This window comes from Triturus cristatus, chromosome 2_2 (assembly GCF_964204655.1).
Source record: "Triturus cristatus chromosome 2_2, aTriCri1.1, whole genome shotgun sequence".
NCBI classification, from domain to species: domain Eukaryota; kingdom Metazoa; phylum Chordata; class Amphibia; order Caudata; family Salamandridae; genus Triturus; species Triturus cristatus.
Window position 1 is genome coordinate 730,362,344 of NC_140582.1, and position 144,179 is coordinate 730,506,522.

A 144,179-nucleotide genomic window follows, 5' to 3' on the forward strand; every position below is an offset into this window, starting at 1 on the left:
CTCTCTGCCCAGGGGTCCAGCAACATGTCTACTGTGTGGCAGCCTAGGCAGCCCCTCAGACCAGACGTAGATTGTAGGTTAGATTCAGGGGGCATCTCTAAGATGCCCTCTGTCGTGCATTGTACATTAAATCCTGCACTGGCATCAGTGCGGGTTTAATGTGCTGAAAAGTTTGATACCAAACTTCTCAGTCTTCAGTGAAGCCATCATGGTGCTGTGGAGTTTGTGTTGATGATCTCTCCGCACCATATACTCTTAAATGGCAGCACTGCCCTTACAGTGCCCAGGAATGGACCCAGGTACTGTAGGGGCACAGGGCTCATGCTCCTGAACCAACACCACTGGCATAGGGCACCCAGATAGAGGGGTGGCTGATGTATGCCAGGGCAGTGTATGTTGTGGGCATGGCGCACAGGGAGGTGTGCCATGTCGACTCTCTGTTTTGTTCTATACCCAGACACTCAGCCTGCAAGGGCAGTGTGTTGGTGTCAGGGTACAGGGGCTATAAGGGTGGCAAAATAAGTGCTGCAGCCCTTAGGGGCCTTCCCAGGTCACAAGGCCCTGGGTACCTAGTGTACCATTTACCAGGGGCTGACATGTGGCCAGGGTTTGCCAATTTGAGTTTTAGGTTTCAGCACAGTTTTTAGGGAAGGAAAAAAGGCCCTGAGCATCTTATTGGTAGGAGCCCAGGGCACACTTAGTCAAAGTACATTCAGCAATTCAGCAAAACGTGGGGGCATACCATGCAAGAAAGATGGCACTTTCTCACACAACCCCCCCAAGCGAAAGGTGAGGAGACTAACATTGCCCTATGGAGTCTTTATTGTCTAAGTGGAAGAACCTGGAAAGTCCATCTGCGTTGGCATGGGCAGTCCCTGGTCTGTGTTCCACTGCAAAGTCCATTCCCTGTAGGGAGATGGACCACCTTAGTAGTTTGGGATTTTCCCCTTTCATCTGCATTAGCCATCTGAGAGGTCTGTGGTCAGTTTGAACCAGGAAGTGAGTACCAAACAAGTATGGCCTCAACCTCTTCAGGGACCAAACCACAGCAAAGGCCTCCCTCTCAATGGCACTCCAACGCTGCTCTTTGGAGAGTAGCCTCCTGCTTATAAAAGTAACAGGTTGGTCTTGGCCTTCATCATTGGTCTGGGATAGGACCGCTCCTATCCCTAGCTCAGAGGCATCAGTCTGCACTATGAACTGCTTGGCATAATCTGGAGCTTTTAGAATTGGTGCCGAGCACATTGCTTCTTTCAGGGTGTCAAAAGCCTTTTGGCAACTAACTGTCCAGTTAACCTTCTTGGGTATCTTCTTGGAGGTGAGTTATGTGAGGGGAGTCACAATGGACCCATATCCCTTCACAAACCTCCTGTAGTACCCAGTTAAGCCAAGGAATGCCCTGACTTGGGTCTGGGTTGTTGGAGCTACCCAGTCCAGGATGGCCTGGATCTTGGGTTGTAAGGGTTGTACCTGGCCTCCACCTACAAAGTGGCCCAAGTATACCACAGTGCCCTGCCCTATCTGGCATTTGGATGCCTTGATAGTGAGGCCTGCATTTTGCAGAGCCTCTAAAGTCTTCCCAAAGTGGATCCAGTGATCCTGCCAGGTGGAGCTAAAGACAGCAATATCATCAAGATAAGCTGCACTAAAGGACTTCAACCCAATGGTTCACCAACCTCTGGAAGGTGGCAGGGGCATTCTTTAACCCAAAAGGCATCACAGTGAACTGATAATGCCCATCAGGTGTGGAGAATGCTGTTTTCTCTTTTGCTCCTGGGGTCATGCCAATCTGCCAGTACCCTGCAGTTAAGTCAAAGGTACTGAGGAATGTGGCTGCTCCCGATGTATCTATCAGTTCATCAGCTCTTGGAATAGAGTGAGCATCTGTCTTGGTGACAGAGTTGAGACCTCTATATTCCACACAGAACCTCATCTCTCTCTTTCCACCCTGTTGATGAGGTTTGGGGACCAGAACCACTGGGCTAGCCCAGGGGCTCTCAGAGGGATCAATAACCCCTAACTCCAGCATCTTGCTGACTTCAGCTTTGATGCTTTCCTTGACTTGGTCTGACTGACTTGTTTTTGACAGGTGCACTGTCACCAGTGTCCACATCATGGGTACACCAGTCAGTCTGCTGTTGGGCAGAGAGGGTGTCTGAAAAGGCTACACCATCTACTGAATCATCTTGTGGGCTGTAGGAGAGGAGATCAGGGAGAGGCTCACTCTCTGCTCCCTGTTCCTCATCAGTCACCATCAGCCAGGTGATGTCAGCCCTGTCATTGTAGAATTTATGGTGGGTCACATGGATAACCCTTTTGGGTGTCCTGCTAGTGCCCAGGTCAACTAAGTAGGCAACCTCACTCTTTTTTTCTAGGATAGGGTAAGGGCCACTTGATCTATCTTGGAGTGACCTTGGTGCCACTGGCTCCAAAACCCACACCTGTTGCCCAGGTTGAAATTCAACCAGTGCAGCTTTTTGGTCATAACAGTGCTTCTGAAGCTCCTGGCTGGCCTCAAGAGTTTTGGATGCCTTTTCCATGTACTCAGCCATTCTGGACCTTAGGCCAAGCACATAGTCTACTATGTCTTGTTTGGGCTCTTGGAGAGGCCTCTCCCAGCCCTCCTTTACAAGACAAAGTGGTCCCCATACAGGATGACCAAACAGAAGTTCAAAGGGTGAGAAACCTACTCCCTTCTGTGGCACTTCTCTGTAAGTGAAAAGCAGGCATGGCAACAGGACCTCCCATCTCCTTTTGAGTTTTTCAGGGAGTCCCATGATCATGCCTTTCAATGTCTTGTTGAATCTCTCAACAAGGTCATTGGTTTGTGGATGGTAGGGTGTAGTAAACTTGTACTGCACTCCACACTCCTTCCACTTGTGGGTCAGGTAAGCAGACGTGAAGTTGGAACATCTTTTCTGAAACGAATTCCTTAGGAAACCCTACCCTGGTGAAGACACCCAGGCGGGCCTTGGCTACTACAGGAGCTGCAGTAGTCCTGAGTAGAATTGCTTCAGGGTTCCTAGTTACATGATCCACTACTACTAGAATGAATTTGTTCCCTGAGGCTGTGGAGGGTTCAAGTGGACCCAAATGTCCACACCTACCCTTTCAAAGGGCACCCCCACCACTGGTAGTGGGATTAGGGGGGCCTTTGGGTGGCCACCTGTCTTGCCACTGGCTTGACAGGTAACACAGGAGCTGACAAACTCCTTCACATTTTTGTGCATCTGGGGCCAGTAAAAGTGACTAACTAGCCTTTCCCAAGTTTTGGTTTGCCCTAGATGTCCAGCTAGGGGGATGCTATGAGCCAAAGTTAGGAGGAACTCCCTGTACTTCTGTGGCACTACCACCCTATGGTGGTTCCAGGAGTGGGGTCTCTTGCATCAGCATACAGTAATCCCTCTTCCCAATAATCTCTGTGGGTACCACTGACATCTCCCTTTACTTCTGAAACAGCTTGCTGCCTCAGGCTTACAAGAGTGGGACAATCTTGCTGACCCTGCAACAGCTCTTTCCTAGAGGGTCCCCCTGGGCCCAAGAGTTCAACCTGGTAAGGGTCAAGCTCCATGGGCTCAGTTCCCTCAGGGGTATTCAAGTCCTCTCCCTGTGGAGAGGGGTCCTGAGTGGTCTGCTGTACAGAAGCTGGTTCCCCAGTCTTCTTACCTTTTCTCTTGGTTGGTTGGGCCATTATTTCAGGCTCCAGACCTACTTTTTCACCCTTCCTCTTGCTCTGTGCTCTCGTTTGCACACACACCAAATCAGGGATGGCCAGCATGGCTGCATGGGCCTTTAGCTCAACCTCAGCCGAGGCTTAGGTTTCCAGATCATTTCCTAGCAGACATGCAGCTGGTAGCTTTGGAGAGACCACTACCTGTTTCAGGCCAGTAAACCCCCCCCCCCCCCACCCAGCCTAATGTCACCATGGCCATGGGATGACTAGTGGTGACACTGTCAGCATTGGTGACTGGGTAAGTTTTCCCAATTAAATATTGCTCAGGGGAAACCAGTGTGTCTCTCACCATAGTGACACTGGCACCTGTATTCCTCAGAGCTTCTACCCTAGTTCCATTCACACAGGGGTAGTGCAAATATTTCTTTAAGTTGGGTGGCCACACAGCTACAGTGGCAAACTCCACTTCCCCCAGTGAAACTAGACTTGCCTCAGTGTGTCCCCATATTTGTTCAGGGCACACTTCTAATTCCATCTGTAGACTTGCTGCCCCAGGAGTAGCTGTACTGGGAGCCTTAGGGGCCTTGTTGTGGGGGCAAGATTTATCTACAGTTAGGTGTCCTGACCTCTTACAGTTATTACACCATGCCTTTAGGGATCAAAGATCTTCCCCCTATAGGGTTGAGGCACACAGGATGTAGTTTGGGACCCACCCCCCTGAACAGTTTTTTGGGGCCCTTTGGAAGACTCAGACTTCTTATCTTGGGGATTCTTACTACCTTTCCCCTGGGAGGTTTTGTGACCAGCTTCTTCTGGTCACCCCCAGTGGCTGTCCTTGTCACCCTAGTCTTGACCCAGTGGTCTGCCTTCTTTCCCAATTCTTGGGGAGAAATTAGACCTAGGTCTACCAAATGCTGATGCAACTTTTCATTTGTGCAATTACTTAATATCTGTTCCTTCATGAACAAATTGTACAATCCAGTAAAATCATGCACGCCATGTCCAGCTAACCAACCATCCTGTGTCTTTACTGAGAAGTCTACGAAGTCAATCTAGGACTGGTTCTGGGTTTTGTGAGCCCCCCTGATTCTAATTCTATACTCCTCAGTAGTGAATCCAAATCCCTCAATCAGAGTCTTCCTCATGAGGTCATAGGACCCTGCATCTGGCCCAGAGAGGGTCAGAAGCCTGTCTCTGCAGTTACCAGAGAACAGTTCCCACAGGAGTGCCCCCAGAGAGGTTTCTTTACTCTTCTTATTTCACAAGCCCTCTCAAAGGCTGTGAACCATTTGGTGATGTCATCACAATCCTCAAATTTAGGGACAATCCCTTTGGGGATTTTAGGATCAGAAGTTTCCACCATATCCTTATTTTTATTATTGCTGCCACCATTGATGGGTGCTAAACCCATCTCTCTCCTTTCTTTCTCTAGAGCCAGGAGCCTGGACTCTAGATCCAATTTTTTGGCCAGCTTTGCTAAACTGCTGTCCTCTTCACAGGTGGGTCCCCCAGTGAACTCTCTGGTACCTGGTTCACCTGTGTGATCTCTAGGTTCCCAGATGCTGATTCTTGGATTCAAGGGTATTGTAGCCCTTTCCTCCCTAGGGATTACTGGAGGGGGGTCATTATCCTCTTCCTCCCTGTCCTCATCTGACTGGTAATCACCATGTTCAGATGGGTGATCCTTAGCATACTCAGCCAAGAGCTCCTGGAGCCCTAGTTTGGTTGGATGCAGGCCCATTGGTAAATTTTTAAGTTTGCATAGGGACCTCAATTCCTTGAAAGACAAGTGTAAGTAAGGTGTGAGGTCGAGCTCCTCCACCAGGTCCTGAATGGTATTATTTTCACTAATAGCTGGGTTTCTTTGAGACATTCTAACCTGACAGTTCTAACTCTCTACTCTTGACTATAGTGACTTTTATTTTTCTAAAATTCTAATGGGACTTAAGCAAGGCCCTGACAAGACTTTTAGTATTTTGGAAAAGACCAATCAGAATTCTAAAGGCAATTTTAAGAGTTCTGTCGTGTGATCAGATGTTAATGTTAATGTTAATGTTAATGACACTTTTTAAGCGCGACAAATACCCGGAGGTGTCCTGGCGCTGTCTAGAAATCCCAAGGGTCAAACCTGAAAACCGAGCGGCAAAAACAAGGGGTCAATCCAAACTAAACAGCCAAGTCTTGAGTTCTTTTCTAAAAGACATCAGGTCTGGCATGGTTCTAAGATAGAATGGTAAATCATTCCAAGCTTTTACGGCTCCATAAACAAAACTTCTACCTCCCCATCGGGCCTTCCTGATACGAGGGACTTGAGCCTGTTTTGTTCCTTTGGAGCGAAGACTTCTTCCCGGAACGTACCATAGTATACGCTGCTTTAAAAAATCTGGACCAAGTCCGTGCAAGGCCTTTTATGCCATGGACAGCGCCTTGAAACAAATAGTGCTTTTTATGGGGAGCCAGTGTAGGGTTCTTCTTTCCAGTGACACAGGAGAGAATCTGGGAGAACCCGTAAGTAAACGGACTGCCGCATTCTGCAAAACCTGTAGTCTTTTCAGTATGCTTTGCTGTGCATTCATATACAGCCCGTTACAGTAGTCGAGTCTCATTGTTACCAGGGCTCTGACCACCATATGCCTGCTATCTTGAGGAAGCAGTGGTAACACTTTCCTCATCATTCTGATGGAATACCAAGTTTGAGATGTCAAAACATTTATTTGGTGCTTCATAGTAAGATTATCATCCAGTATCATACCCAGGTTTTTAACCTTTCTAGATGGAATTGGAAGGGAGCCCATGGAGTTAGGCCAGCAAGCAGGGGTCCAAAAATTGGCGCTATTACCAAACAGAATAACTTCCGTTTTGTCCGAATTGAGTTTCAGACAATTTTCGGACATCCAACTGCTCACAGCTATCATACACTCATGCAGACGCAATTCCACGTCCACCTCTCCCCCTGGTGTCAGTGACACAACAATTTGAGTATCATCTGCGTAAGAGGTGATACCAAAGCCATAGGAGCCTATGACAGATGGTAACCAAGTAGTCCAACAAATGCAAGTTTGTATCCCACCGCTGATCCACCAATGTAGGAAAGTGGCTCTGCATATACTGTTCCCAAAAAGGTACACTGTGTACAGAGTCCACAGTCCCCAGAGGTTTGGCAGAGGCTAAAGTTAGATATAACCTTACTCTCTAAAGTGGTAGCTTGGTCGAGCAGTAAGGCAGTATCAGAGGACAGTGTAAAGCATTTGTTGTACACACTCACTCAGCAAATTGTCTCACACACTCAAGAACTGAACTCTAGGCCAATGGTTTGTATATAAAAATATATTGTTGTTTTAAGGTTGTATATGGTTGTTATACCAACAATAGGTATCAAAATATACTTTCTCAGAATGAGAGGCTTCAGTTAAATACTTTGCAATAGGCAATCGACTTTTGAATGCAATAGTTACAGTTTGTTGCAAAAGGCAACACAATTTTAAACACAATAATACATTGAGCTCAATGGGAATTTCAAGTTAAATGCAATTGATTACTTTTAGGATTACTCCAGGACTAGATCCTAGATTCAGTCCTGGGACAGTTCCTCAAAACAGTTGAGTAAATACGATTTAGTTACTGTGGTGATTTTTAAGCAATATTTTGGTATTTTAAAAGTTGACACTTAGAAACTTTTTCTAATGAAAACACCAATGTTACCTTATGGAAGGAAATTCACTTAGCAGGTAAGTGGGGTTATTGTTACTTTTTCTAGCTCAGCGGTGGATCCTGGATCCAGCACTAGTGTACCAACTGTAAGCATTTGAGAGTACGCGTTTAGGTTATACAAGCGATTTTTAATGAATATTTGTAATTTGCAAAAGTGACACAGAAACGTTTTCAGCAAAAACTAGGAAATGTTATCCTATGGAAGGAAATTTAAGTTGCAGGTAAAGTATGTTCTCGTTAGCTTTGTAATCCAGTGCTGGGCTCCTAGGCTCAGTACTGGGACATCTATCTAAAACAGGTAAGTAATTAAGTTTTCACAGTTGGTACGATTTTTAAAGAATATTTGTAGTTTGCAAAAATCGACACAAGAAATTTCACAGAAAAACAGTCAATGGTTTCCTATGGGAGAAAATTGAGCTAGCGGTAAGTATGGGTGTAATTACTTTTCAGGGTCAGTGCTGGGCACCAAGATCCAGCACTGGGATCTCTCCATAATAGCAGGTGAGTATTTTCGATTTCTCTACTTGGTTGATTTTAGGTGAATATTTTAAAGTTTAGAATCTCCACACTTAGAAGAATTTTCAAGTGAAACCAGCCAATGTTACCCTATGGAAGAAAAGTGAGTTATCGGCTTTTGGGTAACTACTCGACTGGCAGAGTTAAGGTGCTGGGCATAGACTCAGGGGTCTCCCAGGGTCAGGTAAGTACAGTTGTTACACCCTCAGCGGCACAGGGGCAACCGGGTGCAGAGTGAGGTAGGCCCAATGTCGTCCTATGGGAGGCAGGGCACCCGTGGTTGGTGGCTGCTGGCTAGCAGGCCACGCGGCTGTGGGAGCTGGGCTCCTGTTCACTTGCTCAGGGCAAATGGGGAAATACGTTGGAGCAGAGGTTGAACTACCAGGGCCACTCGCGGTGGCTGGGTGCAGGGTGCTTTTGAGCCATCGGGCGCTCAATGGATTGCAATGGAGAAGCTCAAGAACGAACAAAGGCTGCAAGCTCGGGGACGAAGATTCTTCAGGTGTGACCACCACTTTGAGAGGTAAGTTGGGTAGTTGGAGGATAGGTAGGTACCCAGGAGTTGGGCACAGGGGGCCGCAGAGTGCCGGGTGCAGGGGTTCCTTTTGGTGTCAGGACATCTTACCCTCTGTTGATCGCGGTTGGGGGGGTCCCTGGTTCTGAGGCTGCAGGTGTCGTCAGGAGCGTCGAGGTGGGTCCTTGGGTGCCGGATTCGGGGTCACAGTCCCTGGGGGGACGTCCTCATGGTCTTTGTCCACTCCAGCACAGGCCAGGATTGGCAGGTGCAGAGTTTGCAGGGTTCGCGGTTCCTGGCTGATGCCAAGGGTCAGTTACTTGCTTTGAGTAGTGCCACTGCTCGGGGGGTCGCAGATGCTCAGAGTCACAAGGTAGCCAGGTCCTCCGGGGTTTGTGAGGTTGCTGGCCACTGGAGATGCCGAGATTTAGCAGGAGCAGGTTCGAGGGTCGACAGGTCGGTAGGGCTGGGGCCAAAGCAGTTGGTGTCTTCCTCTTGTTAGCAGCTGCACGGCAAGTCTTCTTTCTTCTTGATCTTCTTTGCTGTTTCGGAATCTGGATCTAAGGAAGGAAGGTTCAGGGTGCCCCTAAATACTACATTTAGGGGCGTTACAGGTCTATAAAGGGCAGGGATCACTGTGTCCCTGCCCTGGGGTTGTTACAGCCCCTATCCTGCCACTCTCTTGTGGGAGGGGGGCAGTGGCCTAGTCCTGATTGGGCAAGGCTCCCCATCTTCAAGATGTCGAGAGCCCGGAGATGTGCTTCCCCTCGCCTCCCCCACCTGAGGGGTGGGGTTGGCAGAGGCTGGCACACCCCCTGTCCTTCCTTGGGGTTTCCGGCCAGTCTTCCCACCAGAGTGGGGGTTTAGAACCAGTAGGGGCCAGTTGCTGAGTACAGCAAGTGGCCTGGAGAAGCTTACAAAGGCGGCATGCCTTTGAAGCTTCCCATTCCCATCCTGGGGGAGGAGACCTAGCACCTCGCCCAGGATGTGCATTGTTGCAGGCCCAGGAGAGCGGATGCCTCTCTACCCAGGGGTCCAGCAACATGCCTGCTGTGTGGCAGCCTAGGCAGCCCCTTAGACCAGACGTGGATTGTAGGTTAGGTTCAGAGGGCATCTCTAAGATGCCTTCTGTCGTGCATTGTACATTAAATCCTGCACTGGCATCAGTGCGGGTTTAATGTGCTGAGAAGTTTGATACCAAACTTCTCAGTCTTCAGTGAAGCCATCATGGTGCTGTGGAGTTCGTGTTGACGATCTCCCCGCACAATATACTCTTAAATGGCAGCACTGCACTTACAGTGCCCAGGAATGGACCTGGGTACTGTAGGGGCACAGGGCTCATGCTCCTGTACCCACACCACTGGCATAGGGCACCCAGCTGGAGGGGTGGCTGATGTATGCCAGGGCAGTGTATGTTGTGGACATGGCACACAGGGAGGTGTGCCATGTCGACTCTCTGTTTTGTTCTATACCCAGAGACTCAGCCTGCAAGGGCAGTGTGTTGGTATCAGGGTACAGGGCCTCTAAGGGTGGCACAATAAATGCTGCAGCCCTTATGGGCCTTCTCAGGTCACAAGGCCCTGGGTACCTAGTGTACCATTTACCAGGGGCTGACATGTGAACCGGGGTTTGCCAATTTGGGTTTTAGGTTTTAGGTTTCAGCACAGTTTTTAGGGAAGGAACATAGGCCCTGGGCACCTGATTGGTAGGAGCCCAGGGCATACTTAGTCAAAGTACATTCAGCAATTCAGCAAAATGTGGGGGCATACCATGCAAGAAAGATGGCACTTTCTCACAGGCGGTGCGGCCGGTGCCACCACACCAGGTGCCAAGCTCGGGGTGGGCGCCTGCTCGCGCATATTTCTGACCTTGAGCTTAGAGGCTGTGTGGGAATGTTTTTGCCACTTCTCACACCAGGAGAAAGATTATGGAAGCAGTTTGTTTTTTAAAAAGACGAGCGCTAGCTTTTCTTTTTCTTGGTGAGCAGCATGGCATGCAAATTCTGTGCAGAAGAAGGCCAGAGGTGTCACAGGCATGCCATGGGAGCAGGAGGCCCTTGTGGCTGCAACATTACCATGGGGATTTTTTTGCCTTGAGAAAAACTATCAGGAGAGCCGCAGCTTTTAAGAAAATAACTTTAAAACATGTCTATTCTCTGCAATATGTTCAAATCATTCTTTTTGCTCTCTAAAACACTGATCTGTTTCTCAATATTGCAATAACTCTTAAGGTAATCTATGGCAGCGGGGCAGTCCCTGTTTAGGGTTTAGTTATCTTTCATCTTCTACAATGTTTGCATTTTATAGATATGTGTTTTTGTAGTATTTTTTCATGTCCCAAATTACTCTTATCTAGGGGTGGGCGGAATTTGCGAAATTCACTTTCGCAAATTATCGCGAAAATGTTAAAAATCTCCGCAAACACGGGGAAATATCGCGAAGATGCAGAAGTTTTTTTCCCGCCCGTTCGCGGTATTTTCTGCGTGGTCGCGGCTCGCCAACTTACCCATGCGGTTGCTCGCGGGCGCGGCCATCTTGTTTTCACTTGTCTCGCGGTGCATGATCACGAGAAGAAAGACGTGATCGCGCGACGAATGATGTTACTGCGGGCGTGAACTGTCGCGAAACAGCGCAAATGGCTACCAACAATCCAACATCTCGTGGAGAACGCGACCGGATCGGGAAAACTTGCGGCGAACTCAGGGATTCAGATAAGGCGATCGCGCGCACACGAGAATGTATTATTTTACAGCTCGAGCAAGCAAAAAATTGCCGGTAAAATGCGGATTGCGGAAATTTTGACATTTTCGCGCTCTCCGCAAAAAATGTCAAATTATCGCAATTTCCGCGAGCGGAACGGAATTTTAGCCCAGGCCTCCTCTTATCACGCATAAGCTGAATTGAGTCACTTCTAGGTGTCTGCGTGATGTCAGGGTACGACTTGAAGGAGGAACAAGTTACTTCACAGTGTGTGTCAGTAGATCAGAGCAATGTTTACTAATGTGCTTATAGTAATAACTAATTTATGTAAAACTGGGTGATGGAGGTGCACAGTTGTGGGGATTAAGACTGAGCTAAAAGTAAAAGAAAATTCTGTATTTCTAGATGGGGGACACAGAGTGAGAGAGAGAGAGAGAGAGAGAGAGTGTGTGTGTGTGTGTGTACAAGCACATGCAAGGGTATGGTAGAGTAAAGGTCTGAATGAAAAGGGTGAGAAAGGAGATTTGAGAGAGGATTTCAGAAAGATGCGGCAAATGAGGGTCTAAGCGTATAGCAGAATGAGAAAATGCAGAGGAAAATGTTACGGAAGGAAGAACTGGAGTAAATGATGTACTTCAAAAGAAACTCCTTCTAAAGAACTTGGAAATGTCTTATATTATATTAAGTCTTATATTTTAAGAATGGATAGATTTTCAATTCTAATTATTCACATACTGCTATTTATTTATGTGAGACTGTTAATATGAACTGGCAAAGCTAATAGGCCTGGTTTGTTTAAGGCACAAGTTTGTTGCTCTGTGATCTAGCTGGATACATTTAGGAAAACTCAGTGAGGCACACAAAAATGTACAGGTGCCACTATATCAAAAGAACAGGATTCTACTTCAAATATTTAAAGTCACGAAATTAATTGAACAGGCCTCACCTTTTTGGAACATATTTCTTGTTATGTTTCTTTGGCCATGGTCCTTTTGGAGGCCCCACTACAATCCTGTTCCATCCCACTCAAACACTGAAAGGGGGAGGGAGAAGGGGCATGCTAGAGTCATAGACCTGTATCTTGAAAAGAAGCATTTACTTTTACATTTCTGACTGTGCTGTGTGCAGGGAAGGGCCCTGCTAATGGTAAGCACCAACAGTAAATACAGCCTGGCATTGAAATGTGATTCAATGTTGTCTTATATTGAAGTCTTTAACTTTACAAATAAAAAACTCTGATCTGGTTCTCAGCAAGGGCTGTAAGAACCCTTGATGTAATTCAAGGCAGCCACACAGTTCTGTTTTTCATTTCACTCATTTTAGAGGATGTTGCATGGTATGCGCCCCTAACCTGTAGGAGTATTTTGTTTTCTCTGGTGAGTTTCTGCAGTTTTGGTTTTCATGCAACAATCCCTGTATAGTGTGATTTAAAAGTGTGAGGATGGGACATGATTTAGAGCTCTGGAGTTAAGACTGAAACCAGTGTATGTCGTTGTTAGTGCCTGTCACTAGGTAGGAAAAGTATCAAATTGCATGTTCATCTTTTCCTTGGCCTCTCTGCAAGTAGAGGGAGAGGGAAGCGGTTACATAGGGGCCAGTGCCCCCCCTTTCCTGCGTGTTCCCTCCTCATCCCGCACTCCATCATCCAACCCATGTCCACTGCCCTACCTGTTAAGTACTTCAGTTGGAGCACTTGCCAACTGCACATGGCTGACAGCTCTGGAGACAGAATAATGGTCACATATAGGCCAACAAAATTATGTCTTCATGGAAAATTATGCGGGTACACAGCCGTGAAATTACAGACCGCACCAAAAAAAAAATGCATAGTTTGATGGGCGGGGAGAGGGGGCGCCAACAGAGATTGTTGCACAGGGCGCCACCATCTCTAAAGCCGGCCCTGATGTCGCCTGTATTTTCCAAACCTGTTCACAGATGTGGAAAAGTGATAGATAATAGACTATTTGGTGTTCCTGCTGGTTAGTCAAATAGGACGATGAGACTGGAATCTCGGTTGTCTGTTGTTTTTAAAGTCATGTTTGAGAGCATTTTGAGGATAGCCTGGTTGAGAAAGTTGCATCACTAAAGGGCGGAGTGGTAGTGATGGTTTGATTAGTGCTATCAATGCAGTGCCTGGCGCTTGGCCTTGTCTTTTTTGTCTGTCCTTCTTGTCTGTACTTTCACATTCAAAACACTTCTTCCAATTTCTTTTTATTAAGTGTTGGGTTACTGTTGTAATACATGTCACGCTCCTACAAATTGGGCGTTTTTTCATCCTTTGTTGAGCAGTATTATAACTTTTTCCATGCACGAGCACAAACACTTAGAAAATGTAAACCAGTTCTTATGTGTAGCGTTTGCATGAGAAGATTTGCCTTGAAGGTGAATACCTTCACTGGGCTTTGTTCCAGTTATTATAAGTCGAAACACAATTTAAAGACGTCACAATTGCGACATATGCCACCTTATTGAAAGTGAAATGTTTGTTAGTGACGTGGGTTATTGTGCGCTCTTTATATCTTTTCGATGTTCTTGAATAATCAGGGAACTGATAGTGTACTGCGCATTTCTGCAATGAGGTAGATGCAACTGTAAAGTAATTTTTTATCCTTCACGTTTTTCACATCCTTGTGGTATTAATCACTTTGTAGCTGTTATTTTTCAGGTCTATATATAGACATCCATTCATTAAACTCATTAGACTTTCAGCTTTGTTGGAAAACTATGCGCTAATACACGGATGTCTGTTCATCAAAGGGACATCTGATGTACACATGTTTCGAAGGGAAACAGCCTTTAGAGAACGATCAAAATAAAGAACTAGGATGGCAGCTGAGATTCATATGTATTAATATTCTCTGCTGGGATGGATTTTGTTGGTAGGTGGTTGGTATGCTGCTTAGAAAATGTTATAAACATATGCGCAGTTATTTCACACAGAATAACCGTAGACAGGAGACAGCCTTAAGCAGCATTATATTTGGTCACAACCTCATATATGTCTTTGATCAAAATGTATTGCGTTCATTGTGCTAATAAACACTCTAGTATATCAAAAGAAATGTTGCATCAATGTAATTTATTCTGTCTACAGAGGTGTACAACGACATGATGGGTCCCCCTTCAAATGTGGTGAGGGGCCCCTGCAACTACTATGTCTCGCAAAAATTCAAAGGCCTCAGGATGAATAGTGGGCCCCCTGAAGGGTGGAGACTGCCCATCGTCAATTCCTACAATTCAGAAAATGACATGCACGTCAACTTTGCAAAAAAAAAAGCTATAGCATTTGAGAAAATAGTCAAACTAATGGATTGGGAGCTGGAAACGCTATTATAGAACAAGACAGCTATGTATATTTTTGAGTAGCTATTGATTAAATGCTTTCCTGGGCAGCCCACATGAAAAGAAAGAAGCAAAAGTCGACCGAAATTTTAAAAGACTCGCAAAGATTTTCAAACCTTGGAGAAAGAGCATTACGCCAATCTAGCTTAGAATTAGCATGAAAGCTTACCCCTTTTTTACTATATGCATCAATCAGGGAAATGTAAGCACACAACTCACCCGTGAGGGTCTCAAGGCACATGGAGGGGAGGGGTACGCAGCTCCGTTCAGCCGAATAGCCAGGCCTTAAGAGTCTTCCTGAAGGTGTTCAGGGAGGGGGCACGCCCGATGTCTGCTGGTAGCTCGTTCCAGGTCTTGGCTGCAAAGTGAGAGAAAGATCTTACACCTGTTCTGGCTCTGTGGATGCATGGGGTTTCAGCCAGTGTGAGGGTGGCAGATCGGAGATTTCTTTTGGGTACTTGGAAGTTTATTCTGTCGTTGAGGTATTTGGGTCCGATGTTGTGTAGGCATTTGTAGGCGTGAGTGGAATGGACTGGAATCAATCTTTATGCACAATATGCGACAACTCTGAAACCCACAAACTTCTACTCCTCAAAGCAAAACAAGGCTAGACTTAAACATAAAAGCATTGGCAAGTCTTCATAATGCCTCAATAGTAAACTATATGTGTGACTGTGTCAACGCTAACACACCATACAAGGATTTATATTTTTGCGTATCAGAAACAAAACAGATTAAAAAAAATGTGCTTCCAAACTTGGATGGCATCAGTAAAGTAATTAAATATCACAATCTTTTAGATTTTGAACCCCTTTCATCCTTGCTTCGAACTGAACAGAACCAGGTTGTTAAAAAAAAACGAGGTTGAACTATCGTACAGAGGATCTAAAGACATAGTTTAACTGCAAACATAGTGACCCAGCATGGAATTCCTATTTCAACTGTAAACAAATGTACCTTGATTCCAACCTTGAAACTTTAAGCAAAAGAAAATTCCTGAGATGTACAAAACTCTACATTCCTCTAGCTCAGTTTGTGAAACCTCAGAATCCTCATCTCAGGAACAACGGTTCATGTGGTTTGTGTGGTTATAAACTTGCAACTATGGAACATATTATTTGCATTTGCCTTAGAGTTTTAAATCTGCTAAAACTCTACCTTTGATCATTTGTTTTCCTACAAACACTAGGACTACAAAAGAAGCAATCTATTTGTGTTTCATTAATAAAGTCCCTTCTGTTAAAGGTGATTTAATGAGTTTTTAGACTTGACTTATAGCCTTTTAAAGACCCAGTAACCCATGAAGTATTTTGTAGTGGTGGCTTGCCTGCTTTCTTTCTGACTAAATTGTCTTCTTTGTATAGTTTTATCATTCTTAATAATTTTACCTTATGTGTATTGCTTGTAATCCTTTTATGATTAGTTTAAAGAAAGTTTATTTGTTACAAACTTAGGATATAATGCAATATAAAAAGATTTACACATATGCATAGAATAACATTGTAAAAATAGGAGGGAAAGGGACAAAGAAGTAAAGAAGAAAGGAAGAAAATAAGGAGGAAGGGGAAGAACAACCATATTATTCACAGTATACAAAAAGCAACAATTATATATAAAAATTCCTACATACACGGAACTATTCTAGGAGCAAAAGATAACTCTTAATTAAAACAGTAGTAAGTGTAAATTCATGGGGGTTGGGGTACTTCTTCAATACAGGGGTTATGCGCTGATAGTTTTTTAGCTGAAGCATTTAAGAATTCAGTAACGGGCATCCAAAGTGTCTCTCTTTTAATAGCAAGCGAGATTGGATGTACATAAGCTCTATCTGATCTATGATTATAGAAAACGCCATCCCACCATGCTTGAAAAGATACTGTAGAGGCAGTTTTCCATGATTTAGTGATCTGTTGAAATCCAACAGCTATGAGCAAATCAATAATATGAAATAAGAGGACCAAACTTCGGAGACGCTACCTAGGAAAATATGTGAAAAAGAAAAAGGAATATGGGAATGATGAATGAGGTTAATCTGCCGCCAGACTTGGGTCCAGAAAGTATGGATTGCTGGACAGTAAAAAAGCATATGTTTGAGATCTGCTGATGGAGTGTTACATGACCAACAGGAAGAGGAGATGTTAGGGTCAATCTTATGTAGTTTAGCCGTAGTGATGAGGAGTCTATTATAAATAAAAAATAAAGTTTGAGTTGTGTTAGCTGCTCTAGAGGATCTCCTTACTTTAGCCCACATTTTATTCCACATTGGAATAGGTAAAGATTCACCCAAATCAGATTCCCAACTGTACTCTTCGTCAGATTTATTATGAGAAAGAGGAATATCCATTAATTTTTTGTATATTAGAGTAGCCGACGGAGAGTTAGTTAAAAAAGATGTGGTAATAGGAGTTAAGGGAGTAGGAGAATGAGAGTTGGAGAAAATTGTAAGAGGTCTGGGTAACTGCTGTTAAAGATATATATTTAGAATGAAATGAAGAGGGAAGGGAAACGTGAGATTGCAGTACTGAGAATGGTATACAAAGGCCATCTTGAAAAGGTTGGTGAGTCCATTTGAGACCATAGGATAACCATTCTTTACAGAAAATATATTTATTGTAAAGTTTAATATGTTTATTGTACCAAATTGATGAAATCAAAAAGTGCGCATACTCATCTAGAACAGATGAGAAAAGTAGTTGGGAAATTTTCCGACCATTTTTAAGGATAGGGAAAGAAAATGAAAAGGGTATATGGGAAAGGATGAAAAAAGGCTCTCTCGATGTCTACCCACAAAGGGGAAAGACGAGAATCAGTCTCACTCTCAGACAATAGGAAGGAGGAGTGTCTATGAAAAAATCAGGTGTGATGAGAGAAAAAATCTGGAAAATTAACACCACCCATGTGTTTAGGTTTTTTAAGCTTACTAAGAGACATCCTAGGAGGTTTTATATGCCATAACATTTTTGTAAGAATGCAATATATAGTTTTATAGAAAGACTTTGGGATATTAATAGGAATATTAGATAGGTAGAACAATATCAATGGAACCAGCATCATGTTTATAGAATCTAATATACCCCACCAGGATAAAAATAAGGGGGCCAACGTGAAGTAGAAGAGCGTAAAGTTGTTTGTAATTCTTTTAGGTTTAAAGCGACAGTATCCTTAATAGAGGAGGTAAACCAAATTCCAAGATATTTTATTTTAACTGGGTTCCACTGAAAAGAAGAAGATAAGAAGTCAGTGTGAAAACAGAGCTTATTCAGAGGTAGGATCTCACACTTGTCAGCATTGATTTTATAACCTGAAAAAAGGGTAAAGTCAGTTACTTCTGATAAGAAAGCTGGTAAAGAGGATTGTGGATTTAAAATGAATAATAAAATGCCATCTGCATATGCTGAGAGTTTTAACCGATTAACTCCATAAGAGAAACCAGTAATATTTGTGTTTGACCGAATTTTTATTAAAAAAGGCTCTAGAGAAAGGATAAATAAAAGCGGAGATAAGGGACATCCTTGCCGAACTTCTCAAAGAAGGGGAAAAGAGGGGGATACAAGACCATTAGCTAAAATAAAGGACCTGGGAGAGTAATAAAGTAAAGAGACATGATTAATGAATTTTGGGGTGAAACCAAACCAAGCAAGGGTTGAAAAAATGAAGGACCAACTGACCGCATCAAAGGCTTTCTCAGCATCTAATGAGATTGCTGCTAACGACTTTTTATACGATTTAGATTTACTTAGAACGTTGAAAAACAATCTAGTATTATCCGATAAATGACGCCCTTTAATGAAACCACATTGTTCCTTTCAATCAACTGAGGCAAAAAAGGGTCTAAACAAAGAGCAAGGATTTTTGCATAGATTTTGTAATCTAAATCAATTAAAGAAATGGGCCTGTAATTCTTACAGAGTGTGTGGTCTTTGTTTCCTTTTTGGGAGCAGGCAAACCATCGCTTCTTGTAAAGATACTTCCGATTTTTTTATAGAAATAAAATATGTGAATAATTGATGTAATTTGGGAAGAAGGAATGGGCAGAAGTACGAAAAAAATTAAATGGTAAACCCATTAGGGCCAGGAGCTTTTCCTTTCTTAATAGCTTGAATAGCAGTAAGAATATCAGTAGTTTGAATATCTTCCTCCAAAGAGGAAAAATCTACATTAAGGGATGAAGGTGGAGGAATAGAGGATAGATAACGAGTAGTATCAGCCTGCTGAGAAGGAGATTTAGGGGTATAAAGCTGTTGATAAAAAATTGAAAATTCTAAAAGATTATCTTCATTTTTATGGACTGTAATATTAGTTGAAGTTAAAAGAGATTCAATCTTGTTGCGTTCTTTTTTGATTTTGAGATAATTGGCAAGAAGATTGACAGCCTTGTTTTGTGTGCTATAATATTTAGCACTAGACTTAAGTAAGTACAAGTTGGCAGATTCAGTGGAGAGTTTGTTAAAGGTAAATTTGGCTTTGATAAGTTCAGTCAAGTCAGATGGGGCTTCTGTGGAGTAATAAGAGTGCTTTAATTGCTTAATACGTGAAATAAGCGAATTCATGGTTTGGGCGGATGCTCTCCTCTTTTGAGCTATGAATGAAATAATAAAATCTCTAGAAGCAGCTTTGAAGTTATCCCAGATAAGAGGAGGGGAGGTATGAGTAGATTCATTTTCTAAAAAGAAAGTATCTGCGACTTTCTGAAAAGCAGGCGAAAAGTTAGGGTCTAATAGAAGGGCATTTTTAAATCTCCATCTCCTTGTTCCTTCAAAGGGGGGGTAAATCTAAATCCAGGGTTATAGGAGCATGATCTGATAATAATATAGATCCTATGTCTGAGTGGGAAATATTTTGAGTAAGGGCTTTCGTAATGAATAATTAATCTATACGGGATTGTGAGGAGTGAACGAGCGAAAAGAATAAATATTCTTGGAGAGTGGGGTGACAAAACCTCCAAGAATCAACTAGGGATGTTATGTTATGTTATGTTAACAATGATTTGTATAGCGCACTGACACCGGTTGGTTTCCTGGCGCTGTAGAGACAGGGGACAGTCAGAGTTGGAAGCCAGCGGAGTTAGTAGTAGGCTTGTTGATAAAGCCAGGTCTTTAGGGATTTCCTGAATGATATGAGGTTGGGGCATGGCCGGATCTCAAGGGGAAGGGCATTCCACAGACGGGGTGCCAAAGTGCCAAATCTGCAGTCACCCGAGCGTTTACGTTTAAAGGATGGGGTTTGTAAAAGGCATTGTTGGGCTGAGCGAAGGCTACGGGACGGGGCATACTTTATAATGAGTTTAGTGATGAAGGTAGGGCTTTTACAGTGTAGCGCTTTAAAGATCATACAACTGACTTTGAAGGTGCAGCCTTGGGCGACCGGGAGCCAGTGAAGATTTTTCAAAAGAGGGGTGGCAGAATGCCATCTAGGCTGGTTCAAAATCAGTTTTGCTGCCTGATTCTGCACCATCTGAAGTCGTTTCAGAAGGAACTGGGGGAGGCCCAGATATATCGAGTTAGCGTAGTCTATATGGGAAATCACGGTTGCAGTCACCACCTGTATCAGGGCTTCGTGGGTCAAAAGGCGGCGAACCTTCCGGATTTTTCTCATTTGAAAGTGGCACTTGGATATCACCTGGCCTACTTGCGTTTTTAGAGAGAGGTCACTGTTTAGGGTGATACCAAGCGTCTTTGCCGAAGATGAAGGGATCGGAGTTTGACCCATTTCTGTTGGCCAATACTGTGGGCCCCAGTATTTAGCACTGTCCCCAGTCAGGACCAGCTCGGTTTTTCCTGGGTTCAATTTCAGATGATTTTGGTTCATCCAAGCTTGGATGAACCTCATTGTTGATTGAAAGAAGGAGATGGACGTATCTGAGTTGTCAATTGTGAATAGGAGCTGAAGGTCATCCGCGTAGTTCAGCACCGTTACCTGTTTATCTCTAAGAGCTTGGATTAAAGAGGAAATATAGAGGTTAAACAGGTGGGGTGACAAGGACGAACCCTGGGGTACACCGCATGTAATGGCCTGCTTAGTGCCCGCTAGGTTACCCAGGTGGACTGCCTGGGAACGATTTACTAGAAAGGACCTCAGCCAACCGGCTGCCGTGCCCCAGATGCCAGCCTGAGAGACACGGTCGATCAAGATGGTATGATCGACTGTGTCGAATGCGGCTGACAAATCCAGGAGCACTAGAGCCTGTGGAATGCGATTGTCTGCGCAGTCCCTAAGGGTGTCCATTACTGCCACTACCACCGCCTCAGTTGAATGGGCTGGGCGAAAGCCCGCCTAATATGGATCAAGGCAGTTAGATGTCTCTATGAAGTTGGACAAGCAGTTGGCGACATGAGCCTCCAACACCTTAGCAAGAAAGGGAAGAAGGGAAATTGGGCGATAATTTGCATTGCAGGTCGGATCTGCACCTGGTTTCTTCAGGAGAGGTATTACAATCGCTTCTTTAAATGCAAGGGGAACTAATCCAGTGGCCAAAGAGTTGTTTAGAAGGGTACAGGCGGGGGCCGGAATAGCTGCTAAGCAGTCTTTCAGGATATAAGGAGGGCATCTGTCAGATGGGGCACCAGATTTTACTCTTACCAGTAATTCCTGGAATAATTCTGGGGTAATGGGGGGGAAACTGCTAAGTGAATCGATAGTGTTGGGGCTTGGAACAAAAAGGAGAGGACTTGAGGTTTGAGGAATACTGGCTTTGATGGCCATAATTTTCTCTGTAAAAAAAAACGTTAAGTGAATTACAGAGAACCTGGGTCGGGGGCAAACTGGGCCGGACGTTGTCAAGGTTGGTTAATTCATTAAGAATAGAAAAGATGTCCTTGGACTTATTGTTTGAGTTGGATATACGGGAGGAAAAGTAAGCAGTTTTAGTTACTAAAATAGATTTCATGTAGTCCTTCCTGGCAGAGATGTATCGAGTTTTAGCGTCAGGGGCATAGTTGCGGCGCCAACGTCGCTCGAGTTGTCGAAGGGCCAATTTTTTTGCTTTTAAGTCAGGAGAGAACCATTTTTGGGCATCGGCGCGTCGGGCCAGTTTGATCGTCTTGTATGGAGCATGAGCATCGCTGGCTGATTGCAGCCAGAGAGAAAGATTGTTTTGTGCTATATTGATATCAGAGTTGTGGGAGGGAATGGAAGTAGCAAGAGTTTGTAGGAGTTCCGACCTGTTTAGGGAATTCCAGTTCCTAGCTCTTCCACCCGTAGCTGTGACGGTGGACTTTCTAGGGGAATGGATAAGGTTAAATTTGATAAGAAGATGATCCGACCATAGACACGGAAAGGTGGCCGGGGTCGTGACTAAAAGAGAGTTGGTCCAGACCTGGTCCAGAATGTGGCCTTTACAGTGGGTAGGTGATTGTACATGTTGTTCAAAGTTAAGATTTGTAAGGAGCTCAGTGAGTTCACGCGACTGAGGACCTTCCAGAGGATCGTTGAACCAGTAGTTAAAGTCTCCCACCAAAAGGATCCTTGCATGATCAATGGCTAAGTTGGCAATTTGTTCGCTAAGCGCTAAAGGGAAGGACGGCATGTTGTTAGGGGGTCTGTAAAGAAGGACACATGCCATAGTAGTATAGGAAGTATCAATTTTTAGAACCAGGTTTTCAGTGTCTGAGAGATTCAGGCAGGTCAAGGCGGTGACGTTCAGGTCGTGGCGGAAGATTGCTGCCACTCCCCCGCCAGGTTTGCCGGGTCCACGATCAGCGTGAATGATGCGGTAGTTAGGCGGCAACACTGCTATGATATCTGGAGCGGAGTCTTGGGTGAGCCAAGTCTCAGTAAGTAAGAGAATGTCGAGATTATCCTCGCCTAGTAGAAGAAAGAGGTCCAGGTTATGTTTCACCATGGAGCGGGTGTTTAGATAAGCTATAGACATGGAATGTAGACAGGAAACGGGCGTAGTATGAGTAACAGGAATCGAAGTGGCGTTATCAAGAATGGTAGGGCGGTTGACTAGAAGCCCCAGTCTCTGGGCTCGAAAGCATAATGACTCACACAGGTGGCCCTGGCCGTTGTTAGTGGCCAGCAGCTTTTCACGGGAGTAGATGATCCGTCCTGTAGCATGGCGTGCCCTGGGGCCCGTCAGGGCGCGGACGGGCGCAGACGGGCTTGCCTTAGGCGCGCCTTCAGCGCGCTGACGGCGCGCCCGCTGCGCTCGTCCGCTGCGCGTCCGAGATATACACATTCTTATAGGATGCGGGAAAAGGGGCGTGGCCTCGCATCAGGGGGCGTGGCCTGTGGGCTGTTCGAAGAATGGCGGCAGTGAGTAAGATCCCAGACCGCGGCAGCGCTAGCATCCGCTGTGCAGGATTAGCCAAGTGGGAAGTGAGTGCCCAGAAGCTACAATCATACAGGTAAAAACATAAGTATACAATTTACAAAGTTTAAAAATCAAGTGTCTCTCTCCCGGCTTCCGCCTCAGGAGTGTCGATAGTCTCACCCGAGCTTGTGCTCGGCGTGGTTTAAAAGGAAAAAGGGGCGTGGCCTCGTGTCAGGGGGCGTGGCCTGTGGGCTGTTCGAAGAATGGCGGCAGTGAGTAAGATCCCAGGCCGCGGCAGCGCTAGCATCCGCTGTGCAGGATTAGCCAAGTGGGAAGTGAGTGCCCAGAAGCTACAATCATACAGGTAAAAACATAAGTATACAATTTACAAAGTTTAAAAATCAAGTGTCTCTCTCCTGGCTTCCGCCTCAGGAGAGTCGATAGTCTCAGCCCGAGCTTGTGCTCGGCGTGGTTTAAAAGGAAAAAGGGGCGTGGCCTCGCGTCAGGGGGCGTGGCCTGTGGGCTGTTCGAAGAATGGCGGCAGTGGGTAAGATCCCAGACCGCGGCAGCGCTAGCATCCGCTGTGCAGGATTAGCCAAGTGGGAAGTGAGTGCCCAGAAGCTACAATCATACAGGTAAAAACATAAGTATACAATTTACAAAGTTTAAAAATTGAGTGTCTCTCTCCCGGCTTCCGCCTCAGGAGTGTCGATAGTCTTTGAATTAGAGTAGACGTAAATTGAGTGTGCATGGAAGAGGGGATACACTTAGACTTGGAGCATCTATCTAGGAAGGGGTCCATATTCATATGACAATCGCCTCCCAAAATGAAACAATCATCAGTGTATAACATCAATTTAGATAAAATCTAAGGCCAAAAGAGCTTATCTGGAGTGGTGGGTGCATATACATTAAAAATAGTTAGAGGAATTTTATTAACAAGTAACAAAACTGAAACCCATCTACCTTCAGAATCGGCATCTTGATGTAGAAGTTGAAAATCTAAACGTTTATGACAAAGGATAGCTACACCATTGCAATTGCCTGAACCCGGTGATGCATAAACATGACCCAACCATTGGCGTTGAAGTTTGGTAATTTCTTTACTTTTTACGTGAATCCCTTGTAGTAAAGCTATATCACCTTTTAATTCAGCAATATGCGATAAAACCCGTTGACGTTTGATGGGGGAACCCAAACCTTTAACATTCCAGGATATAACTTTTAATGACATTTATACAAGCAAAAACTTTGAAGACAACTTAATACGAAGTGCAAATAGTAAAATGTAATAATACATCATAAATAACGCGCCCAATAAGAAGAACCCAAGAAGAAAAGCACAGCACAGTGCAGAGGAGAGGTACAAAGTAGGAAGGAATATCATAGTGAAACAGAAAATGAGTAATAATGAGAGGAGAAGGAGAACATCAGTGAATAAAATAGTAAGAAAGAAATGAAAGAGAGAAAGAATGTAGAATCTGTGTGAAAAGAGATGAAAACAAAAGATAGAGAAGTAAGGAGAATGGAAGAACATAACAGAAAATAAAAAGACAATACAAGTCAAACAACTGATAGTGATGAAAGAAAACAAAAAGACAAACCACAAACAGACAATGAATATGAGGTTGGTGGAGCCACATAAGGAACACCACACGCTGAGCGGGAGACTCCAGGACGAAGACGGCAAAGGGAGACATCATCCAGGTGAAATTGAAGGAACATAAATCGGGGGGACCACAAAACCGCACCTGATAGAGAAGAAAGGGAAATCACTAGCCGAAAACATACCAATACTACAATAAAATACATCAAGAAGGAGGAGAAATACAAGCAACCACAAACAATAATGGAACAATCCAATCATCGATGACTGAGGAATTTCCATAGACACGTCTTTGCAGGTGTCCAAGAAATGCTGAAGAAGTGCAGGATCATCATAGTGCATTGTTTTATTATTGTAAGTCTCCCTGAAAAGGCAAGGGTGGAACAGACCATATCTAGCATTCAGTTTGCGAAGGGTAGGTCACATGTCCAAAAACTTTTTTCGACGATCCGCTGTTGCTTTGGCATTGTTTTGAGCGAAGAAAAGATTAGAACCATTCACGGAAATTTTTCCTTTCTGCTTGGCGGCATGTAGGACCTTAAGCAGGTCGGTGTATTCCAGAAAATACAAGATAATGCCTCTATGTTTAGTTGAAGAAGACGGTGGACGAGGACTTTGCCCCAAGCGATGCGCACGCTGAATATTCAATGATGGGGATTCAGAAAGACCCAGAAGAGTTGAAAGAAAGGATCGAAAAAAGGAGAGAAGGTCAGAGCCTTCAAGTCCTTCCACAAGACCATAAATGTGGAAGTTGTTACTCCTGTTGTGATTTTCCAAATTTTCCACTTGTTGTTTAAGATGTGATATCTCTCTGTCCATAGAAGGGACTTGGTCGATGAAAGCTTGAACATACTCAACTTGTCTCTCTAAACATACAACCTTTTGCTCTATATGTGACCAATTGTCATCAAGACTCTGGAGACGGGTATTGGTTTCCTCCATGTAGGGCTTAAGAGAATGAATTTCCTCGAGAAGTAACTCCATAGAAATTGAGGAAGGAGGAGTAGTAGGAGAAGGTGGGTCTTTCTTGACTCGTTTGCCTGGCGTAGAGCTAGAGGCGGAAGGTATTTTGGAAACTGGTTTGGAGTTCGAACAAGGTGTATTGGATGCTGAGCCATTTGTAACCGAAGAACCAGAAACTACATCCTCCATATTGTCTTGCAAAATACTAAAAGGATTATAATCTTCTAATGAGGTATAATTAGAAGGTTGTGCACTATTGCGGGAAGAGCGTGGTTTTGCCATGAAGTAAAAATACTGAAATAGAAACCTCCTCAATAATAACTTAGGATACACTGCTTTAACAGGAAAAGTCAAAATTCACAGAGGATTCTCAGATGCACAGAACAGGGCTGTTGAGGAGAAGTGAAAAACAAATATATCATGGCATGTAGCTTAATTTGTTCATAGTTAACAGTCAATAGGAGATGAGCAAGCTGAAAAAGGGAGAGAAAAATGCTTAAGCAATGCTGAAATAGCATATTGTTATGAGGCAAAAAGTGTCTGAGGCAGCCGAGCGGCAAATAAAACAGAGCGGCAGAAATAGAAAATGGCGGCCGCATATACGCATCAAGCCGCAGCCGATGAGGAGAGGCAGAAAAAAATTCCATAGCGCTCACCCCGGTCACTTGTGAAGGTCGCAGAGGGTGAAGCAGAGGTTCATATCCATATGCAGGCGGTTTTGAGTCCGAAGAACAAGATTTTATAGCCCAGAGGATGCCTGTCACCTCAGACCACCACAGAGCTCCGCAGATCAGCGGCCATCTTCACTGGCTTCAAAGCCACGCCCCCAATCCTTTTATGATTAAACCAATCAAATCTAACAAGACCCCCTCTACGTCATAGGGACTGTGATGTAGCTTATGTCCCTGTCTGTTTCCCCTTCCCGTAGCTCACTCAGTTTTCATCTTCCATATTTTCCCCAGGACTGTTCTTTGGAACTAACTACTCTTACCCCTGCCCCCGCCTCACTCCATAGATTGCCTATACTGCACTCTGAAGCTAAGAACCCCATCCCACATCCTCCTGTTTCTCTTCTTCCACCTCTCCACGTGTTGAATCTCGCTGTTCTTTAGAGCTACCTTTCCGTACCTCCCCGCCATATTTTGCCCAGGGCTGCTCCTTCTAATTTCCTGCTCCTATTCTATACTACTGTTTGATTACTCCCACCCCACTTTCCCACTCCATATGTAGCCCTAGACTGCCACTGTCATACGTTTAAGGAACCAAGACCTTAAAAATAGCGATAGAGAACTGGTTGGTATGCCCTGTGTATGAAAGAAGTGCAAAGGGTTCAAAATTACAAAATAACAAACTCTCTACATAATGTAAAAGAAAAGGTCAGGTCAGAACCTGTTTGAATCCGTATTACTTGTTTACTATCTCCCCTCTGTAGTGTTGTGGGCCTTGGACCCATATGCTCTTAATAATAGACACGGACAAAGTGCAGTAGGGTACTGGAACTGGGCCCGAGCGCCAGGACCCTTTTTTTTGCAGGGTCACCTGACCGGTGACGTCTGTGATGGGTGGGTGAATAGTGTTGGCTACAAACTGGCGGAACACTAGAACGTGTCCAGCAGGACACTACATTCCTCCCAAACTTAAATGAAAGGAAACAAACAAAAGTCCAACCTATGAGGAAAAAAAATAACCAAGATACAGCACCAATGAGTCTCTTCAGGTCATCTGCCGGGTAGTGCTGGAGCTCTGGTCTGCCTGGTCAGGATGCTTTAGTCCACCTCGGCGATGTAGTTCAGACTGGCCTGGTCTCGCGGCTTTGGAGTCTATTTACAAAGTTCCAATAACGGTGCATCTGGAGCAGTGATGGAGTCCACTTTGGGAATCTTGCAGGCGCTCAGGCTCCGGTGGACACCCAACCTGCAAATCCGAAGGATGATCTTGGTGGATGAGGGCCTTCCTTGGAGGCGATGACGCTTTCCAGTGCCTGATAGCTGAGCAGCTTCAGACCTGCCTTGCCTGCCTGGACTCCCCCCTTACCGGAGTTTCCTGAAGGGCCTTACTGTCGGGCTGCCATGGGACCATGTGTACTGTGGGTGCTTCGTGTAGGCCGTGTGAAGGCATCGCTGAGGAACTGCCAACAGAACCACAGCCAAGTCGCTCATGTAGCCGCAGAGGGTGGTGTCTCAGTCTTGGTGTTCTCGCCATTAGGACTTGAGTTCTGTGCCTTAATCAGATGGTCTGTGGGTGACCAGTCTTCATCTGTGACCTCCATGATTCCTGTTGCCTGTCATGGAGCTGCAGCTAACGCATCTCTCCGATTTGGATTTCCCTCTCACAGGAACTCCGTTGAGGCCCTTGCCCTTGGGTTGCCACGTGACTCTGTGGGCTGTGCATGCCTTTCATAGGCCGCGCTGAGGGGTGCCTGCAGACCTCCCAACAGGGCCACGGCCAAGACACAGGTAACCTCCAGGGTGGATGGACCAATGGTCGGGTATGCTCTTCTTCGCAGGCTTTAGGTTTACGGGGGCACACAGAAAGTTCCTGGGTGTCTAGCGCCCCACAGCGCTGGGAGTGCCTTGTTGAACTCCGGCTGTCTCGAGTGTTTGGATCCACTCTGGTGGTGTGATGTTTCTCCGATGTTCTTGGTGATGATGCACCTGTGGGATGGACACGACAACTTTATATCAGTTGGGCAACAGGCGCCGATCTCTTGCTTTCGGTGACCTCATGGAGTGAGGAGGATTGGAGGGACTTCGTGCCCACTTACGGTTATATTCTGGCAGGCGCACTTGCTAGATTTGGTGCCATCGATGTCAAGCAGCAGGTGACAGGTAGTTGGTCACATTGTGAATCGTGGGGCTTGGACACAGATCGTTCTTACCAGCGGCTTACTGTTGGTCCTCCCGCAAAGCTGTCTCCAGTGACATCTCTGTACCCCGGTGGCTGGTTTGTGCTGATGACCACCTTCTCCAGTGCTGGCAAGAGTCCTCTCTCCTGTCACTCGTCTCCTTCTTGCATGCCTGTGGTGGTTGTTTGCCCTGTGGCATCCTGCCACTCTCCTTTCCTTCTTCGTGGAGTAGCATCATGCCGCGCTCTTCTCCTTCTTCCGACTAGGTTCGTCATTCGTATGTGGCGTCCTGCCACATGTCTCATGTTTGCCCCACATGGACATCTTGCTGGTCATGTCCGGTTCTTTGGACGGTCTGTACTTTGCTTTGTGGACCTCTTGCAGATCTTCATCCCCTTCTCAGGGACCTTAGCGGTGCTCCACAATCTGGATGGAGGGTCAACTTCTTTGCTCGAGGGCGTAGTGCTTGCGCCTCGGGCCTGTGCCATCATGACGCCTTTTCCTGCCTCCGTTCAGGCATGCTTGGCGGAGTGGGCCATTTTGAGTGACATGCTCCTTGCTTGTGGTGCGAATGTGGTGTCTGGCCATGTGTCGACTGAGCACATGCTGCGGTGGCAGTTGACCACGTGGAGTGTGCGACTTTCCTTTTGCCTGTCTTTCGTCACTGGCGACTCCGTCTTGAGGCAGTGTGAGGGAGGATACTGTGATGTCTTTGGCCCACTGCAGGGCTTCACTGGAGCAGTGGAGATGTGGATGTTCTTCTTGCTGCCTTCAGTAATTGCTTCTTCACTGTGGAGAGGTCTCTCTCTCCTGCGTTCGGGCCACCTTAGGCCTTTCGACTTCTTGGCTCTGGGGAACGCCGGTGGCTCTCGGTACGTGTGTTGGGTAGATGGCCAACAGCCCCTCACTTAACTTGTGGTGGGGAGCAGTGTCAGTCTTCCTCCTCATGGCACCAGTAGCAGCATCCTCTTTGTGTTGTGGCACCATGTCACGTTCTTTTCTTCTCTTGTAGGTGCAGTGCTTACTCCTCAAGGCGGCATTGTCACTGTGCTTAGTCCTGCTTGATTGCACCTGGCTGGGGCAGTTGTGGGCTTCTTGTAGCTCTTTGTTACATGGGAGTTTGGAGTCTCTCCCCTTCAAACACTTGACAGCCACCCTTGGCCAGTCCCTGTTGGGGTGCTGAGAGCGGCGCTCAGTCACTTCAGCTTGTTTTGCCTGTGGCTGGGCTAAGGTCTCCTTACTGGACGTGGGTACCTGCGGTGTTTGTTGAACATAGTGGCGATTTCAGGCGCCCAATGTGCTTACTTCCTTTATTATGCTTTGTGACTGCAGGCACTCACTGTGAACATGCCTTCATTCCTTGTTCCTCTTGTGAGCTGATGAGGGCCGTTGCAGCAGGCAGGAAAGTCTCTTCTGGCAGTGGTTGCAAATGGCCACCAGAGGGTGCTCTGTGTACTTGCACCCATTTTGGCTAGTCACTCTCAATTGCGGCTGACAGCAGTGCTGTATGGATGCACCAGTAGACAACAGCAGGTGTCATGTGCTCTGTGTGGTTGAGTACTGTTCTGAGCGCCTTGTGGCTTCTTGTGGGAGTATCAGTTTCGCTCCCTTTTATGCGATGACTGATGGGCAGCCACTATGGGACATGTGGTGCTCACTTGACTGTCTTCTTTGCTTTGGCTAGCATCATTAGGTCATGATGGTGGCATACTGCCACTGGGGCGTGTAGTGCACTCAGCACCAGTCCTGGCTGTCAGTCTCTCATAGACTCCTTCTGCATTCCCACTTTTGTAGTTCAGGGTGTGGTGTGGCACAGTGGCTACCAGATGGCGCTGCAGCTACTTCTTGCAGGCTAGGCCACAGTAGTGCTTTTCCCCAGCGGCCATGAGAGATGGGACCATGGGCCTCCATGTAGTCTCCTCTGTATGCACTGTTTCATGCAAAATTGCAGGGGCATTGCAGGTTTTGCTTTGCTCAGGGTAACTTAATCATCATTTTAAAAGGTTGCTTACTTTCTTTGAGGCTGCCTCCGTCATTACTTATTGTTGATGAGGGGGCGGTGCAGGCAGGGGCTGCTAGGTGGTGCTGCTTTTGCATCGGGAGGCTGCTGCAACTTTCCTTATGCCGCAGTCATCGTGTATGCTGTACATGCTCAGTGCCCACTCCTGTTGCTGGAGGTGAGCCACTGTTGAAGATTTCTGCACTTCCTGGCTGCGGCCGCACAGATGCAGTGATCCTTAATGGTGAGTACATCCAAGTACCGCCCCTTCTCCCACAGTCAATGACACAGCAGGCTGCAGCAGATCACCGCTCGAGCTCCGACCTGCTGGAGTTGACGAAATGCCGGAAGGTCTTCCTTCTCGTCAGGAGGGCAATTTGGGCATGCCTCCTACAGGTGGGTGAAAGCATAGGTGCTGGGCATGACAGGCATAGTGCTTGCTGGACGGCAAGGCTGCAGGCTCGTTCTCGGTTCAGTGAGGGTTGCAGGGACCTTGGCAATGGAGAAGCAGTGCCGCTGGCTTGTGGGTGCCTTGTCAGCCACGCCACAGTACTCTGCCCCTTCTCACCTTGGCACTGCTTCCTTTATGTACAGCGCGGTGTACAGCATGCGGGGCAAGGCGGAGGGTGCAGGAGCTGTGAGGGCGTGTTATGTGGCACGATCTGGAAATCTTACATGTCTCTGCCGGCCAGCAGTATCTGGGCTCCTCGGGAGTGGCTAGCGCCCTGCTGTCGCTCTCTGCGGTATCGCTGGTGGCCCACTCTCGCACTGCTGGCGGGGCCTTGCTGGAATGCTTTGGGAGCACACACAGCAGGTACGGCCTCTGCTTTTTTTCTCTGACCTCGGGCACTTCATGCAGGACACTTGCCTGTGCAGAGACGGCCTCGGGTCTTGTCCCTCTTTCTTTCCGTGGCACTGACTGCTGACCCCAGGTGCATGTGGTGAGACTCCTTAAGTGGTGCCACAGTACTACCCAGGCATGCACGGTGTTCCACAGGTGGACATCTGAAGGGCTGGGCTGCCTCTCAGGAAATATAGCGGTTTTACTTCCACCTCATGGTCTGTCAGGACAGCGGCGACAGCCAGTGCGGGGTGCCTCGGGATATACTCCCTCCACGAGGAACTGTACAGCAGCTGCTACCTTACACATGGGATAAGGCCCACTCATCGCCATTGTAGTGTTGTGGGCCCTGGGCCCACATGCTACTAATAATGGACACGGTCAAGGTGCAGTAGGGTACTGAAACTGGGCCCGGGCACGTGCGTCCGGCCCCTTTTATTTGCAGGGTCACCTAACTGGAGACGCCTGTGATGGGTGGGTGAATAGTGTTGGTTACAAACAGGCGGAACACTAGAACGTGTCCAGCAGGACACTATACCCTGCTTGTTGATTTGGAGCTGCCTTTGATTAAGGACAGACATGAAAGACAAGGCCAAGCTCAGACCTTTACCCTTCCCTGCCCAGTCTCATTCCATTCCCGTGTTGCCTGGAAGCTCTTTGAGCATCCTGCCCCTATAATCCAGCTCTCATCGGTGCATCAGCTGATCTTTAGAGCACCAAGCCCAAACGAGCATGTGACAATCCAGTTACTGCTTCCTTACACTGCTTGGGACTGTACCCCTGAGCAGAGGTCCTAAATCTTCGTTTTCCTAATTGATTTCCCCTCCTCCTTGGAGTGCTGTTTGAGAGTTGTACTGAGGAGTTAAATCTCCTATTTCAAGCCCCACTTGCCCCTCTCAGTGCACTAGAAGACAGGCTGCTGTTGTCATGTGTGCCAACCTGGTCCTGAAATAACCTTTATTCTCAGTGTCAATGCCGAATCTTTTTTAGTAATGCAGGCTTTGGAAATGCACACCCTCCTCCTCTGCCCATTCCCACTCACTTCCCTCCTTCAGGTAGCATTGAGGTTATCTGTGTGGTGCTTCTGGGGGATTCCCCAGGCCTGCCTAGTGTATCCCTCCTTGTATTGTCTTCCATGAGTCTGCTGCTTGGAATTCCCTATCCCTACCCACAGGTCCTCGACAATGACATCATTACTGACTTCTAAAAACCTTTATTGGACCCAGTAACTCCCTCATTTTCATATATGCGAAGCCTCTGCCATCAGGAAATCGTCACCTCCCCCCAGGTTCCACGTAATGATAAATTGGGGCACATAGCTATAACTTCCAGGAATGTTGTTATTGACTGCTGTCCTGTTTTTGTATTGATAAGAGCCTCAAAATGAGTGGTACTCTGCCATGGTAACTGTGTTTCCCTCTATGATCTTTATAAAACACATTTTACATGGACCGTATAATCTCGTATAGGAGTAAAGTGATCTTAATACCCTCAGAATTTACAAACAAAACTATTGTGGTCTTTGTTCCATGTAAATCAAACTTGGTAGAGTTTAAAGTATAATCAGTAAAACCAGTAGCAGCTGCCTGGGAACTGGGGCAAGGGAGGGGGTGAGGGATGAAAAAAATAAAAAATAATCTTGCATTCTTCTTCGCCGCTGCCCATGTCTCCTCCATCTGTTTCTCTGCTGCACCAGGAGCATCCAGGCACCGGGACTCTTCCAGCCAATCATGACGCTACATGAGCAGCATTGTGATTGGTCTGACCGACCTGTTTGGCCGCTCATGAAGTGCCTGGAAGGCGGGGCATGTTCTCCACTGAGATGCACAACACAGCCCAGTGGAGAACATAGCAAGTGTGCATGACTATTTGGCCATCCCCAGAGGGCCGGACAAGCCGTCATGCACACTTTGAGAGGGAGTGCAAACCACTCCTGCTCCCTCTGACGACAGGGAGCCCAGCTCCACCCAGCCCAACCTGGCTGGAGTAGCAAAAAAAATAAAATGCTAATAACTTCTTGTTATCATCATTTAAATTTTATTTTCCACTGCTCAATGAGCAATAGGGTGACGCTGCCCCGCCTTAGCGGGCGAGCTGCCACTCCATTGTTTCTGTGCTCCACAAACCCCCATCTATACAGGCTCGCAAATGCCTAATCCGCTATGTGAACATTTTTACAAGAACTGACTAACCCCCTATATTCTTTCTGTGTCCCTGGAATGTGTCCTAAAATTGAATTCAGTGGACTATTACATTGTATTATTTAATTTAATACATGGGCTGCCTATTCCTCCACTGTTAATCTTCCACTGTCTGGGCTGATAGAGTCATTCATAGAAGACAGACCAGTGGCTATAAAAGCACATCAGACAGATCTTACTTCATTCACCAGTGTATGTCATTTTTATTGGGGTGCATTGGAACTCGAATTGAGTATACTAGCCTTAGAGAGTGACTGGTAACAATTACAATTACGCTGTTTTGGAATACTCCGTGGCATATTTACAAGAAAGCGGCGATGCGTGTCGTTAAGCCAAGAAGGCTAACAGCACGCTCCATCACTGTAGAAATGAAGGCTACACCATATTTACTAGAATATGGTGCAGCCCTGTGGTTCCCCCTGCACTGTCAGTAAATTAAGCTGCCTAGCACCAACGCAGGCAGCCTTGCACCATAGTGCTAGGGTGCCTGGGTTGAGGGGACGATTGTTTATGTGCAAGAAGGTCCCCCTTCCTGCACATAAACAATCTTTAAATGCCATTTTGTAACTTCTATGTGTGCTGCTTAATGCTATTAAACTGTTATGTGTGCTTAATGCATACATAACACACATAACAGCAAAAAGGCATGTTTTTAAATGATTGTATATGTGCAGGAAGGAAGAACCTCCTGCACATAAACAGTCATTGGTGTTTTTCTGTTTCTATGTGTGCTGCCCAAGGAGACACACATGGATACAGCAAAAACGAGGAGAAATAAAGCATTTCTCCTAGTTTCGCCTGTGTATGACCAGGTTTTCCCTGGTCTTAATTCTTGCGCTACCTCCTATTTACGCTGCTCTTGTAAATACGGGGCAGAGTCAAAATCACTGGGTGTTGAGGTGGAACGCCCACCACAACACCCATTGCCCGCCCCTTTCATGCTAAGTGTAGCATGAAAGGAGGCCTTATTTACAAGGCAGCGTTAAGCTGAACGCTGCCTTTTAAATAAGGCAAAGCTCCTATCGCCATCTCAGTGTCACTAAAAGTGACTTTGTGTGGCGATAGGGGCTTGTAAATATGCCCCTCCATGTTTTGACGAGAGAAATAGACAAGGGAAACCCTACTCACTTGGAACCAGGGTACGTAGTTTATAAACAGAAACAATGGTTCCTGTGGACTGATACAGTAATATTGGTAACTGTAAGCACAATCGCGATGAATATGGGTTAAATCGATATCCAAAGGAGAACAAACACTATATCACTCAATGTTTGGTACTCGTAATCAATAATTAAATATGTAAAACATATAACAGATACAGAATTACTAAAATTCATACACAGTAAGAAGTGTCCCCAGTGAAAAAATGGAAACTGCAACACATATAGTGACATGAACAAAAAAAGGGGGTTTCCAAATTCAAGGTAAAAACGACCATGAAACAATAAATAATAGGAGCAGCTATACTACACTACTCTCAGCTCATGGTCAACAACGTTCCAGGCCATAGATATCCTCCAAATATGAAACCCTTGCATCCACTGCATTCCACTGTTGACCCAAAAACGACTCAAAATTATACTTCACAGTTTTCCATATCAAACTATGCATCATGTCATTACCTAATATAATTCCTCATCATTCAAGCCAGTTGATCACCATTCAGCTGTAAACCAGGCTACACCACACTATTCTACTATGCTTCAAAAGGCTGACATATAATGAATGTGCACACAAACATAAGCCAAACACATGAGCTAAGCCCATCTCTTTTTAATTCCGTTCCTACTTATATAAAGAAGGTACAACAATAAAAACTTAGCAGCATGACAAATAATGTAAAATAAAATGTGTCAGTCTCCAAATGCCGACTAAAATGTCGCTGAAAAAACGCTCCATCAACGTATTCACAGCACAGTTCCAACCTGCAATAGCTTATAAAATCTATCTTCCCCCCCAAGCTAAGAACAAAGTACAAACAGGCAGGAGATGCTTCTTGTCAAATGACAATCAAAAAATAAATGCACCATATCATCAACAACTGGGAAGTTACACGTAAGTATACTTTGTGTATGTACTCTGCCGTAACAAAAAACAGCAAACCACATTTCAAAACACAGCCGCACATACACTGACAATTATTTCAGGCAGTCTCTAACACAGCTACCAGAGCCTCATACAGCCTCCAGTAGTACCACACAAAGCACCCAACAGACCATAACATAGCCTTAATAGTTTCTCTCGAACTGCCTCCAAATTCTTACATAATACACAACAAGCCTTAGGTTACACTCAACAAACTCTGATATTTCTCATCAGTACTGCACACTGAAGGCACCATACTGCCTTGCCTAAAAGCTACTAATTTCAGTCCAATATTGCACAATGTATCAGATTATGCAAACCAGATCCTTTCGTGGTTTCTCTGAACAGACCTTAAGTGTTTTCAAGCATCATCTAGGCAGAAAAGTGACTTTATAAGGAACCGATAACAAGGCTTGACATGAAATGGCATGCAAGACATGACTGGACATGACAACTCTTAAAGAAAGGTAAAACTGCCCTTACATTATCTGTCAATGTATAACTTCAGAACAGCGTATCCAGATATGTTGAGAAGTGCTTTATTATCAAGCTCTCTTCAACAAGAAGCATTAGCAAAGTGAATGTAGAAAAGTGGATTATTATTTGGGGTGAGTGACAACCCACTAACAGGAACAATCACTACCCATGTCAGGGTGAACCCCAAAAGTGACTAAATTATTCTGAGCTCCACCCCTTGGTAGATAATGCACAGAGGATACAGGCCTACCTTAGAGCAAACATTGATGAAGTAAAAAGGCAACACAATAAAAATCCCAAATTCATTTAGAACAATAGAGTAAAATGTAATAAGCAATATGAAACCACAATGCCAAAAATTCAAAAGGGGTACTGGAAATCTGAATTTGAATTATTTTAAGTAGAAATAGGGCGAGACGCAATAGGCTCCAATGATAGTATATTGTGGCGGCCGATAGGGACCTATGCACAATATGAGGCTGACCACAGGTCGAATACACCAACCTGGCTCCATTCGGTCAAAGAGTTTGCCTTCTTACTTGGTCTTTTAAGTCCCAATACTCCACAGGAGTACACTTCTAAGACCCCTCTGGGCCTCAGCACTTAGAGACTCACAGTGTGTCAGGCAGAGGCCAACAGGTCCATTTGCCACTGGTCAGCTGAGTACTTCCAGCTTGCTGTCTACCTGCAGTGACACAGAAGGTCAGCCAACTGACTCTAGGAGGCCACTCTTTTTTCTGGGCATAAGAGCAAGCAGGTCAACTCCTTCCATGCTCCTCTCAGGTCACAGACAACAGGTTCAGCTCTCTTCTCATCTTCTATAGGTCCGGAAATTGTTCTCACATGGGCGATTGGAGCTGCCACCTTTATGCCTGGCATGGAATAGTGGGTATAGGTCACTCCTTGTCCCTCCCTAACCAATGGGGTAAATGTTCCCGGGGCCAGCGCACCCATTTTTTCAGTACTTCCGTGGCATCTTACTGCAAACATTTTCAAGATGACAAGTGTCTTCACCCACAATAAACTTCTGCTCTGAGGGCTGTAGGTGAGTGAACTATTGTAATCCTTGTGTCCTCCCTCATCTAACACTAAAATCCAGTTTGCAAAGCAAGTACTGTACCCACAACAAACCCAGAGACAGAAATCTGACAAGACAAAAGCAGGGTACCCCAGCAACCAGACACTAGTTACACAAGAATTGTCTTGACATCCTTTTCTGTCGCTTTCAAGCTCATCCCAAGTATTATATGTGAACCCAGCACACCTGTGAAGCATGATTTGACACTGTTGTGTCAAAAAGGAGGACCACAGCATCCACCCTGCAAAATCTGCGGAGTTCAGATGAATAATTTCTGTATATTAAGGTCAGCCTACAGTTTGTTTCTGGGAGGCTTTTCACACCCTTTTCATGCCCATTTAAGGCTAATATCTAGTTGGTTGAAGCTGGACAGCCACTGCAAATTAGCCTTCAGGACCTCCAGGTAAGGAAATCCTTGTCACGGAACGAGATCAGAGGCAGGAGTAGGGTGCCCTTGGATGAGTCAAGGAGTAGCCTTCTAGACTCGATACCCGTTATCCCCAATTCTGCCAAGGAAGGGGACAATGCGAATAATTCATGGCTTAGAAGGGTGTCTGACAATGTTGCCCCCATTAAGGCTGTAAAAAAGGCTACTAAGATCCATTTAGCATGCTGGTTCTCGCAGGAAGTATCTCTTGAAAGAGCAGCATGTTAGAAATTAGAAAGAGTTTGGTGGCATTCGTATCAGGATGCTGATAATGCCCACAATAGAATGCCATTGAATCCTATCATAGAAACCTTCAGAAGATTCACAACTCATTTTAAACACAATGAAAATCCAGTGTCAGTTTCCTCCATCACATCCCTGCTGCTCACACACTAATCAGATAATTTTGCATATGGCATATTTGTACATTTTCTGGTACAGATAATCTTTCAAAATTACTTTAGAAGCCTCAAATAACCAATCTGGTAGCTCAGTGGACTAATGCATCTCGTCCAGTGATTAGTGTCTGACATCAGAGTCACATGTTCCAATCTTGTTCGGCCCACTCAGCCGTTCATCCTTCTGTGGGCAATAAATGAGTACTATTGACTTGGGTGCCAATAACCATTATTATTCCACCCAAAGGGGTTACTGTGTGGCTTACAAATATACGTTTTGTTATTAGTGCAGCAAGTATAATCTAAACGATGAAGGCTAAAGGTGACATTTAACCAGCTCTGTACTCTCACTGCTGTTTCCCAGCTCCCAGTCCTAGCTAGTGAACTAAAATTCTGAAAACCGTGCATTTGATGTTCAAGTTCTGGATAATGAATTCTTCTTTCTTCCGGGTTATGAACTCACAGTTCAAGAATTGGGATAATAAGCCAAAAGTGCTCAACAACTTCTTTTAGAGACAAACATGTATTCTCAACTAGTCCAGTGGGGATAAGTTTGTATTAAAAATAAACCATCTACTTTCTTGGCATGTAACACATTTTTTTGATTAAAAACGTTACTTGGCTCTAAAAATGATAATTTAATAAGAATCATTAATTTAACCAAATCATATTGATTTTAGTGGCTGTAAGCACTTGTAGGACTTTCATAAATTTTTCAACTGGTTTTAACATTTTAGAGCAGTTATAGAAATAAAAATTCAAATAATTTAAGCATTCTCTCTCTCTCTCTCTGTATATATATATCCAATGAAAATAACAAATACGACAAGCAAACACAACAGTATGAGGCGTTGGTTACAACGCTGAGGAAAGAAAAGATATTATTGCCTGAGGAAGTGACTAGGGAGGCAATATTGTACTTTTAACATGAGCAAATTATGACAAGGAGGCCACCTCCAGCTTAATGACAGACAATGTTATGAACGCATCAATACGGCAATCATGAAAGCTACACAGCAAGAATATTACCACAAACTGGCTAAGTGGAAAAGTAAGAAAATGTTATCGGAGGATGAATCCAAATACCTCAAAAATGATAATCCAGTAACTCCTCTGATCTATTTTATACCTAAAGTCCACAAAGACACGAAGAACCCACCCGGCAGACCAATCATCTCTGCAAGGGGTGGGCTTCTGGAAAGAACATCAGTGTACATTGACTATTTTTTACAATGTCACGTGAGAGCTTTAGAGTCTTACATACAGGATACAGGTGACTTCTTGCTCAAAATACAACAGGTCACATGGAGGGATGAATGCTGGATGTTGGCGCTCGATGTGACAGCACTCTATACGAGCATTGTACATACTGATGGAATATCTGCAGTAAACCATTACCTAGCTCGGAGATCAGAACAATATGAGGATCACAATATAATGTTGCTACAAATGCTTGAATTCTGCTTACGTAATAACATTTTTATGTATAACAATCTTCTCTACCGTCAGTTGCAGGGTGTGGCAATGGGGGCCAGTTTCTCTCCAAGCTACGCCTGTCTGCATATGGGAGCTTGGGAGGAACTGGTCCTCAAAGTCAAACATGGGGCCATTTTTAATACAAATGTGGTTGCTTGGTATCGTTATATTGATGATTTATTTGTAGTTTGGAGAGGCGCCAAGGAACAGGCTGAGGATTTTATTTCTGTGATTAACGAAAATTAATTCAATCTTAAGTTTACTGTGACTATGAGTCAGTCTAGTGTTACCTTTTTGGATACTGAGGTGTTCATTAGTAACAATAGGATTGAAACAAGACTGTTCAGAAAGATCACTGCAGGCAATACCATCTTGCATGCCGGCAGTGCGCATCCTGCACACTTGATAACCAGTATTCCTTACGGAGAGATGCTACGATTAAGGAGAGTGTGTACGAGTCATAGATAGCGCTTTAGCAAAATCTATGAAAGTCAGCAGACAGGAACTCCTCGATACTTATAAACCTACAGTCCATTTAGAAACACCTGCAAGCACAGTAATGCATGATCAGGCATCTGTGCAAATCAGCACGTTCAGAATCATTACAGGATACAATAGACAACATACGGAATTATATAAAATTATTAATTGTAGTTGGCCTACAATTCTGAGTGATCCTGTTATTGGTTCTACCCTGCCCCAGAGAGCCTCCATTACTTTTAGTAGGGCCCCTTCCATGAAGGACCGACTGGTCAATACCAGCCTGGAAATTATTGAAAAAACTACTTGGCTACAGACTAATAGTGGCTTCTTCAAATGCAAAACTTGCAAGTCTTGCATTCATGGTACCAACATGAAAACTTTCAGAGATGGTTTTAGTAGCAAGGAACATCATATTAATAAGGTACTTACTTGCAAGACTGATTTCACTATTTATGTACTTCAGTGCCCATGCCAGCTAAGATACGTTGGGAGTACAAAACATGCGGTGCATAAACGCATCTTACAACATCTTCAGGCAATAGCAAATCCGGACAACACCTACCCTGTAGCCAGGCATTTTAAGGAATTCCATCACAGCGACAATAAGGGCCTGAAATTTTATGTGATTGATGCGGTAGTCACAAGTAGGCGAGGAGGCGACAGGGAATCCAAGCTCCGTAAACTCGGAACAAGATATATTTTACAGCTTGATACCAAACATCCAGGGGGGTTGAATATCACGGAGGACTTACATACTTGTTTACCCTAAACTCTGGTTGGAATTTTGTATACATGATCATAAGCAATTTTTATCTTAGTAGGTCAGACCTGTGTGGGGTTTTACCTTTTTGATAATTATTTATTGTTTTAGGATTTTCTAATGTTAAGAGGGTGATTAAATAGTCGTCTCACTCTCTATTAGATTCATGGTAGCCAACCGAAGTCCCCTCCCTATCAGGAATTCAGCCACCAGTGCAGCGAAAACAGGAAGCAGGCAGGGGGTGGCAATTAATACTCTCCCCATTTGCTAGTTTTTCATGTCTATAATATTTCAATGATGAAATAGTGTGCTGAGATGAAAATATGTCCCCAATTATATAGGGGGTAACTGAGTTAATATTTGGGTTATCTAACCAGACATCTGTACATAATAAGCACCTTACTTGCTGTTAGAGAGTTGTGACTGGGCTCAGTCCACCCTAATGCAAGATGTATCTCCCCAAATTTAAGTAGCAGGTACTAATAAGGTTTTTTAATTCACAGTGGATTTATTGTAATGGATATGGTTTAGCACTTTTTATTTGCACAAAAATCTGATGGACAAAGATTTGTGATTTTATTCTTGTGTCAGGCGGGAAGACGGGAGTGACTAAAAAATGTGGGATTTATCCCATGATTGACCACAGTTGCTTTGATTGTACATTTGGTTATACAGTAATTACACTATACAATATGGTGGCAGCTGTTTGGCATATATAGGTGCAAGGTAAAATAATTTTGTATATATTGCCTGTAGCGATGTGAGTTGCACCGACAGAAGATGGAATGATTCTGTAAGTCGGTTTTTTGTACATCGTATTTTTAGTCAAGGATTTAACCTTGCATGGGAATTTGTATTGCTTACGCCACAATAATTTGTAGATGAGGTATTGATAAACTAGTTGGATTCATCCATGTATACTCACAACCTCAAAATGAAACGATGTTTACAGCAAAATTTCTTTTTGGCACATATGCGCGTTTGCACATTCATTGCGAATTTTGCAAATTTTTAAAGCCATTAAAAGTATCGTATAACTAAACATGGTATTTATGCAATTTATATTCTGTTGCACGATCATTACAACTGTTTTTATGGAATTGTGCCATAGTATGTCTTCCATTTTTTTCGGCAATCAAGTCACATGATCGGTTTTAAATCTTGCACTGTCACTTTATAAACTGTGGTTTTATTGGTTCACGTTGTCATGTGATCAAGGCTCGGAGGAGCCGAAACGTTATGGCGGCAAAACTGCACGGAATAAAATAATTTGCACTACTTTGTTGGGTCCGTGTATGCTGTGAAGTGGCGAAGATTAAGCTGCTGCTCATCTGCACAGTGCTAATATATATATATATATATATATATATATATATATATATATATATATATATATATATATATATATATATATATATATATATATTATCTACTGGCGGTCGCCAGTAGATAGTTATAGTTAGGACCGTGTTTCCATAGGAAATCCGCAACATTCTATTTGGAATAACTTTGGCGCCGGTTGACGAATCCTCGCGAATTTTTCAAAACTAATGGGGCGCTACGCTCCGCTCCTACACTGAATGTCTCGGGGGGATTCGTCAAGCGGGGGCTGAGAAAAAAGGGGGGTCCCAAAAAGCATTTTCCCCATGCATTTTCCCATAGGACCTTTAGTCCGAACGGCTGAACAGAATTACTTGAAATTGGGCAGAGAGGTAGTCCTCAGGTCAGGGATGTGCCTTTTGCAGGTCTGGTGTAAATCTGTTCAGTAGGTCCTGAGAAAATAGCATTTAAATCAATATATATATCTGTAAGCACGCTCCGTGCGCTTACGGTAAGCTTACCGTACGCGTACGGCGCCGTGCGCGAGTTCAATTCTGATTGCTGGTTACATGACTGTAAACATTCGAATCAGTCGAAATCAGAAAGTATCGGCCGCCATTTTCTGTCTCTCGCACTGAAAAACAAAGGTTGATAACATGAAAAGGGGGCAACGAAGAGAGTTGCAGACCCCCTAGCGTTCGTCAGGGGGTTCACGAAGGACCAAAAAGTATGAAAAATAAATGTAATAATTTTTTAAAAAAATCGCGGAGTACGCGGACGGTAAGCTTACCGTACGCGTACGATAAAACAAAAAAAAAAAAGAATTAACAATCACATTTAATATATCAATCTAAGGACCCCCATGGGAGAAAAAAACAATTGATATTTTGCAAAAAATGACGAGGCGTGCACGGTACGAAATGCGCAACGTGGGCGCTCGGTGCGCGAAGCGCACCGTGAGCGCAAAAATTAAAAATAAATACATAACTTAGCATTTAAAAAACCGTACAAATTCACTGAAAAAACCATAGGTTTCACACACGTTATAGTTAGGAATTAGCATTTAAAAAACCTTGCAAATTCACTTAAAAAACCATAGGTTTCACACAAGTTATAGCTAGCTGTACATTTCACTCGTAAAAAACCAATGAAATTCCACGTTATAGTTAGATCAGGTAACTATAACTTGCGCGACCGCAATGCACAATGTGTCATTTCAGATGTCATCATTGATGTCATGAGTGATGTCACTGACCATATCATAAGTGCTGTAATATGTGACGTCATCAGCAGTTTATTGTGGGCGCGCAAGTTATAGTTACCTGATCTAACTATAACGTGGAATTTCATTGTTTTTTTACGAGTGAAATGTACAGCTAACTATAACTTGTGTGAAACCTATGTTTTTTTAAGTGAATTTATATATATATATATATATATATTTATATTACTGTTTGTAACCAGTGTTTAAAGTTGTACTAGACTATGACCTCAATTAGAGTTTGGCAGGTGTGAGGCAAACACCCAAAAAACAGTGGCTGAATAGTTCACCAACCTCGTGGTTACCCCACCCCATTCAGATGTTGAGAGCTGCAGTATTTATGATATTGGAATCTCAGCCTGCACCACTATCACAAAACTGAAATATGGTGACCGGTCCACTACTGGGCCACCAGACCTGAGTAACCATAGTTAGGTTGGTTCTACTGTTACTCATTTTCACTGCCTGGGTCAGTTACGCAGGACGTGACATATCTCAACAGAAAAAACTCACTTTGGCCCTCAAGAAGAGGGAAAACATGCCATGCACATCAGATTTATTGATCTTTTGTTTTACATAAACCCTTTCTTTTGAAGTATGTTTGCGCAAAGCAAAAATGAATGCCAAGTGGCTGAAAAAAAGCAGTGCCAGCCTGGCATTCATCTGTGCTTACAGCACATCAATCCCACTGAATAGATTGATAGCACAAATATCTCTCTATTCAGGCAGGAATCTCTAACTACAACAAGTGGTCCTCCATGCAGGGAGAGGAGGCTAGTGCCTCTGCTGACGTTGCAGGCTGGCCGATTAGCCAACCCATTATGGGGCATATTTACAAGCCCCTATCACCACCAGAAAGTCACTTTTAGTGACGCAGTTGTATCGATATCGGTTTCACCTTATTTACAAGGCAGCGTTAAGCCACTTAACATGGGTTAACGCTGCCTTGTAAATTGGGCACCCTTTCACGCTATACTTACCGTGAAAGGGGAGGGCATTGGGTGTTGCGGTGGGCGTTCCACCGCAACACCTATTGATTTTTACGCTGCTCCATATTTACAAGGGTGGCGCAAAAATATGGGGCAGTGCCAAAATTAAGACCAATAAAATACCTGGTCTTACCTTGGTGAAAGGAGGAGAAATGCTTTATTTCTCCTTGTTTCTGCTGTTTCTATGTGTGCTGCATTGTGAAAAAATGTGTCCCTTCCTGAACATAAAGTCTTTTAATAAAAAATACATGATGCAACTTATATGTGTGCTGCATTCTGCAGCACACATAGAAGTTACAAAACAGCATTGGTGATTATTTATGTGCAGAAAGGGACAACTTTCTGCACATAAACAACCTTTCCCTGCAGCGCAGGCACCCTTGCACAATGGTGCAAGAGTGCCTACGTTGGCACTAAGCAACTGCCATTAGCCCCAAGGCAGGGAGAAATGCAGGATCGCACCATATTCTTGTAAATACTGTGCTGCCCTGCCTTTCTGAAGTGAGGGAATGCAACATTAAGCCAATAAGGCTAACGTCGCTCCGTAATGTCATTGTAAATATGCCCCTATCATTGTGACCATTTATTATCTTTAATGACAAATATATAGGTAAATGTTACCTTTTGGTCCAAACGTTTTCTCTCTAAGTCAAATTTTTTGAATGGATACAACAATTTGAGTCTGATTTCCAAAAGAAAAGATTTATTTTTGGATGAACAAATCAGCAATTCCATGAGAATCGACTTACTGAGCAATTAACGCGTGCTTAATGACATCACTGCTTGGGTGGTTTACTTTAATGTGGATTCATGGGTATAACTCATGCAAAGCGGGACTATACATGCGCCTCCATGGGAAGTACGGCATCAGAGGTCTCAACTGGTTGCTGAGAAACAACTGGCAGCTTGCCAGTATTCTGGAAGTAGCTCCCTGAAGAGAAGTCTAGCACAGCACGTAATTTAGAGGGTTTTCTCAAGACACATTGAAGAAGGAAGTGTAACACATCTCCCTATTCTTGCAGTGACCTCCAGCCAAACCAATGGAAGGGCAACACGACAAAGTCAAACAGTGAGAGCCTGCAACACCCGCAACATGACCATTTGTCTCCACTCTCAATTTAGCAAAGTCACATGGAGAATGTTCACTTTGCAATCCCCATTCTACCAGTTATAAAACGCATGCGAAAACATGGTCAGAAAAAAGCATCAGAAATAAACAGAGTGGAGGCGCTACAGTGTGGGACTACAGAGTGGGAGTATGTGAGAATCCTACTTTAAAAACTCTGTAGCCAAGGAGAGCAAAGGCTGAATTGAGAGTGGAGACAGCTAATGGCCTTCCTTGTTTCAGATGGTGGAAGTGGTGTGTGTTTGTATCTGTTTAAATGTTTCTGTGTGCATGTTTACGCTTATGTGTGCATTTATATGTATGTTGTTTATGTGTCCGGTGTAGCTCCATGTTAAAGACATGGTTTCTTCCTGGATGTCATTCCTGGTGTCAGGGAACACACAATGTTTGTGTGTACCCTAACATGAGGGGTTACTTTCTGACATAGTAATGCCTATTTCTGACATAATGTTAGCACAGGCAAAATAAAGGTAATCATTGGCATATGCTGGGCATCCTTGGACTACTCATGGCCTGACTGCAGCTGTCCTTGCTATATTGGAAGTATGCTTGTCTGAATCGTAGCGATCTATAATGTAATCACAGGCACCAGTGGAAAAATAATGTCCATGGCAGTGGTATTTGTAAAAAAAAATAATCGCCTGGGCTCTCGTCAGGGGGCGGCTTGCACCAGCCCATTTCTCCTGTTAGCGCCACCGAAAACAGAACCAACTACTAAATGAAGGTGGGGAGAGAATGTGGCTTATTGGCAAGAACTGCTGACTTCGGAGCTGGGGAACCAGTTTTGAGTCTCGGCTTTGGCTCAACATCCTGTGATTCTGGGCAAACCACTTCATTTCGCTGTGCTGACCATAACTTAATGTGTGCTTAACTGGTGCTCATGAAAAGCTGATGATGAAGTGCCGGTGCTGAGCACCGGAAACCACCGCCTCAAATTAAGCACTGGTCCATGGCTGATATGATGTGGAAATTCTTATAATGATGTTGGTCAACAAGGGATGTCAAGAAACAAACAAAGAAATTTCTGATAATGTACTACTGTCTTTACCTCAATTTTTCATTGTTCATATAGATTTCATTAAATTCTTAAGCGTGCCATGGAGGAGTATCCCTCGCCCTCTGATACCACCACTAAGTACCGTTAAGAAGCTATTGTGCTACTCCCCTTGGCATCTAAGTTGTAGTCGCTCAGAGTACTGCTTCGTGTGCTCTTCTGGACCTGTACCTTTTTATACCGAATGCAAAGCAATTTTCCTTCCAAGAAAGTAAACTCTAAAAAGTTCAGCAAATAATGTATATATGTAAACTTATTGGTGTATACTTCTGTTTATTTCATTCAAATTGTGCAAAAAGACTTTAAGTCTTGTGTTTTCAACAAAGTCGAGGATGCAAAAAGGTGAGCAACATGAGGAACATGGATGCTTTTTTGTTGCCTTATCAAAGCAGCAACTGCAGAATGTTCTTTCAGCTCACAACATTTATAGAAAGAGTAATCCAGAAAGGATTCTTACCCATAAAGAAGGGCAATTCTGTGCGAAATGCAAAGGGTCAATAAAAGTAAACTTTTATTTGAATGCTCGGAAGAAATGTGATATAAGGAACATCAAAATGTTGCACAATATTTTCGTTCTAAGGGCAGACTGATTGAAGATATTTTGTTATCAATTATTGAAAAACTGCGGTAATAAAGATATCAGTAAATAATAGTTGGTTTAGGATAAACACCTTTTAGTTGTTGGTTTCATTTGAAATTCGTATTTTGCTGTTGCCATTGCTTGGATGGGTTATTCATCAAACACATGGCACTTCAAACATGGTTAGATTGCTCTATTTGTGCTCCCATTAGATTTTGGTAATAAAGATCAATTTGTCTTTTTATTAGCCTGCAATTGCGATATTACACTTTGCTTTGCAAATAAGCTATCTGACAATACAGACCCTCGTCATAAGTAGCAGATATGTAATAGCTTTCTGTGTGCGCGTTTTACATTGACCATTTACAGCACAAATTGCATCTTCTGGCTTCTATTCAGACACTCTTCTTTGAAAGTACAGGCCTATTCAGAAACAGGGTCCTAATCCCATGTTTCATATTGTTGTATCCCATTCTGTTCTTTTTTATTAATGGATTTTCTGTCTAGGTCATCTGGGGTAGCACACTCAAATTCACAGATATATTAACAAACGCAGCGACTATCGCATAGCCAGGTTTACTGACTTTGCCATTGTTTGCAAAATTTGTGAAGAGGACCGAGAAATCAACAATATTTTGGAAGATAGTGTGATGAATGCTAAAATCCTGTTTCATCAGTGCAAAAAATCCTCTTCTTAAATTTGATTTATAAGACTATAATCAGATAAATGTATTTGCTAGTCTCATATTTTTGTATTATTGTGGAAGCAATGAATGTACATGATGCTGGTTAGGCATGTCTGCTGCCATTTTCAGAAAATGAATGAAAGTCCATAATATATAGATACACTACTTTGCAAGACAGCAAGAAAAGGTGGATTGATGAGGGAGGACGTTAGGTGCTGGTTGTGTGTGATTTCAGTAAAGAAGAAGCAGTATACAGAAAAATATTCCACAGCAGATGCTTTTGACAAAGGGCCTGTATTGAAAGAAAGCTGATGTCTTTACTTTGTTAGCAAATAACTCTGTAAATCCAACAACAAGCTAGACATCCAAAGAACCCAGCATTTCCTAAGCAGAAAAGCAATAATTCAACATTTCAGCAAACTAATACATCAAAGAAAACACATGGGTCATGCCACAATTGCAGGTTAAAAAGGACAAATAAATCCCTATTACCAAAACCTAATGGGAACACAGATAGAGTAATCTAATCATCCTTGAAATGTCATGCTTGATAAACAGCCAATCCAAGCAATGACAATGGCTAAATATGAAAATCATATGAAAACAACAGCGAAAGAGAGCTGATACAAAACCCAGGATTTCTGTATATCTTTTTGTAGGAGAGTGGAATCTGACTAATGGTTGCCCCCAACTTTTTGCCTGGTATTTAAGTGGTTTTTGACTAGTCTGGCTGGGATCCTGCTATCCAGGACCCCAGCCTATCTGCTTTCTCCCTAAAACTGTTGTGAGTACTCTAGGTACAAACATAATTGGATGCTGGGCATGCCCTACCAGTCCCTTGTAGATGATACCCTAGGTACCCAGGGCATGGGTCCCCCAGTAGGCCTACCAGGGCTGCAGCACTTATTGTGCCACCCTGGGACAGCCACCCAAACTGACACCACCAGGCCACTACTGTAGCCTGGGTAAGGTGGTGCTAGCACCCCTTACAGGGATGTAGGTACCCTATGTACCATACAATTACAACACATATACTCTCATAGGTCACCCCTATGGCAGGCCCTGGTAATCCTACAGGGCTGGGTGCTGAGGTATGTGTGAGGGGGGACCCCTACGTGAGTAGGACCTCTCTGCAACCTTCGTAAAATCGTTACTGGGTTGTTTGTAGTGTAGCCATACCATATACTCTTAACCGCATTATAAGTTATTGCGTCATCGCTGTAACTTAGGAATAGCTACACAGAACCATATCGTGTTTGGTGTCAAACATGAAGGAATCATACTCCCAGTCCAGCCATGGGCATGGGGGCACGATTCCCCCTTGCTAGGAGGGTGATATGGGAAAAGCGGTAGAATTTGGACACCAATTTAAAAGTGCACATGTACCACAAAATGGCTACTGTCCGCCACCTACACGACTCTGGCTGGCTGTTGCTGGGGAAAACCCCAGCCTCGCCATCTGGACAATAGGGCTCCTGTGGCAGGGAGGTGCCAGCACCTCCCCAGACAGGATATGTGGATTGGAACAGGGTGGGTGCACCAAATGTCCTTTCAGAGTTGCACGTAGGCAGCTGCAGAGCCCCAATTCTGCATACACCGCCTGGAACCGGTTCAGGGGCATCCTGCCCCTCGCCCAGCCGGGAAACACACAAAGGGGAGAGGGTGTAGCCACCCTTTCCCGGCTCTACTCTGATTGGTAGGCTCTATTTTGGACCATCCCCTAATCTTGGGGATATATGGGAATAACTTTGCCCTAGAGCCTTAGATTCGTGCAGGACTTCACAGAACTGACCTTCGACGAGCTGCTGCCCAGCTGACTGAAGAAATCTCCCTTGGGATAAAGGAGTTATCCCCCTGCTTGGCAGGCACCTAAAAGACTACAAGATAATCGGTTGGAACTTCGTTGCTCTCACGACCTTCGACGACTTCCAGCAACCTCGAGGTGGGTCTCCAGTGCATCTCAGCGTCCTGTGAGTGTGCCCAGCAAGTCTGAGCACCCTGGACCACGTGGGTGTCGAGATCCCCGCATACCCCGAGACACCGGCCACCTCTTGTCCAGCACACGACTCCGACCAGTGGGGAAGTTGTGCCTTGGCCCATTTCTGAGCCAACCATCCAGCAGCATTTGTGCCGACTCTCAGCTCCCTGGCCTGCTCCGGTGGCCCGTGGGAGCCCTTTTACGCACTCCATTTTGCTGCCTTCCGCGGTCCCTTGTCTTTCGACTTGTGGGCCCAGACGGAAGACAATCTTCTTTTCCAAGAGTACCCCTGGTTGCTCCAGGCCTGCTCTACGCTCCCTGCAAAGGAGAGAACCCTCAAACCTCGTGGGTCTGCACCAGCAGCTGCTTTGTTCATCTTGCGTGGGTTGCAGTTACCAATGCTTAGTGGATCCAATCGGGACACTAACACCGCAGCGACCCTCAGCCTACGTGGGACAGTCGCCCTCCAGAAGCTGGCCTTCCTTGAAGCCTCCCGGAGCCCGTGACTGCAGAGCCCAGCTGTACCTTCCACACCTGAAGCACCCGACATCCACGAGTTCCTTCCTGTGAGCTCCCTGGTCACTGTGCTGTGACCCAGACTCTGTCCCCTCTGCTTTCAGGTTCATCTTTATCTTCTCTTCAACTTTAATCTTCACGACTTCAACGACGCTTTCAGCTAGCAGCAGTTTGGACTACTTTTCCATAGAAAATCAGCCCGCGACCCGACACCAGAATCGACCTATGCACCCGGCTTCCCTGGGGCAGGTAACAGTGGTACTTCGGTACTTCCGTGGTGGTGGGCTCTCCAAAGCCTTAAGTCTCAAGTCTTAACTTTGTACTGTTGTTAGAAGTGTCCTTAAACCTTAATTATTCAACCGCGACATTCTCCATAGGCTAACATTGCAATCCCGGTAGCAACTTCTCGCACTGCACACGCCTCCCGTGGGTCCCCTTCCTCTTAACTGTGGGTGGATTCTGAAGGGGCCAGCGATCCTGAATGCCCTAGGCTTTGCCTGTAGAATTGTCGTGGTTCTTATACCACTATTTTAGTATATGGTTTGGTCCCCCCCGGGGCCCATTGATTTCTGTGCTATTTATTGTGTTTATAAATGCTTGTTTGAAGTGTAACTTTGCCACTAGCAACATAAAGTGACTGTGGGATTCTGTCTAGAATAAATACATATATTTTATATATATACCTGTGTGGGCTTCTCTTTCATTTGGTTATTCAAGAGGTTATTATGGTAAAACAATAAGCTTAACACTCCTTCAAGACTTAGCCTGAAGGCTGCTCTCCACAGCTACCACTAGGATAGCTTTCTTTAAAGGTTGTCTTAAACCTATCATCAATAGGAGTCGAATTGTACTGATGCAAGGTGTCCCTATAACTAGGAACAGCATATGCCAGGCCAACTTCTCACACTTTTTTATTACATTTTTTAAAAAAAATTGATATCAGAAGGTCTTTCATTTGTAAGTACTCAGACCTACAAAAATTGTGAACGATTCCGACGTTCCTTCTATCACATTTCCTCCTCCGGCTCATGCATTCTGGATGCCTCAGTAGCTCTTTTCTTCCCTTAGATGGAGATCAACAGTAGTGAGATCCACACCTTGCTGCTGTTGGCACAATAACCACAACCTCAAATTACCAGCCTGAATAATGGGGTGAGCTGCATAGAGCAAGACTAAGTAAACTATTGGTCATACGCAGGCCACATATAATAGCAACCGATGCCGCATAACCAGAAGTGCCACCATCAGAAGTAACTGTAGTGTCTTGTGATTTAGAGATGACAAGACCCTTTTGGTTCCTGACGGACTCCGTAGAACAGTGGCTTAAGTGCTTGGGTGTGGTGAAAGAATCCTGGTGTAGAATATTCAGTTAACGGTTACATGCTGATGAATAAAGATGTGTAATACCAAGCTCCATGTGTTGCGTAATCCTTTACATGTAGCCGGGCTCGGGAGGACAACTACGGTAACCTAAAGCTTGCATGGTGCCGAAAGCTCCTCTATTAGTTGAAACTAGCCAGTGCAATCACCACCAGGCCTAGCCCAGGCCTAGCCCAGTAGGTAATCACTTGTAGGCAATAAAGCTCAAACTGGGCAACATAAAAGAGAAAGCAGAATAAATCTTCCAGCTCTTCCAGATCCTTGAGTATCAGAATCCTGTGATGGTGTACCATGAGAAGAGCACAGGCATGCCCTTTAAACAGAAGGAGCTACTTTTCATTTTAGTGTTCATTTTATTTCTTTCCTTTCTGTGGCCCAGCAGTGAAGTTTACTTTGTCGGTTAGTTATTGCAGTTCCTCCTATATTTTTCATAATGTTTTTATGCCGTGGGGTTCAACAGATTGAACTATTTACCTAATAACTATATATATATATATATATTACCTACTGGCGGTCGCCAGTAGGTAGTTATAGTTAGGACCACGTTTCCATAGGAAAACCTCAACATTCTATTTTGAATAACTTTGGCGCCGGTCGACGAATCCTCGCGAATTTCTCAAAATAGGTGGGGCGCTACGCTCCGCTCCTACCCTGAAAGTCTCGGGGGGATCCGTCAAGCGGGGGCTGAGATAAAAGGGGGGTCCCAAAACGCGTTTTCCCCATGCATTTTTCCATAGGACCTTTAGAACGAGCTACAGCCCGAACGGCTGAACAGAATTACTCAAAATTTGGCAGAGAGGTAGTCCCTAGGTCAAGGAAGTGCCTTTTGTAGGTTTGGTGTAAATCTGTTCAGTAGATTCTGAGAAAATAGCCTTTAAATCAATATATATATCTGAGCCCGCTTACGGTACGCTTACCGTACGCTTACGGTAAGCGTACGGCGGCGTGCGCGAGCGCGATTCTGATTGGCTGTTAGATCTTAGTAAACATTCGAATCGGCCGAAACCAGGAAGCGGCGGCCGCCATTTTGTGTATTTCACTCTGAAAAAAAAGAGTGAAAACAAGGAAAGGGGGCAATGAGGAGAGTTACAGACCCCCTAACATTTGTAAGGGGGTCAAAGAAGGACAGAAAAGTACAAAAAAAACATTTATTGATTTTAAAAAAAATCACGGGGTACGCGTACGGTAAGCTTACGGTAAGCGTACGGTAAAAAAATAAAAATAGATAAATGAAAAGCAGATTTAAGAGTTTAGAAATTAGGGAGCTCTAAAAAGAGCTGTTGTGTTTATGAAGTCATTTTTTTAGTGGTACCTACAAGTAAGTACCGATGCAGAGTCTAAGGTTCAAGAGGAAGACTCTGTTCCCTTCATCATTGAAGTGCACACCATCTCCTCTATAAATGTCTTGCATGTCATAACGCAAGTTGTTGTGGTAAATGGCACCCATACCATAGTCACGGAGGAAAGCAGAAACAGATTGTTGACGTGCTTTCTTGCTTTGTCAATCTGTGGACAGAAATGATTGGACCAGTTCCATTTTTGCCTTTGGCATATGTTGGAAAACACAAAGGCAGTTTTAGGGAAAAGTGCAAAGGTGTCCTTCATAAGCATTTCCAGACCTACCCCAGTCAAAGTGCCTAGGTCATTGCCACCACAGTGCACTATTATGAGGTCAGGGTGTTGGATTTGAATGAAGGATTTCACCAATGGCATCAATTGGTGCCACTTTAACCCTCTCTGACCAATCCATTTAATGTCTACATTTGGCAAAGCAAGGTCTCTCACCATATCTGTTTTCTCTGCATACTTTTCACTCCAGAAGACATAGCTGTGCCCTACAATCCACACTGTGAACATCTTCAAAGGAGAACTGGATGCACTCAGGAGGTGTCTTTCAGTAGAATGGCAATATGAAAAGAAAGACAGTTTGGAAATGGAGGCATACATATTTTTTTAAAACAAAAAGAACTGATTGGCTGTTTCATACCATTCTAGAATAAAAACTAGGCTGTATGTGAAAATTAATAGAAGCATGTTTTGTATTGGTACAAAAAAATGTGTAACCAAAGAACAGTACTATGGATTTGCTGTTAGGTTTGAAAAGTCAAGCACTCTTGCTCTGTGGAATTGAAACATTGTGTGTCGAACTTCTGACCTAACTGCACACAGCAGTGTTCCATGAGCTGTTGCTATGGTAGCAGGCAGAAGTCAAGTTGGGGGAAGGGTACTAGGCAGAAGTCAAGTTGGGGGAAGGGTACTTTTGGAAAAGGGTTCGTTTTCAACCAATAGAAATGTGTGATTACATGTGAAAAAAAGGGGGAAGCACTGAGATTTGAAACTTACATGTATATGTGTGGAAAAATAGAGGGAAAGTTTGCCATTATCTGGTTCTGCTGAGAGGAGAGAGGTGAACACAACAGAGATCCTGGCTCTGATAATCTGCTGTTTGAGTGTCACATTTCTTTCACAACTAACTAATTTTAAAGGTGAGTTTACAGTTTGAGAGGGTATGTATGTGGTAACTTAAGAAATGAATAATAGAAATGGGAATTGTTTTTGTTGTAGTTACACATGGTGGTTTCATAATGTGTCAGTGTGTAAAAGTGATTTACACTTGCCCCGAAAAAAAAAAGAGCAGTAAGTGTGCTTTCAAATTGGCAAAGAAATTTCGTTTTGGGACTAATGTGAAAACATGACTCTGTGTGCATAGAAGAATTATAGGCAGAGATTTATTGCGTCTTGCTCTGGTGATTTCACAGTTGCATTAGATGGAAAGGGGGAGCGAATTTTTTGGGGAAGAAGCAGAGGCTTAGCACACACCCATGTGCTTGCCGTGTATAGTCATGCACAGTATTTAGAAGCCAGTGGGGTTTTCAGGTTTAAGTCTGTAATGCAAATACATTCAGCATCACTAAGGCTGGTTGCCCTTGCTGGAGTGTAGGCAGACACAGAGAATACACATGGTGTTGGTCTGAAAAAAAAACAGCTTGGACACGTGCAATTAAATAAATCAAAAATAGTGGTTTCATAATGTGTCAGTCTGTAAAAGTGATTTCAAATTGTAAAAAGAGATTTTCATTTGGCCCGAAAAAAAAAGAGCAGTAAGTGTGCTTTCAAATTGGCAAAGAAATTTCGTTTTGGGACTAATGTGAAAACATGACTCTGTGTGCATAGAAGAATTATAGGCAGAGATTTATTGCGTCTTGCTCTGGTGATTTCACAGTTGCATTAGATGGAAAGGGGGAGCGAATTTTTGGGGGAAGAAGCAGAGGCTTAGCACACACCCATGTGCTTGCCATGTATAGTCATGCACAGTATTTAGAAGCCAGTGGGGTTTTCAGGTTTAAGTCTGTAATGCAAATACATTCAGCATCACTAAGGCTGGTTGCCCTTGGTGGAGTGTAGGCAGTCACAGAGAATGCACATGGTGGTGGTCTGAAAAAAAAACAGTTTGTACATGTGCAATTAAATAAATCAAAAATAGTGGTTTCATAATGTGTCAGTCTGTAAAAGTGATTTCAAATTGTAAAAAGAGATTTTCACTTGGCCCTAAAAAAAAAGAGCAGTAAGTGTGCTTTCAAATTGGCAAAGAAATTTCGTTTTAGGACTAATGTGAAAACATGACTCTGTGTGCATAGAGGAATTATAGGCAGAGATTTATTGCGTCTTGCTCTGGTGATTTCACAGTTGCATTAGATGGAAAGGGGGAGCGAATTATTTGGGGAAGAAGCAGAGGCTTAGCACACACCCATGTGCTTGCCGTGTATAGTCATGCACAGTATTTAGAAGCCAGTGGGGTTTTCAGGTTTAAGTCTGTAATGCAAATACATTCAGCATCACTAAGGCTGGTTGCCCTTGCTGGAGTGTAGGCAGACACAGAGAATACACATGGTGGTGGTCTGAAAAAAAAACAGCTTGGACATGTGCAATTAAATAAATTTTTAAAAAAGGTTTCATAATGTGTCAGTCTGTAAAAGTGATTTTCACTCGGCCCAAAAAAAAAGAGCAGTAAGTGTGCTTTCAAAATGGCAAAGAAATTTCGTTTTGGGACTAATGTGAAAACATGACTCTGTGTGCATAGAGGAATTATAGGCAGAGATTTATTGCGTCTTGCTCTGGTGATTTCACAGTTGCATTAGATGGAAAGGGGGAGCGAATTTTTTGGGGAAGAAGCAGAGGCTTAGCACACACCCATGTGCTTGCCATGTATAGTCATGCACAGTATTTAGAAGCCAGTGAGGTTTTCAGGTTTAAGTCTGTAATGCAAATACATTCAGCATCACTAAGGCTGGTTGCCCTTGCTGGAGTGTAGGCAGACACAGAGAATACACATGGTGGTGGTCTGAAAAAAAAACAGCTTGGACATGTGCAATTAAATAAATTTTTAAAAAAGGTTTCATAATGTGTCAGTCTGTAAAAGTGATTTTCACTCGGCCCAAAAAAAAAAGAGCAGTAAGTGTGCTTTCAAAATGGCAAAGAAATTTCGTTTTGGGACTAATGTGAAAACATGACTCTGTGTGCATAGAGGAATTATAGGCAGAGATTTATTGCGTCTTGCTCTGGTGATTTCACAGTTGCATTAGATGGAAAGGGGGAGCGAATTTTTGGGGGAAGAAGCAGAGTCTTAGCACACACCCATGTGCTTGCCGTGTATAGTCATGCAAAGTATTTACAAGCGAGTGGGGTTTTCAGGTTTCAGTCTGTAATGCAAATACATTGAGCTTCACTAAGGCTGGTTGCCCTTGCTGGAGTGTAGCACTGTGGACATGAGCTTTTTAAAAAATCTGAAAAGTGGTTTCATAATGTGACAGTTTGTAAAAGAGATTTTCACTTGCCCAAAAAAAAGAGCAGTTTGTGTGCATTCAAATTGGCAAAGAAATTTTGTTTTGTGACTATTGTGAAAACAAATGTAGTAATATATTTAAATACAATAAAGGTTTTTTTTTTTAGTTTTTTTCAGGTATTGCTGAAGAACAGTGAACAAAATTTAAGATGCCTACAAAATCTCGAGTTCAAAAAACGCTAAAAAAAAAACTATATTTGAAGACAACTGGAGGACCAAAGTTAGTAGAAGATGCTCATGTTGGGAAAAAGAAAAAATCTTCTGGTAAGCAGAAAAAACAATTTCTTAACAAAATATTCAAAACAAAGAAAAATGTACAAAATGTCTGTCCTCGGAAAAATGTAACAAAACATAGAGAACAGCAAAAAATTGAGAATTTAGTTAATGCAAATATACCTTCTGCAATTGAAAAGTTTAACATAAACAGAAAAACAGCGTTTAAAGAGATACGTAGAAAAATGTTTCAGAGAAGAGTTATGTCCAATTTGATAAAGGATGTAAAGAAATATAAGCAAAAGGCAAAATATTACAAGAGAAAAAAAGAAATTGAAGCCATTGCAGCAAAAGCATTAGAATTAAAAAGGAAACTATTCATATTAATTTTGAATAGGATGCGTACATTAGATAAAATGGTTAATGTACTGAAATCACAAAGCAAAAGCAAAAGAGTAGTGAACAGAACAAACTTTTGTAAAGTGTTTTTAGGAAAGTGGATGCATAGTTCAAGTAGTGAACCTTTTTTCAATGAAGAGAGCTATTTTCAAAGTAATAGTTTGCTGCATGCAGTTGACACCAGAGGTCGTTCATACGAAGTAAAAAATGGTTGCATAATGGAGAAGGAGATAATGGTTCCAAGAGATGAGGTACAAGTGATGGCAGATGAGGCAATGGGGAGACGTCCTAAAGCCCCAGTGTACACTTGGAATTGTAGTAGTATTTGCACTGTGCGTCAGGAATCTATTGACAGATTTCGAGAGTTTCTAAGAGAATATAGTAAAAAAAGTGTAAAACAAAAGATTAAGGTGCTTCAAAGTCTGGATCCATGCAGAGTGAGAGAGAATACTGGTTTGCAGGGTCATTCTCTTGCTTGTCTATCTAGAAAAGTGTGCAATAGTGTTTTCCATCATTTTAGGATGCTGGCTGTTCATCATACTGAAATGAGAAAGTTTGTGAGACGGTTGTATTTTGCCAAAAGTCCAGCAATAAAGTTAAATGAATTGAATAGGGCTCTGTTCCGAGGAACGGTATCAGATGTAGAGAAGGTTGTTGATGAAATTCAGTTTTGTTACTTTGGTCCTGAACAAAACAGTGCAGAGAAGGACACAGTAAATGAGGCAGAAGTGGAAGAGAATGTAGAACCCTCTGTAAGTAACACATTTAATGATCACATAACAAAATTTGCAATAGTCTCTAATGAAATACCAAATGTTACTTGTATTTGTTGCCGCAGAACTCATTATAGAAAACAAACTAGGAATGTTGATCTCTACAGAAAGAGTGAAAATGAAGATAATTATAAGTGGATGGATTTTGCCACATATATATTTCTTGAAAATTGTTTTGAATTGGGTGAAGATCAGCGTATTTGTAAATACTGTTACAACAAGTTAGAGGAAAATAGAATGCCGACCAGAGCTGTACATAATAATTTAGAATTGGATGCTATTCCTGCTGAACTTTCTGAATTAAATACATATGAGTCTATACTCATTCAATGTGTTCATCCGTTCCAGACCATAGTACGTATGGAGCCCAAAACTGGTAAATTACCTCCTTCAGATTTACTGAGAGGTTTAAAAGGTAGAGTGGTGTATTTGCCCTTGGATTTGAAAAAAAATATGGAAACTATTGATGCGGATACTTTGGAAACTGAACCATTAATTATTCTGGTTAATGGTGTACCTACAAAGAATAAGAAGATTTGGCAGGAGCTGGTAGATGTGCGGAAAGTACAAAGAGCAAATTTGTATTTGAAAAAAAATAACAAATGGTATGAATCAATTTATATAGAAGAAGAAGAAGAAGAAGAAGATTTTCAAGAACACACAGAAACACCAACTGGACAAATTGAAAAAGTGGACAAGTCAAAGGAAGAAGAAATTTATGAACATTTTAGCATACATCCTCTCCATTCGAAAGAAGTTATGGGAGACAATATTGATCTCTTTCAGATGAAGAAAGCAAAAGGAAATCCCGTGAGTGTATGGGAGGAGAGCTTGGAAGCTCGATGTTTTCCCCAGCTGTTTCCTAAAGGAAAAGGAGGACGATACGATGAACGTCCAGAACAGATTCCAGCTTCAGAGTATCGGACTACAAGACTATATGCTGAAGATCCCAGATTTCGACAAAGTATTCCTTATTTGTTCCATCTTTTATTTGAAAGCGACTTGTCTGCACTGTCTTATGCAGTAAATCACATTTTAAAAAGTGGAGTACATTTACAAAATGTGTCTGCTAAGGATTTTATGGAGAAAGTGCAGCACCGAGATGATCATTTGGAAACACAACTGATCAATCTGATGGCTTGTCAGCGTGGGACAAATGAATATTGGTACCGACGCCATGGTGAACTAAAATGCATGTTACGCAATTTAGGAACACCAACATGGTTCCTTACCCTAAGCTGTGCCGAGTACGCTTGGGATGATTTACTGGATTTTCTACGAGAGGCCAATTCAAACATTAAAAACATCGAATACAAGACAGCAGGAGAACTGTGCTCATTGGATCCGGTTAATGTTTGCAGATATTTCAATCATAGATTTGAGGCTATGATGTCCTTCATCTGCAATAAAAAAAATCCACCCCTTGGAGAAGTAGTGGATTTCTTTTGGAGAAAAGAGTACCAGGCAAGAGGTGCTCCTCATATTCATATGCTGCTGTGGATCAAGGATGCCCCAAAGTTTGGAACAGATACTGATGAAGCAGTGTTATCTTACATTGAAGAATATGCAACATGTGGTATACCAAAAAGCACAGAAGAGAACAAGTTAAAGGAGCAAGTTCTACGTTTCCAAAGTCATCGGTGTGGAAAATACTGTCGACGGAAATACAAGAGCAAAGAAAAATACTACACTAAATGTCGATTTGGATTTCCTAGACCTGTTCTTTCAAATGGAAGAGTCAACAGTTTTATGTCAGCTGTGAGACATACTATCACAAGAAAATCACCTAAGAATACCTACAACCTTAAAAGAAAAGAAGAATCAACAAATATAAATGACTACAACCCAATCATTTTATCCATGTGGAACGCTAACATGGATATACAGTATGTAGCTGACAATTCCATTGCTGTTGCACGATATGTAACGTCTTACATTACGAAATCAGAAAAAACAGAATTGAAGGAAATGTGGGAAGAGATTTCTCACGAGAAGACTGTCAGTAAGAAGCTGTACAGTTTCAGTCTGAAGATGTTATCGCATCGAGAAATTGGATCCTACGAATGTTCAGATAGGTTATCTTCTGCAAGTCTCTACTCGAAGTCAAGAAGAATAATTTGGGCAAGTTTAGGCCTTGCAGCAATGAGAAATCGGGTACTGAAATCTGTTGGAGAAATTGAATATTTGGCTGAGAATGACCCAGAAAGTACAGATATATTGAAAACAAACATGTTGGACACATATTATCCCAAGAGAAGTCATCATCTGGAGAACATGTGTCTCTATGAAGTGTTGCAGAACTACATTTATTCACGGAAAGCTGCAGAAGACATCAACAGTGGAAAATATAAAGTTGTTGGTGAAGAAGGATGTTTGGTGAAGCAAACCAAAGGAAGTTTGATAAATCACCGGAAGCTGAGTTGCGACACTACCGACAAGAAAGAATTTTACTACTTGGCTCTTTTACAGTTGTTTAAACCATGGCGTACAGAGGATGAACTACTGGGAGAATTCCAGAGCTATGAAGATTCTTTTAATGCTTGCAAAGACAGCATACAATGCAGTACATTCTCAACTTATCTGCAAATGTTAAATGAAGAAATTGAACAGGAAACTACAATTGCAGCAGAAATAGCTAGAGACAGTTCTCAGGACAGCCAAAGTTCTGGAACACTCAGTCAAGATCCCCTAGGACAACCAATCGTTGAAAATGAAGCATCAATAGCCATGAATGAAGTGGAAACGGCTATGAATCAAGCTCAAGGAGAATTTATAGACTTACAAAATTTGGAAAGACAACTGAATCAAGAGCAGCAACACATTTATGAAGAGATCAAAAACAAAATTGATCACGGATTTCTACATGAAAAAAAAGAGTGCCCATGCACATCATTTCATCCAATCAGGATGTATGTAAGCGGACAAGCTGGCACTGGAAAAAGTTTCCTAATTAAAGTCATCAGAAGCTACCTAAAGCAAAAAACGGATTCTACTTTGTCTTGTGTGGTTACTGCTCCAACTGGGTTAGCAGCATATAACATAAAAGGAATCACCTTACATCGTTTGCTAATGTTACCAGTGGAGCATGAGAACAAAATACAATTCAACAAGCTAACTGGAGAAGCATCCTTGGAAGTTTCAAGAGTATTGAAGAAGATGCAAGTTCTCATTATTGATGAGGTGAGCATGGTATCAAACTTAATGCTTGCCTTTGTGCATTTAAGAATGCAGCAAATTTTGAAGACAGACTATGACGTGTTATTTGGTGGAAAACACGTCATAGTTTTTGGGGATCTTTTGCAACTTACTCCAGTTAAAGGACAACCAGTGTTTAATACTATGACACATGAAGACACGAAGAAGTCATTGGGAAGCATTGGAAATACAAATATTTGGTCCTTCTTTGAGTACAAGGAACTTACAACTAATATGAGGCAAGCAAACGATGAAGAATATGGAAGTATTCTGAAAGATATCAGAATTGGACTACTCACAGAAGTTGGGAAAAAAGCATTACAGAGTCGGCTGCTACATAATTTATTTCCAAAGGAAGAAATAGTTGCAGAGAAAATATACAAGAATATTGCAGAAAACAAAAGTGTCATCTGCTTAATGCCAACTCTACGTGAATGCTCAATATTTAATGAGGAGCTTTTGAAATTGGAAAAGGAAGAGATCAGGAAATTGGAAGCAGTGGACAAAATTGAGGATGGAAGAATTACTGTCACAGTAACAGGCAAACTGAAAAATAAATTGGACTCACTAGAGAAGAACATCTCCAAAACAGCAGGATTAGAAAAAAATCTATATGTTTGCATGAACTGTAGAGTATTTTTAAGGAGAAATTTGGATGTTGAGAAAGGCTTAGTGAATGGAGCGATGGGAAGAGTTGTGGGTTTTATTAATTATCAGAAAAAAGAAGGAATTGAATGTTTACAGATAAAATTTGATCAGATAGATGAAGTTAAAGATATTTGTCGTTGTACAGTTCGTTTTATGCTTGTGAAAGACTTATATGTACGTAGGAAGCAGTTTCCGTTTTCTCTAGCATATGCTGTAACTATCCACAAGTCTCAAGGATTGACTGTAGATTGTGCATTTGTGAACATTGGTTCAACTGTGTTCAAAGAAGGTATGGCATATGTAGCTTTGTCACGAGTCAAAACATTATCAGGTTTATTCATGATAGACTTTGATGACTCAAAAGTTAGTGCTGATACAAACTGTGTAAAGGAGTATAATAGATTAAGAAGAAGCTATGCTCCTCATTTAGGTCAGTATCCTGTGTTGGAGAAACGTGTAGTTTCTCGTAAAAGGAGAAATGAGAATATCTGTAATGAAGATATAGAGAAGAGGAAAAAAAAGAGGAGTGATGTAATTGCAAGCAAAAAGAAAAAGGACAATGAAGAACAGGTTGTAGGATGTCATTTTGAAAATAGCTCTGGTGTCAACTGCTACGCTAATGTAGTGCTGAATGTTGCATTTTATCTGGAAAGTTTGCAAGAGCAGATAATAGTAAATCAGGGAAAAAGATTCTGTTCAGAGCTGAGTCTCCTTTTTCAAAAGCTGAGTAAAGATAAAACTCAAATAGAAAGTGCTACTGATATTAGAAAACTTTTAGATGTATGTTCAGGACGAACACAGTTTTCTCAAAATGAACAGCAAGATGCACACGAATTTTTGATGTATTTTCTTCAGGTAGTGGAAGAAGAAGGAGTTCCCATTGACATTTTTTTTGGTCTCTCTTATAAATGGGAACATAGTTGTGATAATTGTTATAATATATGTGGCTCTATTGTTGATAATGAAAGGTTTATTTATTTGACATTGCCAGAGAGTAAAACAGTCACTTTTGCAAAATTAGTTAAAGATGCTAATCATAGCATGAAATGTGGTGAGTGTAATTCTGACATGTTTTCAACATTAATTTTAAGGGAATACGGACAGTATGTAATTTTAATGATGCAACGATGTAGAGCTGATGGTTCAAAATTGGATACTTTAATAAAGAAGTTTACAGGACAGCAATTATCAATTTCAGGAAAAACTTTTGTAACTGTTGCAATAATTTTCCATGATGGACCTACTGTTACTTCTGGACATTACACAGTTTATCTAAAATGTGAAAAAGGCTGGACACTGTGTAATGATTCCCAATTGATTTTCAAACAACGTTTGCCTTTTGATTTAGCAAATTCCTATCTAATCTTCCTGAAACCTAAATTTTAGAGAGACTTGGCAAGATCTGGACAAAATAATTTTACCATTTTACTGGATTACCATTGCAATTTTGTAGAAAAAATATTTTTAAAATTATCATTTGGCCTAAAGGAAAGATAACCAATTGTAATGTGGACTTTTTTAATTTTTAATGCAATTTTGAAAAACCAATAATTTAGAGATAATCGGTAACTTCTGCACATTTTAAATTTTGGAATGCTATTGGACTGCCATTGGAAATTTTTTCAAAAATGATTTAAAAAATTACTATTTGGCCATGTGGAAAAGTAAGCAATTCTATTGTGGACTAAATAAATTATTCAAAAAATTTTCGTGAACCAAAATGTTACAGAGAATCGGTGAGATCTGGACAGATTAAACTTTAGAATTTTAATGGATTTCCCTTGGAAATTTATTCCAAAAAAAAAAAAAAAATACTATTTGGCCTAAAGGAAATGAAATCAGATGTATTTTGGAGTTATTTGAGATATAATATTGTGATTATACTTCTGAAACAAACATATCAGACGGTATTTTAAAGAAATAAGTATTGTTTTTAGATGATATTTTTTTAGAATAATATGCATTTCTGTAATGATAAGTTTAAGTGAGAAGAGATTCTGGGCTTTTTTAATACAATCTTTGAGATTGTTATTTTTTTTTGCCCGCTGTAAAATGATGAATGCAATTGCTTTCACAATTTATAGTGAAATGCAATATATTCTGAAAACAGCAAAAATAAGGCAAAAATATTTTTGGGAAAAAAATTTAAATATGTATACTGTATTATAAATTGTTAAAAAAATATTAATACTTTTTTCTTTTTTTTCAGATCGATATAGAAAATTTTCGAAAACTACAACCATTTTTAAAACTATTTTTTAAAAAAACAAATGAATAAATATTTATTTGAGTGTGTATGGTAAGTCAATAATAATAATTGTAGTCTCTCAAGGACCTTGTAATGTGATAATTGATTTTTAGTGTTTTTTTAAAAAAATAAAAAAAAGGTACGCGCACCGTACGCGTACGGTAAAAAAAAAAAAAAAAAGGTTTTAAAAAACATATGTAAAAAAAAAGATGAAAGATAAGGTTGGCTCTTAAAAGAACCGTTGTGTTCATGCAGGGACAGAGGAAAGGAAGCATGGGAAAATTAGTCTCTGTGACAAGTGTGCTGATCTATTTTGAGGTTCACTAGGGAAACACTGGTCTCCCTATGACAAATTAGATCATGACAAGAGGCACATCGAATATCAACCCTCAGAAATCGAGGGTTAATTTCCAGAGGGCCAGCAGAAGGAGATGCTCCCCCCACAGATGAAGGGCTCACCTGACCTGCAGAGGAAGGAGTCAGCCCTGCAGATGATGGTCCAGGCTGAGCTGCTGTGGATGTACTGGCTCGTCTTTCTGAAGAGTTACCTCCAAAAAGATGACCATGTGTCCTTCCGTGTACATCCTGGAGGTGCCTCTTCATGGTGTGATTCCCAAAGGAATACTTCCTGTCAGGATTACCTCTAGAAAGTACACGCTTACACAGACAGCAAGTAACTAAGGGTGCATTCACCTTTTGCTGGCCTTCTGGAAAAGTAAAATAATCCCAAACATAAGAAGGCTTTTGTTTCCTCGATCTCTGCCTCAAGACAGTGCTGCTGGTGCTAGCCTCACTCTCAGAAGAGCTCTGCTGTTCTGCCATCGTATCCCAAAGACAAACCAGCTCCTTCTCCCAAGGGATCACAAGCAGAAATGAGGGGAATGGGTGTGGTGTAGGAGAGTTCTAGAACTGAAAGTAGTTTCAACCAATCAAAAGTTGTGTTTCAAGATCACATGACCTACCGTACGCTTACGGTACGCTTACGGTACGCTTACGGCAAAAAGTACGCGTGCGCGTAAAAAAGACACGCGCTTGCGCGCATGCGCATAACAGTCACTACCCGGCACTTCCGCGTAACGTGCGCGTGTGGCGTAAGCGCGTCGCGTCCCACGCGCAGTACGCGCGGCTACGCAAAGTACGTAACTATACGCAAGCAGCGTAGATAGATTACGGACGTTGCGTAAACCGTACGCTTACCGTGAGCTTACGGTACGCGTACTAAAAAAAAAAAAAAAAAAAAAAAAAATCTGGAAAAATTTTTTACATGTTTATTTTAAAAAATATATTAAAAAAAAAATATTTAAGGATTTTAAAAATTTAAGCATAGTCTTTATAAAAGGAAAGAAAATTAAATTAAAAATATGTTTGAAAAAAATGAAGAATAAAAAAAAAAATTAGCATTTAAAAAACCTTGCAAATTCACTGAAAAAACCATGGGTTTCACACACGTTATAGTTAGGAATTAGCATTTAAAAAACCTTGCAAATTCACTGAAAAAACCATGGGTTTCACACACGTTATAGTTAGGAATTAGCATTTAAAAAACCTTAGAAATTCACTGAAAAAACCATAGGTTTCACACACGTTATAGTTAGGAATTAGCATTTAAAAAACCATAGAAATTCAGTGAAAAAACCATAGGTTTCACACATGTTATAGTTAGCTGGACATTTTACTCGTAAAAAACCAATGAAATTGCCCCGTTATAGTTAGTTCAGCTAACTATAACTCGCGCGCCCGCAATGCACTGCTGATGACGTCACATATTACATCACTCATGACATGGTCAGTGACATCACTCATGACATCACTGATGACATCTCAAATGACATCACTGATGACATCACTGATGACATCATCCTTGTGATAGAGTGGCAGACCTCCTCTCACCTTAATATAAGCTTTGATACACACATTCAAAAATAGAGACTAAAATTTTCAAAACAATGGACATACTAATACCAGTTACAACAACCTCTTCAGTAATTCTAAGATCCACATACACATCCACTCATTCACCAACAGTCCTATACAGTCACTCATACATGTACTCACTCATCATATGTACTCATACACCTATACATCCTGTTACATAATGCCACTCATCCATAGAGTTACTCACACACATAGTCACTCATGCTAATAAAGAATCAAACATACATTCACCTGCATATACAGTTATACACACACCACCACACTTACTTCTACGGAAACTTACACATACTTAGTCTTTTAAACAATCACTTATAGAAACACATACTTATTCATACAGGAACTCTTTCAATCTCTCCCTCTCACATATACTCACATATATACACCAATAGTCACATATACTAGTTTAAAACATATGTAGTTACTCCTGAAGACACTATTGAGACAGTCATTCACTCACTAACACACCCATACACACACTCATCCACCCATACAGTCCTGCACACATGCTGTCTTCAACACATACAAACAGTGAGTCACTCATTCATGCACCTATGCACTACGTAATACCCCCCACCGAACCATACAGACACTCAGACTGATACTCAAAAAAACAACTAATAACCTATATAGACACCCTTGTAGCTACTCACCAACCCATGCAGCCACTTATACACAAAGTGAGAGATACACTTAATCAGTCAGTTACACAATCAATTTTTCAAAAACAAATCATCCATTTAGACACATATATACCCATTTATTCTTCCATCGACCTTGAGATATACATATATAAAACATATGTAATTTTCAGAAAAACACACATTCACTGGATGATGTCATCAGTGATGTCATTTGAGATGTCATCAGTGATGTCATGAGTGATGTCACTGACCATGTCATGAGTGATGTAATATGTGACGTCATCAGCAGTGCATTGCGGGCGCGCGAGTTATAGTTAGGTGAACTAACTATAACGGGGCAATTTCATTGGTTTTTTACGAGTAAAATGTCCAGCTAACTATAACATGTGTGAAACCTATGGTTTTTTCACTGAATTTCTATGGTTTTTTAAATGCTAATTCCTAACTGTCTATAACGTGTGTGAAACCTATGGTTTTTTCAGTGAATATATATATCCAGCACAACATCCTCCGTTTACTGGGGGCCACCGACTCTGCAGGGTGGGCTCAAAGGTTGCAGGAGCGGAGAAGCCTGCATGTTCAATGCTTCAAAAGTAAAGCCCCACTCCGACTTCTGTGCAAACACAAAACTTTATTCGTCTGAAGCAGCATATATATAACTCAAGTCCTGACCGGTTTCGGCGTCACCACGCCTTGCTCACAGGTGAGTTCAATAATTACCATGTGGTCACGAGGCCATAGGATCAACTACAGCCCCCAGCATGCATCATCATTGCTTTGTAATCACGAGGCATTGCTTAATATTCATGTTTTGCCCAAATAGCGTTATATGAACAATGTCCCAACAACGTACCAAATTGTAATGTGCACGCATTCCTTCTCACAGCAAGTGCACTTTTATGCTGCCTCTGTCCATGATAAGGGTTAGCACTGCGGAGCTTCCAAGAGGAGAAAACTCCCCTATTCCCTTTCTCTCTGATGCGCTACCAATACTTCTGGCAATCCTTCGTTTGGTGCGCGAGAGCGTGTCATGCCCCCTCCATAAAATCCAGCACAACATCCTCCGTTTACTGGGGGCCACCGACTCTGCAGGGTGGGCTCAAAGGTTGCAGGAGCGGAGAAGCCTGCATGTTCAATGCTTCAAAAGTAAAGCCCCACTCCGACTTCTGTGCAAACACAAAACTTTATTCGTCTGAAGCAGCATATATATAACTCAAGTCCTGACCGGTTTCGGCGTCACCACGCCTTGCTCACAGGTGAGTTCAATAATTACCATGTGGTCACGAGGCCATAGGATCAACTACAGCCCCCAGCATGCATCATCGTTGCTTTGTAATCACGAGGCATTGCTTAATATTCTTGTTTTGCCCAAATAGCGTTATATGAACAATGTCCCAACAACGTACCAAATTGTAATGTGCACGCATTCCTTCTCACAGCAAGTGCACTTTTATGCTGCCTCTGTCCATGATAAGGGTTAGCACTGCGGAGCTTCCAAGAGGAGAAAACTCCCCTATTCCCTTTCTCTCTGATGCGCTACCAATACTTCTGGCAATCCTTCGTTTGGTGCGAGACAGCGTGTCATGCCCCCTCCATAAAATCCAGCACAACATCCTCCGTTTACTGGGGGCCACCGACTCTGCAGGGTGGGCTCAAAGGTTGCAGGAGCGGAGAAGCCTGCATGTTCAATGCTTCAAAAGTAAAGCCCCACTCCGACTTCTGTGCAAACACAAAACTTTATTCGTCTGAAGCAGCATATATATAACTCAAGTCCTGACCGGTTTCGGCGTCACCACGCCTTGCTCACAGGTGAGTTCAATAATTACCATGTGGTCACGAGGCCATAGGATCAACTGCAGCCCCCAGCATGCATCATCGTTGCTTTGTAATCACGAGGCATTGCTTAATATTCATGTTTTGCCCAAATAGCGTTATATGAACAATGTCCCAACAACGTACCAAATTGTAATGTGCACGCATTCCTTCTCACAGCAAGTGCACTTTTATGCTGCCTCTGTCCATGATAAGGGTGAGCACTGTGGAGCTTCCAAGAGGAGAAAACTTCCCTATTCCCTTTCTCTCTGATGCGCTACCAATACTTCTGGCAATCCTTCGTTTGGTGCGCGAGAGCGTGTCATGCCCCCTCCATAAAATCCAGCACAACATCCTCCGTTTACTGGGGGCCACCGACTCTGCAGAGTGGGCTCAAAGGTTGCAGGAGCGGAGAAGCCTGCATGTTCAATGCTTCAAAAGTAAAGCCCCACTCCGACTTCTGTGCAAACACAAAACTTTATTCGTCTGAAGCAGCATATATATAACTCAAGTCCTGACCGGTTTCGGCGTCACCACGCCTTGCTCACAGGTGAGTTCAATAATTACCATGTGGTCACGAGGCCATAGGATCAACTACAGCCCCCAGCATGCATCATCGTTGCTTTGTAATCACGAGGCATTGCTTAATATTCATGTTTTGCCCAAATAGCGTTATATGAACAATGTCCCAACAACGTACCAAATTGTAATGTGCACGCATTTCTTCTCACAGCAAGTGCACTTTTATGCTGCCTCTGTCCATGATAAGGGTTAGCACTGCGGAGCTTCCAAGAGGAGAAAACTCCCCTATTCCCTTTCTCTCTGATGCGCTACCAATACTTCTGGCAATCCTTCGTTTGGTGCGCGAGAGCGTGTCATGCCCCCTCCATAAAATCCAGCACAACATCTTCCGTTTACTGGGGGCCACCGACTCTGCAGGGTGGGCTCAAAGGTTGCAGGAGCGGAGAAGCCTGCATGTTCAATGCTTCAAAAGTAAAGCCCCACTCCGACTTCTGTGCAAACACAAAACTTTATTCGTCTGAAGCAGCATATATATAACTCAAGTCCTGACCGGTTTCGGCGTCACCACGCCTTGCTCACAGGTGAGTTCAATAATTACGACGAATAAAGTTTTGTGTTTGCACAGAAGTCGGAGTGGGGCTTTACTTTTGAAGCATTGAACATGCAGGCTTCTCCGCTCCTGCAACCTTTGAGCCCACCCTGCAGAGTCGGTGGCCCCCAGTAAACGGAGGATGTTGTGCTGGATTTTATGGAGGGGGCATGACACGCTGTCTCGCACCAAACGAAGGATTGCCAGAAGTATTGGTAGCGCATCAGAGAGAAAGGGAATAGGGGAGTTTTCTCCTCTTGGAAGCTCCGCAGTGCTAACCCTTATCATGGACAGAGGCAGCATAAAAGTGCACTTGCTGTGAGAAGGAATGCGTGCACATTACAATTTGGTACGTTGTTGGGACATTGTTCATATAACGCTATTTGGGCAAAACATGAATATTAAGCAATGCCTCGTGATTACAAAGCAACGATGATGCATGCTGGGGGCTGTAGTTGATCCTATGGCCTCGTGACCACATGGTAATTATTGAACTCACCTGTGAGCAAGGCGTGGTGACGCCGAAACCGGTCAGGACTTGAGTTATATATATGCTGCTTCAGACGAATAAAGTTTTGTGTTTGCACAGAAGTCGGAGTGGGGCTTTACTTTTGAAGCATTGAACATGCAGGCTTCTCCGCTCCTGCAACCTTTGAGCCCACCCTGCAGAGTCGGTGGCCCCCAGTAAACGGAGGATGTTGTGCTGGATTTTATGGAGGGGGCATGACACGCTCTCGCGCACCAAACGAAGGATTGCCAGAAGTATTGGTAGCGCATCAGAGAGAAAGGGAATAGGGGAGTTTTCTCCTCTTGGAAGCTCCGCAGTGCTAACCCTTATCATGGACAGAGGCAGCATAAAAGTGCACTTGCTGTGAGAAGGAATGCGTGCACATTACAATTTGGTACGTTGTTGGGACATTGTTCATATAACGCTATTTGGGCGAAACATGAATATTAAGCAATGCCTCGTGATTACAAAGCAACGATGATGCATGCTGGGGGCTGTAGTTGATCCTATGGCCTCGTGACCACATGGTAATTATTGAACTCACCTGTGAGCAAGGCGTGGTGACGCCGAAACCGGTCAGGACTTGAGTTATATATATGCTGCTTCAGACGAATAAAGTTTTGTGTTTGCACAGAAGTCGGAGTGGGGCTTTACTTTTGAAGCATTGAACATGCAGGCTTCTCCGCTCCTGCAACCTTTGAGCCCACCCTGCAGAGTCGGTGGCCCCCAGTAAACGGAGGATGTTGTGCTGGATTTTATGGAGGGGGCATGACACGCTCTCGCGCACCAAATGAAAGATTGCCAGAAGTATTGGTAGCGCATCAGAGAGAAAGGGAATAGGGGAGTTTTCTCCTCTTGGAAGCTCCGCAGTGCTAACCCTTATCATGGACAGAGGCAGCATAAAAGTGCACTTGCTGTGAGAAGGAATGCGTGCACATTACAATTTGGTACGTTGTTGGGACATTGTTCATATAACGCTATTTGGGCAAAACATGATTATTAAGCAATGCCTCGTGATTACAAAGCAACGATGATGCATGCTGGGGGCTGTAGTTGATCCTATGGCCTCGTGACCACATGGTAATTATTGAACTCACCTGTGAGCAAGGCGTGGTGACTCCGAAACCGGTCAGGACTTGAGTTATATATATGCTGCTTCAGACGAATAAAGTTTTGTGTTTGCACAGAAGTCGGAGTGGGGCTTTACTTTTGAAGCATTGAACATGCAGGCTTCTCCGCTCCTGCAACCTTTGAGCCCACCCTGCAGAGTCGGTGGCCCCCAGTAAACGGAGGATGTTGTGCTGGATTTTATGGAGGGGGCATGACACGCTCTCGCGCACCAAACGAAAGATTGCCAGAAGTATTGGTAGCGCATCAGAGAGAAAGGGAATAGGGGAGTTTTCTCCTCTTGGAAGCTCCGCAGTGCTAACCCTTATCATGGACAGAGGCAGCATAAAAGTGCACTTGCTGTGAGAAGGAATGCGTGCACATTACAATTTGGTACGTTGTTGGGACATTGTTCATATAACGCTATTTGGGCAAAACATGATTATTAAGCAATGCCTCGTGATTACAAAGCAACGATGATGCATGCTGGGGGCTGTAGTTGATCCTATGGCCTCGTGACCACATGGTAATTGTTGAACTCACCTGTGAGCAAGGCGTGGTGACGCCGAAACCGGTCAGGACTTGAGTTATATATATGCTGCTTCAGACGAATAAAGTTTTGTGTTTGCACAGAAGTCGGAGTGGGGCTTTACTTTTGAAGCATTGAACATGCAGGCTTCTCCGCTCCTGCAACCTTTGAGCCCACCCTGCAGAGTCGGTGGCCCCCAGTAAACGGAGGATGTTGTGCTGGATTTAATGGAGGGGGCATGACACGCTCTCGCGCACCAAACGAAGGATTGCCAGAAGTATTGGTAGCGCATCAGAGAGAAAGGGAATAGGGGAGTTTTCTCCTCTTGGAAGCTCCGCAGTGCTAACCCTTATCATGGACAGAGGCAGCATAAAAGTGCACTTGCTGTGAGAAGGAATGCGTGCACATTACAATTTGGTACGTTGTTGGGACATTGTTCATATAACGCTATTTGGGCAAAACATGAATATTAAGCAATGCCTCGTGATTACAAAGCAACGATGATGCATGCTGGGGGCTGTAGTTGATCCTATGGCCTCGTGACCACATGGTAATTATTGAACTCACCTGTGAGCAAGGCGTGGTGACGCCGAAACCGGTCAGGACTTGAGTTATATATATGCTGCTTCAGACGAATAAAGTTTTGTGTTTGCACAGAAGTCGGAGTGGGGCTTTACTTTTGAAGCATTGAACATGCAGGCTTCTCCGCTCCTGCAACCTTTGAGCCCACCCTGCAGAGTCGGTGGCCCCCAGTAAACGGAGGATGTTGTGCTGGATTTTATGGAGGGGGCATGACACGCTCTCGCGCACCAAACGAAGGATTGCCAGAAGTATTGGTAGCGCATCAGAGAGAAAGGGAATAGGGGAGTTTTCTCCTCTTGGAAGCTCCGCAGTGCTAACCCTAATCATGGACAGAGGCAGCATAAAAGTGCACTTGCTGTGAGAAGGAATGCGTGCACATTACAATTTGGTACGTTGTTGGGACATTGTTCATATAACGCTATTTGGGCAAAACATGAATATTAAGCAATGCCTCGTGATTACAAAGCAACGATGATGCATGCTGGGGGCTGTAGTTGATCCTATGGCCTCGTGACCACATGGTAATTATTGAACTCACCTGTGAGCAAGGCGTGGTGACGCCGAAACCGGTCAGGACTTGAGTTATATATATGCTGCTTCAGACGAATAAAGTTTTGTGTTTGCACAGAAGTCGGAGTGGGGCTTTACTTTTGAAGCATATATATATATACATATATATATATATATATTCAGTGAAAAAACCATAGGTTTCACACACGTTATAGTTAGGAATTAGCATTTAAAAAAACCTTAGAAATTCAGTGAAAAAACCATAGGTTTCACACATGTTATAGTTAGCTGGACATTTTACTTGTAAAAAACCAATGAAATTGCCCCGTTATAGTTAGTTCAGCTAACTATAACTCGCGCGCCCGCAATGCACTGCTGATGACGTCACATATTACATCACTCATGACATGGTCAGTGACATCACTCATGACATCACTGATGACATCTCAAATGACATCACTGATGACATCACTGATGACATCATCCTTGTGATAGAGTGGCAGACCTCCTCTCACCCTAATATAACCTTTGATACACACATTCAAACATAGAGACTACATTTTTCAAAACAATGGACATACCAATACCAGTTACAACAACCTCTTCAGTAATTCTAAGATCCACATACACATCCACTCATTCACCAACAGTCCTATACAGTCACTCATACATGTACTCACTCATCATATGTACTCATACACCTATACATCCTGTTACACAATGCCACTCATCCATAGAGTTACTCACACACATAGTCACTCATGCTAATAAAGAATCAAACATACATTTACTTACATATACAGTTATACACACACCACCACACTTACTTCTACGGAAACTTACACATACTTAGTCTTTTAAACAATCACTTATAGAAACACATACTTATTCATACAGGAACTCTTTCAATCTCTCACTCTCACATATACTCACTTATATACACCAATAGTCACATATACTAGTTTAAAACATATGTAGTTACTCATAAAGACACCATTGAGACAGTCATTCACTCACTAACACACCCATACACACACTCATCCACCCATACAGTCCTGCACACATGCTGTCTTCAACACATACAAACAGTGAGTCACTCATTCATGCACCTATGCCCTACGTAACACCCCCCACCAAACCATGCAGACACTCAGACTGTTACTCAAAATACCAACTAATAACCTATATAGACACCCATGTAGCTACTCACCAACCCATGCAGCCACTTATACACAAAGTGAGAGACTGATACAGATATTTACATATTTAAACATTACTCACTAAGCCATGTATTCACTATGATACACTTAATCAGTCAGTTACACAATCAATTTTTTCAAAAACAAATCATCCATTTAGACACTTATATACCCATTTATTCTTCCATCGACCTTGAGATATACATATATAAAACATATTTAATTTTCAGAAAAACACACATTCACTGGATGATGTCATGAGTGATGTCATCAGTGATGTCATTTGAGATGTCATCAGTGATGTCATGAGTGATGTCACTGACCATGTCATGAGTGATGTAATATGTGACGTCATCAGCAGTGCATTGCGGGCGCGCGAGTTATAGTTAGCTGAACTAACTATAACGGGGCAATTTCATTGGTTTTTTACGAGTAAAATGTCCAGCTAACTATAACATGTGTGAAACCTATGGTTTTTTCACTGAATTTCTAAGGTTTTTTAAATGCTAATTCCTAACTATAACGTGTGTGAAACCTATGGTTTTTTCACTGAATTTCTAAGGTTTTTTAAATGCTAATTCCTAACTATAACGTGTGTGAAACCTATGGTTTTTTCACTGAATTTCTAAGGTTTTTTATATGCTAATTCCTAACTATAACGTGTGTGAAACCTATGGTTTTTTCACTGAATTTCTAAGGTTTTTTAAATGCTAATTCCTAACTATAACGTGTGTGAAACCCATGGTTTTTTCAGTGAATTTGCAAGGTTTTTTAAATGCTAATTCCTAACTATAACGTGTGTGAAACCCATGGTTTTTTCAGTGAATTTGCAAGGTTTTTTAAATGCTAATTTTTTTTTTTCTTCTATTTTTTCTAACATATTTTTATTTTAATTTTCTTACCTTTTATAAAGACTATGATTAAATTTTTAAAATTCTTAAATATGTTTTTTTTAATATATTTTTTAAAATAAACATGTAAAATTTATTTGCAGTACTTTTTTTCTATTTTTTTAAAAAAAATTTTAGTACGCGTACCGTAAGCTCACGGTAAGCGTACGGTTTACGCAACGTCCGTAATTTTCCTACGCTGCTTGCGTATAGTTACGCAATTTGCGTAGCCGCGCGTACTCCGCGTGGGACGCGTACGCATGTACGCTACACGCGCACGTTACGCGGAAGTGCCGGGAGTCACTGTTATGCGCATGCGCGCAAGCGCGTGTCTTTTTTACGCGCATGCGCACTTTTGCCGTAAGCGTACCGTAAGCGTACCGTAAGCGTACGGTAGGTCATGTGATCATGAAACACAACTTTTGATTGGTTGAAACTACTTTCAGTTCTAGAACTCTCCTACACCACACCCATTCCCCTCATTTCTGCTTGTGATCCCTTGGGAGAAGGAGCTGGTTTGTCTTTGGGATACGATGGCAGAACAGCAGAGCTCTTCTGAGAGTGAGGCTAGCACTAGCAGCACTGTCTTGAGGCAGAGATCGAGGAAACAAAAGCCCTCTTATGTATGGGATTATTTTACTTTTCCTGAAGGCCAGCAAAGGGTAAATGCACCCTTAGTGACTTGTAAGCTGTGTAAGCGTGTACTTTCTAGAGGTAATCCTAACAGGAAGTATTCCTTTGGGAATCACACCATGAAGAGACACCTCCAGGATGTACACAGAAGGACACATGGTCATCTTTTTGGAGGTAACTCTTCAGAAAGACAAGCCAGTACATCCACAGCAGCTCAGCCTGAACCATCATCTGCAGGGCTGACTCCTTCTTCTGCAGGTCAGGTGAGCCCTTCATCTGTGGGGGGAGAATCTCCTTTTGCTGGCCCTCTGGAAATCAACCCTCGATTTCGGAAGGTTGATATTCGATGCACATTTTGTCAAGATCTAATTTGCTATAGGGAGACCAGTGTTTCCCTAGTGAACAACAAAATAGATCAACACATTTGTCGCTTTGAATAATTTTCCCATGCTTCCTTTCCTCTGTCCCTGCATGAACACAACGGTTCTTTTAAGAGCCAACCTTATCTTTCATCTTTTTTTTACATATGTTTTTAAAAACTTTTTTTTATTTTTTTTTTACCGTACGCGTACGGTGCGCGTACTTTTTTTTTTTTTTTTAAAAAACACTAAAAATCAATAAACACATTACAAGGTCCTTGAGAGACTACAATTATTATTATTGACTTACCATACTCATTGAAAAAATATTTATTCATTTGTTTTTTTTAAAAATAGTTTTAAAAATGTTTGTACTTTTCGAAAATTTTCTATATCTATCTGGAAAAAAAGAAAAAAGTATTAATATTTTTAAAACATTTTATAATACAGTACACATATTTACATGGGTGTGTGCTAAGAGTCTGCTTCTTCCCCCAAAAATTCGCTCCCCCTTTCCATCTAATGCAACTGTGAAATCACCAGAGCAATACGCAATAAATCTCTGCCTATAATTCCTCTCTGCACACAGAGTCATGTTTTCACATTAGTCCCAAAATGAAATTTCTTTGCCAATTTGAAAGCACACTTACTCTTTTTTTTTTCGGGGCAAGTGAAAATCACTTTTACAGACTGACACATTATGAAACCACCATGTGTAACTACAACAAAAACAATTTCCATCTCTATTATTCATTTCTTAAGTTACCACATACATTCCCTCTCAAACTGTAAACTCACCTTTAAAATTAGTTAGTTGTGAAAGAAATGTGACACTCAAACAGCAGATTATCAGAGCCAGGATCTCTGTTGTGTTCACCTCTCTCCTCTCAGCAGAACCAGATAATGGCAAACTTTCCCTCTATTTTTCCACACATATACTTGTAAGTTTCAAATCTCAGTGCTTCCCCCTTTTTTTCAAATGTAATCACACATTTCTATTGGTTGAAAACCAACCCTTTTCCAAAAGTACCCTTCCCCCAACTTGACTTCTGCCTAGTACCCTTCCCCCAACTTGACTTCTGCCTGCTACCATAGCAACAGCTCATGGAACACTGCTGTGTTGAGTTAGGTCAGAAGTTCGCCAAACAATGTTTCAATTCCACAGAGCAAGAGTGCTTGACTTTTCAAACCTAACAGCAAATCCATAGTACTGTTCTTTGGTTACACATTTTTTTTTACCAATACAAAACATGCTTCTATTAATTTACACATACAGCCTAGTTTTTATTCTAGAATGGTATGAAACAGCCAATCAGTTCTTTTTGTTTTGTAAAAAATATGTATGCCTCCATTTCCAAACTGTCTTTCTTTTCATATTGCCATTCTACTGAAAGACACCTCCTGAGTGCATCCAGTTCTCCTTTGAAGATGTTCACAGTGTGGATTGTAGGGCACAGCTATGTCTTCTGGAGTGAAACGTTTGCAGAGAAAACAGGTATGGTGAGAGACCTTGCTTTGCCAAATGTAGACATTAAATGGATTGGTCAGAGAGGGTTAAAGTGGCACCAATTGATGCCATTGGTGAAATCCTTCATTCAAATCCAACACCCTGACCTCATAATAGTGCACTGTGGTGGCAATGACCTAGGCACTTTGACTGGGGTAGGTCTGGAAATGCTTATGAAGGACACCTTTGCACAACTGTTTACACTTTTCCCTAAAACTGCCTTTGTGTTTTCCAACATATGCCAAAGGCAAAAATGGAACTGGTCCAATCATTTCTGTCCACAGATTGACAAAGCAAGAAAGCACGTCAACAAATCTGTTTCTGCTTTCCTCCGTGACTATGGTATGGGTGCCATTTACCACAACAACTTGCGTTATGACATGCAAGACATTTATAGAGGAGATGGTGTGCACTTCAATGATGAAGGGAACAGAGTCTTCCTCTTGAACCTTAGACTCTGCATCGGTACTTACTTGTAGGTACCACTTAAAAAATGACTTCATAAACACAACAGCTCTTTTTAGAGCTCCCTAATATCTAAACTCTTAAATCTGCTTTTCATTTATTTATTTATTTATTTTTTTTACCGTACGCTTACCGTAAGCTTACCGTACGCGTACCCCGTGATTTTTTTTAAAATCAATAAATGTTTTTTTTGTACTTTTCTGTCCTTCTTTGACCCCCTTACAAATGTTAGGGGGTCTGTAACTCTCCTCATTGCCCCCTTTCCTTGTTTTCACTCTTTTTTTTCAGAGTGAAATACACAAAATGGCGGCCGCCGCTTCCTGGTTTCGACCGATTCGAATGTTTACTAAGATCTAAGAGCCAATCAGAATCGCGCTCGCGCACGCCACCGTACGCTTACCGTAAGCGTACGGTAAGCGTACCGTAAGCGGGCTCAGATATATATATTGATTTAAAGGCTATTTTCTCAGAATCTACTGAACAGATTTACACCAAACCTACAAAAGGCACTTCCTTGACCTAGGGACTACCTCTCTGCCAAATTTTGAGTAATTCTGTTCAGCCGTTCGGGCTGTAGCTCGTTCTAAAGGTCCTATGGAAAAATGCATGGGAAAAACGCGTTTTGGGACCCCCCTTTTATCTCAGCCCCCGCTTGACGGATCCCCCCGAGACTTTCAGGGTAGGAGCGGAGCGTAGCGCCCCACCTATTTTGTGAAATTCGCGAGGATTCGTCGACCGGCGCCAAAGTTATTCAAAATAGAATGTTGAGGTTTTCCTATGGAAACGTGGTCCTAACTATAACTACCTACTGGCGACCGCCAGTAGGTAATATATATATATATATATATATATATATATATATTCACTGAAAAAACCATGGGTTTCACACACGTTATAGTTAGGAATTAGCATTTAAAAAACCTTAGAAATTCACTGAAAAAACCATAGGTTTCACACACGTTATAGTTAGGAATTAGCATTTAAAAAACCTTAGAAATTAAGTGAAAAAACCATAGGTTTCACACATGTTATAGTTAGCTGGACATTTTACTCGTAAAAAACCAATGAAATTGCCCCGTTATAGTTAGTTCAGCTAACTATAACTCGCGCGCCCGCAATGCACTGCTGATGACGTCACATATTACATCACTCATGACATGGTCAGTGACATCACTCATGACATCACTGATGACATCTCAAATGACATCACTGATGACATCACTGATGACATCATCCAGTGAATGTGTGTTTTTCAGAAAAATAAATATGTTTTATATATGTGTATCTCAAGGTCGATGGAAGAATAAATGGGTATATAAGTGTCTAAATGGATGATTTGTTTTTGAAAAATTGATTGTGTTACTGACTGATTAAGTGTATCTCTCACTTTGTGTATAAGTGGCTGCATGGGTTGGTGAGTAGCTACATGGGTGTCTATATAGGTTATTAGTTGTTTTTTTGAGTATCAGTCTGAGTGTCTGTATGGTACGGTGGGGGGTATTACGTAGTGCATAGATGCATGAATGAGTGACTCACTGTTTGTATGTGTTGAAGACAGCATGTGTGCAGGACTGTATGGGTGGATGAGTGTGTGTATGGGTGTGTTAGTGAGTGAATGACTGTCTCAATAGTGTCTTCAGGAGTAACTACATATGTTTTTAACTAGTATATGTGACTATTGGTGTATATATGTGAGTATATGTGAGAGGGAGAGATTGAAAGAGTTCCTGTATGAATAAGTATGTGTTTCTATAAGTGATTGTTTAAAAGACTAAGTATGTGTAAGTTTCCGTAGAAGTAAGTATGGTGGTGTGTGTATTACTGTATATGCAAGTAAATGTATGTTTTATTCTTTATTAGCATGAGTGACTATGTGTGTGAGTAACTCTATGGATGAGTGGCATTGTGTAACAGGATGTATAGATGTATGAGTACATATGATGAGTGAGTACATGTATGAGTGACTGTATAGGACTGTTGGTGAATGAGTGGATGTGTATGTGGATCTTAGAATTACTGAAGAGGTTGTTGTAACTGGTATTGGTATGTCCATTGTTTTGAAATTTTTAGTCTCTATTTTTGAATGTGTGTATCAAAGCTTATATTAAGGTGAGAGGAGGTCTGCCACTCTATCACAAGGATGATGTCATCAGTGATGTCATCAGTGATGTCATTTGAGATGTCATCAGTGATGTCATGAGTGATGTCACTGACCATGTCATGAGTGATGTAATATGTGACGTCATCAGCAGTGCATTGCGGGCGCGCGAGTTATAGTTAGCTGAACTAACTATAACGGGGCAATTTCATTGGTTTTTTACGAGTAAAATGTCCAGCTAACTATAACATGTGTGAAACCTATGGTTTTTTCACTGAATTTCTAAGGTTTTTTAAATGCTAATTCCTAACTATAACGTGTGTGAAACCTATGGTTTTTTCAGTGAATTTCTAAGGTTTTTTAAATGCTAATTCCTAACTATAACGTGTGTGAAACCCATGGTTTTTTCAGTGAATTTGCAAGGTTTTTTAAATGCTAATTCCTAAATATAACGTGTGTGAAACCCATGGTTTTTTCAGTGAATTTGCAAGGTTTTTTATATGCTATTTTTTTTTTTATTCTTCATTTTTTTCAAACATATTTTTAATTTAATTTTCTTATCTTTTATAAAGACTATGCTTAAATTTTTAAAATCCTTAAATATTTTTTTTATATATATTTTTTAAAATAAACATGTAAAATTTATTTCCAGTTTTTTTTTTTTTTTTTATTATTTTTTTTTATAGTACGCGTACCGTAAGCTCACGGTAAGCGTACGGTTTACGCAACGCCCGTAATCTATCTACGCTGCTTGCGTATAGTTACGTACTTTGCGTAGCCGCGCGTACTGCGCGTGGGACGCGTGCGCGCTTACGCAACACGCGCACGTTACGCGGAAGTGCCGGGAAATGACTGTTATGCGCATGCGCGCAAGCGCGTGTCTTTTTTACGCGCACGCGTACTTTTTGCCGTAAGCGTACCGTAAGCGTACCGTAAGCGTACGGTAGGTCATGTGATCTTGAAACACAACTTTTGATTGGTTGAAACTACTTTCAGTTCTAGAACTCTCCTACACCACACCCATTCCCCTCATTTCTGCTTGTGATCCCTTGGGAGAAGGAGCTGGTTTGTCTTTGGGATACGATGGCAGAACAGCAGAGCTCTTCTGAGAGTGAGGCTAGCACCAGCAGCACTGTCTTGAGGCAGAGAGCGAGGAAAGTAAAGCCTTCTTACGTTTGGGAGTATTTTACTTTTCCAGAAGGCCAGCAAAAGGTGAATGCACCCTTAGTTACTTGCAAGCTGTGTAAGCGTGTACTTTCTAGAGGTAATCCTAACAGGAAGTATTCCTTTGGGAATCACACCATGAAGAGACACCTCCAGGAAGTACACAGAAGGACACATGGTCATCTTTTTGGAGGTAACTCTTCAGAAAGACGAGCCAGTACATCCACAGCAGCTCAGCCTGGACCATCATCTGCAGGGCAGACTCCTTCTTCTGCAGGTCAGGTGAGCCCTTCATCTGTGGGGGGAGAATCTCCTTTTGCTGGCCCTCTGGAAATTAACCCTCGGTTTGCGAGGGTTGAAGTACGGTGCGCCACTTGTCACGATCTAATTACTTATAGGGAGACCAGTGTTTCCCTGGTGAACAGTAAAATAGATCAGCACACTTGTCGTACCGTCTAATATTCCCAATCTTTCTTTCCTCTGTCCCTGCATGAACACAACGGTTCTTTTAAGAGCCAACCTTATCTTTCATCTTTTTTTTTCTTTTTTTTTAAAAACTTTTTTTATTTTTTTTTACCGTACGCGTACGGTAAGCGTACCTTTTTTTTATTTTTTAAAAAAAAACACTAAAAATCATTTATCTCATTACAAAGTCCTTGAGAGACTACAATTTTTATTTTTAACTTACCATACTCACTCAAAAAAATATTTATTCATTTGTTTTTTTTAAAAATAGTTTTTAAAATGGTTGTAGTTTCCGAAAATTTTCTAGATCGATCTGAAAATAAAGAAAAAAGTATTAATATTTTTTATCCATTTTATAATACAATACACATATTTACATTTTTTTAAAAAAAATATTTTTGCCTTATTTTTGCTGTTTTCAGAATATATTGCATTTCACTATTAATTGTGAAAGCAATTGCATTCATCATTTTACAGCGGGCAAAAAAAATTAACAATCACAAAGATTGTATTAAAAAAGCCCAGAATGTCTTCTCACTTAAACTTATCATTACAGAAATGCATATTATTCTAAAAAAATATCATCTAAAAACAATACTTTTTTCTTTAAAATACCGTCTGATATGTTTGTTTCAGAAGTATAATCACAATATTATATCTCAAATAACTCCAAAATACATCTGATTTTATTTCCTTTAGGCCAAATAGTATTTTTTTTTTTTTCCTGGAATAAATTTCCAAGGGAAAACCATTAAAATTCTAAAGTTTAATCTGTCCAGATCTCACCAATTCTCTGTAACATTTTGGTTCACGAAAATTTTTTGAATAATTTATTTAGTCCACAATAGAATTGCTTACTTTTCCACATGGCCAAATAGTAATTTTTTTAATCATTTTTGAAAAAATTTCCAATGGCAGTCCAATAGCATTCCATAAATTAAAATGTGCAGAAGTTACCGATTATCTCTAAATTATTGGTTTTTGAAAATTGCATTAAAATTTAAAAAAGTCCACATTACAATTGGTTATCTTTCCTTTAGGCCAAATGATAATTTTAAAAATCTTTTTTCTACAAAATTGCAATGGTAATCCAGTAAAATGGTAAAATTATTTTGTCCAGATCTTGCCAAATCTCTCTAAAATTTAGGTTTCAGGAAGATTAGATAGGAATTTGCTAAATCAAAAGGCAAACGTTGTTTGAAAATCAATTTGGAATCATTACACAGTGTCCAGCCTTTTTCACATTTTAGATAAACTGTGTAATGTCCAGAAGTAACAGTAGGTCCATCATGGAAAATTATTGCAACAGTTACAAAAGTTTTTCCTGAAATTGATAATTGCTGTCCTGTAAACTTCTTTATTAAAGTATCCAATTTTGATCCATCAGCTCTACATCGTTGCATCATTAAAATTACATACTGTCCGTATTCCCTTAAAATTAATGTTGAAAACATGTCAGAATTACACTCACCACATTTCATGCTATGATTAGCATCTTTAACTAATTTTGCAAAAGTGACTGTTTTACTCTCTGGCAATGTCAAATAAATAAACCTTTCATTATCAACAATAGAGCCACATATATTATAACAATTATCACAACTATGTTCCCATTTATAAGAGAGACCAAAAAAAATGTCAATGGGAACTCCTTCTTCTTCCACTACCTGAAGAAAATACATCAAAAATTCGTGTGCATCTTGCTGTTCATTTTGAGAAAACTGTGTTCGTCCTGAACATACATCTAAAAGTTTTCTAATTTCAGTAGCACTTTCTATTTGAGTTTTATCTTTACTCAGCTTTTGAAAAAGGAGACTGAGCTCTGAACAGAATCTTTTTCCCTGATTTACTATTATCTGCTCTTGCAAACTTTCCAGATAAAATGCAACATTCAGCACTACATTAGCGTAGCAGTTGACACCAGAGCTATTTTCAAAATGACATCCTACAACCTGTTCTTCATTTTCCTTATTCTTTTTGCTTGCAATTACATCACTCCTCTTTTTTTTCCTCTTCTCTACATCTTCATTACAGATATTCTCATTTCTCCTTTTACGAGAAACTACACGTTTCTCCAACACAGGATACTGACCTAAATGAGGAGCATAGCTTCTTCTTAATCTATTATACTCCTTTACACAGTTTGTATCAGCACTAACTTTTGAGTCATCAAAGTCTATCATGAATAAACCTGATAATGTTTTGACTCGTGACAAAGCTACATATGCCATACCTTCTTTGAACACAGTTGAACCAATGTTCACAAATGCACAATCTACAGTCAATCCTTGAGACTTGTGGATAGTTACAGCATATGCTAGTGAAAACGGAAACTGCTTCCTACGTACATATAAGTCTTTCACAAGCATGAAACGAACTGAACAACGACAAATGTCTTTAACTTCCTCTATCTGATCAAATTTTATCTGTAAACATTCAATTCCTTCTTTTTTCTGATAATTAATAAAACCCACAACTCTTCCCATCGCTCCATTCACTAAGCCTTTCTCAACATCCAAATTTCTCCTTAAAAACACTCTACAGTTCATGCAAACATAAAGATTTTTTTCTAATCCTGCTGTTTTGGAGATGTTCTTCTCTAGTGAGTCCAATTTATTTTTCAGTTTGCCTGTTACTGTGACTGTAATTCTTCCATCCTCAATTTTGTCCACTGCTTCCAATTTCCTGATGTCTTCCTTTTCCAATTTCAAAAGCTCCTCATTAAATATTGAGCATTCACGTAGAGTTGGCATTAAGCAGATGACACTTTTGTTTTCTGCAATATTCTTGTATATTTTCTCTGCAACTATTTCTTCCTTTGGAAATAAATTATGTAGCAGCCGACTCTGTAATGCTTTTTTCCCAACATCTGTGAGTAGTCCAATCCTGATATCTTTCAGAATACTTCCATATTCTTCATCGTTTGCTTGCCTCATATTAGTTGTAAGTTCCTTGTACTCAAAGAAGGACCAAATATTTGTATTTCCAATGCTTCCCAATGACTTCTTCGTGTCTTCATGTGTCACAGTATTAAACACTGGTTGTCCTTTAACTGGAGTAAGTTGCAAAAGATCCCCAAAAACTATGACGTGTTTTCCACCAAATAACACGTCATAGTCTGTCTTCAAAATTTGCTGCATTCTTAAATGCACAAAGGCAAGCATTAAGTTTGATACCATGCTCACCTCATCAATAATGAGAACTTGCATCTTCTTCAATACTCGTGAAACTTCCAAGGATGCTTCTCCAGTTAGCTTGTTGAATTGTATTTTGTTCTCATGCTCCACTGGTAACATTAGCAAACGATGTAAGGTGATTCCTTTTATGTTATATGCTGCTAACCCAGTTGGAGCAGTAACCACACAAGACAAAGTAGAATCCGTTTTTTGCTTTAGGTAGCTTCTGATGACTTTAATTAGGAAACTTTTTCCAGTGCCAGCTTGTCCGCTTACATACATCCTGATTGGATGAAATGATGTGCATGAGCACTCTTTTTTGATATGTAGAAATCCGTGATCAATTTTGTTTCTGATCTCTTCATAAATTTGTTGCTGCTCTTGATTCAGTTGTCTTTCCAAATTTTCTAAGTCTATAAATTCTTCTTGAGCTAGATTCATAGCCGTTTCCACTTCATTCATGGCTATTGATGCTTCATTTTCAACGATTGGTTGTCCTAGGGGATCTTGACTGTGTGTTCCTGAACTTTGGCTGTCCTGAGAACTGTCTCTAGCTATTTCTGCTGCAATTGTAGTTTCCTGTTCAATTTCTTCATTTAACATTTGCAGATAAGTTGAGAATGTACTGCATTGTATGCTGTCTTTGCAAGCATTAAAAGAATCTTCATAGCTCTGGAATTCTCCCAGTAGTTCATCCTCTGTACGCCATGGTTTAAACAACTGTAAAAGAGCCAAGTAGTAAAATTCTTTCTTGTCGGTAGTGTCGCAACTCAGCTTCCGGTGATTTATCAAACTTCCTTTGGTTTGCTTCACCAAACATCCTTCTTCACCAACAACTTTATATTTTCCACTGTTGATGTCTTCTGCAGCTTTCCGTGAATAAATGTAGTTCTGCAGCACTTCATAGAGACACATGTTCTCCAGATGATGACTTCTCTTGGGATAATATGTGTCCAACATGTTTGTTTTCAATATGTCTGTACTTTCTAGGTCATTCTCGGCCAAATATTCAATTTCTCCAACAGATTTCAGTACCCGATTTCTCATTGCTGCAAGGCCTAAACTTGCCCAAATTATTCTTCTTGACTTCGAGTAGAGACTTGCAGAAGATAACCTATCTGAACATTCGTAGGATCCAATTTCTCGATGCGATAACATCTTCAAACTAAAACTGTACAGCTTCTTACTGACAGTCTTCTCGTGAGAAATCTCTTCCCACATTTCCTTCAATTCTGTTTTTTCTGATTTCGTAATGTAAGACGTTACATATCGAGCAACAGCAATGGAATTGTCAGCAACATACTGTATATCCATGTTAGCGTTCCACATGGATAAAATGACTGGGTTGTAGTCATTTATATTTTTTGATTCTTCTTTTCTTTTAAGGTTGTAGGTATTCTTAGGTGATTTTCTTGTGATAGTATGTCTCACAGCTGACATAAAACTGTTGACTCTTCCATTTGTAAGAACAGGTCTAGGAAATCCAAATCGACATTTAGTGTAGTATTTTTCTTTGCTCTTGTATTTCCGTCGACAGTATTTTCCACACCGATGACTTTGGAAACGTAGAACTTGCTCCTTTAACTTGTTCTCTTCTGTGTTTTTAGGTATAGCACATGTTGCATATTCTTCAATGTAAGATAACACTGCTTCATCAGTATCTGTTCCAAACTTTGGGGCATCCTTGATCCACAGCAGCATATGAATATGAGGAGCACCTCTTGCCTGGTACTCTTTTCTCCAAAAGAAATCCACTACTTCTCCAAGGGGTGGATTTTTTTTATTGCAGATGAAGGACATCATAGCCTCAAATCTATGATTGAAATATCTGCAAACATTAACCGGATCCAATGAGCACAGTTCTCCTGCTGTCTTGTATTCGATGTTTTCAATGTTTGAATTGGCCTCTCGTAGAAAATCCAGTAAATCATCCCAAGCGTACTCGGCGCAGCTTAGGGTAAGGAACCATGTTGGTGTTCCTAAGTTGCGTAACATGCATTTTAGTTCACCATGGCGTCGGTACCAATATTCATTTGTCCCACGCTGACAAGCCATCAGATTGATCAGTTGTGTTTCCAAATGATCATCTCGGTGCTGCACTTTCTCCATAAAATCCTTAGCAGACACATTTTGTAAATGTACTCCACTTTTTAAAATGTGATTTACTGCATAAGACAGTGCAGACAAGTCGCTTTCAAATAAAAGATGGAACAAATAAGGGATACTTTGTCGAAATCTGGGATCTTCAGCATATAGTCTTGTAGTCCGATACTCAGAAGCTGGAATCTGTTCCGGACGTTCATCGTATCGTCCTCCTTTTCCTTTAGGAAACAGCTGGGGAAAACATCGAGCTTCCAAGCTCTCCTCCCATACACTCACAGGATTTCCTTTTGCTTTCTTCATCTGAAAGAGATCAATATTGTCTCCCATAACTTCTTTCGAATGGAGAGGATGTATGCTAAAATGTTCATAAATTTCTTCTTCCTTTGACTTGTCCACTTTTTCAATTTGTCCAGTTGGTGTTTCTGTGTCTCCTTGTAAATCTTCTTCTTCTTCTTCTTCTTCTATATAAATTGATTCATACCATTTGTTATTTTTTTTCAAATACAAATTTGCTCTTTGTACTTTCCGCACATCTACCAGCTCCTGCCAAATCTTCTTATTCTTTGTAGGGACACCATTAACCAGAATAATTAATGGTTCAGTTTCCAAAGTATCTGCATCAATAGTTTCCATATTTTTTTTCAAATCCAAGGGCAAATACACCACTCTACCTTTTAAACCTCTCAGTAAATCTGAAGGAGGTAATTTACCAGTTTTGGGCTCCATACGTACTATGGTCTGGAACGGATGAACACATTGAATGAGTATAGACTCATATGTATTTAATTCAGAAAGTTCAGCAGGAATAGCATCCAATTCTAAATTATTATGTACAGCTCTGGTCGGCATTCTATTTTCCTCTAACTTGTTGTAGCAGTATTTGCAAATACGCTGATCTTCACCCAATTCAAAACAATTTTCAAGAAATATATATGTGGCAAAATCCATCCACTTATAATTATCTTCATTTTCACTCTTTCTGTAGAGATCAACATTCCTAGTTTGTTTTCTATAATGAGTTCTGCGGCAACAAATACAAGTAACATTTGGTCTTTCATTAGAGACTATTGCAAATTTTGTTATGTGATCATTAAATGTGTTACTTACAGAGGGTTCTACATTCTCTTCCACTTCTGCCTCATTTATTGTGTCCTTCTCTGCACTGTTTTGTTCAGGACCAAAGTAACAAAACTGAATTTCATCAACAACCTTCTCTACATCTGATACCGTTCCTCGGAACAGAGCCCTATTCAATTCATTTAACTTTATTGCTGGACTTTTGGCAAAATACAACCGTCTCACAAACTTTCTCATTTCAGTATGATGAACAGCCAGCATCCTAAAATGATGGAAAACACTATTGCACACTTTTCTAGATAGACAAGCAAGAGAATGACCCTGCAAACCAGTATTCTCTCTCACTCTGCATGGATCCAGACTTTGAAGCACCTTAATCTTTTGTTTTACACTTTTTTTACTATATTCTCTTAGAAACTCTCGAAATCTGTCAATAGATTCCTGACGCACAGTGCAAATACTACTACAATTCCAAGTGTACACTGGGGCTTTAGGACGTCTCCCCATTGCCTCATCTGCCATCACTTGTACCTCATCTCTTGGAACCATTATCTCCTTCTCCATTATGCAACCGTTTTTTACTTCGTATGAACGACCTCTGGTGTCAACTGCATGCAGCAAACTATTGCTTTGAAAATAGCTTTCTTCATTAAAAAAAGGTTCACTACTTGAACTATGCATCCACTTTCCTAAAAACACTTTACAAAAGTTTGTTCTGTTCACTACTCTTTTGCTTTTGCTTTGTGATTTCAGTACATTAACCATTTTATCTAATGTACGCATCCTATTCAAAATTAATATGAATAGTTTCCTTTTTAATTCTAATGCTTTTGCTGCAATGGCTTCAATTTCTTTTTTTCTCTTATAATATTTAGCCTTCTGCTTATATTTCTTTATATCCTTTATCAAATTGGACATAACTCTTCTCTGAAACATTTTTCTACGTATCTCTTTAAATGCTGTTTTTCTGTTTATGTTAAACTTTTCAATTGCAGAAGGTATATTTGCATTAACTAAATCCTCAATTTTTTGCTGTTCTGTAGGTTTTGTTACATTTTTCCGAGAACAGACATTTTGTACATTTTTGTTTGTTTTCAATATTTTGTTTAGGAATTGTCTTTTTTGCTTACCAGAAGATTTTTTCTTTTTCCCAACATCAGCATCTTCTACTAACTTTGGTCCTCCAGTTGTCCTCAAATATAGTTTTTTTTTTAGCGTTTTTTGAACTCGAGATTTTGTAGGCATCTTAAATTTTGTTCACTGTTCTTCAGCAATACCTGAAAAAAACTAAAAAAAAAATCCTTTATTGTATTTAAATATATTACTACATTTCTTTTCACAATAGTCACAAAACGAAATTTCTTTGCCATTTTCAATGCACACAAACTGCTCTTTTTTTAAAATTTATTTAAATGCACATGTCCAAGCTTTTTTTTTTTTTCAGATCACCACCGTGTGTATTCTCTGTGACTGCCTACACTCCAGCAGGGGCCACCAGCCTTAGTGATGCTGAATATATTTGCATTACAGACTTAAACCTGAAAACCCCACTCGCTTCTAATTACTGTGCATGACTATACATGGCAAGCACATGGGTGTGTGCTAAGCCTCTGCTTCTTCCCCCAAAAATTCGCTCCTCTTTTCCATCTACTGCAACTGTGAAATCACCAGAGCAAGACGCAATAAATTTCTGCCTATAATTCTTCTATGCACACAGAGTCATGTTTTCACATTAGTGCCAAAACGAAATTTCTTTGCCAATTTGAAAGCACACTTACTGCTCTTTTTTTTTCGGGCCAAGTGAAAATCTCTTTTTACACTTTGAAATCACTTTTACAGACTGACACATTCTGAAACCTTTTTTTTAAATTTATTTAAATGCACATGTCCAAGCTGTTTTTTTTTCAGACCACCACCGTGTGTATTCTCTGTGACTGCCTACACTCCAGCAGGGGCAACCAGCCTTAGTGATGCTGAATGTATTTGCATTACAGACTTAAACCTGAAAACCCCACTCGCTTCTAATTACTGTGCATGACTATACATGGCAAGCACATGGGTGTGTGCTAAGCCTCTGCTTCTTCCCCCAAAAATTCGCTCCTCTTTTCCATCTACTGCAACTGTGAAATCACCAGAGCAAGACGCAATAAATTTCTGCCTATAATTCTTCTATGCACACAGAGTCATGTGTTCACATTAGTGCCAAAACGAAATTTCTTTGCCAATTTGAAAGCACACTTACTGCTCTTTTTTTTTCGGGCCAAGTGAAAATCTCTTTTTACACTTTGAAATCACTTTTACAGACTGACACATTCTGAAACCTTTTTTTTAAATTTATTTAAATGCACATGTCCAAGCTGTTTTTTTTTCAGACCACCACCGTGTGTATTCTCTGTGACTGCCTACACTCCAGCAGGGGCAACCAGCCTTAGTGATGCTGAATGTATTTGCATTACAGACTTAAACCTGAAAACCCCACTCGCTTCTAATTACTGTGCATGACTATACATGGCAAGCACATGGGTGTGTGCTAAGCCTCTGCTTCTTCCCCCAAAAATTCGCTCCTCTTTTCCATCTACTGCAACTGTGAAATCACCAGAGCAAGACGCAATAAATTTCTGCCTATAATTCTTCTATGCACACAGAGTCATGTTTTCACATTAGTGCCAAAACGAAATTTCTTTGCCAATTTGAAAGCACACTTACTGCTCTTTTTTTTTCGGGCCAAGTGAAAATCTCTTTTTACACTTTGAAATCACTTTTACAGACTGACACATTCTGAAACCTTTTTTTTAAATTTATTTAAATGCACATGTCCAAGCTGTTTTTTTTTCAGACCACCACCGTGTGTATTCTCTGTGACTGCCTACACTCCAGCAGGGGCAACCAGCCTTAGTGATGCTGAATGTATTTGCATTACAGACTTAAACCTGAAAACCCCACTCGCTTCTAATTACTGTGCATGACTATACATGGCAAGCACATGGGTGTGTGCTAAGCCTCTGCTTCTTCCCCCAAAAATTCGCTCCTCTTTTCCTTCTACTGCAACTGTGAAATCACCAGAGCAAGACGCAATAAATTTCTGCCTATAATTCTTCTATGCACACAGAGTCATGTTTTCACATTAGTGCCAAAACGAAATTTCTATGCCAATTTGAAAGCACACTTACTGCTCTTTTTTTTTCGGGCCAAGTGAAAATCTCTTTTTACACTTTGAAATCACTTTTACAGACTGACACATTCTGAAACCTTTTTTTTAAATTTATTTAAATGCACATGTCCAAGCTGTTTTTTTTTCAGACCACCACCGTGTGTATTCTCTGTGACTGCCTACACTCCAGCAGGGGCCACCAGCCTTAGTGATGCTGAATGTATTTGCATTACAGACTTAAACCTGAAAACCCCACTCGCTTCTAATTACTGTGCATGACTATACATGGCAAGCACATGGGTGTGTGCTAAGCCTCTGCTTCTTCCCCCAAAAATTCGCTCCTCTTTTCCATCTACTGCAACTGTGAAATCACCAGAGCAAGACGCAATAAATTTCTGCCTATAATTCTTCTATGCACACAGAGTCATGTTTTCACATAAGTGCCAAAACGAAATTTCTTTGCCAATTTGAAAGCACACTTACTGCTCTTTTTTTTTTGGGCCAAGTGAAAATCTCTTTTTACACTTTGAAATCACTTTTACAGACTGACACATTCTGAAACCTTTTTTTTAAAATTTATTTAAATGCACATGTCCAAGCTGTTTTTTTTTCAGACCACCACCGTGTGTATTCTCTGTGACTGCCTACACTCCAGCAGGGGCAACCAGCCTTAGTGATGCTGAATGTATTTGCATTACAGACTTAAACCTGAAAACCCCACTCGCTTCTAATTACTGTGCATGACTATACATGGCAAGCACATGGGTGTGTGCTAAGCCTCTGCTTCTTCCCCCAAAAATTCGCTCCTCTTTTCCATCTACTGCAACTGTGAAATCACCAGAGCAAGACGCAATACATTTCTGCCTATAATTCTTCTATGCACACAGAGTCATGTTTTCACATAAGTGCCAAAACGAAATTTCTTTGCCAATTTGAAAGCACACTTACTGCTCTTTTTTTTTTGGGCCAAGTGAAAATCTCTTTTTACACTTTGAAATCACTTTTACAGACTGACACATTCTGAAACCTTTTTTTTAAATTTATTTAAATGCACATGTCCAAGCTGTTTTTTTTTCAGACCACCACCGTGTGTATTCTCTGTGACTGCCTACACTCCAGCAGGGGCAACCAGCCTTAGTGATGCTGAATGTATTTGCATTACAGACTTAAACCTGAAAACCCCACTCGCTTCTAATTACTGTGCATGACTATACATGGCAAGCACATGGGTGTGTGCTAAGCCTCTGCTTCTTCCCCCAAAAATTCGCTCCTCTTTTCCATCTACTGCAACTGTGAAATCACCAGAGCAAGACGCAATACATTTCTGCCTATAATTCTTCTATGGACACAGAGTCATGTTTTCACATTAGTGCCAAAACGAAATTTCTTTGCCAAATTGAAAGCACACTTACTGCTCTTTTTTTTTTGGGCCAAGTAAAAATCTCTTTTTACACTTTGAAATCACTTTTACAGACTGACACATTCTGAAACCTTTTTTTTAAATTTATTTAAATGCACATGTCCAAGCTGTTTTTTTTTCAGACCACCACCGTGTGTATTCTCTGTGACTGCCTACACTCCAGCAGGGGCAACCAGCCTTAGTGATGCTGAATGTATTTGCATTACAGACTTAAACCTGAAAACCCCACTCGCTTCTAATTACTGTGCATGACTATACATGGCAAGCACATGGGTGTGTGCTAAGCCTCTGCTTCTTCCCCCAAAAATTCGCTCCTCTTTTCCATCTACTGCAACTGTGAAATCACCAGAGCAAGACGCAATACATTTCTGCCTATAATTCTTCTATGGACACAGAGTCATGTTTTCACATAAGTGCCAAAACGAAATTTCTTTGCCAATTTGAAAGCACACTTACTGCTCTTTTTTTTTCGGGCCAAGTGAAAATCTCTTTTTACACTTTGAAATCACTTTTACAGACTGACACATTCTGAAACCTTTTTTTTAAATTTATTTAAATGCACATGTCCAAGCTGTTTTTTTTTCAGACCACCACCGTGTGTATTCTCTGTGACTGCCTACACTCCAGCAGGGGCAACCAGCCTTAGTGATGCTGAATGTATTTGCATTACAGACTTAAACCTGAAAACCCCACTCGCTTCTAATTACTGTGCATGACTATACATGGCAAGCACATGGGTGTGTGCTAAGCCTCTGCTTCTTCCCCCAAAAATTCGCTCCTCTTTTCCATCTACTGCAACTGTGAAATCACCAGAGCAAGACGCAATAAATTTCTGCCTATAATTCTTCTATGCACACAGAGTCATGTTTTCACATAAGTGCCAAAACGAAATTTCTTTGCCAATTTGAAAGCACACTTACTGCTCCTTTTTTTTTCGGGCCAAGTGAAAATCTCTTTTTACACTTTGAAATCACTTTTACAGACTGACACATTCTGAAACCTTTTTTTTAAATTTATTTAAATGCACATGTCCAAGCTGTTTTTTTTTCAGACCACCACCGTGTGTATTCTCTGTGACTGCCTACACTCCAGCAGGGGCAACCAGCCTTAGTGATGCTGAATGTATTTGCATTACAGACTTAAACCTGAAAACCCCACCCGCTTCTAATTACTGTGCATGACTATACATGGCAAGCACATGGGTGTGTGCTAAGCCTCTGCTTCTTCCCCCAAAAATTCGCTCCTCTTTTCCATCTACTGCAACTGTGAAATCACCAGAGCAAGACGCAATACATTTCTGCCTATAATTCTTCTATGCACACAGAGTCATGTTTTAACATAAGTGCCAAAACGAAATTTCTTTGCCAATTTGAAAGCACACTTACTGCTCCTTTTTTTTTCGGGCCAAGTGAAAATCTCTTTTTACACTTTGAAATCACTTTTACAGACTGACACATTCTGAAACCTTTTTTTTAAATTTATTTAAATGCACATGTCCAAGCTGTTTTTTTTTCAGACCACCACCGTGTGTATTCTCTGTGACTGCCTACACTCCAGCAGGGGCAACCAGCCTTAGTGATGCTGAATGTATTTGCATTACAGACTTAAACCTGAAAACCCCACCCGCTTCTAATTACTGTGCATGACTATACATGGCAAGCACATGGGTGTGTGCTAAGCCTCTGCTTCTTCCCCCAAAAATTCGCTCCTCTTTTCCATCTACTGCAACTGTGAAATCACCAGAGCAAGACGCAATACATTTCTGCCTATAATTCTTCTATGCACACAGAGTCATGTTTTCACATAAGTGCCAAAACGAAATTTCTTTGCCAATTTGAAAGCACACTTACTGCTCTTTTTTTTTCGGGCCAAGTGAAAATCTCTTTTACAGACTGACACATTATGAATCCACCATGTGTAACTACAACAAAAACAATTCCCATTTCTATTATTCATTTCTTAAGTTACCACATACATCCCCTCTCAAACTGTAAACTCACCTTTAAATTTAGTTAGTTGTGAAAGAAATGTGTCACTCAAACAGCAGATTATCAGAGCCAGGATCTCTGTTCTGTACACCTCTCTCCTCTCAGCAGAACCAGATAATGGCAAACTTTCCCTCTATTTTTCCACACATATACATGTAAGTTTCAAATCTCAGTGCTTCCCCCTTTTTTTCAAATGTAATGACACATTTCTATTGGTTGAAAACCAACCCTTTTCCAAAAGTACCCTGCCCCCAACTTGACTTCTGCCTAGTACCCTTCCCCCAACTTGACTTCTGCCTGCTACCATAGCAACAGCTCATGGAACACTGCTGTGTGCAGTTAGGTCAGAAGTTCGACACACAATGTTTCAATTCCACAGAGCAAGAGTGCTTGACTTTTCAAACCTAACTGCAAATCCATAGTACTGTTCTTTGGTTACACATTTTTTTGTACCAATACAAAACATGCTTCTATTAATTTTCACATACAGCCTATTTTTTATTCTAGAATGGTATGAAACAGCCAATCAGTTCTTTTTGTTTTGTAAAAAATATGTATGCCTCCATTTCCAAACTGTCTTTATTTTCATATTGCCATTCTACTGAAAGACACCTCCTGAGTGCATCCAGTTCTCCTTTGAAGATGTTCACAGTGTGGATTGTAGGGCACAGCTATGTCTTCTGGAGTGAAAAGTTTGCAGAGAAAACAGATATGGTGAGAGACCTTGCTTTGCCAAATGTAGACATTAAATGGATTGGTCAGAGAGGGTTAAAGTGGCACCAATTGATGCCATTGGTGAAATCCTTCATGCAAATCCAACACCCTGACCTCATAATAGTGCACTGTGGTGGCAATGACCTAGGCACTTTGACTGGGGTAGGTCTGGAAATGCTTATGAAGGACACCTTTGCACAACTGTTTACACTTTTCCCTAAAACTGCCTTTGTGTTTTCCAACATATGCCAAAGGCAAAAATGGAACTGGTCCAATCATTTCTGTCCACAGATTGACAAAGCAAGAAAGCACGTCAACAAATCTGTTTCTGCTTTCCTCCGTGACTATGGTATGGGTGCCATTTACCACAACAACTTGCGTTACGACATGCAAGACATTTATAGAGGAGATGGTGTGCACTTCAATGATGAAGGGAACAGAGTCTTCCTCTTGAACCTTAGACTCTGCATCGGTACTTACTTGTAAGTACCACTAAAAAAATGACTCCATAAACACAACAGCTCTTTTTAGAGCTCCCTAATTTCTAAACTCTTAAATCTGATTTTCATTTATTTATTTTTATTTTTTTTACCGTACGCTTACCGTGAGCTTACCGTACGCGTACCCCGTGATTTTTTTTAAAATCAATAAATGTTTTTTTTGTACTTTTCTGTCCTTCTTTGACCCCCTTACAATTGTTAGGGGGTCTGTAACTCTCCTCCTTGCCCCCTTTCTTTGTTTTCACTCTTTTTTTTCAGAGTGAAATACACAAAATGGCGGCCGCCGCTTCCTGGTTTCGGCCGATTCGAATGTTTACTAAGATCTAAGAGCCAATCAGAATCGCGCTCGCGCACGCCACCGTACGCTTACCGTAAGCGTACGGTAAGCGTACCGTAAGCGGGCTCAGATATATATATTGATTTAAAGGCTATTTTCTCAGAATCTACTGAACAGATTTACACCAAACCTACAAAAGGCACTTCCTTGACCTGAGGACTACCTCTCTGCCAAATTTTGAGTAATTCTGTTCAGCCGTTCGGGCTGTAGGTCGTTCTAAAGGTCCTATGGAAAAATGCATGGGAAAAACGCGTTTTGGGACCCCCCTTTTATCTCAGCCCCCGCTTGACGGATCCCCCCGAGACTTTCAGGGTAGGAGCGGAGCGTAGCGCCCCCCCTATTTTGAGAAATTCGCGAGGATTCGTCGACCGGCGCCAAAGTTATTCAAAATAGAATGTTGAGGTTTTCCTATGGAAACGTGGTCCTAACTATAACTACCTACTGGCGACCGCCAGTAGGTAATATATATATATATATATATATATATATATATATATATGTGTTTATTATTGCAATCTGTTTATTCTTAAATCAATCAGCCTTTATACCTATTTGCAAACAATATTGTCACTCAGGAATCCAGAACTGTTAAACCTGGCCCTTTTTGCATGGTTATCCCCACACATTTTGCCTTCCTCCTGTATTTTTCTGAGCCTGGTTTTATTGGTTGTAGGACTCTGGGCACTTTACCAGTGCTAATCCATGCTGAATTGCATGTGCTCACTCTTTTAAACATGGTATGATTGGTTTGCACCTGTTTGGCATATTTAATTCCCTTAACGGTACTTAAGCCGTAATTCCCGATCTGAAAGGAGTAGTGTTGCCATGTTTGGTATGTTTGCAATAGTGGTGGTAAATCCTGCTCATTGGTACAGGTGGATTTTTCATTACTATTGTAGAAAAGCCCCTTTTAGAAAATGGGCATTTCTCTGTGCTTATGACTCTATGTGATTTGCAGCCTGACTTCAATCCATATCTAGGGCAGGGTGACAGCTTCGCTTTGTATATACTTTCCAGAAAGCCATTACACAGGGGGGGTTGGGTGTAACAGGGTTGCATCTACATTCATACTGAATGGTCTTCCTTGGCTGGTAGAGAGGGAGGCGGGCATGCTTACATTTGTATAGTCTGTGTCCTGACCTCACATAAAGAGATGATTTACCCTCTGCTGCACGTCTGAAGCCAGGGCTGAGTTGAAAGAGGGTATTGCACACTTTTTGAAGTTCCCCCATATCAAAGACATTCTGAGTATAAGTACAGGGGCTCTGACCCCATGTTTTTAAACACTACATTGACTTGGAACCCGATGCTGCTGGCTCTACAAACTTCCCAATGCCAGAAGGAACTGTTATGCTGCAAGTAAGAACCACTATGACTTGCTTGTTGTGCTGACCTGTGGCCTGCTGAGTTGCAAGAAAGATTGCCATTTTGCTACAAGAAGACTAATGTGTTGGACTGCTGATTTTTCTCTGCTATTGTTCCCCAAGTTAGTCTTCTGGGACTGGTGACTGCCCAGAAGTGCATGTGGGACACAGAGTCCAGCCGCTCCAGTCACCTAAAAGGTGAGTGCTGTGCCCTCCCCCTTCACCAGCGCGGAGTGAGCACTGGTTGTGCTTCTGGCCTCTGCACTTGCAGCGCTTGGTGAGCGCTTGTTGTTAGTAACAGCCTCTTCTGAGAACAGTGCCCCAGAGGACCAGCAGGGACAGCACACTCCTGCCGAGAGCGATGGAGCCACCGCCGGGAAGGTACGAACTCCTGCAGCTGCACCTCATAATCGTGGGCAGCTGGGCTTGGGAGTTTATAGTGCAGCCACCTAGGTACCTGTGAACTGGTGACCCCTCCCCTGGTGGGACTATGTCGAGGACTAAGGACTGTCCAGCTCCGCTATCAGAAGGGGAAAACCTCAGATGAGGGCCCCGGGAGTAGTGCAGAGCCGCCTTTAGGGGTAGCTTTCTTTTCTGACACCACACTACTGTATTATAGGTAGTAGGCACCCCAATGCTGGGTGCCTTTCTACCAGGCTTTCTCTCGGAAGTACCATAACCCCTCTAGTAGGAGGGCAGGCTTACCTGTATCTATGTGGGTTCACTATTTTTGGTACATGAATGAGGATACTTGGTGATTTATGGACCTATGAAGTAATTTATCAATGATGTGTGGTTTCTAATGAATCTACTGCATTTCCTGCTCTGATGTTGACATGTATAATGCTATGCCTTGCATTGTTAGGATAACAAATACTGTTACAGGATTTGCATAATATGCAGAGTGGCTGTGATTCATATGTTCTTATTCCATTATCTGTTACATCACTAGTTCTGATACATTGATGTATGCCGTTTTGCCTTGCCCTGTTTAGTATGATGAATACTATATAAGAGGCCTGTATAGTATGCACAATAATTATTCTCATAATGTTTGCAACATATCAGTCATTCTCTTACTATACACATTGTGAGGTTTGGACAATTGCCTTGTTGGCAAAATAATTATTGATTTATGTCGTTTTTGGTCCTGTTTTATATACAATACAGAATATATTTAATATAATATTGTGCAGAGTCTTTTTTGTGGTGTATTCATTTTGTTGCTGGTGTGTGTGTTAAGTAAATGCTTTACACATTGCCTCTGGCATAAGCATGACTGCTCTTGCCAAGCCACCAAGGGATGGGCGCGGGTTATCTTTGGTGTGTAACTTACTTGGCCTGACTAGGGTGGTGAGTTCTGCCTGGTTAGGAGCATACCCCAGACAACCGGAAACCCCATTTTTAACAAGGCCAAATACTTCTAAATGATGCTAGAATCCAATGCAGGATTTGTAATTCACAACTCCCTGTTTGGGATACAAGTTGTGATAAGGCTGATATGATAGAACTCAATATAATTTTGTTGGTCAGATATAATTTTTTACGCACTGAGAAATACATCTATTTTTGCCAGATATGTTATCATACTTGAAAAACAAAGATTGATGAACTAAGAAGGCATTTATCCATTTCTTACCTTAATGTTGTAATGTTCCTAACCCCAATGTCCAGAGTATTTCATATTCTCAGACCAGATATTGTCTTTCTTTGCATCTGGCAGCAGCCTTATTTGTAACTCCAATTTCCTCTGTGAGTGAATAAATAACATTCAAAATCAAAAATGATGTGATCCCCATATCAGTTGCAGCACCTTCATGAAGAGACTGTGGATAAGTCTGAATTTGATCTGAGTTTCTAACTGCTAGCTCTGAAAACTGTACTGGCTTGTGAATGCTTATTTGAGTTATGAATGTTTAGAGATTAAATACAAAAACAGTGCTCAGAAGTCACTAGCAGTCAAAAGGTAACTTGAGGTCGCAAGAGACTGGTGAAAATCCAAAGTTTGGGCGGACCGTGATGGAGGGCAGGCAAGCCACAGGACCAAAGCAGGGCCAGCTGAGAAAGCATCTTAGATGGAGCAAACCATCACCACTGAAGGCGCAATGCGTTGATCATTTCCACGCAGTAAGGTCCCTATGTAGTCGACGAGCTTCACAGAGGTAATGACAATGTTTTGTCGTTGAGCCGTGCAGAGCATCGTAGTAGAGCTGCGCAGCCTGTAGAAACATTGTCATCGAACAGCCTCTGTGTCACCTTTGTATGGTGATACATCACTTCTGATCTGCAAAAAGGGTCAGAGTCAGTTTTGTAGCAAATTAGCTGCAAAACCCACATCTGAGGCCCAGAACCTGGGAGGGCAACTCAGACAAGGGTAGGACACACAAAAGGCAGAGTCCAGCAGCACCAGCAGGATTACAGGAAGTCTTTTGTGTCCCTGAGACTTCAGAAAGCAGGTGGAAAGTCAGCAAGCCCTTGGAGATTACTTGGAGAGAAGGCAGATTCCAGCTCTCCAGCAGCAGAGTCAGGGAGCAGCAGGCAGCAGGACAACAAGCACTGAAGCAATCCTTCCAGAAAAGCAGTTCAGTTGAATCCTTTAAGCAGCACGGCAGTCCTTCTGACAGAGATTCAGTTCATGATCTAGAAGTGTCTGATTTTAGGGGGTCAGTGATCCAGTACTTATACCCAAACATTTCTTGATGTAGGGGGTGGCTCTCCAAAACAGCTTTCGAAAGTCCAAAAGGATCACTTTCAGCCCAGTCCTGTCTGCGAGGCTATCTGTGGAGATTAAATCAGTGTTGTGTATGTAACAGGACACTATCTATTAAGGTTTAATGGCCAGCCCCCCCATTCCTCCCTGCCCAGGAAGACCAATCAGCATGCAGGTAGGTGCCTAGAATGCAGATGACCCTCTGTTAGAAATGAGGTTTCTGGTTAGTTAGGTTTTGCACCTACTCCAGGCATGCTCCCCCACTCTCGTCAGGGCAAGTCAGTTACATACCAAAGATAACTTGTGCTCACCCTCTGGTAGCTTGGTGCAGAGCTGGCAGGCTTATCATCAGAGGCAATGTGTAAAGCGTTTGAGCAACACACTCACACAACACATAGAATACGCCACAAAAGAGACTCCACACATGATTATATAAATATATATATAGTACATTATTCACAAAATCAGACCAAAAAGACAAGAATCATAAAGATTGTGCACACTATGCAGTTTCTCAGATGGTACTCATGATCCTCAACAACGCAAGACTAAAAACAACATATATCATATCCTGTGTGCATGTAATACAAATTAGATTAGGAAAAAGCACAGGAATCACAATATATCACCATAAAACAATAGCGCACAGTACACTTGCACTCCTACTAAATGTTATATGGTAATCAGGTACCAAACATAGGGCTCAAGAGCCTCTGTGTGCCGACTACCTGTAATATATTAATCCAAAGTTCTCTTAGATCAGGCAAGTTCCTAGCAGCGGTTCTACGCTGCACTCGGGGGTCTCCCTTGAGGTTCACCCCATGAGGCCAACAACAGATTTAGTGCCTCCAAAATAAAAAACTTCTACAGGTTGGGGTCAGAAACATGCCCCCTAAGCGTTGATGAACCCAGGGCCCATTGTGGCCACCTGTTCAATCCTCTTGGTGAAAGATAACAGTGGTGCCTGCGAAGGTAGTGCAAGATGGATGTGCTACTCCCCTGGGGCTCACTCACCTGTAAACCCATCGTGGTGACCCGGCTAATCTTGAGAGGTCCGCTCTGTCTGGAAGTGTCAGTACACATGCTAGTCCATGATAGGGCAGGGCAGATGAGCCTCTAAAGCCTGGCCGGCCTGTGGTCATAAGGACAAGGCATCTCTTATCAGGAAGCCATAAACGTGGAAATAGCGGCAGCGACTCAGCAACTGTGGGTTGTACAGACTGGTCCTTAGGCAAGACTGGACTGTCCACCGTTTGCAAAGAGGGTCTGCGCTTCAACAGGCTCCCTGCGTTACATGTCAGAGTTGCAGGGACTGGCACACAGTGATCTGTCTCCCCATTTGGTCGGCCTGTAGCTGCACCGCCTCAGCTGTGCTTTCTTAATGCCACGACAACAGGCGGGGCCACGCTAACAAGGCTCTCCTCGAAGCTGCTGCATCTGTGTGGAGTACAAGGTGCCCAGAATAGCTGTGGGTAAACGGAGTGCTAAACACACGCTCTAACCACCGCTATGTGTGGGCATGGAGCTGTGCTCACCATGCGCTGGTGTGGATCAGTGAGGAGTACAGGATCCCAGTTCCTCAATTAGCCAGTGGCTGCCGGACTCCCAAAAAGGCAGAGTCCCATGAAAGAGGAGCTTACTTTCAATCTTTTCTAGCCCTTAGATTGCAAGTCAGTTAAATTATCAAGTCATAAAACTGGAATACAGTGTGCACTGTGCAATATAATAGACCACAACATTAAACACATTCCAACAATTTCAACTTACTAATTGCCATTATTTATTCTCTAATGTTTACCATGATTCTTCATTAAAGCTCGTTAATGGCAGTGTTTGTGTAGAGAGAGAAGATAAGGTTGTTGCTGTCATCTAAGAGGGGTACTCATAGAAATGATTACTGGTGATTGTGAGAGCGCGATCAACAAATAGACCGTGAGCTATCCACATATGTGAATCTTGAGCTCGTGCAGTAATGAGGAAAATTGCCTTTTGAAGAAGGGACTGAGTCCCGAAATGCATTGGGCTTGAAAATTGAGATTGTTTTATTGCTTCCTTGTATTCATTTTGCACCCACATAGAAGATTGTGTTTGCACTATTGTAATGATACTATGTATAATCATTTATGCTAATGAATCATAACAAGAAGAATTATGGTAAACATTAGAGAATAAATAATGGCAATTAGTAAGAAGACATTGTTGGAATGTGTTTAATGCTGTGATATATTACATTGCACAGTGCACACTGTATTCAAGTTTAATCACTTGAGAATTCAACTGATTTGAGTTCATGTATGTTAGACAGCATACGTTTCAGTGTAGCACCATAAGATATGAATCTCACAATTTGTTGAAAGTTAACAGATAGGAGTGCACCTCACACCTACTCGAACCTGGGATTCCTAGAACAGGAGACAAGCCAACAAGCCCTTGGAGAGCACTTGGGGGCACACAGGGAGCAGCAGGCATGCAGGCCAGAACATAAGGTTACTTTGCAGAGTGACCGTCCCTCCAGCCACCCAGCAGGCAGCAGGCCAGCACAACAAAGCATGTAGTCCAAATTGTAGTTCCTCCTGGCAGCACTGCAGTCCTCTTGCAATGTGCAGCTTGTAGAGCCAGCAGTGTCTGGTTACAAGTCCCAAACAGTGTCTAAAAACATGGGGTCAGAGCCCCAGAACTCATATTCAAAAATGCCTTTGATGAAGGCTGAACTTCAAAGGAATGCTTAGAATTGCACTACAATCACTTTTAGCCTAGCCCTGATTCCAGACGATCATTAAGGGGTACGTCAGCCCATTGTGTCAGGGCAACACACAACCTATTCAGATGTTAACTGTGAGCCCCCTCTTCCTCTCCCAGCCCAGGAAGACTATCAGTATGCAGATGAATGCACATGTATCCTCTGTAATACCCCGCCCTACCTGTGTGGTGACTGTATAGAAAGTACTCACAAAGTTTACTGTCACCCTGCCCAGACGTGTATTGGAGTCAGGCTGCAAATGCACAAAGAGTCATAATCACAGAGAAATCCCCACTTTCTAAAATTGGCATTTATAAAATAGTAATGTAAAACTCAACTACACCAGTAAGTGGGATTTATCAGCACTATTCTAAACATACCAAACATGGCAACACCACTCCTTTCTGATTAAAAATTACCACTTAAAAGTATGTAAGGAAAATTCCCAATGCTAGCCTATGAGAGGAGTAGACCTCGCAGCAGTAAAACATTAATAGGGTGTTTGTCACTACCAGGATGTGCCATACATAAAGGCACATGTCCTACCTTTTACTTAGGTGACTTCAAAAGAAACCTTAGAAGTGCACAACACCCCCTTTTAACCCCGGCCCTGGCTCCAGACATCAGTAGGGGGTAAATCAGCCCTTTGTCTGAGGACAGGACACAGCCTATACAAATGTACAGTGGGAACGTCACTTTCTCTCCCAGCCCAGGAGAACTATCAATATCAAATGGATGCAGATGCCACTCCTGTAATCCCAGCCCTTCCTGTGTTGTGGCTGTCTGTAAAGTATGCACAAAGTGTAGCTGTCACTCTACCCTGGACAGGCTGCAAAACACTAACGTTATAAAAGCAGATAAGTACCCACTTTCTAAAAATGCCATTTCTAAAATAGATATGTAAAATATAACTACACCAGGAAGCAGGATTTCTCACTACCATTCTAAAAAGACCACAAATTACAACCCTACTCCTGTCAGATCAGGAATTACCACTTAAACACATAAAAGGGAATTCCTAATGCTAACCAATGAGAGGAGTAGGTCTCACTGTAGCAAAAAACAAAATGGGCTGTCTGTTATTACCAGGGCGTGCAAAACATAAAAGTACATGTCCTACCTTTTACTTACATATCATCCTGCCCTTAGAGCTACTTAGGGCCCACCTTCGGGGTGACCTATATGTGATAAGAGGGAAGTTTAAGTTTTGCCAAGTAGTTTAAAATGCCTAGTCGAAGTGGCAGTAAACTGTCCACAGGCCTTGCAAGGCAGGCCGGAGACAGGTTTGAAGTGTTACTTTTGTGGGTGGCACAACCAGTGATGCAGGCCCACTAGTAGCATGTAGATTACAGGCCCGGGTATATGGTATACCACTTTACAAGAGATTTATAAATAAACTAAATATGGAAAACTGGTGTAAATCAATTATACCATGTTTAGAGTACAGAGCACATGCCCTTTAGCATGGTGGCAGAGTGCCCAGAGTCCTAAAGCCAACAAACAGGAGGTCAACAAAATAGTAGTAGGAAGGCAAAAAGTTTAAGGTGACCCTTCAAAGGGGGCCATTATTCAAAATGTAAAAGGAAACGGAAGGCTGCAGCCCTCAATACATGTTTTTCTTATGGAAATGTACACATCGTTGCAACTCGAAGGAATGGTAGTTAACCACACAAGGTGTGCTGTTATTTAAATTTGAGGCAACGTCACAGAGCCTCAATCACACGTTAGATTTAGTGCACCCTCGAAAGGGCAAAATGTAGGACCAGAGCAGCCATAAGGTTATTGACCAGAATACAACATCAGTCTCAAATGAAGAGTCTCACTTTCAGGCGTTGGATTATTAGTAGTGATGTCTACTTGTGTTCCTTTAATCACAGCTGAGGCGCACTCAATGATTTACTGAATAAACAAAGTGACCCTAGGAAATTAAATAGGTCAGCGTTCATTTTTATGGTAAGACACTTGACTAGAGTATATTATCTCCTAGACCTAAAATGTCAGCAAAAACAGATTTAAAGTGACCTTGACATAATTCATTTTTTACAATCAGGTCTCGACAAAGGGGAGCCCAAAATCTATGATAAACAACTGAGAAGGATCAAGTCCCCTTGACGTACGAAAAGGGTTGAAGACCCCCATGGTGGGCATGGAAAGGTCCATGTTTCAAACTCTTTGACCTATTGGGTAAGAAGAGAGACACATTTGAACTTTTTAGTGGGAAAGAGAGTTGTGGGGTTTCCCAAAAACCAAAAACTTAAAGAAATAATAATATCTTCCTTTCACTTAAAGTGACCGCATTATGTCTAATACTTTGAACACATCATATGCTTTGAACCATTTTGATTTGAAAGAGAATGCTGGGTGTAAGCGTTTTTATCTCACTGAATGCTAAGTGGTAAGGGTGTTCTGTGTGAATGTAAGGGAAATTTGGAATTGTAAGTGGCACAATCCTGACAAGTTGATTGATAGTCGAATGACTCCCCTCAGGGGTATCAATGATTGGAATTGTAAGCTGTGCAATCTGGATGGGAGCCTGATTGCTGCCGTGCACCCTCTTTGGGCGATGAGCATGAAAGAAGAAATGCCTCGGGGATGCCAATTTGAGCACCACAAAGATATTCCGTGCTCTGACTGACATTGATGCTATTGAAAATGTTTAGTGGGGTAATTGTCATTTCTTTTTCACACAGGTATTCAACTTTTCTTTGCTGTGAATTTATGTGGGAGATTGTTCATTTTTCGTTCCTTGTCCTGAAGAATGTGGCAACATACCATAAGATCAAAGAGGGGAAAGGATGCACACCGTTGTTTCTCATAATAAACCTTCTTTATCCAAAATAGTCCCGCGTGCGTGCTGACTCGGCTGGTGCCTTGCCCTCATGGCACTCATTCAAATCGACAACACAGCGTGGAGCGACATTGCACTCCAATCCCAGTCGCACAGCGAATCGCGAATTCACATATCTATGCCAATCTCATCCTTCGTTTAAGTCCATTGTGCAATTGGAGTGCAATGTCGCTCCACACTGTTTTGTCAAAATACCATAAGACCCATGGAAACTCGTCAACATGCTTTTTAAATGCAGGATTCTCCTGCCATTGTGATATGATAGATGTTTTTTCCTAGTGAAATATTACGTATTTTATGTGCTCACAGAGGACCAGCAGCACTGGAAAAGACATAAATGTATTGTCTTGTGTGTTTCTCCCTTTTTAAACTTATTTGTGATTACGACATTGTAATTGTTACAAATATATTTGTGCCACATTATGGGGAGGGGGGTTAATGCATTTATAGTTGAGATCCTGTAATGTGAGGTCTCTTCTGCATGTAAACACTGTCTTTACATATAGAAGGATAATGTGGAGAATTACTATTGTACAATTATGTATATGAGCATTTAACAATAAGGGATCACTGTGTGCTAACTATTACACAATTAAATCTCTGGACAAACCTGATATTGAGTGATACGAATTTATGATTGTAAACCTTTGTGCTATGAAAGAAGGTTGTTGTTTGAATGTCCGAATACACATAGGTGATTTATTTGTTTTCCCAAAGGGAGGATTGATTATACTGCTTTCAGGATATGAACCAGAATGATCAAATGGATTTAGCTTAGCACTAGCTCTCTTCACTGCCCGTGCAGCAGACGCATTGAATACGAGCAACTAGATGATTTGACCAATGATCCCCTGTTTACAAGCGATCACAGTTATGAATGATGCTTCAACTTTCCTCCAAATCATAGTCATTGGTCACTTTGGCGTTGGAGTGCTGAGAAGGTTTAGTTCTATATGGTAAGAACCTTCTATATGTGGGAATGCAGTGGAAGGCCATAAGCTCTCTGCACTTGACCCAGCTGCTTCTGGGCTTTAAAAGAGTAGTTTATCTACATAATTTGCAAGAAATGTCCATTATTATACCAACCTGGGCTTCATTTTTGAGAGAGTCATGCACAGTGAGGTTTGAGCTCTGTCCAAAACAGAGCCCCGTGAAGGATTTTTCCTTTGCCAATCATGGACAACATTACTGCTGTTGTTAGTGGAACAAGAACTAACACCCCTAGAGTGAGACAGCTAAAAAAGTGTTTACATTGTATTCAGGTAGGATGTTGACAGCTGTCTGTGCGTTGTCAATCATGAAAAACTGCTATGGTTTCATACTGATGAAGACCTTGCATGGCAGTGAGGGTACTGGCTGTCTTGAATTCAAGTGCCTCGAGGGCAGCCCAATGGGCACTGATGCAGATGTAGGCTGTGGCATTTCCAGTGCTCCTCATGCCTGTTGTTAGGGACTAACTGGTGCTCTCAACAGGGCATTTGAAACCAACGCTAACATCCTTGCATGAAACTCTGCAAACAACAACAACGAGGAGATATGCGTGCAGCACAAAACCTTACCCTTTCGGTAGATGACAATTTGAAGCTCCAGAACTCCTTTCCTTCTAACACTGATAAAAGGAGGTAGTATAAAGTCCTCTATCTAACTTTGTATGAATGGACCATGTAAAATAAAAGTAGAAGTGACAGCCGTCGGGCAGCTAGGGGTTGCAGATACAGACACCAAGGGGAAAGGACTTGCTGTCCTAACCTCGGAGTGGCCCACCAAATAGTTCAACATCATCATTTATTGTGTCAATTATTGGCATAAAACATCAGAAAAGCTTCGTTTACTGTGCTTTCCATAGCTTTGACTGCTGCACTTCTAAGTGACTCATTTGGCACCTGATGCCCTTACATAGGTCTTGCCTTCTTCAACACACATTGCTCTAGCCGGAGCTGCCGTTTGCAATGAAGGAATGGTATTTGTAAAGCACCAAAAATCCTAAAGGGGGTAGGCCTTACTTCTGCCATTGCCCTCAGGAGCAGCTGAATTGCGTGTATTGGTACTGCCAGGCTACGAGGACCTTGTAGTCCAGGGCCCATGTATTGATTAACATTAATGGCAGATGTTTCGTCTTCTAACCTCTTGTTCCTGTGTTTCCTTTGGTGCTCGAGGGCCCGGTTTTGTTCAATTCCAACAATATATGAAAGGCGGCCTGGAGAAGAGGTGGGACTTCTCGTTGGAGATGTTGGAGCCTGTTGTGTCAATGGGTACTTCCATAAAAAACATAAAGTTCGGGGAAGAACATATCATGCACGTCTTTAGCCAATCAAAGCAAATCAAATTAAATAACAAACTGCACTTCAAGGAAAGTCAACCACAAGCAATTCATTTGCATTGTTGGCAGCATCACAAACAGGACTGCATGTGATATTGCAAAAGAGGTAATAGATTTCCTCAGTTGTGAAATCACATGAGGCAACAAAAAGGCTTTCTTCACAGAAATAAGAAAACAGTAATCTCTTTTAGAAGATAATATTTTGTTCTTTTTAACATCAGACAGGTAAAAAAATATGTTAATATACATTGTAAAGTAAAAAACAGAGAGAAAGAAATTTTGTGTTGATATTGGGTCAGATGTATCAAAGAGTTTTACCCATTCTGTGTCTATGGAAAAATGTGTTTGTACATATGGCCCATCATCTATGTTATTCAATTTAAGGTGTAAGGAAGCCCACACTTTCCTTGCCTAAATTTTCTCTTGTAACCATATCATATATACCAGGCAAGAGTGTAGGGTCTCATTTACAAGTTTTTGACGCAGGGCTTTGCTGCACTGCCCTGCGTCAAAAGGAAAGGGCAGGAACGCATTGTATTTATGCTATACGGAGCATTCCTGTCCTTTCCCACTGTGCTGATGCTGTTTTGGCTGCCTTGCACCAATGTAGGCAACCTTTTACCAAGGTGCAAGGGTGTCTCCATTGTAGGAAGGATTGTTTTTGTGCAGGAAGGGACACCGTCCTTCACAAAAAGAAGCAATAGACACGTTTTCTTCTATGTGGTGCAGCAGAATACACCACACAAAGAAAGAGGAAATAGCGAGGAAAAATAACGTTATTTCTCCTTGTTACACTTCCCCTGGAAAGGTGTAGGCTTATGATACAGTCCCAGGTTTACATGTCCTTGTAAATCTGGGAATATGTCAAAATCCATGGGTGCTGTGTGGGAACACCCACGCAAAGCCCATGGGACTCCTGTTTGATACAGAAGAAGGCAACGCAGCGAGTTGTGCTGCTTTGCCTTACCCTATGAGGCCATGAAAAGCCATGCAAAGTGACTCTGCGTGGCCTCATAAATATAGGTCTGCACTCTGCATTGCTGCTGCTTCAAAAAAAGTGATGCAGCAGTGATGCAATAGGCTTGTAAATATGCTCTCTAGTTTGGAAAGTTCTAAACTCAAAGTATCTTTTCAAGTTGTGTATGGACTTTAAGAACTAGGGGTCAGATGTACGAATGGATTTTACTGCTCACAAACCCTGTGATTCAGTAAATCGCAGTGTTTTTGACCAGTAAATGTGCTTCTTGAATGTACTAAACCCATTTAAGTATTCAGAAAAGGTTTTCTGAACCACTAAATGGATTTAGGCAACATTGCAGAATTGCTATTTGGAAGTGGCGATTTAAGGGTATTCCTTCCAACTACCGATTATTTAAGATACGTATTCGTTTTTGCAACCACAATCTACATGTAAAACATTAATATTTTAGGACTAACTCAAAAGAGGTGGTATCCCATTCGCAAATGCAAAGGGGTCTTCAAGGGACCCCCTTCTTCATTGTGAATGCTGGCAAAACATTTCTAAAGGACATGCAGTGGTCCCATGGACCACTGCCTAGTCTTTAAAAAAACATGCAAAACGTTTTTTTTATGTCTTTCAATTTCCTTTAAGGAATATGGGCTGCAGTTTAAAAAAAATGCACTGCCTTATTTAAAAGCAATCACAGACATGATGCTCTAATGACCTAGCAGATCACCATCCCTGTGATAGAAGCAAATCTTAGTGGGTCACAATTTCCTCATGAGGTAGGTAGAATTGAACCCACTATGATTTAGTAGTTTGAAAAGTGACCTTTTAGAAAATAGCTTTATTTGCAAAATATAAATGGCGTTGCTAAAACTGGTTGGCTAGGGTATGCACCTAGGGCAATCCGAACCCACCATTCTTGTCAGGGCAAGTAAGTTACACACCAAAGGTAACCTGTGCTCAACCTACTATAGCTTGGCACATCAGAGACCATGTGTAAAGCGTTTGTGCAATACACTCACATCAGTAATATAATGAACACTCCAAAAAAGTGACTCCACACAACTAGGACGGACGATTAACACCTCCCTCAGATCCGGCACCTGCCCAGACGACTGGAAACGGGTGGAAGTGAAACCCCTCCTCCAGAAACTAACGGCCGGACCCAACAGACCTGAAAAACTACCGACCCATCTGTCTCCTCCTCTTTGCGGCCAAAGTCACCGAGAGATTCGTGAACGCCCAGCTGACCACTTTCATAGAAGAGGACTCCGTCCTTGACGTCTCCCAGTCTGGATTCCGCAGCAACCACAGCACCGAGACCGCCCTCCTCGCCGCCACGGATGACATTTGCATGCTACTATACCAGGGACACACTGCAGCCCTCATCCTTCTACACCTCTCCGCAGCCTACGACACCGTCTCACATCGCACGCTCGCAGCCAGACTTCATGATGCGGGGATACAAGGAGCCACCCTCGACTAGATCCAATTCTTCCTCTCCGGCAGAACCTAGAGGATCCGACTTCCTCCCTTCCTCTCCAATCCCATGGCAATTAACTGTGGAGTACCCCAGGGATCATCACTGAGCCCCACGCTCTTCAACATCTACATGGCCCCCTCGCCACCATCATCAGATAGCATGGGCTCAACATCGTATCCTACGCCGACGATACCCAGCTCATCCTTTCGCTCACTAAGAATCCAGAAGACACAAGACTCTGCTTCCAGGAAGGAATGAAGAATGTTGCAGCCTGGATGCAAGACAGCTGTTTGAAGCTCAACTCAGAGAAGACCGAGGTCCTCATCCTCAGACCCTGCACCTCCGCCTGGGAAAACACTTGGTGGCCCTCTGCCCTCGGGAACCCACCCACCCCGACAGACAATGCTCGGAACCTCGGCATCATCCTTGACTCCTCCCTCTCCATGAAATGCCAGATCAACGTCATTGCTTCCACTAGCTTCAACTGCCTTTGCATCCTCAATAAGACCTTCAAATGGATCCCCCCTGACTGCAGAAAGACTGTCACCCATGCACTCATAACCAGCAGACTAGACTACGGCAACGTCCTCTACGCAGCAATCAACAGAACTCTTCTACGCAAACTACAAACCATCCAGAACGCCGCAGCCAGACTCGTCCTCGGGACTCCGCGTCATGAGCACATGACCCAACACCTGCGAGGCCTCCACTGGCTCCCCGTCGAGAAGAGGGTCACCTTCAAACTCGTCACCTACAAATCCCCCAACAACATCGGACCCAAATACCTCAATGAGAGAGTGTCCTTCCATGTGCCCAAGAGGAACCTCCGCACCGCCGACCTTGCCCTGGCTGAGGTCCCCCGCATCTGCAGAAACAAATCCGGCGGGAGAGCTTTCTCCTACATCACTGCCAAGACCTGGAACAAGCTCCCTGTGAACATCAGACGCTCCCTGACCCTGCACACGTTCAGGAAGGACCTCAAGACCTGGCTCTTCGACTGATCCGGAGCCTTTCCCCCCCCCCCCCCAGCGCCTTAAGACACTCACAGGTGAGTAGTGCGCTTTACAATCCCCTGATTGATTAATTGATTATATTGTACATATCACATAGACCAAAACAACATGAATCATAACTACTGTGCATATCATGTGAGTACTGGAGTACTACTCATTGGCCATATCTTTAGAGGTCCCAAACTGACATACATAATCAATTCTAAGTACATAACATGCAGCAGTTTGCTTAGGGAACACATAGATCCCTAGGTATAATCATAATTACATAAATTATCATTTCACCACATATTGTGTAAATAATACAATACGGTTTAGAGCAACCCCAAGTCCCCATATACCATCACAGGGCGCCGGCTCAGAGTATAGCACTAAAGGCATGAAACAGGTAAAATAATGAAAGGCAGTTGAGCACTTTTCAAGCGATGCCATGGTGAAGTGTGTACATAAACATCCAGCCCTTGAGCAGTTGTAGGCCAAAGGAATTCCTTTGTGACTGCTCATGGCTTTACAGTAATCAATGTGTGACTTTGGTGGTCTCCATTAGGGGTGGTGAATGTAAGTGCTAGAGTGAGTGCATGTGCCCTTTCCCAAAAACATGGTAACTTTGGTATATCCACAATTGGCATATTACATTTATTTATAAATCCCTAGTAAACTACACTACATGTGCCCAGGCCCAGGGCCTGTAAATTAAATGCTAATAGTGGGCCTGTAGCACTGATTGTGCCACCTACTCAAGTAGCCCTTTAAACATGTTTTAGACTTTCCAGTGCAGAGCCTTGACCCTTGACCTTCCTGGTAGGTCGCTCGCCCCGCTGCAGCTCCGCCGTCACCCCCGCTGTCTCTGCTGCTGCCGGTGATTCGAGGCCCTCCACCACCCACAGGCTTCCACCTGCACCTCATCCCTGGTGGCCAGTGGTGGCCTAAGGTTCGTTCTGCTGTGCCTGTTACCGCGTTGCCTGCCTGCACACTCCTTCCTCTGTGCCCCCCTGCCCCCCGCTCGCCGCTTGCTTCTGTGCCTGTTCTTTTCTGTACCACTGACCTCTGTGCCCCTCTGACTGTGTGCTCCTATAATTGTGTGCCCCTCTGATTTTGTGCATTGTATCTTCTGTGCCCCCTCCTTGAGTCCGTGCCCCGCGCCGGTCTCCTCGCCGGTCTCGTCCCCGCCACTGCGGCCCCGCCCCCTCCGCACCCATTCGCTCCCCCGTCCCTCGCCTCCCACCTCCCAGCTGCTCCTCCCTCCCCTTACTCCCCAAATATGGCAGCCGCGCCGCTGGCCACGAGGGCACGCCTAAGGCAAGCCCGTCTGCGCCCGTCCGCACCTGGACCATGCCCAGTGCCAGTACCCATGACCCCCGCAGCAGCCACAAGGACCGCCGCCTCTGCTATGACACCAACACCCTCGTCGCTCTCAACCCAGGAAGGAGCCACATCTGCTGCAAGGCCGCCCCGAGGCGCACCCATGGCCCCTTCACCTGCCAGGACTGCAGCTTCTCCTGCCTCGAAAGTGCCAAGATGCCTGCCGCGACGGAACCCAACCAGCTTAGATGCAAACTGATCAACACCCGCTCTGCACACAAACACGCCGTCGAACTCTGGGACCTACTCGACACAACATCACCGGACATCACCTTCCTGACCGAGACCTGAATGAACGAAACCTCCTCACCAGACATCGCCATAGTCATCCCAGACAGGTACAAGATCACCCACAGAGACCGCATCAACAGGGCAGGAGGAGGAATCGCCATCGTCCACAAAAACACCATTGGTGTCTCAACAAACACCAATGACACCCTCAGCACAGCCGAACACATGCACTTCCAGATCCACACGGACCCCAAGACCACCCTAAGAGGAACCCTCATCTACAGACCGCCAGGACCCCAAGCACAATTATGCGACTCCATCGCCGACCTCATCAGCACGCACGCACGGACCTCCACCGACTACATCCTCCCCGGAGACCTGAACTATCACCTGGAGAACAACAACGACAGCAACTCCTCCACCCTGATCGACAATCTCGCCAACCTCGGACTGAAACAGCTCGTCACGACGCCGACCCACATCACCGGCCACACGCTAGATGCCATCTTCTCCTCAAGCCCCCACGTCACCTTCAGCCACGCCTCCGAACTCACCTGGACAGACCACCACTGCATCCACTTCTCCTTCCGGAAACCCCTCACACACCACCGCACACTACAAACTCCCCGCCGCGGCTGGGGCAAAGTCTCCCAAGAACAACTACAGACAAGCCTCGCACTCAACCCTCCGACGAACCCCACCAACCCCGAGAAAGGTGCACTCACCCTCGAACGCTGGATGAACGACTGCGCCAACACCATCGCCCCGCTGAAAAACCCCACCAGCAGAGACACCAGCAGAAGAGTCAGCTGGTTCCCCCCGGAACTCCTCGACTCAAAGCGAACCTGCCGGAAACTGGAAAACATATGGCACAGCGACAAGAGGCCAGACAGCCGCACTGCCCACAAAGACACCATCCGCAACCACCACCACCTCATCAGGACCGCCAAAAGGACCTCCTTCACAGACCGCCTCAACAACAACGCACACAACAGCAAGGAGCTCTTCACCATCGTGAAGGAACTCTCCAACCCCAGCTACAACGCCAACGACATCCCACCATCGCAAGCCCTGTGCGACTCCCTCGCCACCTACTTTCACCGGAAAATCACCGACATCCATGACAGCTTCAGACCCCGGACCCCTACAGACCACACCGCACCGAATCCACCACACCCCACCACCCACGACACCCTGACAACCTGGGCCAATGTGAGCATCGAGGACACAGTCAAGACCATGGGAACAATCCACTCCGGATCCCCGTCCGACCCTCTCCCGCACCACATCTTCAACAAAGCCAGCAATTCCATCGCACCCCACCTGCACAAAATCATCAACCTCTCCTTCGAGACCGCCACCTTCCCTGAGAACTGGAAGCACGCAGAACGCCTCGGCACGCCTGATCCTCGACGTCCCACGCCGGGACCACATCACCCCCCACATGAGGAGGCTGCACTGGCTCCCCGTTGACAAAAGAATCTCCTTCAAGCTCCTGATCCACGCACACAAGGCACTCCACAAAACCGGCCCAGCCTATCTCAACTGTCGACTCTCCTTCTACGTGCCCAACAGAAAACTCCACTTCGCTGACCACGCCCTGGCCACGTTCCCACACATCCGGAGAACTACTTCCAGAGGCAGATCCTTCTCCCATCGCGCCGCCAAGACCTGGAACACCCTACCCCTCTACCTGCGACAAACCGAAGACCTGCTGACCTTCAGGAGACAACTCAAGACCTGACTCTTTGACCAATAGCAGCAGATCCCCCCCCCAGCGCCTTGAAACCCTCACGGGTATGTAGTGCGCTTTACAAATTATGTGGTTGATTGATTGATATGCGCAGTTTTAAACTGCCATTTCAACCTGGCAAATCAACCCTCTAGCCATGATCAAACCTTCCTTTTTAATACATGTGTGGCCCCAAAGATAGGCCCTGGGCAGGTTACAGTGTATTTAAAAAGTAAGGAAAACTTGTTTTTCACTACTGCAAGGCCTATCTCTCCAAAAGGTTAACATTGGGATTGCCTTAGAAATGTCACTTTTAGAAAGTTGGCTTTCTCTTATTTTAACTATTCTATGCCTCTGCCTGTCTCTAAATACATATCTGGGGTGGGTGACAGCTGGGCTTTGTGCATTTCCTCTAGACAGCCATACACAAAGAGCGCTTAGGGGTGCCTGATGGGCCATTACCAGGCTGATGGACCATCGTGGGCAGGATGAGAGGAAGGAGCTGACACTTGCACATGTGCTTATCCCCACACATAGAACTGCATACCCACCTGTAGTGAGTCTGGAGCCAGGCCAGAAAGGGCGGGATCCTGTGCATTTTAAAAGCCTCTCTTTGAAGTCTCCCCCACTTCAAGGGCACTACTGGGTTGTTAAGTTAAATAATGACTCCATCAAAGTTATCTTCAAGAGTTAATTCCAAGTAGTAAGTAAACCACCAACTCTTCCAGGCCACAATCAAACATCCAACTGTCAAAGGAAACTCATGCAGGTTCTCATCCCAGGTTCCATGGAATGTCAAACCAACACCCTATTACATAGTAAACATTCCATGTACAGAAACTAGGAACAGTGAACATAGCACATCTTCCCCCCTTAACAACAACAAAATAACATGATGAAACTACAACCACAAGTAAATTGAATTAGCCCCAACACATTTAATAAAGTGCTTAGATACAACTAAATATAATATGACCATTGAGAAGGTCCTTACGAAGGCCAAAAATAAAAAACAAAAGAAAGGAAACGTCCTATCAATAATATACCACAACATGCACCATAGCATCAAATCTAACAGATCATCAATTTTTACATGTAAAACATTTCGTTTTCATGTGCAAGTAATTTCTAACTTTTTAAATGTAAGACATATGATACATATTCATGTAAGCATCATTCCTAATGAACTAGCATCACATAATCTTCATGGCACTTAGGCCTTGCTATCACTCTTCCATTACGATTATCAAAACCCTTCACACCATCATCTGGAACTTTACGATCTGGTGACATCAGGTGTTTGGAGCTACCTACTCTCACCAACCTGGACATGTTCCAAACATCACCTGAATCTTACACAACCACATTTCTCTTAACAGATGTTATTAAGAAAGGACCCATGAACTTCGATCATCCTTTCCTTATGAAACCTGGTCTCTTCATTAACACCTTATCACCTGCTGCCCAACTACTCTCCTGTGTAAAATTCCTCACATCAAAACATGCTTTAAATTTATTCTGATGTTCCAACCTTCACATCATCAATTCATCACCTGATTGCTGTTCCTTCACAATAATGTCCAATTTCAACCAAGCCGGATTCAATTTAGAATGAAGCTTCCTTCCTCTGAGAGCAGGTGATATGTAAGTCGCACTATTTGGTGTGTTTCTGTGTGCCCACCAGATCTCTCAGGGCACTCTTCAACAATTCTCTATTGAATAGTGCTCATTGCGCACAATGTTTCACATTTTTATTCATGCTCTCAGCTAAGCCATTACACTGTGGCGAATAAAGAGCAGTTTTAAGATGCAAAATGGACAATTAGGCAAGGAAATTCTCCATATCCTGGTACACAAACTGAACCCCATTGTCCGTGACCAAACACTTTGGAATCCACTCCCTGGAAAATTCCTCCCTTAAAATTTCAATCACTGTTCTAGTATTTACTATAGGAACACATTTAGTGATCATCCATTTGGACGTATGGTCAACAAACAATATGACATAACAATCTTCAAACATCTGTTCAAAAGGGCCTGCTATGTCTAATCCCGATTTGGTCCATGGTTCCACAGGCACTTCAACAGGAGACAAGGGTGCAGTGTACAATATCTTAGATTTGTCTTTAATTTCACATCGCCAGCAGTTTTTACCACTCCTTTCACCTCCCAATCCATTCCAGGCCACCAGTACCATTCATGAGCCTAGCCTTTGTCTTAGTTTCCCCTTAATTCAACCGGTGACACCACACATTTGCCTCTGAAGATTTTCCCTCGTTAATGCTCAACTCATCCTTTACACACACAAAACTCTCTAAAGCTGAGAGACGGGGAATGGCCAAGATGGCGCCGAGGCAAGTCGTGCCTTAACGACTCTCCTGCCGAATGCCGTCCCCATCATCGCTGCCCGGGCCCAGAGCAGTAGATACTTGGCACCGGAGGGGCCCACATCACCTGCAGAGGGGGCAGCTGTGGCGTGGCTCTGGGCATTTAACCCCTTCAGGTTGAGCTCTACAGGCGGCGGTGGTAAAGGAGTGCTGAGTAGGCCTGGGCCAAAATTCCGTTCCGTTCGCGGAAGTTGCGATATTTTGGCATTCTCGCGTTCCGCGGAAAGCGCGAAAATGTAAAAATTTCCGCATTCCGCAGCTTAGCGATAATTTTTTTCTTGCTCGCGCTGTAAAACAATACATTCTCGCGCGCGCGCGATCGCCTTACCTGAATCCCTGCGTTCTCCGACAAGTTTTCTTGACCCGGTCGCGTTCTCCACGAGATGTTGGATTTTGGTAGCCATTTTGCGCTGTCTCGCGAGAGTTCGCGGCCGCATTCAAGTCATTTTTCACGCGATCACGTCATTTGTCGCGCGATCAGGTCTTTCTTCTCGCGATCATGCACCGCGCGAGTATGAGAAGATTGAGATCTCGAACATGTCATTCTACATCGCGAGCCAGAGAATGAGGACGCGGGCACATGAAATCGAACGCGAACAGGAGAAAGAGACCGCGAACACGTCATATCCAACGCGACAGGGACAAAGAAGAGAACGCGATCATATCGTTTTCGACACGCCGGCGGAAGTAATGTGAAGCTGGAGAACTCAACAACGTAAAATTTACAATTTGGAGAGGAATATCGGCTCTAGCAGCATGAAACCATCTGCAAATACTGATTTTGGATGAAAAGAACTCCTTACATTCACATTTGGCTTTCCTTTTTTGTGCAAGGACTCCAGGAGTCATTTTTTCTTTTACAAAGTGGAGAGAGGGAGGAAGTGACACAGATTCTCCAACTTCTTGTTCCTGTCCAGCAGGCTCCTCCCAGTGCTTTGTCCATCTCCTGCTCATTCTGCCTTTGGATTTGGAGCTGGAAAGATCTCTCTTTTTGTCTGCTGCATCATTGCAATTGGATTTCAGGATTTTTGGAATAGGATATTTTACAAGTAAGTGGTTGTTGTGTTTGATTGTGGGCATTGCAGTTGTTGTGTAACTACAATTTATTTTTGATAATTAATTATCATCATTCCTTTTTTTTTTTTTTAATTTATTTTAATTTTGTGGGTTGTAGTAGTAGGCCCGAGCTAGCCATGGGCATGGCCTCATGGGTGTGTGTGTGCATGATGAAGCAACTGTTCCTTTTGTTTTTTGAATATATTTCATTTTCAATCACATTTAGGGCATGGATGGCATTGGATTGAGTTGGGGAAGTGTGTTTTTTGGGGTGGCCTTGCTGATGTTGTTGGGCCTGGACATGTGGCTGGTGGCCATTTTGAGGCCTAGGCCTGCAAGCTTGCCTGGCCTTGTCTGCCAGCAGGCCTGCTTTCATCCACTGCTACCAGAGCAGGTAGCCACAGCTTTAGTAATCTACTGTTTTCTGTGTGCTCTGTTGAATTTAGACATCATTTTGGGCATGGATGCCATTGGATTGAGTTGGGGAAGTGTGTATTTTGGGGTGGCCTTGCTGATGTTGTTGGGGCTCTCCATGTGGCTGGTGGCCATTTTGAGGCCTAGGCCTGCAAGCTTGCCTGGCCTTGTCTGCCAGCAGGCCTGCTTTCATCCACTGCTACCAGAGCAGGTAGCCACAGCTTTAGTAATCTACTGTTTTCTGTGTGTTCTGTTGATTTTAGACATCATTTTGGGCATGGATGGCATTGGATTGAGTTGGGGAAGTGTGTATTTTGGGGTGGCCTTGCTGATGTTGTTGGGGCTCGCCATGTGGCTGGTGGCCATTTTGAGGCCTAGGCCTGCAAGCTTGCCTGGCCTTGTCTGCCAGCAGGCCTGCTTTCATCCACTGCTACCAGAGCAGGTAGCCACAGCTTTAGTAATCTACTGTTTTCTGTGTGCTCTGTTGAATTTAGACATCATTTTGGGCATGGATGCCATTGGATTGAGTTGGGGAAGTGTGTATTTTGGGGTGGCCTTGCTGATGTTGTTGGGGCTCTCCATGTGGCTGGTGGCCATTTTGAGGCCTAGGCCTGCAAGCTTGCCTGGCCTTGTCTGCCAACAGGCCTGCTTTCATCCACTGCTACCAGAGCAGGTAGCCACAGCTTTAGTAATCTACTGTTTTCTGTGTGTTCTGTTGATTTTAGACATCATTTTGGGCATGGATGGCATTGGATTGAGTTGGGGAAGTGTGTATTTTGGGGTGGCCTTGCTGATGTTGTTGGGGCTCGCCATGTGGCTGGTGGCCATTTTGAGGCCTAGGCCTGCAAGCTTGCCTGGCCTTGTCTGCCAGCAGGCCTGCTTTCATCCACTGCTACCAGAGCAGGTAGCCACAGCTTTAGTAATCTACTGTTTTCTGTGTGTTCTGTTGATTTTAGACATCATTTTGGGCATGGATGGCATTGGATTGAGTTGGGGAAGTGTGTATTTTGGGGTGGCCTTGCTGATGTTGTTGGGGCTCGCCATGTGGCTGGTGGCCATTTTGAGGCCTAGGCCTGCAAGCTTGCCTGGCCTTGTCTGCCAGCAGGCCTGCTTTCATCCACTGCTACCAGAGCAGGTAGCCACAGCTTTAGTAATATACTGTTTTCTGTGTGTTCTGTTGATTTTAGACATCATTTTGGGCATGGATGGCATTGGATTGAGTTGGGGAAGTGTGTATTTTGGGGTGGCCTTGCTGATGTTGTTGGGGCTCGCCATGTGGCTGGTGGCCATTTTGAGGCCTAGGCCTGCAAGCTTGCCTGGCCTTGTCTGCCAGCAGGCCTGCTTTCATCCACTGCTACCAGAGCAGGTAGCCACAGCTTTAGTAATCTACTGTTTTCTGTGTGTTCTGTTGATTTTAGACATCATTTTGGGCATGGATGGCATTGGATTGAGTTGGGGAAGTGTGTATTTTGGGGTGGCCTTGCTGATGTTGTTGGGGCTCGCCATGTGGCTGGTGGCCATTTTGAGGCCTAGGCCTGCAAGCTTGCCTGGCCTTGTCTGCCAGCAGGCCTGCTTTCATCCACTGCTACCAGAGCAGGTAGCCACAGCTTTAGTAATATACTGTTTTCTGTGTGTTCTGTTGATTTTAGACATCATTTTGGGCATGGATGGCATTGGATTGAGTTGGGGAAGTGTGTATTTTGGGGTGGCCTTGCTGATGTTGTTGGGGCTCGCCATGTGGCTGGTGGCCATTTTGAGGCCTAGGCCTGCAAGCTTGCCTGGCCTTGTCTGCCAGCAGGCCTGCTTTCATCCACTGCTACCAGAGCAGGTAGCCACAGCTTTAGTAATCTACTGTTTTCTGTGTGTTCTGTTGATTTTAGACATCATTTTGGGCATGGATGGCATTGGATTGAGTTGGGGAAGTGTGTATTTTGGGGTGGCCTTGCTGATGTTGTTGGGGCTCGCCATGTGGCTGGTGGCCATTTTGAGGCCTAGGCCTGCAAGCTTGCCTGGCCTTGTCTGCCAGCAGGCCTGCTTTCATCCACTGCTACCAGAGCAGGTAGCCACAGCTTTATTGATCAAGTGTTTTCTATGTGATCTGTTGAATTTTTAGACATCACCTTCCTGAGAGTGTAGTGTGGCTGTACACAGTACTAGTAGTATAACATAGCTCTAGTTAAAAAAAATTCATAAATGGCTAGACTATCTTTTGTTTGCACTAGTACAGTACTAAGTAACTGAACCACAAAAACAAATGCAACATTTCACTGATGTTCTTCTCCTGTCTTCTTTGCTTTTAGGTGCACAAAAGACAGAGTAGGAGGTGTCATCGGCATCACCTGGCTACCCGTTGTACTGCCAGCCAGACAGAAGTCCTGCTGCGCATCACGCCCACGTGTGACCAGAACTTGTTGTGCATCTGCCTCCTGCCTGACGTCGGAATAAGATGGCCCCAAAGAAAGGTACCAGGTCCAGTACCAAGAAAGTTGCTGGTGAGAAGAAGGAACAGAAAAAGGAAGTGCCATTAACCACGACTGGTGGTGTGCCGGCCAAGGTTTTTTTTGGCACCAAAGCGTTGTCCGGGAACCAAGCTGGGAGCAGCACAGCGGTCCAGCAACCCCACCAACCTAGGCCCAAGGGCTTTACTGTCGCAGAGGTAGCCAGTCTACTAACGGGCAGCGATGTTGAAGAAATGTCATTACCGCAAAGTAGTACACAATCAAGTTCAACGCAGGCGCAAACTCAGCAGATCAGTGTGCAGCCGCCGCAACAAGAACAGCAGCAGCAGCCGGCGCAACCAGAACAGCAGCAGCAGCCGGCGCAACCAGAACAGCAGCAGCAGCCGGCGCAACCAGAACAGCAGCAGCAGCCGGCGCAACCAGAACAGCAGCAGCAGCCGGCGCAACCAGAACAGCAGCAGCAGCCGGCGCAACCAGAACAGCAGCAGCAGCCGCCGCAACCAGAACAGCAGCAGCCGCCGCAACCAGACCAGCAGCAGCAGCCGCCGCAACCAGAACAGCAGCAGCAGCCACCGCAACCAGAACAGCAGCAGCCGCCACAACAGCCCACCATAGTAGTTGTTGCTCCTGACGTAGGGGCATTTCAGGAAATCGAGCTTCCTGCAGACAAAGCGGAGCGAAGTCAAACCACTGTTTCGGAAGATCTATTGTCTTCCAGACCACCAGCAAGGAAAAGGAGGCTTAGTCCATCATCTTCTTCTTCAAGCCCCGCTTCTGATGATCGTGATGACACTTGGGTCCCACCAGCTCGGTCTGAGAGTGAAGTACGCCACAAGACATTGCTTCTGAAAAGGAAGGTCCCAGAAAAACTTAGAGTTATGGAGGTAGATGTAGAAGAGGGGGGTGATGATGTTGATGAAGACGAGCCAGTCATCACGCACATTACTCCCGCCCCAAAGGGATTGGAGACCGACATTCTAACCCTATCCAGAAAGGCTGCTACTGAGCGGGATGTAGCACGGATCTCACCAACACAGGTTACACCACCACTACCTCCAGCTACCATATTTTCCAAGGCCCGGCAGGGACCTACATCCAGCTCAACCACCTCAGTAGGAAGTGGTAGTAAAAGTCACAGTGTAGGTGGACAGGGTCACATATTTTCAAGGACCCCCTCAAGTTCATCTGGTGTTGAAAGTGGCACATCCAGCAGTGCCAGAAAGTTCTCCTCCCCAGTTTGGGACTTCTTTTCTGTTAGCGCCAAGGAGGAGAACATTGCTATATGCGCAATTTGTCGGCAAGGTGTTCGGCGTGGTAAGCTTGGTACAAACTATGGTACCGGAGGACAAGCAAGTCATCTCAGAATACACCACACTATTGTGTGGGAGGATCACCTACTTACGTTAAAAGAAAGTAGGAAAACTAAACCCTTTGAAGTTGGTCAGGAATCAGGGAGCGATATTATTGTGGTGGCAGGTGAAGAACAGGGAGGCATTTCTAGCCCTGTCTCCAGTAGTGCAGTCACTGCAGTGGTAACGCCCACATCCTCCTCAGTAACATCAGAGTGGCACCGCAGTAAGAGCCATACTCAGAGTGTGGGTGAGACACCAAGGCGACCGGCGGCGAGTACCTCAATGAGACAATCTGTGTCGTTGAGCCTTAGTGGGTTAATGGCACCACTAAGGAAAGTAAGCCAGCCTACCATTGACAGCATGTTTAGGTTGGAGGGGCAGTTCCAACGCAACCACCCAACGGCACGATTGTACAATGCGAAGCTGGCTAAAATGTTAGCGCTGGACCTTCTTCCTTTTTCATTTGTGGAAGGGGTGGGTTTCCTTGAATTTGTGTCTGCCATCTGCCCGAAATGGAAAGTTCCAAGCCGGTCCTATTTCGCAAGAATTGCTGTTCCGGCACTACATCATGATGTGCTGGAATTGGTTGGACAAGCTTTGCAGAAGAGTGCTGTGCACAATATCCACCTGACAACAGACATGTGGACCAGTTGCCAAGCCACAGATTACATGTGTATCACTGCACACTGGATCTCTTTTGTGGGGGTTAAAGATCAACTATCTGCACGAGGTGTTGTTGACACAGCTGCGATTTTTGAAGGTACTCGGAAACATGCAACTGTAGCCATGTTCGCCATGGAGAAATCTCATACGGCTGAAAACATTTTAGAAGAGTTTCGCACCAAGGTTTTGGAATGGCTGCAGCCCAGAGGGCTTGGTATTGGTTTTGTTGCCACAGACAATGGCAGTAATGTACTTAAGGCCATGGAACTTGGTTCCTATTTCAGGGTTCCGTGTTTGGCACACTGCATAAACATTATAGTGCAAGACTTTCTGAAAAAAGAACCCATAGTAAGCAATTTACTGTCCATCTGCCGAAGAATATGCACTCATTTCAGCCATTCTTTTAAAGCTCGGAAGCAGCTGAGGATCCTCCAACGTGAGCGTAGGGTGCCAGTCAAGGCACTCATCCAGGAGGTGGCAACACGTTGGAACTCAACGTATTACATGCTTGATCGTCTGTACGAACAGCACAGGTCACTCAATGATTATGTCTGGTACAGAAGCAGTGATGCTAGTGTTAAAGGCATGACCCTTCAGAGGGAGCAATGGACCCTAATTCAATGCCTGACTGAGATGCTGTCTCCTTTTGAGGTCTTCACACGTGAAGTCAGCAAGGAGGACTGTACAATGGGCCAAGCGATCCCATTGTTGCAAATGCTAGAGCATGAGCTGAATAATGTGTCTGAATCCTACAAAGGTGTAGAGGACAGAAGGCAAGCCCATGACTTGGTGGAGAGCTTATCCAGGCGCTTATCAGAAAATGTAAGGATACAAAATAAAATTTTGTCACAAGACCATTACATTTGTGCCACAATTCTGGATCCACGTGCAAAATTAGGACTATTCCTTTCTTTTTCCGACACTGATGTTGCCCGCTACAAAAGTTGTATAGCTGAAGCAGCCATCAAGTTTGAAAACGAAGGGCTGCTAATTAAAAGCCCGCCACATCAACCCACAACAAGTACTGATACTGAAGCAGGCCATGCAGAATCAAGTGCAACTTCGTCGGCTGAGGGCAGTGCGGTTGGCTCACAATCGCAACACTCACCATCACCATCGACTACAAAAACAATAACTGGATCATTCAGCCGAGTACCATCATTATCAGATTGGTATGTAAAGATGGGCCGTAAGCACAGTGCTGATGCACAGAAAAAACAGCACAAAAGCTTACCAGCAGCAACCCTGAACATTGAGCGGATGGTCCAGGCCTATCTGGACGACCCAACAGAGGTGTACGTTGATCAAAACCCAGTGCAGTATTGGTATAGGAAAAGGTCTGAATGGCCACAGCTCAGCAGGCTGGCAATAAGCTATCTGGCTTGCCCTGTCGCAAGTGTCTCTTCCGAACGTGTTTTCAGTGCTGCTGGTTCCATTGTAACCTTGAGAAGGACCAGTCTATCTCCCAAAAACGTGGAGAGGTTAACAATGATCAAAATGAATCAGCACTTCATACCACCGAATTACACAATGCATGAATCAACAGAGGAAGATGAGGACAGCGGCTCAGGTGACGGAAGTATTGTGTCAGATGATTACCTACTACTGGACGATCCCCCAGAGTTTGAGGACGAGCTATACTTCCCTGACAATTAGGCTCGCACTTACTGTCTTCCTCCCTTTTTTCCCCCTTTGTTTGTGTCTGTTGTTCCGGTTATAAACTTGTGAATCGCAACCAATGCATTATCACCGTCTTCTAATCTTCTAATTTAAGATACAAGTTTCAGGTGTCTGCCATTTGACACTACAGTCCTCAGAATCCAGCTCCTCCGCTCGATCATACTGCATCTCCTGGTCAATTCCATTTCCCTCATGAATGATGATTGGATGATGGTAACAACAAATTCAAACTTTCCTCGTCCTTCCAAAACAAGTGGATCATGAATCTGATGACTTCTATAGCTATCCTCCTTCAGAGCCGAGAGAGACTGGCCATTAACTGAAAATAAGATGCAACAGGTAATGATTGATGCCATGCATTGTCCGCAGAAAAGCAGACTGAGTGATGTAGATTTTGTTGTGTGTGTTGCGCATGAATGAATTGATGTAATTGTGCACTGCCACTAATCAACTTTCTACAGAACACACTAGTAATTACTAATTTTCCTCTTCTGGCAAACAAGAAATGTGTACTTCTCTCCTGCATCTTGGTGATACATTGCTTTTAATTCAATACAGGAAGGGCACTCACTCAATCTGCGCAATGCAAATGACTGTGACTTAACAGCACCGTCCATCATGATGATGGCGAAAGAGACGGCCTGCAGCGTTAACGAGATGAGATGCAACAGGTAATGATTGATGCCATGCATTGGCCGCAGAATAGCAGACTGAATGATGTAGATTTTGTGGTGTGTTTCGCATGAATTGATGTAATTGTGCACTGCCACTAATCAACTTTCTACAGAACACACTAGTAATTACTAATTTTCCTCTTCTGGCAAACAAGAAATGTGTACTTCTCCTGCATCTTGGTGATACATTGCTTTTAATTCAATACAGGAAGGGGACTCACTCAATCTGCTGCGCAATGCAAATGACTGTGACTTAAACAGCACCGTCCGTCATGATGATGGCGAAAGAGACGGCCCGTTAACTTAAGATGAGAAGTAACAGGTAATAAATGATGATAATTAATGGCATGCATTGGACACCTGACTCTGAGCTATTGATCTTTGTGTTTGCGTTGTTTGTTGTGCACAAAGTGAATGATGTCAAAGTGTACTAGTGTTAATCTATCTTTCTGTACACAATAAAGAATGACTCAAGTCAGTAATATTTATATTTCTACTCTTGTTGTGTTCTAAAAATTACACTTGTACTGCAGGCCGATCTTCAGTCAGTAGAAGTATCAGAGCTGATGATGAAGTCAGGAGGATGTTTCATGAGTGGCATAAAACGGAAAAGCCTAAAGGTAAACACGTGAACCACAACCACAGCACACCCAAATGTCTGTGTAGAAGTTGAATAGAGTGTAGCGGTGGGATGACTGCAGTGCATTGATTTTACTAACTTTAACTGTAAAATGCTATGTCTGTAATGGATAATGTGCTTTGCGTTTGTCCAACTCTTTGAGAGAAAAAAAAAAAGGACTCTAAAGTGTTAACGTAGGATGTGCTAATGGTAAGCACTGTGGGCCTGATCTCTCCTGTTACTGTTGAAGGTCTATGCTGGAAACAGACTACAGTAGAGATGATGCATATGCATACATGCCACCTCGGAAAGTGTTCTTGTTGCACTACACCATCACTTGTGCATTTGTTTTCACTTTCTTTCTGAATATCCCCTTTGGTTTTCAATCTAAAATTACAGGCCGGGCCTTGTCCAAAACTTTGTAAAACATTACAATGCATATTAATTACCTTACCAATCAATCACCTTTTTATTCCAGCCGGGCAGTGGCGAGTGGTGAGGCGACACACCCAAGATTGATGGACGAGAGGAGCAAGAGGAATGCCGAGATGCAAAAAACCAGTCCACATTTTTGACCAGGATAAGACAGTAACAGTATCCACTTTTCACTTCTTTTAAATAATTTGATTAATATCTTGTATACATTCTTTACAACAGTGTGTTCTTGTAGTTGTTATTATCAATCATCATTACGTTTGCTCTGTGTTTACGATTCTTCACTACCAATATTTAAAATTTCTATTTGCTATCTGTTAAAGTTTTAAGGCCGGAACAGAACAAGAAATAGAAGTGTATGTAATCCGGGTCTCATCATGCATGCATTTCCTTTTTTATACCTTAACATATGGAATGGATATGGTATGGTAGTCTTCAATGATTGTCGTTTGTTTGTCTATGTATGCATACTGTTTTTCTATGTCAAACCTTTCCCAAAATCCCCCTTCCCATCCAATCAACGGACCCTAACCCTCTTCCCCCGGGCTGTGTGACTTATTGTCGAGGTGTAACTAAATTAAATGTACACCAATACTTAATCACACACTTGCTGGGGCGGATGTGGTGAAAGCAACACTACTTCAATTTCAATGCAGAGCGATGATCTTCTTCTGCTTGCCCACCCATGAGTAGGATATTTCACAGGTTATTTTATTTAACAAAGGAACATATACCTCAGCATGAATTGCCGGCATTGATTTGATTTGTTTGTTGTCATTCCTCATATACAGCACTAACTGTTAGACTGTAGGCATAGCCAAGTCGACAAAACTATAGTTTGTAACTCTGTCTAGTAGGCTATCCTCATAATATCCAGCATTCATTTTTTTTGTCAAATATTTGAGCATATAATTGTTGCTCGGTAAATTCTGTGATGTACTTCATTCAACTACTCCTCTAACAGTCTCTCAAAGGCGATTGACTATCTCCTTTTCTTTTTTTGGAAATGCTGCTACCCTGCCAGTGTATACTACTACTATACTACCACCACCACCCCAATCATGGCATGTATGAAAAAGGAAACCATCTTCACCATGCAGCCAGTGCTGTGCCACAGTTGGACATAAACATCAAGCACCGGTAAGAGAGAAGTTTGGGGGAGGCAGAATCAATAATGGACATGTTGTCAATGATGTCAGTTTCAAACACCACTCCAAAGAATGCATAGTAGGACCAGTCAATGAGTGAGGTGTGTCGCATCTATCTGTTTGTGTCTTATACAGTCAGCAAATTATTGAAATCAAACACACGCTATGGGCGGCCATGCACCAGCAAAGAAACAGTGTGATGTAAAACAGTTACCCCACCTACAAAACATTAACAACATTGCATGTAACATAGAAAAATATATTTAATTGACCCTAACAAATAAACTAAACCCACAAAAGCTGACCCACCCCCCTCCCTAACCCCAACGACTGTCCATAGAAATAGAGAACGCCCAAACGAGTGAGGAAACAAACAGGAATTAAAAAAGGGGCAGTGACAGGGACTAACTGGTGGGGCGGGACTGGAGGAGGACACGAATCTGGTCCTCTAAATGGGCGACGCGGCGTCTAAGGCCGCGGCAGTTGCAACCACAGTGGGGGGGGGCACCGGAGATGGCACGGTGGCGGCGGGCAGCCGCCAGACGGTGGCGCCGTACCGCTGGAGGGCGGTGGCTGGGGCCCGGGGCACTGGAGGAGGCTTCAATTGCTGCTGCACTCTCCTCCTCCTCCTCGGCTAGGACCACCAGCCGCCGGTATTCCTGCTGGATTGCCTCCAGCTTCCGGCGCCGTGCCTTGGCGGCCAACTCCTTCCGGTTGATTTTCGGAGTAGCTGTGTATCAAAAAGAAAAAAACAAGACAATTGTAAAATATAGTCTTAATAAAACAGTAGGACAAGGTAATTATTTATACACATAGTGGCATGGTAGAGTAGCACTATAAAATAAAGCACAGTAGTACATAACATTTTAAATGTCGCCCGTCCTTCTTCCTTCCACCTGTCTTACACTTTTTAGTTGAACAGTGCACCAGGTGCTCTTCTCCATAAAACTTTCAAAGCGGAGTTGAAATCAGATAGATGAGGCCATTGGTTACTCAATACTCTGGCTCCTAGTCCTATACCAATTAAAGGGAATTCTAGTCTTCTAGTTCACTCTTCAAACGTCCCCAAGAAGTCATACTTACTTATGACATCGGATAGCGGGCGGACTTTGTCCGCCCGCCATCCGACTGCTAAAAAGGGTGGGGGTCCCGTGGGGACAATTAATTAGGATGATGCGCCCGGCACAGTGGCGGGCGCACCCTGTTATTTTAAATTTAAATTCTGGTTGGCTTTGCTGAAAGCAATGCTAAAATGTTGTGCTGCTTTTCCAAGCACAACATGACGGGCCTCGCACGGAGCCTGTCACGTTTTGCTTTGAAAGTCGGGGGGTACCATAGCATCGGTAGGTACCCTCCATGGGGGCCCCCAAGCATACTCTGCAATGTGTGCATGCCTTTCCGTGGCGGACGGTAATGCCGCCACGCAAAGGCATTCCAAAATGCAGATTATATGGCTGCCGGTGTGGTGAGAGAGACACCACCGCCATATTGAACCCTTTTCCGCCTAGACATGTCTGAATATTTTCTACAGGGATGGCGGGAGGTTTGCCCCTGCTGTGACGGCAGTGAATTCCAGCCAGCCCGGCGGGGGCAATACGCCCACCATCCTAATGGGGCCCTAATTCACAACTTTACAGTATACATATACATACAGTACACCTTTGCAGTGAGTGTGCTGTCAAGTTCAACAATAGTTAAAGATTATGAATCTAACTTACCACCGCCTGCCACTGGTGCTGCCACTCCCCCTCCGTTGCTATCTGCAACTGCCGCATCCTCGCCCTCTGCGTCGCCTTCGCTGGCCCCAGCAATGGTGGTCGGTAGTGCGCCTAGAAAACATTACACATTTATTAGGCAACATATACACCTCCCCCCTATTGATCAGTAGCAAGGTTGAAAAATGAGTTAATACTAACATAAATCACTAGTACAAATCAGGTAGTAGTAGAGTAGACACTAAGTTATATGATCATTGTAGCATTTGCTTGATTAGCCCTAGCCATGCACATGTGACGTTACCTTTACCTTGCAGCTTCTTAAGACACCTTTGAGCCCACATGACCTGCCTCACACTGCTACTGTCTAGTCTACGCGCTGCGTACAGGCGGTCAACAAACATTAACAAGCCACTTTTTTAGGAAGAACTGGTGTACTACTGTTACTGTTAGTCCATATTGCTTATCCATAGATGCTACACTTTTTGGCACGGCTGAGAAATGCTTGCAAGTTGCAATATACTAACGCACACCATTTCCTTTTTTCGCATTACAGACGCAAGATTCGCTTCTACGAACCAGAGCTTCTGAACGATGCACCAACTACCAGTACTAGGTTCTTCTGAGGTGAGGGGTCCCTTCACTCACATCTTCATTTATAAATGTATATAAACTAAATTGCTATGGGATGGTGGTGCTGCCTTCCACCACTTCAGTTATCATGATTTAATTCCCAACTGTATTAGTGTAACAATGTATTTTGTTTTAATGTTATTGATTTGCCGGTTGGTGCTGCTAAGATAACAGTGTACAGACCTTCTCAAATTGAAATAAAAATTTTAAACTTACATAGACTTTGTGGTATTTGGTGTGGAGTGGACTAACTTACACGATTGAGCAAATTAAAGTAAGGGTGTGCATGTGAATTGCTTCCACGACAGAGGTTGGGTGTGTTAATGTTCTGGGTTGTCTACTTGTTGGTTGTCTTGGGGGGAGGGTTCCGAGACCTAATAGGTATGACAAGACAGTACTATAGTCAAGCAGTGGAATTGTGGTGGGTGCGGAATTTCTGATTGAGGTGTGCAAGGAAGGTCCAACCTACCATCACCAACATCCTATTTTCTGGTGCAAATGTATGTGCAAGATCCCTACAACAGTTGTATGTCCTATAGGGTATCATATCAAAATATTAAGAAATCTGGTAGGGCTGTTGCTGTGAATTTTCAAAGCCTAAACATCAACAAGAGTAAAAAGTAGTACAAGACAACGACCCAACGGATTGTACGAGCTACTGGTGAATATGAGTTTTATATTACAACCTTTCACAAAGAGTGGCACTGGGCAAGACTAGCTACTACAGTACAGACAGACAGACTGATAGTATGTAGTAGTACTCAGTCATCATAGCGGAGGCAGGGATAAGCTTTTTGAAACCGTACAGATCGAAGGATAATTGGTGGTAAAAAAATAGCATTTGGAAACACACTATAGTTCGGGGGAAATGGGGCAGTAAAAGTTATGGAATAAGAAATATTATTAAAAACAAGAAGACTTACTGGGGCCAGCAGAGGAGCCCTCAGCGGTGTCCTCCTCGTGGTGTTCCTGTCCCGCCGACTGCCCAGTCCCTGCCCGTCTGCCCCTGGGTGCTGATGAACAGGAAAGATATAAGAAAGACAAACATTGATGGATGGTGTCAACTTAAGCAAATACAATTTTTTTCAACAACGGTCAAAAAACACTTATGTAAACAATTGCAATAACTACATTGACCGATCTCATCTGGTCAACATGTAATATCGGGGGATTCGCAGTTCGACTACTTAAGTTACTATTTATCAACAGTAATCCATTCTTCCATTCTGATTCCAGAAAACTAAGTTACAAGTAAGCCTAAGTATTAGTACAACCTACCACCCAACCTAGCCCACCTATTCCAGGCATGCCAATTGTACATTAAGTATGCATTTCGACTGTATTCCTCAACAATGTGTATGATCCAATCATGGAGGACACATTAACATGACTACATTTTTTGTATATACACAATTTTGGTTTGATTGATGCTCATCTGCTACTGCTAAGTAACTGCAAAGCCTACCTCCACTCATTGAACAAACTAGAAAGGTTCTAAAGACTGGCGTACTAGCAGCACGTCACGTAACTGAGTGAGGGGGCATCACGCATACCACTAACCAATTAGAAGCTCATACAAAGTACCTAAACCTATGTATCAATCCGCCCCTATCTATTAGTGACAGGACAAAGTAAGGAGTGGACATGAGTCACTGTAGCATTACGTAACTTAATTTCTCTAAAATAAACTCGTAAAGAATCCCGCTAAGCAAGCGCAAACGCAAAGCTGCAAACAAGTAAGATTAGTAGTAGCGCAGAAGAGCACCTGTGTCATAATCACAGAAGACTTTTAAACATTATTAACCTGGAATGTATTGCAAGCAGCAACATTCTATCTGGTTGGAAGGAAAAAAAGATATTCGCAATATATAACATAGAGCAGAAGAACAGACACAAAGTTGTAATAATTAAATAGGTACTCACCAAGCCCCGGGGCCTCCACTCCTAGCAGGTCCAGCAGGTCCTGCTCACGGTCCAGGATGTCGGACCACCGGTGCGTCAGCTGTGCCTGGGTGCGCCGGACCCCAGAGATGCGAGACACTGCCCGGCGCACCTTCCCCCACCGCTGCCGACGCTCCCGGAGGCCGTACCCGGACCCAGGCCTGCCACCTGCTGCCAGGGTTGAGGGGAGGTGGCGCTGCACAAAGAAAATTAGTGCAGCCAACTCCGCCTCCCCAAATAAGGCCCGTGCATGCACCCCTTGTGGGCGCCGCCTTCCGCAAGGAAGGCGGTCGCGGCTCTGGCTGCGCCGGCGAACAGCCCTGCCCTTGGACATGGTTCTGGGGACGGGGCGGGAAAGAAAAGGTAAAATAAATAAAGGAGTAAAGGAAATAAATAGCAGGCAATACAAAGAGAAAAAGTAGCTAAAAAACAAAAAAAAAGGTACACAAAAACCAAAAATATAGAGGCAGGAAAATAGTTAGAGAAATAATAAGTAATAAAGATCCGAAAAAAGTGGCTATAAACAAAGGATTGAAAAGATTTAGGGAGGATTGAAAATCAGGCCCCAGAACCATGCAATAGAGTGGAAAACAAGATGGCCGCGCCCGTTGCGACCACGTGCGCAAGTTCGCGCGATATTTTCTCCCTGAGCAAGCAAAAAGCAACGCGATCAAGTAAAAGCGATCGCGAATAGGAAATATCGACCGCGAACATGCATTGCGCGACCCGGAACAGGAAGTAAACAACGCCAGAGGGCGGGACAAGTGAAAACAAGATGGCCGCGCCCGTGAGCGACCGCATGGGTAAGTTGGCGACCCGCGAACACGCAAAAAATACCGCGAACAGGCGGCAAAAAACTTCCGCATCTTCGCGATATTTCCGGCGTGTTTGCGGAGATTTTCTGCATTCTCGCGATAATTTGCGGAGGTTAATTCCGCAAATTCCGCCCACCCCTAGTGCTGAGCTGGCCGTAAGGCACAGGCCCCAGCCTGGATCGGGGATGCGCGAGAGCCGTGACTTTGACTCAGCGCCCATCTGGAAGATTTAGAAAATCGCTCCCGAAGAAATAATGTGCAAATCTGGGGTGTGGCATCAGGGGCCGAGGGAGAAGACATTTTTGGTTTTGCCCGAGAGCTCTTTCATCACTTCCTGGGGGCCCTCTGCAATCTCCGATTCAGCTTGACAGAGCACACCGAGTGGGCCTCCCCAGGCAGAATGCCTCACCCCTCCGGACATCCTGGTTTGCATACATGACTTTCAAATAAAGGAGGAGATACTAAAGAAAGCACGCAGCTCTCACCCTGTGGTCTTTCGGGGTCCCTCCCCCACCCTTTTCCAGGACCTTGCGGCAATTACCTTGCATAAACGCCGATCATTCCGACCACTAACGGCTCATCTCCGAGGTCTGTGTATCTCCTACGCATGGGGACATCCCTTCCGACTAATCTTCCAATGGGAGGGGAAACTCCTCCAGCTACGGTCACTAGAGGAGACTTGTCGAGTACTAGGAATAGAACCCCCAGAGAAGCACCGCACTGAAGGCACACCACCGCCATCGGAAAAAGCGAAGAAGAACAGCTGGCAGAGAGTGGCCCGGCGCCAAACCCCAGCCAAGGTAAACCCAGAAGAGATCGGAGGGGTCGGCAGGCAGCTCTAGAGGCTGTCCCTTCCACGATGGCTAAAATTGTTGCCCCCTGAGCTGGGTCCAGGTCTCTGCTTACTGTACTATTAGTAGAGGGGCGGCGGGCGGGAGGGGTCGAGCCACAGACCACGATACACCCCCCATAGGATTCACCATGTGGTTCCACGGCTCCACAGGACTGGACACAGGACTAACTTTCAAATGTTTCTTATGGCTGTTGCTGTTTGTTCACTTTGTTGGGGTTTTTGTTGGGGTCCACACTCACCCACACAGGGGTTGCTTTGGGGGCACACACGGTATTGCTTCCACTCACTGCACGGCTTCCCGGGAAGAACAAAGCAGAAGTTAGCTCACTTCTCACATGCCTGGTAGCACTCTCCAGATCCTAACGCTCAATGTACGTGGGCATAACAACCCAATCAAACTACAGGCAATCCTCAACTACCTGGTGTCCTCTCTGGCAGATATATGCCTAATGCAAGAAACTCACCTTCTTGCTGAGGACTGCCACAGACTGAAATCTAGGGCCTTTCCCCAGCAATTCTTTTCATTGAGCCCTTCTAAATCGAGGGGAGTGGCAATCCTGGTGGGCAAATTCTTTCGCAGGGCAACCGCACAGAAGATAGACGAAATCAGGGGTCACCTGCTAATATATCGGTTTACCATTGCAGATAGGTCACGCGTGTTAGGTTCATTATATCCACCCAACGAGAAACAAGAAGAATTCTTGAATGGGGATATATAGAGGGCACTGGGATCAGGGGATCAATTGGTACTGCTGGGTGGGGATTTAAACCTTGTCTTTGACAATTCGCTGGACAGATAGGCACAGAGTTATGTCCAGTTCGAAGCAGTGTCCACGGATGGTCTAAAGCGGTTGGAGCAACTAGGGGTGGTGGATCTATGGAGAATTGCGATTCTCCTATTACCATGACCAGAGAATCTGGATTTCATTAAAGACACGGAGGCTGACATAATGCATTATCTTTTTAATGCAACTTCAAGTACAGCCACTTTAAAGTTACATCATAAGTAAAACTTCTAGAACAAACAAGTGTATCCAGGCAACGGCAGCACAAGGATCAGCCTCTTTTAAATGCATTGAACACAGGAAAATAATAAAACAGTTTGTCAGAGGCAACGAAGTTCAGAAATTGGCATCATGTCGAAAAGGCCACCCCATGGAATAGAGGAAGGAGGCATCTGTCGTTACAATGGATGATGAAGAAGAGTTCAATCAAGACGGATTATCTGAAAAGGGAAAGAAAGTTAGGAAATGTACTTATCACCCTTTGAAGGGGAAAGAAAAAACAGTAGTTAAAGATAATATAATCCACATTAGGTAATAAAAGGAAAATTGCTAAACAATTGAGTTATATAATAAATAAAAGCATTACATATGACAAATAAAGAGATGTTAAAATCCACTCCGGGGAGGGAGGGTTGGGATAATGTCAGCCTCCGTGTCTTTAATGAAATCCAGATTCTCTGGTCATGGTAATAGGAGAATCGCAATTTCATTACAAGACCGGAGGCTGCCATTATGCATGTTGGTAGTCAATCAGAATTACATCTGACATGTGTTCGACAGGTTTGCAGTAATGTTTTGCAAAGGTAAAGGAGCTTGACCAATCTGCTGCTTTGAGGATGTCATCTAATTTTGCTCCTTTCCAAAAGGACTGACTAGCCATAGCTCCCCTTAAGGAATGTGCTTGAAATCTAGATAGATCGATGCCTGCCAATTGCATAGCTAGTTTAACCCATCTAGCTATTGTAGAAGAAGAGACAGGTTTAAAGGGTTTAACGAATGAAATTAGGAGTTGGGTCACGCCAATAGTGCGAAGAGGATTAGTTCTTAAGTCATATTCACTCATGCAATCCACTACACATAACTTTTTACAAGAGTCAAACCTAGGATAAAAAATCATATCAGACATCGTTTTAGTTCTTTTGAAAATATCGAATCTGACACCGATAGCATCATAGGATCTGTTGGATATCTCTAAGGCTTTAACATCCGAAACTCTACGGCAGGATATTAGACAAAGGAGAGAAGCTAGTTTGATCGAGAGAAATTTGTTGCTTAATAAATTATTATCCGGCCAATTACAAAAAAGGTCAAGAAGTAATCTTACGTCCCAAAGGGAGTCATATTTAGGTTTGGGAGGCCTTTTAAATCTGATACTTTTCATAATTCTACAAATAATAGGGTTTTTGCCAATAGTTCGACCATTAAGGAGGGAATGACCAGCCGAAATGGCCGATCTATAACAGTTAATGGATCTGTAGGAAAGACCTCTTTCAAATTGTTCTACCAGGAAATTGGTTACATTGCACAATAGGGGCCTCCACGGAATCCAGGTTCCTTTCCAGGCACCAACGAACCCATCTTTTCCAGATTCCGTTGTACCTATAGTGTGTACCAGGTGCCCAAGATTCTTCCAGTGATTTCATTGGCTCACCTGACACTTTCCAGGCAAGAAGGTTCAAAGTCCCATTCAGAACGAGGGGGTGATCAAAATCGTTTGTCTTTTAGGAGGTCTGGACAAGCTGGAAGAAGAAAGGGTTTTTCGTAAGCTAATTCCAATGTTGTCGGGAACCAGGCTTGGGACGGCTAAAATGGCGTCACCAGGACTATTGATGACCGTTCTGTCCTCAGTTTCTGGAGGACACGTTGGATCATTGCGAAGGGGGGAAAGGCGTAACCCCGGATGACTTTCCAGTGTTGGAGAAAGGCGTTCACTGCTAGAGCCCCAGGGTCTGGTAGCCAGCTGAAGTATGTTGGAAGTTGGGTTGTGAGTCTGCTTGCAAAGAGGTCTATTTCTAGTGGACCCCAAACATGGTCTAGATTGTTGAATATAATTGGATTTAATTTCCAATCTGTGAGATCTACGAGGAACCTTGAATTCCAATCCGCACAGACATTTTTTAGGCCGGGCAGGTATTGTGCTTTTAGAGAAATTTGGTGTTTCAAGCAAAACATCCATAGTTCTTTGGCCAGGTTGGAGAGGTCTGGAGACCTTGTTCCTCCAAGGCGATGTATATAAGCAACAGCTGATATGTTGTCCATCTTGAGGAGGACTGACTTCCCTTGAAGGGATTCCTTGAAGCTCATTAGGGCATAGAGCCCGGCGGTTAGCTCCAGGAAGTTTATATGGTGTAAACTCTACGAATAGGACCATAAACCCCCGGTGCTCTGATTCTGAAAACAGGCACCCCAGCCATGAAGGCTTGCATCCGATTCTAGAATGAGGCCTGGTGAAGTCCCATAAATGGCCTTCCCATTCCATGCGTCCAAATTCTCCAGCCACCAGGTCAGTTCCTCTTTGGCCTCTGGGTCCAGGTGAATTTTGTCTCCGTACCAAAGGCCGGAACGCAGAGCTCTCCTTTTGAGTCTCTGGAGGGCTCGGTAATGAAGTGGGCCAGGAAGGATGGCTTGGATAGATGATGAGAGGAGGCACAGAAGTCTAGCTAGTTCCCTTAAGGTTAGGAGGTTTGATTTTAGGACGTGGCGTATCTCTTTGAGAATCTTGGATATCTTCTTTTGGGGAAGTAAGAGCATAGACTTCACGGTGTCTACTGTGAAGCCTAGGAATTCTAGAGACCTGGAGGAAGTCATGATGGATTTCTCCCTGTTTATAATAAACCCTGTGCTTTCTATCAAATCCACAGTAGTTTTTAAGTCTTTCAGGATTTGAGAGTTGTCTTGAGACATGATGAGAATGTCGTCTAGATAGATTATGAGGCGGACACCTCTCTCCCGAAGGACCGTGGTAATTGCCTTCATAACTTTGGTGAAGCACCACGGGGCCGAAGATAGGCCGAAGGGAAGAGCTTGGAACTGGTATAGATGCTTGTTCCAACCAAATTGAAGAAAGGACTGGCATTCCTCTGCCATAGGAATGGTGAAGTAGGCGTCTTTTAGATCTAATTTGACTAGCCAGTCTTTCTCTAAAAGCATGTCCTTGAGGAGATGGATACCTTCCATCTTGAAGTGATTGTAAGTGACATACTTGTTCAATTCCCTTAGGTTTATTACAGGTCTCCACCCTTTGTCCTTTTTTTCCACGAGGAAGATATTGCTTACGAAATTCCTGCAAGTCCAAGGAACTTCTAGTATTGCACCTTTGGATAACATTGAAGTTACTTCCTCGTCGACAATAGAGTGTTGTTCTCGGGTCAAGTTTAATAGTTGGGGAGTTGAGGTCTGGGAGGGTTTCTCCGTGAAGTCTATACTGAAACCTTGTACTGTCTCTAAAACCCAAGGGTCGTGTGTAATTTGCTCCCAAACATGAATGAAAAGTTTTAGGCGACCCCCTACTTTTTGAGTTAAAGAGGAAGGGAGAAGAGAAAGAGTACTCACTTGTTGAATTTGGATTGTTGAAGCCTCTCGGTCTGAAGTTTCTTGAACGGAAGGAACAGCCTCGTTGAGGGAAGAATGAGGAGTTGTGTTGGTAACCTCGTCCGAAACCTCTTGATCTTGAAAAGGGTCTTTGAAAGAAGCGGCCGGCAGAATGGCCCCTTCTGACGGCCCTTGCAAAAACGTTAGGGTTGAAAACTCTGCGCATGTTGGCTTGCGCCTTATCCAGAGCTGTAAAGGTGGCTACATACTTCCCCAGATCTTTAATCATATCCTCTCCGAATAATAGTCCATTAGGATTAGAGGAGGATTCTTTCTCTGCCATATCGCAGAGTTTAGGGTCAATTTTAGAAAGGACTATTTTCCTCCTCTCAGTATTGAGAGATGCGTTGGAATCACCCAGGAGGATAAGAGCCCTTTGACTCCATCCCCGTAGGAGGTCAATGTTAGGTTGAGTACCTTTGATATAGCTCTCCTCAATTAGATCGATCATGCAGCATAAGGGCCCGAGCATGTCAATCATGCGATCCTGGCAAGTTTTTAGGGAGCGTTCAAAACCTTTCCTAGGGTCTCTGCCCTATTTAAATAGGAACTTAATAAGTTCTGGATCTAGGTTAAGAGTAAGGCAATATTTGTCTTGGATGACAGGGCGTGGGCATTCTGCCCTAAGAATTGTTCTTGCCTCTCTTTCCAATGGGTGTTTGATCCATGTCTTAATAAATTTGGCTACATGATTTTGGGGCCACCACTGGGAGCTTCTAGGGTGTTGTATGTTGTCAGGGGAAAACATTTCCCCGCCAAGGGGATCAAGAATAATTTTTCTAGATGAGGAGGGGAGTTCCTCTTCCGAGAAATCAGGGTCAATATCATCATCAGTTTGATCCAGGTCCAGTATATATTCGTCAAGTGACTCATTAGAGGGTTCGTTAGGCAAGAGAGGGTCTGTATTGCCATTTGGGTATTGTGAGCCGCTTAGGGAATCCAAAAGAGGTGTGTCGTTATAGGCACGTAGTCTTTTTGGGGCGCTTAGGCCTCCCGTAACATTTGAGGAGCTTAGTCCTCCTTCAGGTTTTGAGGCGCGTGGTCCTCCCAATATAAATGAGATGCTTTGACCTCCCATACTGCCCTCAATATCTAAGTTGTTGCATTTCTTGGTTCTTTTACCCCCGATTTTAGATGGTTCATTAGACTGCGCTCCGAGGAGTGCGGGGGGTCTCTTACCTGCAACAATCTTATCAATAGTCTCCCTCATGCAGGAATGAATCTCTTTGTGAATCAGTTGCTTGATAAGCTCTTCCTTGTTAGAGGGAGCGGGTGTAAGGGTCTGAGAATCGTCGGAATCAGACATCTTCCCCCTTTTTTATTTTTTTTGGTCACTTGAATTGTAGTAATCAAGGGGTAATAAAAGGCAGTTATAACTTGACAGGGAAAATTTCTAGGTAATTGTTAGGTTGTAGAATAAAGGAGGAGCGGTAGGAAACTGAAGCTGCCAACTGTCGATAATCAGTTATTGTAAAGCAGTTGCTAGAAACAGCATTGTGTGGAAGGGACGTCTTAGATAGAAGGGAGTCGTTGCTATCGACTTTCCTCTAATGTGGAGGGTCAACGAGACGAACGCGTTGTCTTTCGCCTCTTTTTTTAAATTTTTAAATTTAATTTATGCAGAGTAGTGCTGGAGCGGAAGACACGGTGAAGGAACGGGCGTGTGGAGTGGAAGGCAAGGCGAAGGTGTGGCGCGTACTGCAGCTTGAACGTTGCAGCTGCAGCGGCCGAATGGGGTCAGAAGGAGGGTTACGAAGCTAGCAGTGTGGGGCGGGGAGCGTCCGGTGAGAGAAGCGCTTGCGAGGTAATGGCGCTGAGGCAGGAAGGCAAGAGGGAGGCAGAGGTAGCGTCATGCGACTTGAAAAACCCTCCACGTTGGGGGTTGAAATTACCGGCAAAAATAAGGGTGTTGAGAGCGTATTGTGAAGAGCGTGATTATCTGGCTAAGTAGAAGAAGCCCGAAGGATTGGTGTATGTCGATAACAACAGCGGTAAGGAATATAAAAATTTAACTGAAAAAATAATCAAACAATGGCAATATCATAAGAAATCTTATAGTGAATAAATAAGCAAGTAATAGCAAATAACGAATTAGGAAATCTTAGTATAATTATAAGCAAGTAAAGGAGAAGGACAGGAGATATGAGAAAGGCAACTTATCTGACTTGAAGCCGCATTTAAAAGAGGCTGATCCTTGTGCTGCCGTTGCCTAGATACACTTGTTTGTTCTAGAAGTTTTACTTATGATGTAACTTTAAAGTGGCTGTACTTGCAGTTGCATTAAAAAGATAATGCATAATGGCAGCCTCCGGTCTTGTAATGAAATCAAACACCCACAGTCCAAAGCATTCTCATACTACTCCAACACCCACAAAACATATGCTAGGCTGTATCACTTCCTAGGTACTAAAGAAGGAGGTATAGATCTACACCGCTACACTATCAGACCACGGGGCGGTAACACTCACTTTCTCCCTAACCCCACCCGTGCTCCCTCCTGGATCCTGACGATTAAGGGACTCCCTGTTGCACCGCAAAGAGGATAAAAAGCAAATCCAACAATCTGTTGAAGATGATCTAACACATAATGACACCACTGCAACATCCCCGGCGACATTATGGTGCGCCCTCAAACCTTCAGGCAAGGGCAATTCATTGCTATTTCCTCTGCAGACAATCAAATGCGCAGGGCAGAGAGAGATGACCTCGCAGGGCAAATCAAAGAACTGGAATGCATACATCAGCGCATGGGAGCTCCAAGTGTTTGGGGTCAACTATCCAATATCTGTGCTCAATTAGCAGCACTTGACACGAATAGGACAGAATACTCCGCACTCCATCTATGGCACTCATACTATATCAGGGGAGACAAATGTGGCAGGTGCCTGGCTACTACCCTCCGGGCCCAATGGCAGGAGCAGGGCATTACTGAGCTTTTCTCTCCCACAGGGGACCTCATTACCGAAGGCCCAGACATAGCAAATGCCTTCAAAGCCTTTTATGAGCACTTATACGACTGCCAAAAGCTAGACGTGGAGGCTGGATTCTGCTACATGTTGGGGGCTAAGACCTTGGCCCTTACTACAGACCAAGCCAAAGCGCTAGACAAGGACATCTGTACTGAGGAGGTAATCTCCACGATAGCACACCTCAAGCTTAGGAAGTCGCCAGGCCCAGATGGGATGTCCGCACCTTTTACAAGTCCTTCTGCTCCTCCCTGGCACCTATCCTCACAAAACTATTTAACTCTTGCTCGGACCCTGGGTCGAGCCCACCTGAAATGCTCAAAGCCTCTGTAATAGTCCTACCTAAACCTGGGAAAGATAAACAACGATGCAGCTCCTACCGGCCCTTCTCTCTTTTAAATGTTGATCTTAAACTCTTCACAAGCATCATTGCCCATAGACTTAACACATATCTCCCATTTTTAGTGGACCCGGACCAAGCAGGCTTTTTTCCTCAAAAGCAAGCTAGCGATAATACTAAAATAGCGCTACATATCATTGACATGGCGAACAGGTTCCAGGGGGAATATATGCTCCTAGCAGTAGATGCAGAGAAGGCTTTTGACCGGCTTCACTGGCCATACCTCAACCAAGTGCTGGAGCATTTCGGGATCAGAGACAGATGTAGGACTCAAATCCTCAATTGTTACCTGGCCCCCACTGTGACAGTCCAGGTCAATGGCTTCACCTCTTCCCCTTTCTCCATACACAGAGATACGCGCCAGGCCTGCCCGCTTTCGCCCTTATTATTTGCCCTGTATATGGAGCCTATTGGCCCAGAGGATCCGAGACCACCCGGATATTACCGGTGTCACATTTGGTGGAGATAGACACAATTAGCCTCTATGCTGACAATGTCCTGGCATCCCTGACATGTCCTATGCTCTCTCTCTCTCCCGACCTTTATGGAAGAACTAGGGGCATTTAGGGCAGTGTCAGGGTTCCAAGTTAATGTAATTAAATCCAAAGCACTAAATCTCTCTGTGCCTCAGGGGACAGTAGATCTCCTGACATCCCAATATCCATTGATATGGGCCTCGAAGACCATCCCGTACTTAGGGATAAAGCTAGCTAGCACGATTCAAGCGACACTAGATAGCAATTATGGAGCACTGCTCCGGCAAATAAAGAGTGACTTAGGGGTGGAAACTGGCTAGGAAGAATAGCAGCCTGTAAGATGACGGCTCTTCCCAAAATATTATACCTCTTCCAGACTTTTTCCCTCTCCCCTTCTCGGGGCACGATTGCCAAACTTCAGTCAGAACTAGCGCACTTCATCTGGCAAGGAAACAAACCAGGCATGAAGCGGTCCTTGAGTTATCTTTCCCTGAGGCCGGAGGACAAGGAATTCCTGATTTGCACCTCTACTTTAAAGTGGCTCAACTGAGATATTTAGTAGAGTGGGGCCGCCTGCAATCGGAGAAGCATTGGCTGTTTCTTCCCAAAGCACACGGTCCCAAAAGTCTGTACGTGTCCCCAATAACCTGGGTGACCCTATCTGCCTGGGACTGTACTAGCATTAAAATGAGCCTGACCACCTTCCCATCCCCTCTGTCTCCTCTTCTTGAGAACCCGGATTTCACGCCGGGCGCAAACACCCAGAATTTTGCTATCTGGAGAGAGTCGGCATGCCGCTCCATGAGCCACTTTTTCGATCCGAATGGCCTGTTATACTTTCCCTGGATGCACAAGGACTTTAAACTTCCCGAATTGGAGCGATTCCACTACCTACAGTTGAGGCACTGGATTATGCATCCTTCCAATAGCAACAATGCGTAACCTCCCTGACCCAGTATGAAAGGTGACTCCTGGTTGAATCATCCGACAAAGGCATGATCTCAGAGCTATATGCAATTCTACTTCATACTGAAGTCCATACATATCATGTCAGGTGGCCACGCTGGGAGGAGGAATTGGGGCGGTCCCTGGACACGAAAGAGTGGGAGAGTATAGCCTACCGGGCTCGCCATACTGCGCGCAGCACGGCCCACACGGAGATGCTAACTAAGATCACCTCGTACCGGTACTATACGCAGGTCCGGATCAATAAAATGAAATCCTCACATAGCAATAGGTGTTGGCGGGGTTGCAGGGACAAAGGGACCCTGATACACATCTTGTGGGAGTGTCCATGCCTCTAGCATTACTGGTCCCAGGTCATAGATGACGTAGACAAGCACTTCGACACACAGCTCCCAAGAGTCCCAACATATGTGTTGCTGGGTCTCCCCAACCCATTAACATATCCACTAAAGTCCAACCCGGTGCCGACAGATTGGTATGGTGCTAGGGGCGACAGCCCAGGCCATCCTGGCTAACTGGGGAACGGCAAATATACACACTAACTGGTTACACAGAATTTGGCAAATTTTAGGAATGGAAAAGAGCTCCATGTCTTTAGCAGGTAAGGGGGAGAAGTTTCAAGAGGTATGGAGTCCCTACGTGTCATTACTATCACAGGAATTCTACGAACTGACATGCCCAAGGTACCTCAGGCTCTTACGCCTCTCAGAGGTTCCAAAGCTGGAGGGCCACATGGAGAAATGATCGCATTCCTTTTTTTGTACTATGATGTGACATACAAGCGGGTGAGTGTGGTTGGGAGCGGGAGTTGGGGGGCTGTTTGCAGGAGGAGGTTTTTTTCTCTTGTTTTTATTTTGTTCCGCTTGCAGCTAAGAACTAAGGGGCTCATTATGATGGCGGGAGGATCGCCACCGCCGGCCCGGCAGTGGCAATCCTCCTGCCATCATAATGTGATTCACCCACCGCCAAATTAGGATGGCAGTGGGAATCACATTGGTTCTGCGGCGGATGGAAAGTCCATCCGCCATGGTCCTGCAAGGCGGTCCTTTTCCGCTCGCCTTGTGGGACCCAATACCAGGCCATCATTTCAGTGGTGCAGTGCAGGCACCGCCGTAGTGATTATGATGAGCCCTTCCACCTGTCTTTTTGTGGCAGAAATCCCGCTGCAAAAAGACAGATGAAGACAAGCTTTGGGGGCCCGCTGCAGGCCTCCTCTGTGGGGGAGTGCGCTGGGGGGGTAACCATGGTACGTCCCTACATTTCCATGCGCAAGGTCCTGCCATGTTGTGCATGGAAATGCACAACGTGGCATTTTCACATTGCGGACAATGCTGCAGCCAGCAGCACCATTCGCAATGTGAAAAGGCCAGGATGCGCCCGCCAGTGTGGCAGGTGCATCTGGTGGGACCTCTGCATGTCTGGTGGGCAGTCCCATCACTGTTATGAAGGCGGGCAGACTGATATCCACCCACCATCATAATGAGTCCCTTAGTGATCAATTGCTGGGATGTTGCTAACTCCTTTGACTTGATTCCTCTGCTGTTTGGGTTTGTCATTCTCTTCTGAAATGCTAATAAAAGATTTAAACCATAAAGCTGAGAGACATCTCTCTTACTCGGCCAACCTTTTACAATGTGCTCTTTTAGAGTCAACAAATCAGCATCATTAGAATTTGCTCTTTCCCAATGCTTGTCTTTCAATGCAGATTCACACACCCAACTCATCAATACACTCTCACTGTTTTCATGTTCATGGTCAATAGGCATCCTCGAAAGACAGTCAGCTATACAGTTCTTTAACCCTGGAATATATTCAACCACAACATTGTAACTAGACAATCCTT

The 144,179-nt window shown here is 43.3% G+C and overlaps 1 protein-coding gene across 1 annotated transcript; it reads right to left on the reverse strand.

The window, feature by feature from the left end:
* Positions 1 to 27,793: 27,793 nt before the first annotated feature.
* On the reverse strand, positions 27,794 to 94,811 carry LOC146862718 (uncharacterized). Its single transcript, XM_085643107.1, has 3 exons — positions 94,000 to 94,811; positions 85,426 to 88,715; positions 27,794 to 27,932 (listed from the first exon to the last, which is right to left on the reverse strand). The coding sequence occupies exons 2-3, from the start codon at positions 88,671 to 88,673 to the stop codon at positions 27,794 to 27,796; spliced, it is 3,387 nt and encodes a 1,128-aa protein (XP_085499233.1). The 5' UTR covers positions 88,674 to 88,715; positions 94,000 to 94,811.
* Positions 94,812 to 144,179: the final 49,368 nt, after the last annotated feature.

Bases quoted from the DNA above. Each gene is read 5' to 3' on its own strand.
- LOC146862718 (XM_085643107.1), bottom strand. From the start codon at position 88,673: ATGCCTACAAAATCTCGAGTTCAAAAAACGCTAAAAAAAAAACTATAT. The intron at 27,933-85,425 runs GTACAGTTTTAG...TCCATCCCACAG, and splicing joins AAGACTGTCAGTAAGAAGCT to GTGCATCATCACCAAGAACA.